Source organism: Saccoglossus kowalevskii, chromosome 20 (assembly GCF_978046115.1).
Source record: "Saccoglossus kowalevskii chromosome 20, keSacKowa6.1, whole genome shotgun sequence".
NCBI classification, from domain to species: Eukaryota; Metazoa; Hemichordata; class Enteropneusta; family Harrimaniidae; genus Saccoglossus; species Saccoglossus kowalevskii.
Window position 1 is genome coordinate 31878954 of NC_140660.1, and position 144179 is coordinate 32023132.

Sequence of the window (144179 nt, forward strand, 5' to 3'; positions counted from 1 at the left end):
CACACCGTAGAGTTGAATGACAGTCACCCCCTGACTCAACCGTGAACATAACAACGAAAGTTACCTTTCAAAATACTCGTTGTTTATTTTTAATTAAATCAGTGACTTTAAATGTTATTTCCGCCATTCTCTGTATAGAGCTGCCGCGACTGTGAGTGCCTGGTTACCAAGCAGCGATGGTAACCCTAATTTGCATAATAATGGCGAATATAAATCACGTGACTGGCAATACCTAATTAACCAGACGTCGTATACGGACCATTTACTAACTGTGTCTGTCTTCTAAACTGACGAAAAGACAAGAAACAGCGATGTTTACCCAGATTTAGTGAGTGTATGTGGCATCCTGGTCTAGTATACAACAAAGGCAACAAGTGTGTCGGGAATTAAGGTGAGAATACAGATAATCGGATGTGGGTCTGATCGGCTGCTTGCCACTAGCAAAATGGCTATTTACCGTTGAGTGGGGCTCTCTAGTCGCCGCTGGTAAATTGGTTTTTAATCGTTTGTACATGTGAGATTACATTATTAATAACATGGCTGTGCGGCTAGCATTTTGACGCTATTTTTAGATTTGTGTTGGTGTTGAAATGTTTGTGTCGAGTTCGATTTGTTTGATGTATGTTGATCACACACCGCCGTGTTGAACACAGTTGGTAACATTACCTGCCATTCTCACCGATAACACACCAAGGTACATTGACCATGAAAGACGTTCACTCCATTCGCGCATATCAGGTTGTTAATGACAATCACGATAGGTTTTTCGTTTCCACTCTTCTGTGTTTATATCGTGTACTGAACACGATACATATTGTGTATTAGTGACAGAAAGTACGTCTTAGTTGTCAGCCGTTGACTTGTGTACTTAGGTGTTATTAAAACTACTTGCAACCTTCTTCATAGGATAAGGAACGCCATATAGTTAGACAACATGGCTGTAATATTCGAAGTTATTTGTTTTATTAGAAGTACGTCTTAGTTTGGAAGTGTACATAAACCGAAAAAATTGCATTTTATAAACTTTAAAATTGCGTTGGTGGAGGGGTGTGTGGCACCAGGTTTACAGTCGGGAAGCAATCTTGAAGGGACAAGTTAAAAATAAGGTAAATATTTTGGCTGGGCACATTACATGTGTAAGAATATAAATTGCTGAATTTAAATATTTTACCTGAAAAATAATCAAAAACAGGTCATTTTAGACTATTCAATAGCAGTAATTAAATGACTACAGTTATAATGCTGTGAACTCTGCTTCTTTATTTCATTGTTTATATTTTTACTGTTGTTTTAGGATATTACTTAGCATATGTATGCCAAAACTGAGCAAATTGTAGTTATGGGTAAAATTTAAGCACATTACCAAGGTTAGGTAGTCAAGTTTTAGCAGTGCTCACTACTAATAATGCAAATATGCTACTGTAAATACATTAATTATTCACTGGGTTTTCATTTCACTGTTTTCACTGATAAGTAAAATCCACTAGATTAAATGTATGTGAACATTTAAAAATAATGATACAACTTTTCCTTCAAAAAATGAAATGTGTTAACATCAAAATAGTGAAATTAATTGTCAGTGAAAATAAATGGTTTTACAGTACTCAGTTCTGGTGGAAGAATTAGTGTTTTTTGGGATATTGAATGATGCAAGGCATTGTGACTGTCATGTCCAAAGTACTTATCCATTGATACATAAATATTATTATTATACACCTGTCACCGTAATGCCATAGATTGCAGCGTGCCGTAATTTTGTGGTATTTTACGGGGTATTTTCATCCTACCATATAAGGGAATGCGTATTCCAAATATGGAACGATTACGCGCATAAGTGCCCTCTAATAATAAAAACAAACATGGCTGCCACCAGGGTTTGACCGGACTCCATACAAAGAAGTTCGCTGATTATGTTCTAAACTTTTTAGATTTCGGCATTCCCATGATGTATCCTTGGTAGGAAAAGATGTATAATAATAAGGTTATTACGAAGATACCTCAAAGTATGTACTCAGACAGTACGCTGTGACATCGAACTCCGCTGCACGTCAGTTGATACTGCCGCTGTACTGTCTTCGTGCATATTTTGAGGTATCTTCGTAATAACCTTATATTATTTTTTATTTTTTTAAGCATAAATTTTTTCTTTAAGTGGAGAAATGCCTTTTAAACTCAGTCTATGGCAACTTTATTTTTGTGTATTTTAAAACAAGGCTCCTCATTAGCTTCTTATTTGCATACAGAAATTTCCTTGTGACGTCAGAAGGGGAACTTGCTGGGCAGCTTGCATTGCCTATATGTGTAAATAAGGCAGTTTTGTGCAGTTTTCTCATCTTTGATTAAATTGCCACTTACATGTATGTACTTGTTAGTTGATGAAGAATGGACCATAATGAACACGTAGTATCAAGTTTGTTCCATGGGGTTGAGTTAGATATGGTGTAGCTGGTCACTGTCACTGTCTCAACGCACGTTTGTACACTGTCGCTGGACACAGGCACTGGACAAAATCAAATTTGACATCTGAATTGTCTTGTTTTAATCTTACGAGGCACGTAACTATACTGTTTTATTTCATCAATCGTAAAAAAACAACATTCAAAATTAAACTAAAAAGGGAACCTATTTTTACATTCTAAACATATAAAAATATAGTGATCATTAAAATAGAGAAATAATTAAAAAAGAGACAAATCACAGTTACTAAATAAATAACATCCGCGTGGAAATAAATTGACATTCAGTTGAAATTGGTGAACGCGTCGAGTCACAACAAGTACGTGAATGACGGCGTTTAATTGGATAATAAAAATAATTGAGAGCGACACACATACACACAAATTCAGAGTGGATTCGAGTTAGTGTGATTGTCCTAATTATGACATCATATTACAAATTTACTTGGTGACAACACATTGACAGCCTAAGCCCGCATTCATATTCCATAAATTATTGCTAACTTTTACATAACACAGACTAAATGGTCTCTATGAAACGATAATCAAGATCGCAAAAAAAGTCAAATCATTTGAAATACGCCCCTCTCTCTTCTGGTCCGGAATCTATTTCTTTCAAAATTGTTTAAGTTGTAGACGTTTCTCTTTAAAATCTGGTTGTCATGGACGAGGACAGTTTTTCGGAAAAAGAATCTGAGGTGAAGTGGACACTACATATGACACTGTAAAAAAAGGTCCACCCCAACCTTTCTCGTTGTTTTCCCGGCTTTCGACCACTGACGTCACACCTTCGGATTGATTAGAAACGTGTGATTACTTAAACTATGACTATACGCATTACTGCAACTGCCAACAACACAACGTTTAACCATCATAAATGTTTGAAACTCTCTCAAAAAAATATAAAATAGACAAAAAAAAGAAACATGGACCAAAAAATGTATATCGTTTAAAAGTATGTTGAATGACGTAGTGTTATAAAAGTACTGCTCAAGGGTATGGCTTCCTCTCATATTTTGGCATTTGATGGCGCACTTTCGACAAGAGTCGGAAATTCAGAAACAGTCGACTATTTCAGGATAGGTGAGCGTGGCTACAGCACAAGAAATATCTTGAATTTGCTTGGATATGAGTAGTCATCTAAAATGGGAAACATGTGAGTAGGCATTGCACAGGCACTTTAATATGGGTCCCATGGGATGTAATGTGTTGAAAATGCATGTAATGTGTGTAACTGTGATCGTCTTTTAACCCTATTTGTTCATAAATTGGATTAAGGGACCATCAAGACTGTCACGGGAGCTCACAAAACATAACTTTTTCACTTTATTCTAGACCTTTTTGAAGTATTGTCCACTTTCAGTGGTGTGTCATGGTTCATTGGTTGCATATTTGACATGTGACATGGCAGCTATTTCTATTAGTGGAGGACGTTATTTCTAGGGTTCAAATGAGTGGTAATTTAATCATCTGATGTTGGATTTATATGTTCTTCTACATGCATCGGAGAAATCAGAAAATTATTATTATTTAAACAAAATACTTGACATTGAATCATTTAACAAGGGAACACAATATAAACTATCGGTAAAAGATGTTTGATCCCAAAGTATGCATGCAAATAGTAGCAGAAGTGTTGGCTGACACATAGTGGAGGTTGTGTTCCATTTGAGTGCTCCCTGAACTAGCCACTTGTTACACGAATCTCAGAGCTGAGCAACAAGCTGAATATTATGATTATGAAAAGCATCTGCAATCTTGGAAATTATTTCATATTTGGAATTCACATTTCATAATATGTTAGGATGCAAAATTACATAATCTGATACAGTGACAGATGTATAATAATTTTATTTAATTTTCATTCCAAGATTTTATTACTGCTAGTGTAGATTACCCATAATGCTGCATTGTTATACTTCTAATCAGTGATAATCAAACCTTTAACAAACCAGGTAAACTTTTATACTTTCTCCAAATTTTAGAAAATTAGGTGATTGCATTTTTAGAGGGAGTAAAATGTAAAATTTGTTTTCGCAATTTGATTCAATGTAGCCAATTTAATTCAATGTAGTCAATTTTATTTTTGTTCAACATTGTTTCAGTTCTCAGATTGATTTTATTTGATATTCTTATCAGCTGTTTTAAGTTTTTATTATGACAAGATTTGTACATATACATCACCCAGTTTTCAGAAGACGAGACCAGTTTTAATCAAACTTGTACGATTTTAGTTGAAATATCAGATAGGAACACAACCTGGGTCTAGTGTAACCTTGTTATAATGGAAACATTTCATGTCTTCCACTCAAACCCAATGTATTCTATAAACTATATGGGAACTATAATGACAATGATTTATTTTATTTATTTATTCATCTAGGAACATGTAAACATTGAGGTTGTCGTGGCACCTTGAAGAGTTCTACTTTTGCTCTGAAACAGGCTGCAGCCATTTTGATATAAAGTTTTGTCAATTTAAAAATGGCTACAATGGCATCATGGGATACCCATAAATACAACATCAATGCATCAGTCTCACAACAGCATGCTGATGCCACAGAAGACCAATATCTTGAACATCGACGACCAAGAAAAATCACATTTTTTCGCAATGGTGACAGATTTTTTCCTGGCAAGAAACTGTATATTACACCTCACCGTTATTTGACATTTAATGACTTGTTGGGTGACCTGACTAAATCGATTTCGTTACCGTATGGAGTACGTCGTATTTACACTGTAGACCATGGTACAGCTATTTATGACATTGATGATTTAGAAGATGGCGGTTCTTACGTCTGTGCCTCATTTGAAAGTTTCAAGAAATTGAGATATGGAAAACTTCAAAGACCAGGTTGGCATCCTAGTTCAAAACGTAAGTAAAAATAAGGGAAAGGAAATCCATGGGGACTCTAAAAAATTACATAAGTAAATAGAGATTAGTATTTAGCCAAGCATTCCTTCAATTTGTGCTTACACTATGTTAAATGTTTTTGGCATAAAACTTGTTTTAAAACAGGAAAAGAAATTAAAATATATACCTTGGCCCTAAAAATTCAATTTTGATGATTTTTACCAGACTTACATTTATGAATTTTTCCAATCTCATAAATAAATTAGTGCCACTTTCATCGTCACAAATTTTAAATAATCACATCTAATTTAAATCATGACATATTTGCTATTGCATTTTCTATTTATAATCACATCTAATGTTCTATTCCCTATTAATTTAGAATGAAAAGAAAAATAGCAAATTTCACTCTGAATTAAACTGTGAATATTCAAATAATTTCACAGAAAAGTATTCCAATTTATTAAGCATTGATTTTTTTTTTCAAATAGTTTTTCATAAGTGTTGTCATGAACAATGCTAGTGGTCGGCAATGTGAAGTTGTACCCTTTATTGGCATACATGTATACCAGGTAGCAATGCATTGTACACCAGAATGTTGTGTTTATTGGCCTTAAGAGGTTGTTTCATGTTGTTATCAAAGTTTACTCAAATTTTGAATCTAACACAAATGATCAATATGTCAGCAAGGTATCAATCTACCTTAGTTGTGTCATCATTGAATTTAACAACATTTTTACAATGAGCAACAAACACAAATGTTCCAAAAATATGAATATTATATTTCAACCATGTCTGTCATGTTGTGTACTGTATGATTTAATTTACAACAACCTGATTGGTCAAGTATGTTAACAGCCAATCAGAATACCTGATTGGTCAAGTATGTTAACAGCCAATCAGAATACCTGATTGGTCAAGTATGTTAGCAGCCAATCAGAATACCTTATTGGTCAAGTATGTTAACAGCCAATCAGAATACCTGATTGGTCAAAAATTTTAAATGCCAATCAGAATACATGTACTTGATTGGTCAAGTATGTTAAGAGCCAATCAGAATACCTGATTGGTTAAGTATATTAAGAGCCAATCAGAATACCTGATTGGTTAAGTATATTAACAGAAAAACAAAATACTGTACTGATGCAATTTTCTGTGAATTCCAGGCTATTGCTTATATCATTTTTGGCTCAACGGACCATAGGTCCACTGAGCTTATGGGATGGGTTTCTGTCCTGTGTCTGTCATCCGTCTGTCTATCTGTCTGTCTGTGCACGACTTCCTCTCAAAAACCACCGAACCATTTGACTCGATTTTTAGTGTGTGGATGCCTTGATGAGTGTATGATGAGTATGATGAGTGATGGTAATTTGTTCATGTGAAGTCGATCTGCCAAAATTATGCAAATTAGCCCCCCAAAACTCTACTGTGGAGGTCTATAGTGAGAGTGCCATCTATAGTATGAATAACTTTGTTTATGAATAAGTCTGTGCGTCCCTGTGTCGGTCAGTCGAATCGTTTCCGTCTGTGTGGTCAGGTCGATTCTCCTGTTAAATCGACTGAGTTCCTTCCAAAGACTGAACTAAAGTGGTTATGGATGTTGTGGAACTCTTAGGACAGACAAAATCGTGTTTGCGTAGAATTTAGTGACTGGCAGAAGTCTTTTCCGAAAGTTGTGGTTGTGTGGATCGACTGCAGAGGTTGCAGTCTGCTGTTGCCATTGTGTTGAATGAAACTGTGGTTGAACCTAGCTGCAGTTCTGTTAGCTCACTTGGTTTCGCTGTCAGTTATTTTGTTCGTCGCGAAACCATGGAGCTACAGTTCCATCCTTTGCGAGTTACCCTATTTTACCGAACTGAAATCATGTTGAGTCGTAACAGCCGTTTTTTTTTCACTATTTTCGACTATAGTTTCTACCTTTCTACTGGCGATGGGTCCCGGAACTATTTCATCAATTATTTTGAGGGCGATGGTCCCAAATTGGTCGATTTAAAGACGAAAACCACGGAAAACTACCATGAAATCCCTGTGTTTGCCGCCATCTTGAAGAAGTTATCGTGACGCCATGAGGCGTCATAGTTTTTCCATTTCTTGTGGTTTTTGTTGTGAAATCGACCAATTTCGGACCATCGTCATCAAGATGAAATAGTTTCACAACCCATCAACAGTAGAAAGGTAGAAACTTAAGTCGAAAATAAAGAAAAAAAAACAGCTGTTAAGACCCGACCTGATTTCAGTTCAGACTATTTTAAAATGGTCATTTTTGGTCAAAAATTCTATTTTCGACTTCTTCTTCAAAACCGGTAGCCTGAATGCTTTGATACTCGGTGTGTATTTTGGCAAATATTTTTGTCATTTTTTGTTTAAAAATTGAATTTCAACTAACCACTATTTCCAATGCTTTGGTGTTAGGCATACATGTGTTTAATATTCCATTGACAACTTTGTGTGGTTGTTTGGCGATATTTCATTTAAAAATACAAATTTAAACGAAAAGTTGTGGCATATACAGCACTAATCTTTTGTACAATAGTCGTTGAGCAACAGGCCATTGGCCTATTTTTTTTACTGTGGAAGTGAATTACCCTTGTTTGAGTGCTATCAATGTTTGTGTTGAAATACTGTAAAACACTTTGAAATGGCTACATGCCAATTTGGCTCAAAGCCAAAATTAACAAAATCTCAATATAACATAAGTGCTGACAAGCTCATTGTGTAAATATACATTTTTTAAAATTAGCTACATTTACATTCTGAATTAGCAAAATTACAGATTAGCAAAATTACAAATTAGCAGAATTAGCTAAAATAACATGCTAGCTAAAAAGACATGTTCTACATTTTGAAAGGGGTGGGTGCTTTGGCCATTGTGGCCCTGAATATAAATATGGTACAAAAATGGGAGGCTTGACAAGATATCATGTCTTGGGTAGAATAACAAGTATATCTACTGTAGTGGACTATCACATGTATGATGCAGTCTGAGTTTAACATAACATTTATACACCTACATGTAGAAGTGTTTTTGAACTTGAGGAGGAGTGAGGACTGGATAGGGGAACTTGAGGAGGAGTGAGGACTGGATAGGGGAACTAGAGGTGAGTGAGGACTGGATAGGGGAACTTGAGGAGGAGTGAGGACTGGATAGGGGAACTTGAGGAGGAGTGAGGACTGGATAGGATAACTTGAGGAGGAGTGAGGACTGGATAGGGGAACTTGAGGAGTGAGGACTGGATAGGGGAACTTGAGGAGTGAGGACTGGATAGGGGAACTAGAGGAGGATTGAGGACTGGATAGGGGAACTTGAGAAGGAGTGAGGACTGGATAGGGGAACTAGAGGAGGAGTGAGGACTGGATAGGGGAACTAGAGGAGGAGTGAGGACTGGATAGATGAACTTGAGGAGGAGTGAGGACTGGACAGGGGAACTTGAGGAGGAGTGAGGACTGGATAGGGGAACTTGAGGAGGAGTGAGGACTGGATAGGGGAACTAGAGGAGGAGTGAGGACTGGATAGGGGAACTTGAGGAGGAGTGAGAACTGGATAGGGGAACTAGAGGAGGAGTGAGGACTGGATAAGAGAACTTGAGGAGGAGTGAGGACTGGATAGGGGAGCTAGAGGAGGAGTGAGGACTAGATAGGGGAACTAGAGGAGGAGTGAGGACTGGATAGGGGAACTTGAGGAGGAGTGAGGACTGGATAGGGGAACTTGAGGAGGAGTGAGGACTGGATAGGGGAACTAGAGGAGGAGTGAGGACTGGATAGGGGAACTTGAGGAGGAGTGAGGACTGGATAGGGGAACTTGGGAATGAGTGAGGACTGGATAGGGGAACTTGAGGAGGAGTGAGGACTGGATAGGGGAACTAGAGGAGGAGTGAGGACTGGATAGGGGAACTAGAGGAGGACTGAGGACTGGATAGGGGAACTTGAGGAGGAGTGAGGACTGGATAGGGGAACTTGAGGAGGAGTGAGGACTGGATAGGGGAACTTGAGGAGGAGTGAGGACTGGATAGGGGAACTAGAGGAGGAGTGAGGACTGGATAGGGGAACTTGAGGAGGAGTAAGGACTGGATATGGGAATTTAACATTTAAAAAAAAAATCCCCACCCATGGGTCATGACAATATAACCTATGTGTGGGGCTTAAATTAACACTGTGGTAGCAATACCTGATGACATTTCATTTGTCCTTTAAACACTGTCTACCCCCTCCTCTGAACAGTATTGTAGCAATACCTGATGACATTTCATTTGCCCCTTAAACACTGTCTACCCCCTCCTCTGAACAGTATCGTAGCAATACCTGATGACATTTCATTTGTCCTTTAAACACTGTCTACCCCCTCCTCTGAACAGTATTGTAGCAATACCTGATGACATTTCATTTGCCGCTTAAACACTGTCTACCCCTCCTCTGAACAGTATTGTAGCAATACCTGATGACATTTCATTTGTCCTTTAAACACTGTCTACCCCCTCCTCTGAACAGTATTGTAGCAATACCTGATGACATTTCATTTGTCCTTTAAACACTGTCTACCCCCTCCTCTGAACAGTATTGTAGCAATACCTGATGACATTTCATTTGCCGCTTAAACACTGTCTACCCCCTCCTCTGAACAGTATTGTAGCAATACCTGATGACATTTCATTTGCCCCTTAAACACTGTCTCCCCCTCCTCTGAACAGTATTGTAGCAATACCTGATGACATTTCATTTGCCGCTTAAACACTGTCTACCCCCTCCTCTGAACAGTATTGTAGCAATACCTGATGACATTTCATTTGCCCCTTAAACACTGTCTCCCCCTCCTCTGAACAGTATTGTAGCAATACCTGATGACATTTCATTTGCCCCTTAAACACTGTCTACCCCTTCCTCTGAACAGTATTGTAGCAATACCTGATGACATTTCATTTGCCCCTTAAACACCGTCTCCCCCTCCTCTGAACAGTATTGTAGCAATACCTGATGACATTTCATTTGCCCCTTAAACACTGTCTACCCCTCCTCTGAACAGTATTGTAGCAATACCTGATGACATTTCATTTGCCCCTTAAACACTGTCTACCCCCTCCTCTGAACAGTATCGTAGCAATACCTGATGACATTTCATTTGCCCCTTAAACACTGTCTACCCCCTCCTCTGAACAGTATTGTAGCAATACCTGATGACATTTCATTTGCCCCTTAAACACTGTCTACCCCCTCCTCTGAACAGTATCGTAGCAATACCTGATGACATTTCATTTGCCCCTTAAACACTGTCTACCCCCTCCTCTGAACAGTATTGTAGCAATACCTGATGACATTTCATTTGCCCCTTAAACACTGTCTCCCCCTCCTCTGAACAGTATTGTGGCGATACCTGATGACATTTCATTTGTCCCTTAAACACTGTCTACCCCCTCCTCTGAACAGTATTGTAGCAATACCTGATGACATTTCATTTGCCCCTTAAACACCGTCTCCCCCTCCTCTGAACAGTATTGTAGCAATACCTGATGACATTTCATTTGCCCCTTAAACACTGTCTACCCCTCCTCTGAACAGTATTGTAGCAATACCTGATGACATTTCATTTGCCCCTTAAACACTGTCTACCCCCTCCTCTGAACAGTATCGTAGCAATACCTGATGACATTTCATTTGCCCCTTAAACACTGTCTACCCCCTCCTCTGAACAGTATTGTAGCAATACCTGATGACATTTCATTTGCCCCTTAAACACTGTCTACCCCCTCCTCTGAACAGTATCGTAGCAATACCTGATGACATTTCATTTGCCCCTTAAACACTGTCTACCCCCTCCTCTGAACAGTATTGTAGCAATACCTGATGACATTTCATTTGCCCCTTAAACACTGTCTCCCCCTCCTCTGAACAGTATTGTGGCGATACCTGATGACATTTCATTTGTCCCTTAAACACTGTTTACCCCCTCCTCTGAACAGTATTGTAGCAATACCTGATGACATTTCATTTGCCCCTTAAACACTGTCTCCCCCTCCTCTGAACAGTATTGTAGCGATACCTGATGACATTTCATTTGTCCCTTAAACACTGTCTACCCCTCCTCTGAACAGTATTGTAGCAATACCTGATGACATTTCATTTGTCCCTTAAACACTGTCTACCCCCTCCTCTGAACAGTATTGTAGCAATACCTGATGACATTTCATTTGCCCCTTAAACACTGTCTACCCCCTCCTCTGAACAGTATCGTAGCAATACCTGATGACATTTCATTTGCCCCTTAAAACACTGTCTACCCCTCCTCTGAACAGTATTGTAGCAATACCTGATGACATTTCATTTGCCCCTTAAACACTGTCCACCCCCTCCTCTGAACAGTATCGTAGCAATACCTGATGACATTTCATTTGCCTCTTAAACACTGTCTACCCCTCCTCTGAACAGTATTGTAGCAATACCTGATGACATTTCATTTGCCCCTTAAACACTGTCTACCCCCTCCTCTGAACAGTATCGTAGCAATACCTGATGACATTTCATTTGCCCCTTAAACACTGTCCAGCCCTCCTCTGAACAGTATCATAGCAATACCTGATGACATTTCATTTGCCCCTTAAACACTGTCTACCCCTCCTCTGAACAGTTTTGTAGCAATACCTGATGACATTTCATTTGTCCCTTAAACACTGTCTACCCCCTCCTCTTATCAGTATTGTAGCAATACCTGATGACATTTCATTTGCCGCTTAAACACTGTCTACCCCCTCCTCTGAACAGTATCGTAGCAATACCTGATGACATTTCATTTGTCCCTTAAACACTGTCTACCCCTCCTCTGAACAGTATTGTAGCAATACCTGATGACATTTCATTTGTCCCTTAAACACTGTCTACCCCCTCCTCTGAACAGTATTGTAGCAATACCTGATGACATTTCATTTGCCGCTTAAACACTGTCTACCCCTCCTCTGAACAGTATTGTAGCAATACCTGATGACATTTCATTTGTCCTTTAAACACTGTCTACCCCCTCCTCTGAACAGTATTGTAGCAATACCTGATGACATTTCATTTGCCCCTTAAACACTGTCTACCCCCTCCTCTGAACAGTATCGTAGCAATACCTGATGACATTTCATTTGTCCTTTAAACACTGTCTACCCCCTCCTCTGAACAGTATTGTAGCAATACCTGATGACATTTCATTTGCCGCTTAAACACTGTCTACCCCTCCTCTGAACAGTATTGTAGCAATACCTGATGACATTTCATTTGTCCTTTAAACACTGTCTACCCCCTCCTCTGAACAGTATTGTAGCAATACCTGATGACATTTCATTTGTCCTTTAAACACTGTCTACCCCCTCCTCTGAACAGTATTGTAGCAATACCTGATGACATTTCATTTGCCGCTTAAACACTGTCTACCCCCTCCTCTGAACAGTATTGTAGCAATACCTGATGACATTTCATTTGCCCCTTAAACACTGTCTCCCCCTCCTCTGAACAGTATTGTAGCAATACCTGATGACATTTCATTTGCCGCTTAAACACTGTCTACCCCCTCCTCTGAACAGTATTGTAGCAATACCTGATGACATTTCATTTGCCCCTTAAACACTGTCTCCCCCTCCTCTGAACAGTATTGTAGCAATACCTGATGACATTTCATTTGCCCCTTAAACACTGTCTACCCCTTCCTCTGAACAGTATTGTAGCAATACCTGATGACATTTCATTTGCCCCTTAAACACCGTCTCCCCCTCCTCTGAACAGTATTGTAGCAATACCTGATGACATTTCATTTGCCCCTTAAACACTGTCTACCCCTCCTCTGAACAGTATTGTAGCAATACCTGATGACATTTCATTTGCCCCTTAAACACTGTCTACCCCCTCCTCTGAACAGTATCGTAGCAATACCTGATGACATTTCATTTGCCCCTTAAACACTGTCTACCCCCTCCTCTGAACAGTATTGTAGCAATACCTGATGACATTTCATTTGCCCCTTAAACACTGTCTACCCCCTCCTCTGAACAGTATCGTAGCAATACCTGATGACATTTCATTTGCCCCTTAAACACTGTCTACCCCCTCCTCTGAACAGTATTGTAGCAATACCTGATGACATTTCATTTGCCCCTTAAACACTGTCTCCCCCTCCTCTGAACAGTATTGTGGCGATACCTGATGACATTTCATTTGTCCCTTAAACACTGTCTACCCCCTCCTCTGAACAGTATTGTAGCAATACCTGATGACATTTCATTTGCCCCTTAAACACCGTCTCCCCCTCCTCTGAACAGTATTGTAGCAATACCTGATGACATTTCATTTGCCCCTTAAACACTGTCTACCCCTCCTCTGAACAGTATTGTAGCAATACCTGATGACATTTCATTTGCCCCTTAAACACTGTCTACCCCCTCCTCTGAACAGTATCGTAGCAATACCTGATGACATTTCATTTGCCCCTTAAACACTGTCTACCCCCTCCTCTGAACAGTATTGTAGCAATACCTGATGACATTTCATTTGCCCCTTAAACACTGTCTACCCCCTCCTCTGAACAGTATCGTAGCAATACCTGATGACATTTCATTTGCCCCTTAAACACTGTCTACCCCCTCCTCTGAACAGTATTGTAGCAATACCTGATGACATTTCATTTGCCCCTTAAACACTGTCTCCCCCTCCTCTGAACAGTATTGTGGCGATACCTGATGACATTTCATTTGTCCCTTAAACACTGTTTACCCCCTCCTCTGAACAGTATTGTAGCAATACCTGATGACATTTCATTTGCCCCTTAAACACTGTCTCCCCCTCCTCTGAACAGTATTGTAGCGATACCTGATGACATTTCATTTGTCCCTTAAACACTGTCTACCCCTCCTCTGAACAGTATTGTAGCAATACCTGATGACATTTCATTTGTCCCTTAAACACTGTCTACCCCCTCCTCTGAACAGTATTGTAGCAATACCTGATGACATTTCATTTGCCCCTTAAACACTGTCTACCCCCTCCTCTGAACAGTATCGTAGCAATACCTGATGACATTTCATTTGCCCCTTAAAACACTGTCTACCCCTCCTCTGAACAGTATTGTAGCAATACCTGATGACATTTCATTTGCCCCTTAAACACTGTCCACCCCCTCCTCTGAACAGTATCGTAGCAATACCTGATGACATTTCATTTGCCTCTTAAACACTGTCTACCCCTCCTCTGAACAGTATTGTAGCAATACCTGATGACATTTCATTTGCCCCTTAAACACTGTCTACCCCCTCCTCTGAACAGTATCGTAGCAATACCTGATGACATTTCATTTGCCCCTTAAACACTGTCCAGCCCTCCTCTGAACAGTATCATAGCAATACCTGATGACATTTCATTTGCCCCTTAAACACTGTCTACCCCTCCTCTGAACAGTTTTGTAGCAATACCTGATGACATTTCATTTGTCCCTTAAACACTGTCTACCCCCTCCTCTTATCAGTATTGTAGCAATACCTGATGACATTTCATTTGCCGCTTAAACACTGTCTACCCCCTCCTCTGAACAGTATCGTAGCAATACCTGATGACATTTCATTTGTCCCTTAAACACTGTCTACCCCTCCTCTGAACAGTATTGTAGCAATACCTGATGACATTTCATTTGTCCCTTAAACACTGTCTACCCCCTCCTCTGAACAGTATTGTAGCAATACCTGATGACATTTCATTTGCCCCTTAAACACTGTCTACCCCCTCCTCTGAACAGTATTGTAGCAATACCTGATGACATTTCATTTGCCCCTTAAACACTGTCTCCCCCTCTTCTGAACAGTATTGTAGCAATACCTGATGACATTTCATTTGCCCCTTAAACACTGTCTACCCCCTCCTCTGAACAGTATTGTAGCAATACCTGATGACATTTCATTTGCCCCTTAAACACAGTCTACCCCTCCACATTGAGGTGCATTAGCTTGATTCCAATACTTACAACACATTTGAATTGTGCAGAGTAATCTTTCAAAATATGTCTCATACAATGTAGTAATAACATAAATACTACAAAGAATAAGCTAAAATTATTGATGACAATGATACTTGCTTTAAAGTATAAGTTTGTTATGAAAAACAAAAGCAGCCGATAGCCAGTTTGAAAATTAAGTTACACTTTATAGATGCATGAGAGCAATAAGATGAAAAAGTTGGGTGTGTGGGTGAAATTAAATTATTTTGAGTTTTGTTTTTCTCTTTGTGAGATCGCTACTGAGACTGAAAATGTATTGTGAATGATACACATATATGGCACTACAAATCAATAATCACCATGGAAACACTACTGACTCAATTGGTATTATGTGTCAACACATTTCTTTTAAGTCAGGGGGTTAATTAGACACAAGTATACATGTACCTGGAGGCCATGTACTTTGTATGCTTCTATAATAACAAAGAAACACAATACATTAGTCCATTGTGTGAAATGTGGTCATTGTTTGTAAGTAAGCACTTTTAGATACTTCACTTCTTGCTAGGCTACTCAAGTTGGTAAAATACATTTCAACTGTGATTATAAAACTCTTTTAACAGTCTTTGTTATTCACATCAAATTTATAAATTATTATTCACATCAAAAAGAAAACATAATGCTTTAAAATATACTAAACAGGTCACCGATATTGTTGTATCAGACTTGTGATTGGTAGACCAGAGTTACAATCCTACCTGGTGGTTGAACACCATAAAGGTTCAACCACTTGCTTGTATCCTGGGTGAGTGTGCCACAAACAGACTCTATAGGAAGTCTATTCCACTGGTGGTTGAACACCATAAAGGTTTAACCACTTGCTTGTATCCTGGGTGAGTGTGCCACAAACAGACTCTATAGGAAGTCTATTCCACTGGTGGTTGAATACCATAAAGGTTTAACCACCTGCTTGTATCCTGGGTGAGTGTGCCACAAACAGACTCTATAGGAAGTCTATTCCACTGGTGGTTGAATACCATAAAGGTTTAACCACTTGCTTGTATCCTGGGTGAGTGTGCCACAAACAGACTCTATAGGAAGTCTATTCCACTGGTGGTTGAATACCATAAAGGTTTAACCACTTGCTTGTATCCTGGGTGAGTGTGCCACAAACAGACTCTATAGGAAGTCTATTCCACTGGTGGTTGAACACCATAAAGGTTTAACCACTTGCTTGTATCCTGGGTGAGTGTGCCACAAACAGACTCTATAGGAAGTCTATTCCACTGGTGGTTGAATACCTTAAAGATTTAACCACTTGCTTGTATCCTGGGTGAGTGTGCCACAAACAGACTCTATAGGAAGTCTATTCCACTGGTGGTTGAATACCATAAAGGTTTAACCACTTGCTTGTATCCTGGGTGAGTGTGCCACAAACAGACTCTATAGGAAGTCTATTCCACTGGTGGTTGAATACCATAAAGGTTTAACCACTTGCTTGTATCCTGGGTGAGTGTGCCACAAACAGACTCTATAGGAAGTCTATTCCACTGGTGGTTGAATACCATAAAGGTTCAACCACTTGCTTGTATCCTGGGTGAGTGTGCCACAAACAGACTCTATAGGAAGTCTATTCCACTGGTGGTTGAATACCATAAAGGTTTAACCACTTGCTTGTATCCTGGGTGAGTGTGCCACAAACAGACTCTATAGGAAGTCTATTCCACTGGTGGTTGAATACCATAAAAGTTTAACCACTTGCTTGTATCCTGGGTGAGTGTGCCACAAACAGACTCTATAGGAAGTCTATTCCACTGGTGGTTGAATACCATAAAGGTTTAACCACTTGCTTGTATCCTGGGTGAGTGTGCCACAAACAGACTCTATAGGAAGTCTATTCCTCTGGTGGTTGAATACCATAAAGGTTCAACCACCTGCTTGTATCCTGGGTGAGTGTGCCACAAACAGACTCTATAGGAAGTCTATTCCACTGGTGGTTGAATACCATAAAGGTTTAACCACCTGCTTGTATCCTGGGTGAGTGTGCCACAAACAGACTCTATAGGAAGTCTATTCCACTGGTGGTTGAACACCATAAAGGTTCAACCACTTGCTTGTATCCTGGGTGAGTGTGCCACAAACAGACTCTATAGGAAGTCTATTCCACTGGTGGTTGAATACCATAAAGGTTTAACCACCTGCTTGTATCCTGGGTGAGTGTGCCACAAACAGACTCTATAGGAAGTCTATTCCACTGGTGGTTGAACACCATAAAGGTTCAACCACTTGCTTGTATCCTGGGTGAGTGTGCCACAAACAGACTCTATAGGAAGTCTATTCCACTGGTGGTTGAATACCATAAAGGTTTAACCACCTGCTTGTATCATGGGTGAGTGTGCCACAAACAGACTCTATAGGAAGTCTATTCCACTGGTGGTTGAATACCATAAAGGTTTAACCACCTGCTTGTATCCTGGGTGAGTGTGCCACAAACAGACTCTATAGGAAGTCTATTCCACTGGTGGTTGAATACCATAAAGGTTTAACCACTTGCTTGTATCCTGGGTGAGTGTGCCACAAACAGACTCTATAGGAAGTCTATTCCACTGGTGGTTGAATACCATAAAGGTTTAACCACTTGCTTGTATCCTGGGTGAGTGTGCCACAAACAGACTCTATAGGAAGTCTATTCCACTGGTGGTTGAATACCTTAAAGATTTAACCACTTGCTTGTATCCTGGGTGAGTGTGCCACAAACAGACTCTATAGGAAGTCTATTCCACTGGTGGTTGAATACCATAAAGGTTTAACCACTTGCTTGTATCCTGGGTGAGTGTGCCACAAACAGACTCTATAGGAAGTCTATTCCACTGGTGGTTGAATACCATAAAGGTTTAACCACTTGCTTGTATCCTGGGTGAGTGTGCCACAAACAGACTCTATAGGAAGTCTATTCCACTGGTGGTTGAATACCATAAAAGTTCAACCACTTGCTTGTATCCTGGGTGAGTGTGCCACAAACAGACTCTATAGGAAGTCTATTCCACTGGTGGTTGAATACCATAAAGGTTTAACCACTTGCTTGTATCCTGGGTGAGTGTGCCACAAACAGACTCTATAGGAAGTCTATTCCACTGGTGGTTGAATACCATAAAAGTTTAACCACTTGCTTGTATCCTGGGTGAGTGTGCCACAAACAGACTCTATAGGAAGTCTATTCCACTGGTGGTTGAATACCATAAAGGTTTAACCACTTGCTTGTATCCTGGGTGAGTGTGCCACAAACAGACTCTATAGGAAGTCTATTCCTCTGGTGGTTGAATACCATAAAGGTTCAACCACCTGCTTGTATCCTGGGTGAGTGTGCCACAAACAGACTCTATAGGAAGTCTATTCCACTGGTGGTTGAATACCATAAAGGTTTAACCACTTGCTTGTATCCTGGGTGAGTGTGCCACAAACAGACTCTATAGGAAGTCTATTCCACTGGTGGTTGAATACCATAAAGGTTTAACCACTTGCTTGTATCCTGGGTGAGTGTGCCACAAACAGACTCTATAGGAAGTCTATTCCACTGGTGGTTGAACACCATAAAGGTTTAACCACCTGCTTGTATCCTGGATGAGTGTGCCACAAACAGACTCTATAGGAAGTCTATTCCACTGGTGGTTGAATACCATAAAGGTTTAACCACTTGCTTGTATCCTGGGTGAGTGTGCCACAAACAGACTCTATAGGAAGTCTATTCCACTGGTGGTTGAATACCATAAAGATTTAACCACTTGCTTGTATCCTGGGTGAGTGTGCCACAAACAGACTCTATAGGAAGTCTATTCCACTGGTGGTTGAATACCATAAAGGTTTAACCACTTGCTTGTATCCTGGGTGAGTGTGCCACAAACAGACTCTATAGGAAGTCTATTCCACTGGTGGTTGAATACCATAAAGGTTTAACCACCTGCTTGTATCCTGGGTGAGTGTGCCACAAACAGACTCTATAGGAAGTCTATTCCACTGGTGGTTGAATACCATAAAGGTTTAACCACTTGCTTGTATCCTGGGTGAGTGTGCCACAAACAGACTCTATAGGAAGTCTATTCCACTGGTGGTTGAATACCATAAAGGTTTAACCACTTGCTTGTATCCTGGGTGAGTGTGCCACAAACAGACTCTATAGGAAGTCTATTCCACTGGTGGTTGAATACCATAAAGGTTTAACCACTTGCTTGTATCCTGGGTGAGTGTGCCACAAACAGACTCTATAGGAAGTCTATTCCACTGGTGGTTGAATACCATAAAGGTTTAACCACTTGCTTGTATCCTGGATGAGTGTGCCACAAACAGACTCTAGAGGAAGTCTATTCCACTGGTGGTTGAACACCATAAAGGTTTAACCACTTGCTTGTATCCTGGGTGAGTGTGCCACAAACAGACTCTATAGGAAGTCTATTCCACTGGTGGTTGAACACCATAAAGATTTAACCACTTGCTTGTATCCTGGGTGAGTGTGCCACAAACAGACTCTATAGGAAGTCTATTCCACTGGTGGTTGAACACCATAAAGGTTTAACCACTTGCTTGTATCCTGGGTGAGTGTGCCACAAACAGACTCTATAGGAAGTCTATTCCTCTGGTGGTTGAATACCATAAAGGTTTAACCACTTGCTTGTATCATGGGTGAGTGTGCCACAAACAGACTCTATAGGAAGTCTATTCCACTGGTGGTTGAACACCATAAAGGTTTAACCACTTGCTTGTATCCTGGGTGAGTGTGCCACAAACAGACTCTATAGGAAGTCTATTCCACTGGTGGTTGAATACCATAAAGGTTTAACCACTTGCTTGTATCCTGGGTGAGTGTGCCACAAACAGACTCTATAGGAAGTCTATTCCACTGGTGGTTGAATACCATAAAGGTTTAACCACTTGCTTGTATCCTGGGTGAGTGTACCACAAACAGACTCTATAGGAAGTCTATTCCACTGGTGGTTGAATACCATAAAGGTTTAACCACCTGCTTGTATCCTGGGTGAGTGTGCCACAAACAGACTCTATAGGAAGTCTATTCCACTGGTGGTTGAATACCATAAAGGTTTAACCACTTGCTTGTATCCTGGGTGAGTGTGCCACAAACAGACTCTATAGGAAGTCTATTCCACTGGTGGTTGAATACCATAAAGGTTTAACCACCTGCTTGTATCCTGGATGAGTGTGCCACAAACAGACTCTATAGGAAGTCTATTCCACTGGTGGTTGAATACCATAAAGGTTTAACCACCTGCTTGTATCCTGGATGAGTGTGCCACAAACAGACTCTATAGGAAGTCTATTCCACTGGTGGTTGAATACCATAAAGGTTTAACCACTTGCTTGTATCCTGGATGAGTGTGCCACAAACAGACTCTATAGGAAGTCTATTCCACTGGTGGTTGAATACCATAAAGGTTTAACCACTTGCTTGTATCCTGGGTGAGTGTGCCACAAACAGACTCTATAGGAAGTCTATTCCACTGGTGGTTGAATACCATAAAGGTTTAACCACTTGCTTGTATCCTGGGTGAGTGTGCCACAAACAGACTCTATAGGAAGTCTATTCCACTGGTGGTTGAATACCATAAAGGTTTAACCACTTGCTTGTATCCTGGATGAGTGTGCCACAAACAGACTCTATAGGAAGTCTATTCCACTGGTGGTTGAATACCATAAAGGTTTAACCACTTGCTTGTATCCTGGGTGAGTGTGCCACAAACAGACTCTATAGGAAGTCTATTCCACTGGTGGTTGAATACCATAAAGGTTTAACCACTTGCTTGTATCCTGGGTGAGTGTGCCACAAACAGACTCTATAGGAAGTCTATTCCACTGGTGGTTGAATACCATAAAGGTTTAACCACTTGCTTGTATCCTGGGTGAGTGTGCCACAAACAGACTCTATAGGAAGTCTATTCCACTGGTGGTTGAATACCATAAAGGTTTAACCACTTGCTTGTATCCTGGGTGAGTGTGCCACAAACAGACTCTATAGGAAGTCTATTCCACTGGTGGTTGAATACCATAAAGGTTTAACCACCTGCTTGTATCCTGGGTGAGTGTGCCACAAACAGACTCTATAGGAAGTCTATTCCACTGGTGGTTGAATACCATAAAGGTTTAACCACTTGCTTGTATCCTGGGTGAGTGTGCCACAAACAGACTCTATAGGAAGTCTATTCCACTGGTGGTTGAATACCATAAAGGTTTAACCACTTGCTTGTATCCTGGGTGAGTGTGCCACAAACAGACTCTATAGGAAGTCTATTCCACTGGTGGTTGAATACCATAAAGGTTTAACCACTTGCTTGTATCCTGGGTGAGTGTGCCACAAACAGACTCTATAGGAAGTCTATTCCACTGGTGGTTGAATACCATAAAGGTTTAACCACTTGCTTGTATCCTGGGTGAGTGTACCACAAACAGACTCTATAGGAAGTCTATTCCACTGGTGGTTGAATACCATAAAGGTTTAACCACTTGCTTGTATCCTGGGTGAGTGTACCACAAACAGACTCTATAGGAAGTCTATTCCACTGGTGGTTGAATACCATAAAGGTTTAACCACTTGCTTGTATCCTGGATGAGTGTGCCACAAACAGACTCTATAGGAAGTCTATTCCACTGGTGGTTGAATACCATAAAGGTTCAACCACTTGCTTGTATCCTGGGTGAGTGTGCCACAAACAGACTCTATAGGAAGTCTATTCCACTGGTGGTTGAACACCATAAAGGTTCAACCACTTGCTTGTATCCTGGGTGAGTGTGCCACAAACAGACTCTATAGGAAGTCTATTCCACTGGTGGTTGAATACCATAAAGGTTTAACCACTTGCTTGTATCCTGGGTGAGTGTGCCACAAACAGACTCTATAGGAAGTCTATTCCACTGGTGGTTGAACACCATAAAGGTTCAACCACTTGCTTGTATCCTGGGTGAGTGTGCCACAAACAGACTCTATAGGAAGTCTATTCCACTGGTGGTTGAATACCATAAAGGTTTAACCACTTGCTTGTATCCTGGGTGAGTGTGCCACAAACAGACTCTATAGGAAGTCTATTCCACTGGTGGTTGAATACCATAAATGTTTAACCACTTGCTTGTATCATGGGTGAGTGTGCCACAAACAGACTCTATAGGAAGTCTATTCCACTGGTGGTTGAATACCATAAAGATTTAACCACCTGCTTGTATCCTGGGTGAGTGTGCCACAAACAGACTCTATAGGAAGTCTATTCCACTGGTGGTTGAATACCATAAAGGTTTAACCACTTGCTTGTATCCTGGGTGAGTGTGCCACAAACAGACTCTATAGGAAGTCTATTCCATTGGTGGTTGAATACCATAAAGGTTTAACCACTTGCTTGTATCCTGGGTGAGTGTGCCACAAACAGACTCTATAGGAAGTCTATTCCACTGGTGGTTGAATACCATAAAGGTTCAACCACCTGCTTGTATCCTGGGTGAGTGTGCCACAAACAGACTCTATAGGAAGTCTATTCCACTGGTGGTTGAATACCATAAAGGTTTAACCACTTGCTTGTATCCTGGGTGAGTGTGCCACAAACAGACTCTATTGGGATACTGTTTGTTGTTCTCTATTATTTCAAAAATATCGATTTTAAAAGGATCAAAAAATGCAATTTTTCCTTTAACATTGTGCTCCAGGGAATTGTTGCAAAAACAATAATTAGTCCCGTTCAAGGGAAGTCTGAAAACGGGGACTTATAATTCGTTCTCCGTCTGTGCGTCCGTGCATCCGTGTGTCTGTGCGTCCGTGCGATTGTCGAGAGTCATATCTCAGAATCCCTTGGACCGATTTTGTTTATTCTTTGCATGTGCCTAGTACTTTATGTGAGACATATGCACATGTAGTGGTTTAGCGATTCGATTCAAAATGGCTGCCATCTTGTTTTTTGGAAATGTTGTATTTTGGACATGCTTTGTCAGTTGTCATTCAAACTTGGTACATAGATTATACATGTTAGGATACATGTTCGGACGATTTATTTCGCAATTGGATCGAAGATGGTCGACTGGTAGGCATTTTGTTTTATGCGGTATCTTGGACGTGCTCTGTCAGTTTTCATTCAAATTTGGCACATACATGTACTTTATACATGTTAGGATGCATGTCCATGACAATTTGTTTCAAAATCTGGTCAAGGATGGCCGATTGACAGCCATCTGACTTTTTGGCCTTACTACTTCCACAATTTATGTACTATTTTTATTCGTATTTGGCACATACATCATACATATCAGTGTGTTTCATAATCACATCAAAGATGGCCGAATAACGACTGTTTTTATTTTTGGCCATATTTCTACTACACGAAACACATGTTTTGATGTAAATAAACAATCTGTTGTATACGCCACTTGGAACTCAAGTTTCAAAGACACGCTCGCGACAACCCCTCTGCTTTAATATGACGAGCTCAAAGAGAACTTTCAAAAATTTAACGAGGACTGTGTCATTTTCAATGACTTGTTTTTTAAAAATATTAGGTCAAATTTCTCAAAATATGTCGCAATAACACACTACAGCTATTTTATAGTGCCATGGAACAATATGATTTTACACATTAAACCAATGAACATTGTCTTGTGATTTATGACCAACTTTATACCGGTAACCAACAATTGATTATGCCAAAGAAAATAAAGTGTTCATGATAACATGCATTTTAAAAGTAGGGTATTCAGAATTTGATTTTTTTTTTCTTCTTCAGAATTTTTTTACTTTGTATTAGCTTGACAAAACTGATGTTTACACCAAAGTTTTCTCCCTTGGGTCTGGCCTAAAGTCTGGAAAATCATATCAGATTCTCAAACATCATTGACATATCATGTGACAATTTATGTTTAGCCGCAATAAGGAGACAATGAATTTTAGGTAGTGTTGGATTATCATGCTAATTTGTGACAATTTATGTTTAGCCGCAATGGGAAGACAATGAATTTTAGGTAGGGTAGGATTATCATGCTAATTTGTGACAATTTATGTTTAGCCGCAATGGGGAGACAATGAATTTTAGGTAGAGTAGGATTATCATGCTAATTTGTGACAATTTATGTTTAGCCGCAATGGGGAGACAATGAATTTTAGGTAGAGTAGGATTATCATGCTAATTTGTGACAATTTATGTTTAGCCGCAATGGGAAGACAATGAATTTTAGGTAGAGTAGGATTATCATGCTAATTTGTGACAATTTATGTTTAGCCGCAATGGGAAGACAATGAATTTTAGGTAGGGTAGGATTATCATGCTAATTTGTGACAATTTATGTTTAGCCGCAATGGGGAGACAATGAATTTTAGGTAGAGTAGGATTATCATGCTAATTTGTGACAATTTATGTTTAGCCGCAATGGGGAGACAATGAATTTTAGGTAGAGTAGGATTATCATGCTAATTTGTGACAATTTATGTTTAGCCGCAATGGGAAGACAATGAATTTTAGGTAGAGTAGGATTATCATGCTAATTTGTGACAATTTATGTTTAGCCGCAATGGGAAGACAATGAATTTTAGGTAGAGTAGGATTATCATGCTAATTTGTGACAATTTATGTTTAGCCGCAATGGGGAGACAATGAATTTTAGGTAGGGTAGGATTATCATGCTAATTTGTGACAATTTATGTTTAGCCGCAATGGGAAGACAATGAATTTTAGGTAGAGTAGGATTATCATGCTAATTTGTGACAATTTATGTTTAGCCGCAATGGGAAGACAATGAATTTTAGGTAGGGTAGGATTATCATGCTAATTGTTTTATTTAGCCTTATATTCTAACATTTGTCTAGAATCAATTATAATTAAAATTTTGTTGTGAATAGCTGTTATGAATGGTTGTTGGTAATGGGTATTGTTGTCTGACCTCTAGGGATGACTCTCTTCTATTATATTTACTCTAAAACTAAGATTTATTATCTACCTTCTATATTTTACCATTGCCTTCAAATACAGTAGTTTTTGTTAGTGGATCTTGTTTAGTGATTGTATTACTCACAGTGTTGTACTTTTTATCCAAAACTTTCCTTTCAGTTGGCCACATAAATCACAGTTTTGAATATTACAAGACACACACCCCATATAAATCACAGTTTTGAATATTACAAGACACACACCCCATATAAATCACAGTTTTGAATATTACAAGACACACACCCCATATAAATCACAGTTTTGAATATTACAAGACACACACCCCATATAAATCACAGTTTTGAATATTACAAGACACACACCCCATATAAATCACAGTTTTGAATATTACAAGACACACACCCCATATAAATCACAGTTTTGAATATTACAAGACACACACCCCATATAAATCACAATTTTGAATATTACAAGACACACACCCCATATAAATCACAGTTTTGAATATTACAAGACACACACCCCACATAAATCACAGTTTTGAATATTACAAGACACACACCCCACATAAATCACAGTTTTGAATATTACAAGACACACACCCCATATAAATCACAGTTTTGAATATTACAAGACACACACCCCATATAAATCACAGTTTTGAATATTACAAGACACACACCCCATATAAATCACAGTTTTGAATATTACAAGACACACACCCCATATAAATCACAGTTTTGAATATTACAAGACACACACCCCATATAAATCACAGTTTTGAATATTACAAGGCACACACCCCATATAAATCACAGTTTTGAATATTACAAGACACACGCCCCATATAAATCACAGTTTTGAATATTACAAGACACACACCCCATATAAATCAGTTTTGAATATTACAAGACACACACCCCATATAAATTACAGTTTTGAATATTACAAGACACACACCCCATATAAATCACAGTTTTGAATATTACAAGACACACACCCCATATAAATCACAGTTTTGAATATTACAAGACACACACCCCATATAAATCACAGTTTTGAATATTACAAGACACACACCCCATATAAATCACAGTTTTGAATATTACAAGACACACACCCCATATAAATCACAGTTTTGAATATTACAAGACACACACCCCATATAGATCACAGTTTTGAATATTACAAGACATACACCCCATATAAATCAGTTTTGAATATTACAAGACACACACCCCATATAAATCAGTTTTGAATATTACAAGACACACACCCCATATAAATCACAGTTTTGAATATTACAAGACACACACCCCATATAAATCACAGTTTTGAATATTACAAGACACACACCCCATATAAATCACAGTTTTGAATATTACAAGACACACACCCCATATAAATCACAATTTTGAATATTACAAGACACACACCCCATATAAATCACAGTTTTGAATATTACAAGACACACACCCCACATAAATCACAGTTTTGAATATTACAAGACACACACCCCACATAAATCACAGTTTTGAATATTACAAGACACACACCCCATATAAATCACAGTTTTGAATATTACAAGACACACACCCCATATAAATCACAGTTTTGAATATTACAAGACACACACCCCATATAAATCACAGTTTTGAATATTACAAGACACACACCCCATATAAATCACAGTTTTGAATATTACAAGACACACACCCCATATAAATCACAGTTTTGAATATTACAAGGCACACACCCCATATAAATCACAGTTTTGAATATTACAAGACACACGCCCCATATAAATCACAGTTTTGAATATTACAAGACACACACCCCATATAAATCAGTTTTGAATATTACAAGACACACACCCCATATAAATTACAGTTTTGAATATTACAAGACACACACCCCATATAAATCACAGTTTTGAATATTACAAGACACACACCCCATATAAATCACAGTTTTGAATATTACAAGACACACACCCCATATAAATCACAGTTTTGAATATTACAAGACACACACCCCATATAAATCACAGTTTTGAATATTACAAGACACACACCCCATATAAATCACAGTTTTGAATATTACAAGACACACACCCCATATAAATCACAGTTTTGAATATTACAAGGCACACACCCCATATAAATCAGTTTTGAATATTACAAGACACACACCCCATATAGATCACAGTTTTGAATATTACAAGACACACACCCCATATAAATCACAGTTTTGAATATTACAAGACACACACCCCATATAAATCACAGTTTTGAATATTACAAGGCACACACCCCATATAAATCAGTTTTGAATATTACAAGACACACACCCCATATAGATCACAGTTTTGAATATTACAAGACACACACCCCATATAAATCACAGTTTTGAATATTACAAGACACACACCCCATATAAATCACAGTTTTGAATATTACAAGACACACACCCCATATAGATCACAGTTTTGAATATTACAAGACACACACCCCATATAAATCAGTTTTGAATATTACAAGACACACACCCCATATAGATCACAGTTTTGAATATTACAAGACACACACCCCATATAGATCACAGTTTTGAATATTACAAGACACACACCCCATATAGATCACAGTTTTGAATATTACAAGACACACACCCCATATAAATCACAGTTTTGAATATTACAAGACACACACCCCATATAAATCACAGTTTTGAATATTACAAGACACACACCCCATATAGATCACAGTTTTGAATATTACAAGACACACACCCCATATAAATCAGTTTTGAATATTACAAGACACACACCCCATATAAATCAGTTTTGAATATTACAAGACACACACCCCATATAAATCACAGTTTTGAATATTACAAGACACACACCCCATATAAATCACAGTTTTGAATATTACAAGACACACACCCCATATAAATCACAGTTTTGAATATTACAAGACACACACCCCATATAAATCACAGTTTTGAATATTACAAGACACACACCCCATATAAATCACAGTTTTGAATATTACAAGACACACACCCCATATAAATCACAGTTTTGAATATTACAAGACACACACCCCATATAAATCACAGTTTTGAATATTACAAGACACACACCCCATATAAATCACAGTTTTGAATATTACAAGACACACACCCCATATAAATCACAGTTTTGAATATTACAAGGCACACACCCCATATAAATCACAGTTTTGAATATTACAAGACACACGCCCCATATAAATCACAGTTTTGAATATTACAAGACACACACCCCATATAAATCAGTTTTGAATATTACAAGACACACACCCCATATAAATTACAGTTTTGAATATTACAAGACACACACCCCATATAAATCACAGTTTTGAATATTACAAGACACACACCCCATATAAATCACAGTTTTGAATATTACAAGACACACACCCCATATAAATCACAGTTTTGAATATTACAAGACACACACCCCATATAAATCACAGTTTTGAATATTACAAAACACATACACCCCATATAAATCACAGTTTTGAATATTACAAGACACACACCCCATATAGATCACAGTTTTGAATATTACAAGACATACACCCCATATAAATCAGTTTTGAATATTACAAGACACACACCCCATATAAATCAGTTTTGAATATTACAAGACACACACCCCATATAAATCACAGTTTTGAATATTACAAGACACACACCCCATATAAATCACAGTTTTGAATATTACAAGACACACACCCCATATAAATCACAATTTTGAATATTACAAGACACACACCCCATATAAATCACAGTTTTGAATATTACAAGACACACACCCCACATAAATCACAGTTTTGAATATTACAAGACACACACCCCACATAAATCACAGTTTTGAATATTACAAGACACACACCCCATATAAATCACAGTTTTGAATATTACAAGACACACACCCCATATAAATCACAGTTTTGAATATTACAAGACACACACCCCATATAAATCACAGTTTTGAATATTACAAGACACACACCCCATATAAATCACAGTTTTGAATATTACAAGACACACACCCCATATAAATCACAGTTTTGAATATTACAAGGCACACACCCCATATAAATCACAGTTTTGAATATTACAAGACACACGCCCCATATAAATCACAGTTTTGAATATTACAAGGCACACACCCCATATAAATCACAGTTTTGAATATTACAAGACACACGCCCCATATAAATTACAGTTTTGAATATTACAAGACACACACCCCATATAAATCACAGTTTTGAATATTACAAGACACACACCCCATATAAATCACAGTTTTGAATATTACAAGACACACACCCCATATAAATCACAGTTTTGAATATTACAAGACACACACCCCATATAAATCACAGTTTTGAATATTACAAGACACACACCCCATATAAATCACAGTTTTGAATATTACAAGACACACACCCCATATAAATCACAGTTTTGAATATTACAAGGCACACACCCCATATAAATCAGTTTTGAATATTACAAGACACACACCCCATATAGATCACAGTTTTGAATATTACAAGACACACACCCCATATAAATCACAGTTTTGAATATTACAAGACACACACCCCATATAAATCACAGTTTTGAATATTACAAGGCACACACCCCATATAAATCAGTTTTGAATATTACAAGACACACACCCCATATAGATCACAGTTTTGAATATTACAAGACACACACCCCATATAAATCACAGTTTTGAATATTACAAGACACACACCCCATATAAATCACAGTTTTGAATATTACAAGACACACACCCCATATAGATCACAGTTTTGAATATTACAAGACACACACCCCATATAAATCAGTTTTGAATATTACAAGACACACACCCCATATAGATCACAGTTTTGAATATTACAAGACACACACCCCATATAGATCACAGTTTTGAATATTACAAGACACACACCCCATATAGATCACAGTTTTGAATATTACAAGACACACACCCCATATAAATCACAGTTTTGAATATTACAAGACACACACCCCATATAAATCACAGTTTTGAATATTACAAGACACACACCCCATATAGATCACAGTTTTGAATATTACAAGACACACACCCCATATAAATCAGTTTTGAATATTACAAGACACACACCCCATATAAATCAGTTTTGAATATTACAAGACACACACCCCATATAAATCACAGTTTTGAATATTACAAGACACACACCCCATATAAATCACAGTTTTGAATATTACAAGACACACACCCCATATAAATCACAGTTTTGAATATTACAAGACACACACCCCATATAAATCACAGTTTTGAATATTACAAGACACACACCCCATATAAATCACAGTTTTGAATATTACAAGACACACACCCCATATAAATCACAGTTTTGAATATTACAAGACACACACCCCATATAAATCACAGTTTTGAATATTACAAGGCACACACCCCATATAAATCAGTTTTGAATATTACAAGACACACACCCCATATAGATCACAGTTTTGAATATTACAAGACACACACCCCATATAAATCACAGTTTTGAATATTACAAGACACACACCCCATATAAATCACAGTTTTGAATATTACAAGGCACACACCCCATATAAATCAGTTTTGAATATTACAAGACACACACCCCATATAGATCACAGTTTTGAATATTACAAGACACACACCCCATATAAATCACAGTTTTGAATATTACAAGACACACACCCCATATAAATCACAGTTTTGAATATTACAAGACACACACCCCATATAGATCACAGTTTTGAATATTACAAGACACACACCCCATATAAATCACAGTTTTGAATATTACAAGACACACACCCCATATAAATCACAGTTTTGAATATTACAAGGCACACACCCCATATAAATCAGTTTTGAATATTACAAGACACACACCCCATATAGATCACAGTTTTGAATATTACAAGACACACACCCCATATAAATCACAGTTTTGAATATTACAAGACACACACCCCATATAAATCACAGTTTTGAATATTACAAGACACACACCCCATATAGATCACAGTTTTGAATATTACAAGACACACACCCCATATAAATCAGTTTTGAATATTACAAGACACACACCCCATATAGATCACAGTTTTGAATATTACAAGACACACACCCCATATAGATCACAGTTTTGAATATTACAAGACACACACCCCATATAAATCACAGTTTTGAATATTACAAGACACACACCCCATATAAATCACAGTTTTGAATATTACAAGACACACACCCCATATAGATCACAGTTTTGAATATTACAAGACACACACCCCATATAAATCAGTTTTGAATATTACAAGACACACACCCCATATAGATCACAGTTTTGAATATTACAAGACACACACCCCATATAGATCACAGTTTTGAATATTACAAGACACACACCCCATATAGATCACAGTTTTGAATATTACAAGACACACACCCCATATAGATCACAGTTTTGAATATTACAAGACACACACCCCATATAAATCACAGTTTTGAATATTACAAGGCACACACCCCATATAAACTCATTACTATAAAAACAATCAATAAAATACATGTATTAGTAGAATTCATGAAAAATAAGAAAAGCAGATCCAATTTTTTTTTATTTCAAATAAAACTGGTGACCACATGACCTACTTCATGCAAAGGCTGTCATATTGACATTGTAGTCATTTCCTCTTATCTGGTTTAGAATGTGCTAATAACAATTAAACCATGATATTTTTATAAATATTATCTTCTCAATTTATGGATATTTTTTAGACACTCCATTTGAAAGAATAATGTAAATATTATTTTATCTTTTGTAAATGCAGTATTAGTTTATTTTTTTGTAAAAATAAAACATAATCAGGTTTCTTGAGAACTTAGGTGAACTATCCACAAATATAAAAATAACAAAACCAGACATTTGATTGAATGATACAAGTTTGTCAAATACATTTACAAAAAAAAAAATAATCCTACACCTTCTTGACCTATCAAATCAAAGGTTAAAGGTCAAATACCGTTGCCAGGGCATCCTTTGAGTTTGCTGTTATAGCATACATTAATTCTAAAAAACACAACTCAGTGAACCATCATAATTTGAAATAAGTACATTCTAACTTGTGACTCTTTCATTTGCATATTTGTTATTCAAAGATTTAGAATCTTGGCAGTCTCCTTGACAACCATTTTCACCATATGCAGCCTAACCATATAGTGATGAAACTTGCCAGATGGAAACTGAAAAAATTATTCAACCTTTATGTAGTCCTACATGACAGGGTTTGAAATTGGTCATTGTTTGGTTGTCCCGGACAACCTTTTCCCCCCATGGGACAAGCAAATTTTCAAACTAATTACCCATTTATTTATATGCAATGTTGTCCAGTGCAGTATTGCTGAACAAATTTTCAGTTTTAAATATTCCTACTTATGCCCAGATACATGTTGGTAGACCAGTAATTTTTTGTTTAGATTAAAATTCAATAAAAATTGTTAGACAACTACATTCAGACATGGACAACCAGTTTTTCATAGTTGTTCCACTGCTCAACCAAGTATATGGCCCCTGTATGTGTGCATACACAATTCTTATTGTTTCAGATCAAAAGAGTAAACATGTATATTTTGGTCTATTTGGCCAGCAAGTCCTCACCATAAATATGATTGGTTGCCGCATACATGTATATAGAGGATTCTCAATATGTACACAGTGCTATGTTTATGTAAACAATTGTAAACATGACACTCATATCTGCAAAAAAAAAATATGAAACACAGCTTTAACTACAAAAAAAATCAAAAAATCTTTACCTACCTACTTTTATCTTGAAAAGCATTTTACAACATTTTTTTATTTGATCTTACCAACAATTAACACTAAATTTATTGCCACACAGAAGAATTTGCAGAATTTGAGAGAAATCATTATTTTTATGGTTTTAGGAACACATTGGAAACATTTTATAACTTTGGAAGTAAATCTATCAACAGATTTTTACACATTTATAAGTGTTCTATGAAAACATTACGAAAATTAGTTCTGTGTGTTGCCAAGATGAATCTGGGATTGGAAAAGTTGGAAACTGATAATTATGTATATAGTGAGATCTTTTAATATTTTCCCATTCTGAACAGTTATATAACAACAAGAATTCACCTAGCTATCAAATAAACCATATTTTTAGTATCTATGAAGAAGGCTGGATATCAAGGATATTCAATGTATTGTACTGTATCACATGATGCAAGTAAGCATGTGGACCTTAGTAACTTTTTAAACTTTCCAATTTTGTGGTAAACCAGAGTGAGTAAATTTAGATCACCTTTGCTTTCTTAGAGACCATACATTGTACATGTACATGTATATGTTAATAGACACAAAGCATTGTATCGCCAATAAATGGCAATGTATATTATTCAAGTTGAGGTAACTGTGTTGGTAGACTACCTATTGTATTTAATGTGAGTTACATGTATGTGTTAATTAGTTTGATTTACTGCAGACAACCCTCTTGGCTACATGACTAATTCTTTACAATGTTAGGGTGTGTTATGAAGGCGAGAAAACAGAGCAAAGTTTCAATATTATGAGGTATGTACATATCAACTCGATAACAAGTTTTCTCAGACCAACTTAATTAATTTTGTTGCTGTGTAACATAGCTCTTTTAAAGTTGTATAGCACAATCTTACATTCATAAATTCTGCCAATTTGGTTGGATATCAGTATTCGTATTGGCCTCCTTTAGTATTTCATGTCATTGAGAGTAGCAGGCAGTTTTGTGGGAGAACTGATGTATTTATCTCAATACATGTGTGTATTTAAGTTGTGTGCTGTTTTTAAATTGACCCAGAGCACATACAGCAGATGATATTATGATGAAGAATTTTCAATCCAAATTAATATGGACTAAATTAACAAAAGCGATCACATGGCAGTGTTTTTTAATTTATACACACCCATACTTTGTAAACACTAGTATCACATTATTATTATTACAGTGAGCATGTCCTGAGGTTACACATTCAACAATGTTCAGAACAAATCTGTGATATTCAGTTCGTGTGGACTGTGTAAAAATATACATTGTGGCCGGCTTTGTCATCTGCTTTTGTTCCAACCATCCTCTTTCAATACTGACATTAAGTATATAACTAGAACTTCAGACTGCCTGTTGAACAATACCCTTGGCGAATATACCAGAAACTTAATAAGGGGAGACCAAATCCACTATCCTTTGGGTGATGAGTGTGCTACAAATTCAGTGGGGGAAACCAAAACTACTGTCCCAGTCGGTGAATGTGTCACAAATTCAGTGGGGGAGCCAAAGCTACCAGCCCCTGGGTGAGTGAGCCACAAATTCAATGGAGAAAGCCAAAGCCACTGTACCCAGGGGGAATTTGTCACTGATTCAAAAGGGAACCTAAAGCCACTGTACCCAGGGGCCCGTCTGCGTGAGTGACTATTTTACTAAAAACTTGCTTATACATGTAGCAGTCAACCACAACTTAACTCATTTAACTCAAGTTACACCTTGATCATACTGTGGACTCCTAATGTATTCTTGCAGAATTTTAAATGTAGTTTTTCATATTCCAAATTGTCATTTGTGATTGATTTGAGTGTCCCTTTGTGTTAGAAATTGTTGATGGTATAGGCACCCCATATTTCACTCCCGTATATACAAACTGGTTTTACCATGCTGTCAATGTCAAATAAATAACATAGTGTGTTAATTTGGGTATTGGCATAAATATTGAATTGTTGTCTAATTGAAAAGTAGTTTTTTTGTGCTTTCAGAGTCAATGATTTAATGCAGGTTTTGAAGTTACTATTTGAGTTAAAATTGATTCCTAAATATGGTAATTGATTGTCAATCTGTATCTTTTTATTATCAATATAGAAACTCTCTGAATTATCAATTTTTTTGTTCATAATCAGAATTTTTTATTTCTTTACACGCACATTTAATTTCCAGCTTTTACAATAGTTTTGTTATTTAAAAAGGGAGTTTTGTAGTCCAAATTTAGTCTTTGATAGAATGACTACATGTGTATATCATCAGCATACATAAGGCATGGAATTGGTTCCTTACCCAAAATTGGGCAATCAGCTGTATCAGCTGTTTTTATTTACATTTTTGTTTATTTAAAGCTTATTTGGGTTTTACTTGTTACTATTATTTTTTTTTTGCAATCCAGTTATGACATTAAAAAAAAACTTGATAACAGCAAGTTAAACCCCAAACAATAATCATAATAAGCAAAACAAACCATTAAAAAAATGAATTTTTAAATCAAATTGTTAGACTCACATTGCTTGCTGGCTTTGGTGTTTTCCATTCGCTACATTGTATCTATTGAGGCTTCAGCAGGAGATTTTTTAACCTTTTCACCACAAAACTTTCTCGGTTTTTGCTCCAAAAATGTAGTTATTTTTGTTCCAATCTTCTGAAGGAAAGTGCAGACTATAAACAGGACTATTTTGTGAATTTGGAACTGATGGTGACAATTCTAATAAAAGTATCATTTGATGTTCACTGAATCATTAAATTATAAATAACTTAAGGGGTAAAAATTCAATGACAAACGAATCTATCTTAATTGTGCCAATAGGAGTCGAACTATTAAAAAAATACAACTTAAAAACAGTTTTTCTACTCACGTTTTAATTCTTTGTTTGACAATATTTTCAATCAATTGTTTGTTTGTTTATTATTTATTTTAGACCATTGAGCTATTATATCATATTCTTTCGGTAACACAAACTAATGTATTGACAGTTTATCTAATTATTGTCATGGAAACTAGGATTATATTGTGTTTGGTTAATTGCTCAGACATAATACAAAATAGACCTTTTGTTGATAACCTCACAGGTCGTTATCATTCTCTGCGTTTTATAAATGGTCAACAATGAAAATATCTGTGAGGGTCGTTATCATTCTCTCCGTTTTATAAACGGTCAACAATGAAAATATCTGTGAGGGTCGTTATCATTCTCTGCGTCATATCTGTGATGGATTTTGGAGATTTATTTATTGTGTACATGCATGCCATCACTGTGTATAGTAAAGTCCAAGCTGGCTATAGGATGGTTTTTGCCTTTTCATAAAAACTTAAATATTTAAAGTGAGTGTCAATGTCCTCAATAATTTCAACATATTCTTTGTAGTATTTATCAATGTTACTGATATGAGACATATTACTCTGTACAATTCAGATATTGAAACAGTTTTTAAAGGCAAGCTGAACTGAGCTTTAAGCCAGCTAGCTAAAGGTTAAGTTAAGCTTGTATCGTATTGTATTTAATGTGTTCACTGGACAAACATCTAAACTGGTTTTACTTGCCTCACATCTGAACTGTTTCCCTGGCCTCACATCTAATCTGGTTCCCTGATCTGACATCTTATCTGGTTCCCTGATCTCACATCTAATCTGGTTCCCTGATCTGTCATCTATTCTGTTTCCCTGTTCTCACATCTAATCTGGTTCCCTGATCTGACATCTTATCTGGTTCCCTGATATCACATCTAAATTGATCCCCTGACTTCACATTGAATCTGGTTCCCTGATCTGACATCTAATCTGGTTCCCTGATCTGACATCTAATGTGGTTCCCTGATATCACATCTAAATTGATCCCCTGACTTCACATCGAATCTGGTTCCCTGATCTGACATCTAATGTGGTTCCCTGATATCACATCTAAATTGATCCCCTGACCTCACATCTAATCTGGTTCTCTGATCTGACATCTAATGTGGTTCCCTGATATCACATCTAAATTGATCCCCTGACCTCACCTCTAATCTGGTTTCCTGATCTGACATCTAATCTGGTTCCCTGATCTGACATCTAATCTGGTTCCCTGATCTGACATCTAATCTGGTTCCCTGATCTGACATCTAATATGGTTCCCTGATCTCACATCCAATGTGGTTCCCTGATCTCACATCTAAACTGGTTCCCTGATCTCACATCTAATCTGGTTCCCTGATCTCACATCTAAAGTGGTTCCATGGTATCACATCTAATCTGGTTCCCTGATTTGACATCTAATATGGTTCTCTGATCTCACATCTAAACTGGTTCGCTGATCTGACATCTAATCTGGTTCCCTGATCTCACATCTAAACTGGTTCCCTGATCTGACATCTATTATGGTTTCCTGATCTGACACCTAATCTGGTTCCCTGATCTGACATCTAAAGTGGTTCCCTGGTATCACATCTAATCTGGTTCTTTGATCTAACATCTAATATGGTTCCCTGATCTCACATCTAAACTGGTTCGCTGATCTGACATCTAATATGGTTCTCTGATCTCACATCTAAACTGGTTCCCTGATCTCACATCTAATCTGGTTCCCTGATCTCACATCTAAATTGATCCCCTGTTCTCACATCTAATCTGGTTCCCTGATCTGACATCTAATCTGGTTCCCTGATCTCACATCTAAATTGATCCCCTGACCTCACCTCTAATCTGGTTCCCTGATCTGACATCTAATGTGGTTCCCTGATCTCACATCTAATCTGGTTTCCTGATCTGACATCTGTGGTTCCCTGATTTCACATCTAATCTGGTTTTCTGATCTGACATCTAATCTGGTTCCCTGATCTCACATCTAATCTGGTTCCCTGATATCATATCTAATATGGTTCCCTGATCTCACATCTAATCTGGTTCTTAGGTCTAAACTAGTTCCATGGGTTTTACCATTGCCTTAGCAACACTGAATAGATTCACAAACAGTCAAGCCCAATTAAACAATTCATAGTACAATAATATTTGTAATCTACAATGTGAATTTAAATGCAAAATTAAATAAATCTGAAATTTATTGTAAGCCTTTAGAGGTGGACTTGAATGGTACTTGTACTTATCAGTCTAATGACGTCTTATTTTCTCAGTAATAGTGGTCTTGTCTAAAGTCAAATTTGTTGATTCTAAAATTAGTATTTCATACAAGTGAAAGGAAAAGACATTGAGATCATCAACACATAGTGTTTGAATAGTCCTCTCAAACACTATTGTTATTTTGGAATGGAATTCATATAACAATAGATGAGGTCATCAGGTGATCTCTATTGTTATTGGTTGCTTGAGTGACAACCCTAATTTGCATTTAACAGTCTATTGTTAGTGCTATAGAGATAATAACAGCATGCAAGACAGTTAAACTTCATGGATTCGTAATGGTGATAAGTTTTGGACGATGTCTGCTTCTAAGACAACACGACGGCAGGGTGTATACCTTCCAAAAAGGCGTAGACCATTTGTGAATTTTCGAATACCTGAGGACGATGACTTTGCAGAAGGAGGTGGTGGCCGAGAAAGTTCTTATGGTCGAGGAGGTCCTGATGGCTGTGGCAGTCCATATGAACCTGTCTTATTTCTGCCCCCACTACATAATTGGCGATACAATCCAACACAGCGTAGGTACATCTGGGGAAGAAAAAGTAAGTTAAACTTTTTTCAAACCCAAAACCTGTGTACAGCATTTATAAACCATAAACATGCTGTAGTCTCTTCCTCAAAATAGTCTCTAGACATTGTACTTTTGGTGTGTGTCTAAAATGTCAATGGAAACACAATAAACTTACTAAAAACTGTTCACTGTAAGTTGTTGTGCCTCTCCATACATTAACCCTATACAACATACTTTTTGGTGTGTGTCTGCATTTTGAAATATACCGGTACTTTTGAAATGCATTGAACAATCCATGATCTTTAAAAAGAATAGATAGATATTGTTTACCCTTTCTGAAATGTCTTTAAAGTCAATCCCTGTAAACCACACACCTTATGAAGGTATCCATAGAGTTGTGTTAAATACTGTTAATTACACACTAACTAAATTAAAATAAACAATGTCACTTGTTGTTTCACTAAAAAATATTAGTCACTATGAATGTTTTCACAGTGATGGCCTAATGTAATAGTACATTCCATTCTTGGCTGAAACCGTGAAAAGGTCACAGCATTTGTTGAAATTGCTTTATTTTCGTAAATCATTTAAATCACTAAATGTTTTAAAAGTGAAAATTTTCTGAAAGATGTATCACAAATGCCATTATATCAAATTAAATCAAAACAAATGTCCAAATGTCACTGAGTGAGGTTTGTTGTGTAACCAAGCCATACCATTCACCTAAAGATGTTTACTACAAACAAATCAAATGTTAAGATCTGTACAAATCAGCATGTGTTTGAGATCCCTCTTTATCAACCACCTGACACCTGATAATTACCGGTCATAAACATAGCATACTTAATGTGTATAATTATTTTACCATTCCAGTTAAAATCATGTTCACAAATAGCCACACAATGCAATCAAAATTGACACCCATTTTGATACATTTGTATTTGAGATAAATATGCAACTTAGTCAGAAAGCATTTTATTAGCTTTGCTGTTGACTTTGTCGAGCAGAGCTTATCATATGAGTGATTGTTCATCGTCGTTCGTGTCAATGTTTTACTATTTCGACTTCTTCTGAATGCTTTGATACTTGGCGTATATGTACCTTGGGTAGACCTCACTTAGATTTGTTCATTTCATGATGATACCTTCGATTCTCTAATTTTGGTGAATATTTTTTAAATTTTTGTTAAAAAGTGATATTTTTGACTTCTTGTTAAAAACTGCAAGTCCGATTTCTTTGATATAACATATATAGGTACTACATGTGGACTTTCCTAAGATTTGTTCATTTCATGATGATATCTTTAATTCTCTAATTTTAATGAATATTTATGCTATTTTTGGTAAAAAGTGATATTTTCAACTTCTTGTTGAAAACCAAAAGTCCAATTGCTTTGTATAACATATATAGGTACTACATGTGGACCTCTCTCAGATTTGTTCATTTGGTAATGATATCTTTAATTCTCTAATTTTGGTGAATATTTTTGTAATTATTGTTAAAAAGTGATATTTTTGACTTCTTGTTAAAAACTGCAAGTCCGATTTCTTTGATATAACATATATAGGTACTACATGTGGACTTTCCTAAGATTTGTTCATTTCATGATGATATCTTTAATTCTCTAATTTTAATGAATATTTATGCTATTTTTGGTAAAAAGTGATATTTTCAACTTCTTGTTAAAAACCGCAAGTCCAATTGCTTTGTTATTACATATATAGGTACTACATGTGTACCTCTCTCAAATTTGTTCATTTCATGATGATATCTTCAATTCTTTAATTTTGGTGAAAATTTTTGTCATTTTTGGTAGAAAGTGATATTTTCGACTTCTTGTTAAAAACCGCAAATCCGGTTGCTTTGATATAACATATATAGGTACTACATGTGGACTTTCCTAAGATTTGTTCATTTCATGATGATATCTTTAATTCTTTAATTTTAATGATTATTTTTGTAATTTTTGGTAAAAAGTGACATTTTCAAATTCTTGTTGAAAACAGTTTGTTCGATTGTTTTGATAATATACATATTGTTCATTTTCTGATGATATCTTCAGTTCTTTAATTGAAATGTGTATTGCTATCAGTGGAATTATCTCATCCGACAGGCTGCTTGTTATGAAAGGGGCATCCCTTATTGCACGAAATTAGCTCAAATTACGTACGTACACGTTTTTTATCCACTAGGATAGCACATCAAGAAAAAAAGAGAATAATTATATGTTAAAAAATGTTCGCACGGTTTCTGAGTTTGGAAACTGACATTTGGTTTTAACAACAACAGTTTTGTCCTCCATGTTTTTCTAATGACTTGGGACAATGGAGTAGTGATAACAGAAGGCAGGTTTTACACTGTGGTTTTACATGGAGGCATGACATAGCCTTGCAAGTCAAAATCAGTGCTGACATGAAATACAAAAATATATGAAATAAAATATACACTGCAGTAATGTGTCACTTAGTATTCTGAACTATTTGGGGGGAAAAGACAAACAGCGTTAAAAAACGGTAATCTTTTAATGTTTATTAATTCTTTTTCAATTTACTTATTATTTGAATCATACTTTATTACCAATAAACAAGTTTTGAAAAAGTTTTGACAAATCCGGTTTATTTCTCAAAGTATACATATCAGAAACTTGACAAATCCGGTTTATTTCTCAAAGTATACATATCAGAAACTTGACAAATCCGGTTTATTTCTCAAAGTATACATATCAGAAACTTGACAAATCCGGTTTATTTCTCAAAGTATACATATCAGAAACTTGACAAATCCGGTTTATTTCTCAAAGTATACACATCAGAAACTTGACAAATCCGGTTTATTTCTCAAAGTATACATATCAGAAACTTGACAAATCCGGTTTATTTCTCAAAGTATACATATCAGAAACTTGACAAATCCGGTTTATTTCTCAAAGTATACATATCAGAAACTTGACTGGTACTAAGTGTGTCTCATATGGTTAATAACAGAGGTCTTGAAAATTTGAAATATGGTGTGGCAGATATGGTTCTTTCTATCAAAACTAAACCTGTTATATAATATAACATTTCTTAACATTGTTAAACATAACATGTCATCATTGTATGATATACTTTACTTCCCTGGTCATCGGTCCCTTGGAAAAGATGAATTTATTGTTTGTTTAACATTGTAACCATGTTACCACCCTCAATTAAAATACTATCCAAATTACATCTTTTTTCACCATGCTGGGCGAAGGGGAAATATTATTATGTCTTATGGGAAAAATTAAATTGCGAAATGAGTAATAATTGATCTCCACAACACTTGTCTGATGAAGAAACAAACATGTCCATACACACATTTTATTAGAACATGATTTACATCTGAATTTTAATTTATGGTGTTAAAAATGATTGGCGTCTGTGGGAAAACATTTGAACGCAAGATCTTTAAGCAGTTCAATGCACAGTTTTTCTTGGTTATTTTACATTCCAGTCGAGAGGTAAAAGTTAACTTCATAAAACTTTCAACTTATTCTTTCTAGTATTTACCCATGTAACTAATAGTTAGCTAAATGTTATTTCCAGACAATACTGTAACTTTACTGGTTCCCTGACTTTACATAAATGTTATTTCCAGACAATACTGTAACTTTACTGGTTCCCTGACTTCACATAAATGTTATTTCCAGACAATACTGTAACTTTACTGGTTCCCCTGACTTCACATAAATGTTATTTCCAGACAATACTGTAACTTCACTGGTTCCCTGACTTTACATAAATGTTATTTCCAGACAATACTGTAACTTTACTGGTTCCCTGACTTCACATAAATGTTATTTCCAGACAATACTGTAACTTTACTGGTTCCCCTGACTTCACATAAATGTTATTTCCAGACAATACTGTAACTTCACTGGTTCCCTGACTTCACATAAATGTTATTTCCAGACAATACTGTAACTTTACTGGTTCCCTGACTTCACATAAATGTTATTTCCAGACAATACTGTAACTTTACTGGTTCCCTGACTTCACATAAATGTTATTTCCAGACAATACTGTAACTTCACTGGTTCCCTGACTTCACATAAATGTTATTTCCAGACAATACTGTAACTTTACTGGTTCCCTGACTTCACATAAATGTTATTTCCAGACAATACTGTAACTTTACTGGTTCCCTGACTTCACATAAATGTTATTTCCAGACAATACTGTAACTTTACTGGTTCCCTGACTTCACATAAATGTTATTTCCAGACAATACTGTAACTTTACTGGTTCCCTGACTTCACATAAATGTTATTTCCAGATAATACTGTAACTTTACTGGTTCCCTGACTTCACATAAATGTTATTTCCAGACAATACTGTAACTTTACTGGTTCCCCTGACTTCACATAAATGTTATTTCCAGACAATACTGTAACTTCACTGGTTCCCTGACTTCACATAAATGTTATTTCCAGACAATACTGTAACTTTACTGGTTCCCTGACTTCACATAAATGTTATTTCCAGACAATACTGTAACTTTACTGGTTCCCTGACTTCACATAAATGTTATTTCCAGACAATACTGTAACTTCACTGGTTCCCTGACTTCACATAAATGTTATTTCCAGACAATACTGTAACTTTACTGGTTCCCTGACTTCACATAAATGTTATTTCCAGACAATACTGTAACTTTACTGGTTCCCTGACTTCACATAAATGTTATTTCCAGACAATACTGTAACTTTACTGGTTTCCTGACTTTACATAAATGTTATTTCCAGACAATACTGTAACTTCACTGGTTCCCTGACTTCACATAAATGTTATTTCCAGACAATACTGTAACTTTACTGGTTCCCTGACTTCACATAAATGTTATTTCCAGACAATACTGTAACTTTACTGGTTCCCTGACTTCACATAAATGTTATTTCCAGATAATACTGTAACTTTACTGGTTCCCTGACTTCACATAAATGTTATTTCCAGACAATACTGTAACTTTACTGGTTCCCTGACTTCACATAAATGTTATTTCCAGACAATACTGTAACTTTACTGGTTCCCTGACTTCACATAAATGTTATTTCCAGACAATACTGTAACTTTACTGGTTCCCTGACTTCACATAAATGTTATTTCCAGACAATACTGTAACTTTACTGGTTCCCTGACTTCACATAAATGTTATTTCCAGACAATACTGTAACTTTACTGGTTCCCTGACTTCACATAAATGTTATTTCCAGACAATACTGTAACTTTACTGTTTCCCCTGACTTCACATAAATGTTATTTCCAGACAATACTGTAACTTCACTGGTTCCCCTGACTTCACATAAATGTTATTTCCAGACAATACTGTAACTTCACTGGTTCCCCTGACTTCACATAAATGTTATTTCCAGACAATACTGTAACTTTACTGGTTCCCCTGACTTCACATAAATGTTATTTCCAGACAATACTGTAACTTCACTGGTTCCCCTGACTTCACATAAATGTTATTTCCAGACAATACTGTAACTTCACTGGTTCCCCTGACTTCACATAAATGTTATTTCCAGACAATACTGTAACTTTACTGGTTCCCTGACTTTACATAAATGTTATTTCCAGACAATACTGTAACTTTACTGGTTCCCTGACTTCACATAAATGTTATTTCCAGACAATACTGTAACTTTACTGGTTCCCTGACTTTACATAAATGTTATTTCCAGACAATACTGTAACTTCACTGGTTCCCCTGACTTCACATAAATGTTATTTCCAGACAATACTGTAACTTTACTGGTTCCCTGACTTCACATAAATGTTATTTCCAGACAATACTGTAACTTTACTGGTTCCCTGACTTCACATAAATGTTATTTCCAGACAATACTGTAACTTCACTGGTTCCCCTGACTTCACATAAATGTTATTTCCAGACAATACTGTAACTTCACTGGTTCCCCTGACTTCACATAAATGTTATTTCCAGACAATACTGTAACTTTACTGGTTCCCCTGACTTCACATAAATGTTATTTCCAGACAATACTGTAACTTTACTGGTTCCCCTGACTTCACATAAATGTTATTTCCAGACAATACTGTAACTTTACTGGTTCCCTGACTTCACATAAATGTTATTTCCAGACAATACTGTAACTTCACTGGTTCCCCTGACTTCACATAAATGTTATTTGCAGACAATTCTGTAACTTTACTGGTTCCCTGACTTCACATAAATGTTATTTCCAGACAATACTGTAACTTTACTGGTTCCCTGACTTCACATAAATGTTATTTCCAGACAATACTGTAACTTTACTGGTTCCCTGACTTTACATAAATGTTATTTCCAGACAATACTGTAACTTTACTGGTTCCCTGACTTCACATAAATGTTATTTCCAGACAATACTGTAACTTCACTGGTTCTCTGACTTCACATAAATGTTATTTCCAGACAATACTGTAACTTTACTGGTTCCCTGACTTCACATAAATGTTATTTCCAGACAATACTGTAACTTCACTGGTTCCCTGACTTCACATAAATGTTATTTCCAGACAATACTGTAACTTTACTGGTTCCCTGACTTTACATAAATGTTATTTCCAGACAATACTGTAACTTTACTGGTTCCCTGACTTCACATAAATGTTATTTCCAGACAATACTGTAACTTTACTGGTTCCCTGACTTTACATAAATGTTATTTCCAGACAATACTGTAACTTTACTGGTTCCCTGACTTCACATAAATGTTATTTCCAGACAATACTGTAACTTCACTGGTTCTCTGACTTCACATAAATGTTATTTGCAGACAATACTGTAACTTCACTGGTTCCCTGACTTTACATAAATGTTATTTCCAGACAATACTGTAACTTTACTGGTTCCCTGACTTCACATAAATGTTATTTCCAGACAATACTGTAACTTTACTGGTTCCCTGACTTCACATAAATGTTATTTGCAGACAATACTGTAACTTTACTGGTTCCCTGACTTCACATAAATGTTATTTCCAGACAATACTGTAACTTTACTGGTTCCCTGACTTCACATAAATGTTATTTCCAGACAATACTGTAACTTCACTGGTTCCCTGACTTCACATAAATGTTATTTCCAGACAATACTGTAACTTTACTGGTTCCCTGACTTCACATAAATGTTATTTCCAGACAATACTGTAACTTTACTGGTTCCCTGACTTCACATAAATGTTATTTCCAGACAATACTGTAACTTCACTGGTTCCCCTGACTTCACATAAATGTTATTTCCAGACAATACTGTAACTTTACTGGTTCTCTGACTTCACATAAATGTTATTTCCAGACAATACTGTAACTTCACTGGTTCCCTGACTTCACATAAATGTTATTTCCAGACAATACTGTAACTTCACTGGTTCCCTGACTTCACATAAATGTTATTTCCAGACAATACTGTAACTTTACTGGTTCCCTGACTTTACATAAATGTTATTTCCAGACAATACTGTAACTTTACTGGTTCCCTGACTTCACATAAATGTTATTTCCAGACAATACTGTAACTTTACTGGTTCCCTGACTTTACATAAATGTTATTTCCAGACAATACTGTAACTTTACTGGTTCCCTGACTTCACATAAATGTTATTTCCAGACAATACTGTAACTTTACTGGTTCCCTGACTTCACATAAATGTTATTTCCAGACAATACTGTAACTTTACTGGTTCCCTGACTTCACAAAAATGTTATTTCCAGACAATACTGTAACTTTACTGGTTCCCTGACTTCACATAAATGTTATTTCCAGACAATACTGTAACTTTACTGGTTCCCTGACTTTACATAAATGTTATTTCCAGACAATACTGTAACTTTACTGGTTCCCCTGACTTTACATAAATGTTATTTCCAGACAATACTGTAACTTTACTGGTTCCCTGACTTCACATAAATGTTATTTCCAGACAATACTGTAACTTTACTGGTTCCCTGACTTCACAAAAATGTTATTTCCAGACAATACTGTAACTTTACTGGTTCCCTGACTTCACATAAATGTTATTTCCAGACAATACTGTAACTTTACTGGTTCCCTGACTTCACATAAATGTTATTTCCAGACAATACTGTAACTTCACTGGTTCCCCTGACTTCACATAAATGTTATTTCCAGACAATACTGTAACTTTACTGGTTCTCTGACTTCACATAAATGTTATTTCCAGACAATACTGTAACTTTACTGGTTCCCTGACTTCACAAAAATGTTATTTCCAGACAATACTGTAACTTTACTGGTTCCCTGACTTCACATAAATGTTATTTCCAGACAATACTGTAACTTTACTGGTTCCCTGACTTCACATAAATGTTATTTCCAGACAATACTGTAACTTCACTGGTTCCCCTGACTTCACATAAATGTTATTTCCAGACAATACTGTAACTTTACTGGTTCTCTGACTTCACATAAATGTTATTTCCAGACAATACTGTAACTTCACTGGTTCCCTGACTTCACATAAATGTTATTTCCAGACAATACTGTAACTTCACTGGTTCCCTGACTTCACATAAATGTTATTTCCAGACAATACTGTAACTTTACTGGTTCCCTGACTTTACATAAATGTTATTTCCAGACAATACTGTAACTTTACTGGTTCCCTGACTTCACATAAATGTTATTTCCAGACAATACTGTAACTTTACTGGTTCCCTGACTTTACATAAATGTTATTTCCAGACAATACTGTAACTTTACTGGTTCCCTGACTTCACATAAATGTTATTTCCAGACAATACTGTAACTTTACTGGTTCCCTGACTTCACATAAATGTTATTTCCAGACAATACTGTAACTTTACTGGTTCCCTGACTTCACAAAAATGTTATTTCCAGACAATACTGTAACTTTACTGGTTCCCTGACTTCACATAAATGTTATTTCCAGACAATACTGTAACTTTACTGGTTCCCTGACTTTACATAAATGTTATTTCCAGACAATACTGTAACTTTACTGGTTCCCCTGACTTTACATAAATGTTATTTCCAGACAATACTGTAACTTTACTGGTTCCCTGACTTCACATAAATGTTATTTCCAGACAATACTGTAACTTTACTGGTTCCCTGACTTCACAAAAATGTTATTTCCAGACAATACTGTAACTTTACTGGTTCCCTGACTTCACATAAATGTTATTTCCAGACAATACTGTAACTTTACTGGTTCCCTGACTTCACATAAATGTTATTTCCAGACAATACTGTAACTTCACTGGTTCCCCTGACTTCACATAAATGTTATTTCCAGACAATACTGTAACTTTACTGGTTCTCTGACTTCACATAAATGTTATTTCCAGACAATACTGTAACTTTACTGGTTCCCTGACTTCACAAAAATGTTATTTCCAGACAATACTGTAACTTTACTGGTTCCCTGACTTCACATAAATGTTATTTCCAGACAATACTGTAACTTTACTGGTTCCCTGACTTCACATAAATGTTATTTCCAGACAATACTGTAACTTCACTGGTTCCCCTGACTTCACATAAATGTTATTTCCAGACAATACTGTAACTTTACTGGTTCTCTGACTTCACATAAATGTTATTTCCAGACAATACTGTAACTTCACTGGTTCCCTGACTTCACATAAATGTTATTTCCAGACAATACTGTAACTTCACTGGTTCCCTGACTTCACATAAATGTTATTTCCAGACAATACTGTAACTTTACTGGTTCCCTGACTTTACATAAATGTTATTTCCAGACAATACTGTAACTTTACTGGTTCCCTGACTTCACATAAATGTTATTTCCAGACAATACTGTAACTTTACTGGTTCCCTGACTTCACATAAATGTTATTTCCAGACAATACTGTAACTTTACTGGTTCCCTGACTTCACAAAAATGTTATTTCCAGACAATACTGTAACTTTACTGGTTCCCTGACTTCACATAAATGTTATTTCCAGACAATACTGTAACTTTACTGGTTCCCTGACTTTACATAAATGTTATTTCCAGACAATACTGTAACTTTACTGGTTCCCCTGACTTTACATAAATGTTATTTCCAGACAATACTGTAACTTTACTGGTTCCCTGACTTCACATAAATGTTATTTCCAGACAATACTGTAACTTTACTGGTTCCCTGACTTCACAAAAATGTTATTTCCAGACAATACTGTAACTTTACTGGTTCCCTGACTTCACATAAATGTTATTTCCAGACAATACTGTAACTTCACTGGTTCCCTGACTTCACATAAATGTTATTTCCAGACAATACTGTAACTTTACTGGTTCCCCTGACTTCACATACATTGTAAATGTTATTTCCAGACAATACTGTAACTTCACTGGTTCCGCTGACTTCACATAAATGTTATTTGCAGACAATACTGTAACTTTACTGGTTCCCTGACTTCACATAAATGTTATTTCCAGACAATACTGTAACTTTACTGGTTCCCTGACTTTACATAAATGTTATTTCCAGACAATACTGTAACTTTACTGGTTCCCTGACTTTACATAAATGTTATTTCCAGACAATACTGTAACTTTACTGGTTCCCTGACTTCACATAAATGTTATTTCCAGACAATACTGTAACTTCACTGGTTCCCTGACTTTACATAAATGTTATTTCCAGACAATACTGTAACTTTACTGGTTCCCTAACTTTACATAAATGTTATTTCCAGACAATACTGTAACTTTACTGGTTCCCTGACTTCACATAAATGTTATTTCCAGACAATACTGTAACTTTACTGGTTCCCTGACTTCACATAAATGTTATTTCCAGACAATACTGTAACTTCACTGGTTCCCTGACTTTACATAAATGTTATTTCCAGACAATACTGTAACTTCACTGGTTCCCTGACTTTACATAAATGTTATTTCCAGACAATACTGTAACTTTACTGGTTCCCTGACTTTACATAAATGTTATTTCCAGACAATACTGTAACTTTACTGGTTCCCTGACTTTACATAAATGTTATTTCCAGACAATACTGTAACTTTACTGGTTCCCTGACTTCACATAAATGTTATTTCCAGACAATACTGTAACTTTACTGGTTCCCTGACTTCACATAAATGTTATTTCCAGACAATACTGTAACTTCACTGGTTCCCTGACTTCACATAAATGTTATTTCCAGACAATACTGTAACTTTACTGGTTCCCTGACTTTACATAAATGTTATTTCCAGACAATACTGTAACTTTACTGGTTCCCTGACTTCACATAAATGTTATTTCCAGACAATACTGTAACTTTACTGGTTCCCTGACTTTACATAAATGTTATTTCCAGACAATACTGTAACTTTACTGGTTCCCTGACTTTACATAAATGTTATTTCCAGACAATACTGTAACTTTACTGGTTCCCTGACTTCACATAAATGTTATTTCCAGACAATACTGTAACTTCACTGGTTCTCTGACTTTACATAAATGTTATTTCCAGACAATACTGTAACTTTACTGGTTCCCTGACTTTACATAAATGTTATTTCCAGACAATACTGTAACTTTACTGGTTCCCTGACTTCACATAAATGTTATTTCCAGACAATACTGTAACTTTACTGGTTCCCTGACTTCACATAAATGTTATTTCCAGACAATACTGTAACTTCACTGGTTCCCTGACTTTACATAAATGTTATTTCCAGACAATACTGTAACTTTACTGGTTCCCTGACTTCACATAAATGTTATTTCCAGACAATACTGTAACTTTACTGGTTCCCTGACTTCACAAAAATGTTATTTCCAGACAATACTGTAACTTTACTGGTTCCCTGACTTCACATAAATGTTATTTCCAGACAATACTGTAACTTCACTGGTTCCCTGACTTCACATAAATGTTATTTCCAGACAATACTGTAACTTTACTGGTTCCCCTGACTTCACATAAATGTTATTTCCAGACAATACTGTAACTTCACTGGTTCCGCTGACTTCACATAAATGTTATTTGCAGACAATACTGTAACTTTACTGGTTCCCTGACTTCACATAAATGTTATTTCCAGACAATACTGTAACTTTACTGGTTCCCTGACTTTACATAAATGTTATTTCCAGACAATACTGTAACTTTACTGGTTCCCTGACTTTACATAAATGTTATTTGCAGACAATACTGTAACTTTACTGGTTCCCCTGACTTTACATAAATGTTATTTCCAGACAATACTGTAACTTTACTGGTTCCCTGACTTCACATAAATGTTATTTCCAGACAATACTGTAACTTTACTGGTTCCCTGACTTCACATAAATGTTATTTCCAGACAATACTGTAACTTTACTGGTTCCCTGACTTTACATAAATGTTATTTCCAGACAATACTGTAACTTCACTGGTTCCCTGACTACACATCCAAACTGGTCCTAGATATGTAGCAATTTTAATAGAAAGCTAAGCCGGCTTAATATAATACTCAGACCACACTGTATTTATTTATTCATATGAGTTAAGAAAGTTTGATTTCAATAACTCTTGCTCTGCGTTCACTAGATGGTTATATCATGCTGTTCACAATGACATGCATTCTCAGTCCAAGTGAACAATTCACAATGACATGCATTCCCAGTCCAAGTGAACAATTCACAAAGATATGCATTCCCAGTCCAAGTGAACTATTCACAATGACATACATGAAGTCAGATGTCATTTGTATTTTAACACCATGTCTTGGTATGAATCAGTGAGGCATACAATGTACCTAGTCAGAAAACTATCAATATGGAAATTAACTCACATTGTAACCTTTGAACCCAATATGTCTTCAGGTCACATGACTGAGGCATATTGACTCAGTACTTAATGAGATACACATGACTCAAATATCACTAATATAATTGATTAATTAGAATAAGATTTCATTTGGAATGAAAACTCAAATCCTAGGCTTCATAATCATCAAATACATTCAGATGTGTCTAAAAACCAATGTCAATCATTGTTCTATTCTTGTTCTAACTCACTTCAGATCACCACCTTCCCCATACTTGTACATTTGTATGTCAGTAAAAAACGTATGCATCACAGCTTTCTATTTTGGTTTTGTTAGAATTCAAGAAAAATAAATAAACTTCAAATTTACCGACATCTTGTGTGCTTGATGTGTAGTAACAGTAAACACAAGATTCACTCTCGATATTCTGAAACAAATATAGAATTTACATGAAAACAAAGGCTAAATGATTTAATTTCAAAATAACTGTCAGCTGTGTAAACCATACCAAAATCTGTGTTGCTAGCAGATTTGTGTTGGTCAAGCGTTGTTATGCAGTAACCAGTGTGTAAAAGGCACTGTACATATCCAAGCATAAAGTATGTCTCAATGTTTGTGTTCCCATGACGACTTTCAGTCTTGTTATGGCAATCAAAAGGCCATCATCTCATTTTCAAGGCAGCCATAGTTCCATTGTTGTCAGCAGTATACACATAGTAGTGTCATGGTCTTTGGTGTTGTTGAGTCTCTCTGCTGTGAAACTTTCACTAATAACCTCCAATTATTGGGTTGAAATATGTATTTGTAACTACTCCTCCTCCAACTTTTCAATTGCACTTATATTGCTTTGATGTTGTAGAAATACAAGTCAAACTCACATCAAAGCCTGGAATTTATATTCACAATGACACAAAGGTGTGGAGTGTTGTCTGTTCATAAGCTGAAATCTCTCCATACTTTAATTGCAGTTAATTTCCACATCATGAAAGCGTATTGGTGTTGATTATTCTATGTCATCTATATGCAAAACAGACAACTCTGAACATGAACGATGTGTTTCTGGGTTTTCACCAATACCAATAGTGTAAACTAAGAGTATTTTATTTTTCAGGGGCTCACAACACAAGTGTCAGTGACTTCCTGAAATCTCAAAGAAATCTAGCAATGAATATTGAATGGTTTACAATAGATTCAAATATCAATAACAATAAACACAATAAAAGTAATTTGCATATTTTATTATTATGCAATTCTCATTACTCTGAGCATTTTTTCCTGGGAGCAGTCAGCAGTCTTTGTGTCTGACTACTGCATTACTGTAACCCCCACTATCCATATTGTAGTGTCCTAGCACTACCTATCCCACTCCCCCCAAGTTAATACAGCAGTCTTTGTGTCTGACTACTGCATTACTGTAACCCCCACTATCCATATTGTAATGTCCTAGCACTACCTATCCCACTCCCCCCAAGTTAATACAGCAGTCTTTGTGTCTGACTACTGCATTACTGTAACCCCCACTATCCATATTGTAGTGTCTTAGCACTACCTATCCCACTACCCCCAAGTTAATACAGCAGTCTTTGTGTCTGACTACTGCATTACTGTAACCCCCACTATCCATATTGTAGTGTCCTAGCACTACCTATCCCACTCCCCCCAAGTTAATACAGCAGTCTTTGTGTCTGACTACTGCATTACTGTAACCCCCACTATCCATATTGTAATGTCCTAGCACTACCTATCCCACTCCCCCCAAGTTAATACAGCAGTCTTTGTGTCTGACTACTGCATTACTGTAACCCCCACTATCCATATTGTAATGTCCTAGCACTACCTATCCCACTCCCCCCAAGTTAATACAGCAGTCTTTGTGTCTGACTACTGCATTACTGTAACCCCCACTATCCATATTGTAATGTCCTAGCACTACCTATCCCACTCCCCCCAAGTTAATACAGCAGTCTTTGTGTCTGACTACTGCATTACTGTAACCCCCACTATCCATATTGTAGTGTCCTAGCACTACCTATCCCACTACCCCCAAGTTAATACAGCAGTCTTTGTGTCTGACTACTGCATTACTGTAACCCCCACTATCCATATTGTAATGTCCTAGCACTACCTATCCCACTCCCCCCAAGTTAATACAGCAGTCTTTGTGTCTGACTACTGCATTACTGTAACCCCCACTATCCATATTGTAATGTCCTAGCACTACCTATCCCACTCCCCCCAAGTTAATACAGCAGTCTTTGTGTCTGACTACTGCATTACTGTAACCCCCACTATCCATATTGTAATGTCCTAGCACTACCTATCCCACTCCCCCCAAGTTAATACAGCAGTCTTTGTGTCTGACTACTGCATTACTGTAACCCCCACTATCCATATTGTAGTGTCCTAGCACTACCTATCCCACTACCCCCAAGTTAATACAGCAGTCTTTGTGTCTGACTACTGCATTACTGTAACCCCCACTATCCATATTGTAGTGTCCTAGCACTACCTATCCCACTCCCCCCAAGTTAATACAGCAGTCTTTGTGTCTGACTACTGCATTACTGTAACCCCCACTATCCATATTGTAATGTCCTAGCACTACCTATCCCACTCCCCCCAAGTTAATACAGCAGTCTTTGTGTCTGACTACTGCATTACTGTAACCCCCACTATCCATATTGTAATGTCCTAGCACTACCTATCCCACTCCCCCCAAGTTAATACAGCAGTCTTTGTGTCTGACTACTGCATTACTGTAACCCCCACTATCCATATTGTAATGTCCTAGCACTACCTATCCCACTCCCCCCAAGTTAATACAGCAGTCTTTGTGTCTGACTACTGCATTACTGTAACCCCCACTATCCATATTGTAGTGTCCTAGCACTACCTATCCCACTCCCCCCAAGTTAATACAGCAGTCTTTGTGTCTGACTACTGCATTACTGTAACCCCCACTATCCATATTGTAATGTCCTAGCACTACCTATCCCACTCCCCCCAAGTTAATACAGCAGTCTTTGTGTCTGACTACTGCATTACTGTAACTCCCACTATCCATATTGTAATGTCCTAGCACTACCTATCCCACTCCCCCCAAGTTAATACGAGCTACGTTCACACAACAGCATTTTATCGGAGTCCTACGGCTCAGGCCAGCAAAAATGGCCGTGTATACGCGTTCGACTCGAGCCAAGTTCAGCTCCAATAAACCCTTGGGGTTGAATTCTGATAGGTTTGAGCCCTGACATGGCCCTGACCATTCTTCAAGTAACCTCTCATTTCAATTATGGCGAAGACAACATATTTCATAATTTCACGCAATTTCCGGCTTGACAAAGAGGTACTCATCCTAATATATATTTAGCTGAGTAAAAAATTACTGCGATAGATTGATAGCTCAACTGGAAATAGAAAAAATAGCATACGAAATTATGGCGTATGAAATTATGCGACAAAAACTTGAAAGATCGACTGAACGGAAACTTTTTAAGACACTAAAGATAAAAATCGTAGAAGCGATCACGGTATGGTGACGTGTTCCTAGTAGGTTTAGATTTTTCCCGAGTCCCTCTATGATAGTTAGAGAGGAGAGAGGCACTGTGATTCCTCCTAGTAGTTTGGATATCACTACAGTTGAATAATTACAAAATGGTAAATTAGCATGACAATAACTTAAGCGAATAATAGGCTGTAACACATTTTAGCTGCTGTGTTTCCTGTTTATTCGAGCATGGATTCAAAATACTCGTACCTCCATGCTCGTACCTAAATCTTAACACCAGTGTATTGTCTTTTCTACCTCCATGCGCAGACTCGCGACTGTTTCTTTTTTTTTTCATATCTCAACAGCATCGTGCCATGTAAAAAAATAACACAAGCACGACACCAAAATCGTTTTTTCAGTCAAATTTTGTTCATACTAATTATTTTAGGGCACTGTTCCATTCGGCTCTGATCGAACTGAAACAAACTCTGGCAGATGAACGCATTGGAGATATTCTCCTAATAATCCATGGGAGGACCAGTAGTTCGACACTGATTGAATTGAAACAAACTCTGGCAGATGAACCCATTGGAGATACTCTCCTAATAATCCATGGGAGGACCAGTAGTTCGGCTCCGATAGAATGCAGCTGTGTGAATATAGCAATAGTGAATTACTTGCAATTCAAGGACAATACAAATGCACAGTGCCTGTGATTACCCACAATGCTATTGGGATGTAATAACATACACATATAAGCCATCTGTGCATATGATTCATTCATTCTGGAGGAGACATATATATTTTTTTCTAAATGTGTTTCTGTTCTTCTTTTCTTCAGATTGCTTATTAGTTTGATATTTTTTCTAGAGTAGTAGAAATTTTTGAAATTCAAATTTAGTTTATACATTGTAGCCATACTATATAATTCTTAGTTACCTGATAACTAAGGATACATGTATATACCGGACACATTAGCTTGCAGGCGATGAGGGCAGTCTTGAGACATCATATTGGTGACTGCCAGGTGATGAGGGCAGTCTTGAGACACCATATTGGTGACTGCCAGGTGATGAGGGCAGTCTTGAGACACCATGTTGGTGATTGCCAGGTGATGAGGGCAGTCTTGAGACACCATGTTGGTGATTGCCAGGTGATGAGGGCAGTCTTGAGACACCATGTTGGTGATTGCCAGGTGATGAGGGCAGTCTTGAGACACCATGTTGGTGATTGCCAGGTGATGAGGGCAGTCTTGAGACACCATGTTGGTGATTGCCAGGTGATGAGGTCAGTCTTGAGACACCATGTTGGTGATTGCCAGGTGATGATGGCAGTCTTGAGACACCATGTTGGTGACTGCCAGGTGATGAGGGCAGTCTTGAGACACCATGTTGGTGATTGCCAGGTGATGAGGGCAGTCTTGAGACACCATGTTGGTGATTGCCAGGTAATGAGGGCAGTCTTGAGACACCATGTTGGTGATTGCCAGGTGATGAGGGCAGTCTTGAGACACCATGTTGGTGATTGCCAGGTGATGAGGGCAGTCTTGAGACACCATGTTGGTGATTGCCAGGTGATGAGGGCAGTCTTGAGACACCATGTTGGTGATTGCCAGGTAATGAAGGCAGTCTTGAGACACCATGTTGGTGATTGCCAGGTGATGAGGGCAGTCTTGAGACACCATGTTGGTGATTGCCAGGTAATGAGGGCAGTCTTAAGACACCATGTTTGTGATTGCCAGGTGATGAAGGCAGTCTTGAGACACCATGTTGGTGATTGCCAGGTGATGAGGGCAGTCTTGAGACACCATATTGGTGATTGCCAGGTGATGAGGGCAGTCTTGAGACACCATGTTGGTGATTGCCAGGTGATGAAGGCAGTCTTGAGACACCATGTTGGTGATTGCCAGGTAATGAGGGCAGTCTTGAGACACCATGTTGGTGATTGCCAGGTGATGAGGGCAGTCTTGAGACACCATGTTGGTGATTGCCAGGTGATGAGGGCAGTCTTGAGACACCATGTTGGTGATTGCCAGGTGATGAGGGCAGTCTTGAGACACCATGTTGGTGATTGCCAGGTGATGAGGGCAGTCTTGAGACACCATGTTGGTGATTGCCAGGTGATGAGGGCAGTCTTGAGACACCATGTTGGTGACTGCCAGGTGATGAGGGCAGTCTTGAGACACCATATTGGTGATTGCCAGGTGATGAGGGCAGTCTTGAGACACCATGTTGGTGATTGCCAGGTGATGAGGGCAGTCTTGAGACACCATGTTGGTGATTGCCAGGTGATGAGGGCAGTCTTGAGACACCATGTTGGTGACTGCCAGGTGATGAGGGCAGTCTTGAGACACCATATTGGTGATTGCCAGGTGATGAGGGCAGTCTTGAGACACCATGTTGGTGATTGCCAGGTGATGAGGGCAGTCTTGAGACACCATGTTGGTGACTGCCAGGTGATGAGGGCAGTCTTGAGACACCATGTTGGTGATTGCCAGGTGATGAGGGCAGTCTTGAGACACCATGTTGGTGATTGCCAGGTGATGAGGGCAGTCTTGAGACACCATGTTGGTGATTGCCAGGTGATGAGGGCAGTCTTGAGACACCATGTTGGCGATTGCCAGGCGATGAGGGCAGTCTTGAGACACCATGTTGGTGATTGCCAGGCGATGAGGGCAGTCTTGAGACACCATGTTGGTGACTGCCAGGTGATGAGGGCAGTCTTGAGACACCATGTTGGCGATTGCCAGGTAATGAGGGCAGTCTTGAGACACCATGTTGGTGACTGCCAGGTGATGAGGGCAGTCTTGAGACACCATGTTGGTGATTGCCAGGTGATGAGGTCAGTCTTGAGACACCATGTTGGTGATTGCCAGGTGATGAGGGCAGTCTTGAGACACCATGTTGGTGATTGCCAGGTGATGAGGGCAGTCTTGAGACACCATGTTGGTGATTGCCAGGTGATGAGGGCAGTCTTGAGACACCATGTTGGTGATTGCCAGGTGATGAGGGCAGTCTTGAGACACCATGTTGATGATTGCCAGGTGATGAGGGCAGTCTTGAGACACCATGTTGGTGATTGCCAGGTGATGAGGGCAGTCTTGAGACACCATATTGGTGACTGCCAGGTGATGAGGTCAGTCTTGAGACACCATGTTGGTGATTGCCAGGTGATGAGGGCAGTCTTGAGACACCATGTTGGTGATTGCCAGGTGATGAAGGCAGTCTTGAGACACCATGTTGGTGATTGCCAGGTGATGAGGGCAGTCTTGAGACACCATGTTGGCGATTGCCAGGTGATGAGGGCAGTCTTGAGACACCATGTTGGCGATTGCCAGGTGATGAGGGCAGTCTTGAGACACCATGTTGGTGATTGCCAGGTGATGAGGGCAGTCTTGAGACACCATGTTGGTGATTGCCAGGTGATGAGGGCAGTCTTGAGACACCATGTTGGTGATTGCCAGGTGATGAGGGCAGTCTTGAGACACCATGTTGGTGATTGCCAGGTGATGAGGGCAGTCTTGAGACACCATGTTGGTGATTGCCAGGTGATGAGGGCAGTCTTGAGACACCATGTTGGTGATTGCCAGGTGATGAGGGCAGTCTTGAGACACCATGTTGGTGATTGCCAGGTGATGAGGGCAGTCTTGAGACACCATGTTGGTGATTGCCAGGTGATGAGGGCAGTCTTGAGACACCATGTTGGTGATTGCCAGGTGATGAGGGCAGTCTTGAGACACCATGTTGGTGATTGCCAGGTGATGAGGGCAGTCTTGAGACACCATGTTGGTGATTGCCAGGTGATGAGGGCAGTCTTGAGACACCATATTGGCGATTGCCAGGTGATGAGGGCAGTCTTGAGACACCATATTGGTGATTGCCAGGTGATGAGGGCAGTCTTGAGACACCATGTTGGTGATTGCCAGGTGATGAGGGCAGTCTTGAGACACCATGTTGGTGATTGCCAGGTGATGAGGGCAGTCTTGAGACACCATGTTGGCGATTGCCAGGTGATGAGGGCAGTCTTGAGACACCATGTTGGTGATTGCCAGGTGATGAGGGCAGTCTTGAGACACCATGTTGGCGATTGCCAGGTGATGAGGGCAGTCTTGAGACACCATGTTGGTGATTGCCAGGTGATGAGGGCAGTCTTGAGACACCATGTTGGCGATTGCCAGGTGATGAGGGCAGTCTTGAGACACCATGTTGGTGATTGCCAGGTGATGAGGGCAGTCTTGAGACACCATGTTGGTGATTGCCAGGTGATGAGGGCAGTCTTGTGACACCATGTTGGTGATTGCCAGGTGATGATGGCAGTCTTGAGACACCATGTTGGTGACTGCCAGGCGATGAGGGCAGTCTTGAGACACCATGTTGGTGATTGCCAGGTGATGAGGGCAGTCTTGAGACGCCATGTTGGTGACTGCCAGGTGATGAGGGCAGTCTTGAGACACCATGTTGGTGACTGCCAGGTGGTGAGGGCAGTCTTGAGACACCATGTTGGTGATTGCCAGGTGATGAGGGCAGTCTTGAGACACCATGTTGGTGATTGCCAGGTGATGAGGGCAGTCTTGAGACACCATGTTTGTGATTGCCAGGTGATGAGGGCAGTCTTGAGACACCATATTGGTGATTGCCAGGTGATGAGGGCAGTCTTGAGACACCATGTTGGTGACTGCCAGGTGATGAGGGCAGTCTTGAGACACCATGTTGGTGTCTGCCAGGTGATGAGGGCAGTCTTGAGACACCATGTTGGTGATTGCCAGGTGATGAGAGCAGTCTTGAGACACCATGTTGGCGATTGCCAGGTGATGAGGGCAGTCTTGAGACACCATGTTGGCGATTGCCAGGTGATGAGGGCAGTCTTGAGACACCATGTTGGTGATTGCCAGGTGATGAGGGCAGTCTTGAGACACCATGTTGGTGATTGCCATGTGATGAGGGCAGTCTTGAGACACCATGTTGTGAGACACCATGTTGGTGATTGCCAGGTGATGAGGGCAGTCTTGAGACACCATGTTGGTGATTGCCAGGTGATGAGGGCAGTCTTGAAACACCATGTTGGCGATTGCCAGGTGATGAGGGCAGTCTTGAGACACCATGTTGGTGATTGCCAGGTGATGAGGGCAGTCTTGAAACACCATGTTGGCGATTGCCAGGTGATGAGGGCAGTCTTGAGACACCATGTTGGTGATTGCCAGGTGATGAGGGCAGTCTTGAAACACCATGTTGGTGATTGCCAGGTGATGAGGGCAGTCTTGAGACACCATGTTGGTGATTGCCAGGTGATGAGGGCAGTCTTGAAACACCATGTTGGCGATTGCCAGGTGATGAGGGCAGTCTTGAGACACCATGTTGGTGATTGCCAGGTGATGAAGGCAGTCTTGAGACACCATGTTGGTGATTGCCAGGTGATGAGGGCAGTCTTGAAACACCATGTTGGCGATTGCCAGGTGATGAAGGCAGTCTTGAGACACCATGTTGGTGATTGCCAGGTGATGAGGGCAGTCTTGAGACACCATGTTGGTGATTGCCAGGTGATGAGGGCAGTTTTGAGACACCATGTTGGTGACTGCCAGGTGATGAGGGCAGTCTTGAGACACCATATTGGTGACTGCCAGGTGATGAGGGTAGTCTTGAGACACCATGTTGGTGATTGCCAGGTGATGAGGGCAGTCTTGAAACACCATGTTGGTGATTGCCAGGTGATGAGGGCAGTCTTGAAACACCATGTTGGTGATTGCCAGGTGATGAAGGAAGTCTTGAGACACCATGTTGGTGATTGCCAGGTGATGAGGGCAGTCTTGAGACACCATGTTGGTGATTGCCAGGTGATGAGGGCAGTCTTGAGACACCATGTTGGTGACTGCCAGGTGATGAGGGCAGTCTTGAGACACCATATTGGTGACTGCCAGGTGATGAGGGTAGTCTTGAGACACCATGTTGGTGATTGCCAGGTGATGAGGGCAGTCTTGAAACACCATGTTGGTGATTGCCAGGTGATGAGGGCAGTCTTGAGACACCATGTTGGTGATTGCCAGGTGATGAGGGCAGTCTTGAGACACCATGTTGGTGATTGCCAGGTGATGAGGGCAGTCTTGAGACACCATGTTGGTGATTGCCAGGTGATGAGGGCAGTCTTGAAACACCATGTTGGTGATTGCCAGGTGATGAGGGCAGTCTTGAGACACCATGTTGGTGATTGCCAGGTTATGAGGGCAGTCTTGAGACACCATGTTGGCGATTGCCAGGTGATGAGGGCAGTATTGAGACACCATGTTGGTGATTGCCAGGTGATGAGGGCAGTCTTGAGACACCATGTTGGCGATTGCCAGGTGATGAGGGCAGTCTTGAGACACCATGTTGGTGATTGCCAGGTGATGAGGGCAGTCTTGAGACACCATGTTGGTGATTGCCAGGTGATGAAGGCAGTCTTGAGACACCATGTTGGCGATTGCCAGGTGATGAGGGCAGTCTTGAAACACCATGTTGGTGATTGCCAGGTGATGAGGGCAGTCTTGAGACACCATGTTGGTGATTGCCAGGTGATGAGGGCAGTCTTGAAACACCATGTTGGCGATTGCCAGGTGATGAGGGCAGTCTTGAGACACCATGTTGGCGATTGCCAGGTGATGAGGGCAGTCTTGAGACACCATGTTGGTGATTGCCAGGTGATGAGGGCAGTCTTGAGACACCATGTTGGTGATTGCCAGGTGATGAGGGCAGTCTTGAGACACCATGTTGGTGATTGCCAGGTGATGAGGGCAGTCTTGAGACACCATGTTGGCAATTGCCAGGTGATGAGGGCAGTCTTGAGACACCATGTTGGCGATTGCCAGGTGATGAGGGCAGTCTTGAAACACCATGTTGGCGATTGCCAGGTGATGAGGGCAGTCTTGAGACACCATGTTGGTGATTGCCAGGTGATGAGGGCAGTCTTGAAACACCATGTTGGTGATTGCCAGGTGATGAGGGCAGTCTTGAGACACCATGTTGGTGATTGCCAGGTGATGAAGGCAGTCTTGAGACACCATGTTGGCGATTGCCAGGTGATGAGGGCAGTCTTGAAACACCATGTTGGCGATTGCCAGGTGATGAGGGCAGTCTTGAGACACCATGTTGGTGATTGCCAGGTGATGAGGGCAGTCTTGAAACACCATGTTGGTGATTGCCAGGTGATGAGGGCAGTCTTGAGACACCATGTTGGTGACTGCCAGGTGATGAGGGCAGTCTTGAGACACCATGTTGGTGATTGCCAGGTGATGAAGGCAGTCTTGAGACACCATGTTTGTGATTGCTGGATGATGAAGGCAGGCTTGAGACACCATGTTGGTGATTGCCAGGTGATGAAGGCAGTCTTGAGACATCGTGTTGGTGATTGCCAGGTGATGAGGTCAGTTTTGAGACACCATGTTGGTGATTGCCAGGTGATGAGGGCAGTCTTGAGACACCATATTGGTGACTGCCAGGTGATGAGGGCAGTCTTGAGACACCATATTGGTGACTGCCAGGTGATGAGGGCAGTCTTGAGACACCATGTTGGTGACTGCCAGGTGATGAGGGCAGTCTTGAGACACCATGTTGGTGATTGCCAGGTGATGAAGGCAGTCTTGAGACACCATGTTTGTGATTGCTGGATGATGAAGGCAGGCTTGAGACACCATGTTGGTGATTGCCAGGTGATGAAGGCAGTCTTGAGACATCGTGTTGGTGATTGCCAGGTGATGAGGTCAGTTTTGAGACACCATGTTGGTGATTGCCAGGTGATGAGGGCAGTCTTGAGACACCATGTTGGTTGCTGCCAGGTGATGAGGGCAGTCTTGAGACACCATATTGGTGACTGCCAGGTGATGAGGGCAGTCTTGAGACACCATATTGGTGACTGCCAGGTGATGAGGGTAGTCTTGAGACACCATGTTGGTGATTGCCAGGTGATGAGGGCAGTCTTGAGACACCATATTGGTGACTGCCAGGTGATGAGGGCAGTCTTGAGACACCATATTGGTGATTGCCAGGTGATGAGGGTAGTCTTGAGACACCATGTTGGTGATTGCCAGGTGATGAGGGCAGTCTTGAGACACCATGTTGGTGATTGCCAGGTGATGATGGCAGTCTTGAGACACCATGTTGGTCATCTTACTTTTCAAAAATAAATACAGCAACTCATTAGGCATTCAATAAGCCAGTAAACAGTTTTGAAAAATCCAATGTTGAATGGTTTAAAATCATAGAGAATTCTGGGTAATTGATACATGTAGTGCTGTATAATGTCACGTGTATTATATATATTATTACAGGTCATCGTCCTGGCAATGACAATTACTTGTATGGGGGTGGATACACTGTATTTGGACCAAAATATCGAGCACCTGTTAGTTATTCTTATCCAGTACATGGCAAGTTTGCAGCAGCATACGGATACAGACCAGGACAAAGTACATTTGGTATTGGACATTCTGGACCTGGATCATTTTCTTACACTGGAGGTAGGCAAGGAATTGGACCAATTGAACCAAGGGTGACTGCTCACACTTACTCTGATACCAGTCCTCTGAAACCAAGAATAATCAGGGTTGTCAAGGGCAATGATGAAAGACCACGTAAAGTTGTGTCTTTGTTAATGAACAAACGGAGTATTCAGAGTTTTGAACAACTTGTAGCTGATGTTTCTGAGGCTCTTGGTGTTCCTAAATATAAAAATCAACGCATTCGCAAATTGTATACACTAAGAGGTAAAGAACTGAAAGGTGTTGCTGACTTCTTTCGTGAGGATGATGTGTTCGTTGCTTTGCCAGCAAGAGAGGAGATCACTGATGAGGGTTTACAAGATATAATCGAGGAATTATATCCTGAAAATCCATATGCAAAGAAACTACGTCGTAAAAAGAAAGAAAAAGAGAAAAATGACAGTGGTTTTGGTGAGGAGGAAGAAAAACCAAGAAAGAAAAAAACAGATGATGAGGAAAAGAAGAAGCGGGAAGAAGAAGAAAGAAAACGAAGAGAGGCAGAATTAGCGGCAAAAGAAGAAGAGTTGAGAAGAAAAGAAGCCGAGTTGAAAAGAAGAGAAGAAGAAGATAAAAAGAGACGAGAAAAAGCAAAACAAGACGAGATGGCCAGACGTGAAGCGGAATTACGAAGACGAGAAGCTGAGCTGTTGAAACAAGAAGAAGAAGAAAGAAAGAGACGAGAAAAGAAACCTTTGCCACCACCTCCTTCCATTAAAAAGTATAAACCTGACCCAAGAACTGAAACAACCATTGGAAAAATTTTAATTCGTTATGAAATCGGTAAAACAATCGGTGATGGCAACTTTGCAGAAGTGAAAGAAGCCAAACTGGTGAATTCAGACGAGGAGTACGCCATGAAAATAATTGATAAATCCAAACTGAAAGGCAAGGAGCATATGCTAGAGAATGAAGTTGGAATAATGAAAGCTGTGAATCATCCAAATATTGTGCGATTATATGAAGAGTATGAGACACAGGACCATATCTATTTATTGATGGAGTATGTGAAAGGAGGTGATCTATTCGATGCCATTACAGAAAGTGTTAAGTTTACTGAGCATGATGCCTCTATGATGGTCAAAGATCTGGCAACAGCTTTAGGATATCTACATAGTCTGAATATTGTACACAGAGATATTAAACCTGAAAACTTACTTGTAAGTATAGTATGATAATTAAATAATAATATGCGGTTATTCACAAAATAACAGAATGCATCATCCAAGATGTGAAGCATTGAAGGAAATACTTTGCCATATGATGCATTAGGACATAAATTACGGTATTTTGTATTATCATATGAAGAATAAAAAACAAAAAAAGTAGTGTTTGTACAGTGTTGTGTCTGACATATCATCAAATGTCACTCCAATGTACATTGACATGATGGTAGAGTTACTGTAAGCTTAAAATGTTATCGTGCTAATGTAAACTACTTAAGGTAGCTAAATTTTAAGTTGTGCATGTACTGTAAGATCTCAGAAGAGAAATCATGAAATTTTGTAGCAGTGAACATTTCAGTGGGGTTCTATGACACAAAGTCACAGCGACTTTTACAAATATTTGTCTTCATGAATAATCAAATCACTATTATAATTTTAAGCAGCAAAAAATAAGCAGTTTACAGTGTTCAATTTGTGATTAAGTCTAGCACCCCTGGTGTTTGTATTAAGCAGTTTACAGTGTTCAATTTGTGATTAAGTCTAGCACTTCCAGTGTTTGTATTGAGCAGTTTACAGTGTTCAATTTGTGATTAAGTCTAGCACCCCTAGTGTTTGTATTAAGCAGTTTACAGTGTTCAATTTGTGATTAAGTCTAGCACCCCTAGTGTTTGTATTAAGCAGTTTACAGTGTTCAATCTGTGATTAAGTCTAGCACCCCTAGTGTTTGTATTAAGCAGTTTACAGTGTTCAATTTGTGATTAAGTTTAGCACCCCTAGTGTTTGTATTAAGCAGTTTACAGTGTTCAATTTGTGATTAAGTCTAGCACCCCTGGTGTTTGTATTAAGCAGTTTACAGTGTTCAATTTGTGATTAAGTCTAGCACCCCTAGTGTTTGTATTAAGCAGTTTACAGTGTTCAATTTGTGATTAAGTTTAGCACCCCTAGTGTTTGTATTAAGCAGTTTACAGTGTTCAATTTGTGATTAAGTTTAGCACCCCTAGTGTTTGTATTAAGCAGTTTACAGTGTTCAATTTGTGATTAAGTCTAGCACCCCTAGTGTTTGTATTGAGCAGTTTACAGTGTTCAATTTGTGATTAAGTCTAGCACCCCTAGTGTTTGTATTAAGCAGTTTACAGTGTTCAATTTGTGATTAAGTCTAGCACCCCTAGTGTTTGTATTAAGCAGTTTACAGTGTTCAATTTGTGATTAAGTCTAGCACCCCTAGTGTTTGTATTAAGCAGTTTACAGTGTTCAATTTGTGATTAAGTTTAGCACCCCTAGTGTTTGTATTAAGCAGTTTACAGTGTTCAATTTGTGATTAAGTCTAGCACCCCTAGTGTTTGTATTAAGCAGTTTACAGTGTTCAATTTGTGATTAAGTCTAGCACTTCCAGTGTTTGTATTAAGCAGTTTACAGTGTTCAATTTGTGATTAAGTCTAGCACCCCTAGTGTTTGTATTGAGCAGTTTACAGTGTTCAATTTGTGATTAAGTCTAGCACCCCTGGTGTTTGTATTAAGTAGTTCACAGTGTTCAATTTGTGATTAAGTTTAGCACCCCTAGTGTTTGTATTAAGCAGTTTACAGTGTTCAATTTGTGATTAAGTTTAGCACCCCTAGTGTTTGTATTAAGCAGTTTACAGTGTTCAATTTGTGATTAAGTTTAGCACCCCTAGTGTTTGTATTGAGCAGTTTACAGTGTTCAATCTGTGATTAAGTCTAGCACTTCCAGTGGTTGTATTGAGCAGTTTACAGTGTTCAATCTGTGATTAAGTCTAGCACTTCCAGTGTTTGTATTAAGCAGTTTACAGTGTTCAATTTGTGATTAAGTTTAGCACCCCTAGTGTTTGTATTAAGCAGTTTACAGTGTTCAATCTGTGATTAAGTCTAGCACTTCCAGTGGTTGTATTGAGCAGTTTACAGTGTTCAATCTGTGATTAAGTCTAGCACTTCCAGTGTTTGTATTAAGCAGTTTACAGTGTTCAATCTGTGATTAAGTTTAGCACCCCTAGTGTTTGTATTAAGCAGTTTACAGTGTTCAATTTGTGATTAAGTCTAGCACCCCTAGTGTTTGTATTGAGCAGTTTACAGTGTTCAATCTGTGATTAAGTCTAGCACTTCCAGTGGTTGTATTGAGCAGTTTACAGTGTTCAATCTGTGATTAAGTCTAGCACTTCCAGTGTTTGTATTAAGCAGTTTACAGTGTTCAATTTGTGATTAAGTCTAGCACCCCTGGTGTTTGTATTAAGCAGTTTACAGTGTTCAATTTGTGATTAAGTCTAGCACCCCTAGTGTTTGTATTGAGTAGTTTACAGTGTTCAATCTGTGATTAAGTCTAGCACTTCCAGTGGTTGTATTGAGCAGTTTACAGTGTTCAATCTGTGATTAAGTCTAGCACTTCCAGTGTTTGTATTAAGCAGTTTACAGTGTTCAATTTGTGATTAAGTCTAGCACCCCTGGTGTTTGTATTAAGCAGTTTACAGTGTTCAATTTGTGATTAAGTCTAGCACCCCTAGTGTTTGTATTAAGCAGTTTACAGTGTTCAATTTGTGATTAAGTCTAGCACTTCCAGTGGTTGTATTGAGCAGTTTACAGTGTTCAATCTGTGATTAAGTCTAGCACTTCCAGTGTTTGTATTAAGCAGTTTACAGTGTTCAATCTGTGATTAAGTTTAGCACCCCTAGTGTTTGTATTAAGCAGTTTACAGTGTTCAATCTGTGATTAAGTCTAGCACCCCTAGTGTTTGTATTGAGCAGTTTACAGTGTTCAATCTGTGATTAAGTCTAGCACTTCCAGTGGTTGTATTGAGCAGTTTACAGTGTTCAATCTGTGATTAAGTCTAGCACTTCCAGTGTTTGTATTAAGCAGTTTACAGTGTTCAATTTGTGATTAAGTCTAGCACCCCTGGTGTTTGTATTAAGCAGTTTACAGTGTTCAATTTGTGATTAAGACTAGCACCCCTAGTGTTTGTATTGAGTAGTTTACAGTGTTCAATCTGTGATTAAGTCTAGCACTTCCAGTGGTTGTATTGAGCAGTTTACAGTGTTCAATCTGTGATTAAGTCTAGCACTTCCAGTGTTTGTATTAAGCAGTTTACAGTGTTCAATTTGTGATTAAGTCTAGCACCCCTGGTGTTTGTATTAAGCAGTTTACAGTGTTCAATTTGTGATTAAGTCTAGCACCCCTAGTGTTTGTATTAAGTAGTTTACAGTGTTCAATTTGTGATTAAGTCTAGCACCCCTAGTGTTTGTATTGAGCAGTTTACAGTGTTCAATTTGTGATTAAGTCTAGCACCCCTAGTGTTTGTATTAAGCAGTTTACAGTGTTCAATCTGTGATTAAGTCTAGCACTTCCAGTGGTTGTATTGAGCAGTTTACAGTGTTCAATTTGTGATTAAGTCTAGCACCCCTAGTGTTTGTATTAAGCAGTTTACAGTGTTCAATTTGTGATTAAGTCTAGCACCCCTGGTGTTTGTATTAAGCAGTTTACAGTGTTCAATTTGTGATTAAGTCTAGCACCCCTAGTGTTTGTATTAAGCAGTTTACAGTGTTCAATCTGTGATTAAGTCTAGCACTTCCAGTGGTTGTATTGAGCAGTTTACAGTGTTCAATTTGTGATTAAGTCTAGCACCCCTGGTGTTTGTATTAAGCAGTTTACAGTGTTCAATCTGTGATTAAGTCTAGCACCCCTAGTGTTTGTATTAAGCAGTTTACAGTGTTCAATTTGTGATTAAGTCTAGCACCCCTAGTGTTTGTATTAAGCAGTTTACAGTGTTCAATTTGTGATTAAGTCTAGCACTTCCAGTGGTTGTATTGAGCAGTTTACAGTGTTCAATTTGTGATTAAGTCTAGCACCCCTGGTGTTTGTATTGAGCAGTTTACAGTGTTCAATTTGTGATTAAGTCTAGCACCCCTGGTGTTTGTATTAAGCAGTTTACAGTGTTCAATTTGTGATTAAGTCTAGCACCCCTGGTGTTTGTATTAAGCAGTTTACAGTGTTCAATTTGTGATTAAGTCTAGCACCCCTGGTGTTTGTATTAAGCAGTTTACAGTGTTCAATCTGTGATTAAGTCTAGCACTTCCAGTGGTTGTATTGAGCAGTTTACAGTGTTCAATCTGTGATTAAGTCTAGCACTTCCAGTGTTTGTATTAAGCAGTTTACAGTGTTCAATTTGTGATTAAGTTTAGCACCCCTAGTGTTTGTATTAAGCAGTTTACAGTGTTCAATCTGTGATTAAGTCTAGCACTTCCAGTGGTTGTATTGAGCAGTTTACAGTGTTCAATCTGTGATTAAGTCTAGCACTTCCAGTGTTTGTATTAAGCAGTTTACAGTGTTCAATCTGTGATTAAGTTTAGCACCCCTAGTGTTTGTATTAAGCAGTTTACAGTGTTCAATTTGTGATTAAGTCTAGCACCCCTAGTGTTTGTATTGAGCAGTTTACAGTGTTCAATCTGTGATTAAGTCTAGCACTTCCAGTGGTTGTATTGAGCAGTTTACAGTGTTCAATCTGTGATTAAGTCTAGCACTTCCAGTGTTTGTATTAAGCAGTTTACAGTGTTCAATTTGTGATTAAGTCTAGCACCCCTGGTGTTTGTATTAAGCAGTTTACAGTGTTCAATTTGTGATTAAGTCTAGCACCCCTAGTGTTTGTATTGAGTAGTTTACAGTGTTCAATCTGTGATTAAGTCTAGCACTTCCAGTGGTTGTATTGAGCAGTTTACAGTGTTCAATCTGTGATTAAGTCTAGCACTTCCAGTGTTTGTATTAAGCAGTTTACAGTGTTCAATTTGTGATTAAGTCTAGCACCCCTGGTGTTTGTATTAAGCAGTTTACAGTGTTCAATTTGTGATTAAGTCTAGCACCCCTAGTGTTTGTATTAAGCAGTTTACAGTGTTCAATTTGTGATTAAGTCTAGCACTTCCAGTGGTTGTATTGAGCAGTTTACAGTGTTCAATCTGTGATTAAGTCTAGCACTTCCAGTGTTTGTATTAAGCAGTTTACAGTGTTCAATCTGTGATTAAGTTTAGCACCCCTAGTGTTTGTATTAAGCAGTTTACAGTGTTCAATCTGTGATTAAGTCTAGCACCCCTAGTGTTTGTATTGAGCAGTTTACAGTGTTCAATCTGTGATTAAGTCTAGCACTTCCAGTGGTTGTATTGAGCAGTTTACAGTGTTCAATCTGTGATTAAGTCTAGCACTTCCAGTGTTTGTATTAAGCAGTTTACAGTGTTCAATTTGTGATTAAGTCTAGCACCCCTGGTGTTTGTATTAAGCAGTTTACAGTGTTCAATTTGTGATTAAGACTAGCACCCCTAGTGTTTGTATTGAGTAGTTTACAGTGTTCAATCTGTGATTAAGTCTAGCACTTCCAGTGGTTGTATTGAGCAGTTTACAGTGTTCAATCTGTGATTAAGTCTAGCACTTCCAGTGTTTGTATTAAGCAGTTTACAGTGTTCAATTTGTGATTAAGTCTAGCACCCCTGGTGTTTGTATTAAGCAGTTTACAGTGTTCAATTTGTGATTAAGTCTAGCACCCCTAGTGTTTGTATTAAGTAGTTTACAGTGTTCAATTTGTGATTAAGTCTAGCACCCCTAGTGTTTGTATTGAGCAGTTTACAGTGTTCAATTTGTGATTAAGTCTAGCACCCCTAGTGTTTGTATTAAGCAGTTTACAGTGTTCAATCTGTGATTAAGTCTAGCACCCCTAGTGTTTGTATTAAGCAGTTTACAGTGTTCAATTTGTGATTAAGTCTAGCACCCCTGGTGTTTGTATTAAGCAGTTTACAGTGTTCAATTTGTGATTAAGTCTAGCACCCCTAGTGTTTGTATTAAGCAGTTTACAGTGTTCAATCTGTGATTAAGTCTAGCACTTCCAGTGGTTGTATTGAGCAGTTTACAGTGTTCAATTTGTGATTAAGTCTAGCACCCCTGGTGTTTGTATTAAGCAGTTTACAGTGTTCAATCTGTGATTAAGTCTAGCACCCCTAGTGTTTGTATTAAGCAGTTTACAGTGTTCAATTTGTGATTAAGTCTAGCACCCCTAGTGTTTGTATTAAGCAGTTTACAGTGTTCAATTTGTGATTAAGTCTAGCACTTCCAGTGGTTGTATTGAGCAGTTTACAGTGTTCAATTTGTGATTAAGTCTAGCACCCCTGGTGTTTGTATTGAGCAGTTTACAGTGTTCAATTTGTGATTAAGTCTAGCACCCCTGGTGTTTGTATTAAGCAGTTTACAGTGTTCAATTTGTGATTAAGTCTAGCACCCCTAGTGTTTGTATTAAGCAGTTTACAGTGTTCAATCTGTGATTAAGTCTAGCACTTCCAGTGGTTGTATTGAGCAGTTTACAGTGTTCAATTTGTGATTAAGTCTAGCACCCCTGGTGTTTGTATTAAGCAGTTTACAGTGTTCAATCTGTGATTAAGTCTAGCACCCCTAGTGTTTGTATTAAGCAGTTTACAGTGTTCAATTTGTGATTAAGTCTAGCACCCCTAGTGTTTGTATTAAGCAGTTTACAGTGTTCAATTTGTGATTAAGTCTAGCACTTCCAGTGGTTGTATTGAGCAGTTTACAGTGTTCAATTTGTGATTAAGTCTAGCACCCCTGGTGTTTGTATTGAGCAGTTTACAGTGTTCAATTTGTGATTAAGTCTAGCACCCCTGGTGTTTGTATTAAGCAGTTTACAGTGTTCAATTTGTGATTAAGTCTAGCACCCCTGGTGTTTGTATTAAGCAGTTTACAGTGTTCAATTTGTGATTAAGTCTAGCACCCCTGGTGTTTGTATTAAGCAGTTTACAGTGTTCAATCTGTGATTAAGTCTAGCACTTCCAGTGGTTGTATTGAGCAGTTTACAGTGTTCAATCTGTGATTAAGTCTAGCACTTCCAGTGTTTGTATTAAGCAGTTTACAGTGTTCAATTTGTGATTAAGTTTAGCACCCCTAGTGTTTGTATTAAGCAGTTTACAGTGTTCAATCTGTGATTAAGTCTAGCACTTCCAGTGGTTGTATTGAGCAGTTTACAGTGTTCAATCTGTGATTAAGTCTAGCACTTCCAGTGTTTGTATTAAGCAGTTTACAGTGTTCAATCTGTGATTAAGTTTAGCACCCCTAGTGTTTGTATTAAGCAGTTTACAGTGTTCAATTTGTGATTAAGTCTAGCACCCCTAGTGTTTGTATTGAGCAGTTTACAGTGTTCAATCTGTGATTAAGTCTAGCACTTCCAGTGGTTGTATTGAGCAGTTTACAGTGTTCAATCTGTGATTAAGTCTAGCACTTCCAGTGTTTGTATTAAGCAGTTTACAGTGTTCAATTTGTGATTAAGTCTAGCACCCCTGGTGTTTGTATTAAGCAGTTTACAGTGTTCAATTTGTGATTAAGTCTAGCACCCCTAGTGTTTGTATTGAGTAGTTTACAGTGTTCAATCTGTGATTAAGTCTAGCACTTCCAGTGGTTGTATTGAGCAGTTTACAGTGTTCAATCTGTGATTAAGTCTAGCACTTCCAGTGTTTGTATTAAGCAGTTTACAGTGTTCAATTTGTGATTAAGTCTAGCACCCCTGGTGTTTGTATTAAGCAGTTTACAGTGTTCAATTTGTGATTAAGTCTAGCACCCCTAGTGTTTGTATTAAGCAGTTTACAGTGTTCAATTTGTGATTAAGTCTAGCACTTCCAGTGGTTGTATTGAGCAGTTTACAGTGTTCAATCTGTGATTAAGTCTAGCACTTCCAGTGTTTGTATTAAGCAGTTTACAGTGTTCAATCTGTGATTAAGTTTAGCACCCCTAGTGTTTGTATTAAGCAGTTTACAGTGTTCAATCTGTGATTAAGTCTAGCACCCCTAGTGTTTGTATTGAGCAGTTTACAGTGTTCAATCTGTGATTAAGTCTAGCACTTCCAGTGGTTGTATTGAGCAGTTTACAGTGTTCAATCTGTGATTAAGTCTAGCACTTCCAGTGTTTGTATTAAGCAGTTTACAGTGTTCAATTTGTGATTAAGTCTAGCACCCCTGGTGTTTGTATTAAGCAGTTTACAGTGTTCAATTTGTGATTAAGACTAGCACCCCTAGTGTTTGTATTGAGTAGTTTACAGTGTTCAATCTGTGATTAAGTCTAGCACTTCCAGTGGTTGTATTGAGCAGTTTACAGTGTTCAATCTGTGATTAAGTCTAGCACTTCCAGTGTTTGTATTAAGCAGTTTACAGTGTTCAATTTGTGATTAAGTCTAGCACCCCTGGTGTTTGTATTAAGCAGTTTACAGTGTTCAATTTGTGATTAAGTCTAGCACCCCTAGTGTTTGTATTAAGTAGTTTACAGTGTTCAATTTGTGATTAAGTCTAGCACCCCTAGTGTTTGTATTGAGCAGTTTACAGTGTTCAATTTGTGATTAAGTCTAGCACCCCTAGTGTTTGTATTAAGCAGTTTACAGTGTTCAATCTGTGATTAAGTCTAGCACTTCCAGTGGTTGTATTGAGCAGTTTACAGTGTTCAATTTGTGATTAAGTCTAGCACCCCTAGTGTTTGTATTAAGCAGTTTACAGTGTTCAATTTGTGATTAAGTCTAGCACCCCTGGTGTTTGTATTAAGCAGTTTACAGTGTTCAATTTGTGATTAAGTCTAGCACCCCTAGTGTTTGTATTAAGCAGTTTACAGTGTTCAATCTGTGATTAAGTCTAGCACTTCCAGTGGTTGTATTGAGCAGTTTACAGTGTTCAATTTGTGATTAAGTCTAGCACCCCTGGTGTTTGTATTAAGCAGTTTACAGTGTTCAATCTGTGATTAAGTCTAGCACCCCTAGTGTTTGTATTAAGCAGTTTACAGTGTTCAATTTGTGATTAAGTCTAGCACCCCTAGTGTTTGTATTAAGCAGTTTACAGTGTTCAATTTGTGATTAAGTCTAGCACTTCCAGTGGTTGTATTGAGCAGTTTACAGTGTTCAATTTGTGATTAAGTCTAGCACCCCTGGTGTTTGTATTGAGCAGTTTACAGTGTTCAATTTGTGATTAAGTCTAGCACCCCTGGTGTTTGTATTAAGCAGTTTACAGTGTTCAATTTGTGATTAAGTCTAGCACCCCTGGTGTTTGTATTAAGCAGTTTACAGTGTTCAATTTGTGATTAAGTCTAGCACCCCTGGTGTTTGTATTAAGCAGTTTACAGTGTTCAATTTGTGATTAAGTCTAGCACCCCTGGTGTTTGTATTAAGTAGTTCACAGTGTTCAATCTGTGATTAAGTCTAGCACCCCTAGTGTTTGTATTAAGCAGTTTACAGTGTTCAATCTGTGATTAAGTCTAGCACCCCTAGTGTTTGTATTAAGCAGTTTACAGTGTTCAATTTGTGATTAAGTCTAGCACCCCTGGTGTTTGTATTAAGCAGTTTACAGTGTTCAATTTGTGATTAAGTCTAGCACCCCTAGTGTATTAATTACTAATTGAGGTGTTTCCATACAGGTACACAGAAATGCATATGGTGGCATCACAATAAAATTGGCTGATTTTGGTTTGGCATTGGAAGTTACCCAACCCATATATACAGTATGTGGAACACCAACATATGTAGCTCCAGAAATTCTGGCAGAAACAGGTAAAGTAATATTATGTACTATGGTTGGGTGTGTTGTGGTGTAGTGGGGTGGGTGGGTGTGTTGGTGTGTGTGTGGTGTGGTGTGGTGTGGTGTGGTGGGGGTGTTTTTTGTTGTGGGGTGGGTGATTGGTGTGGTAGGGTGGGTGATTGCTGTGGTTAGGTGGGTGTTGTTTGGTGTTGGATGGGTGTTGTTTGGTATGGTAGTTTGTGTGTTGTTTGATGTGGTAGTTCGGTTGTTTTTTGGTGTGGTGTAGTGTGAGTGTTGTTTGGTGTAGTAGGGTGGTTTAGTGTGGTTGAGTGGGTGTTGTTGGGGTTCCCTTCTAAATTGTACTAATTTGGTACCTTTGCATCCTCTGAGGAATCACTTCTATTACCTGAATGTCTGAGACTTAGGTCATTTGTATCAGTACCTATCCATCAAGTTTTTGAGAGGTTAAACTATAATAACCAAATACAGGCGTTATTACATACATATTACATTGTATTTTTTAGGCTATGGTTTGGAGGTCGATATGTGGGCGTGTGGTGTCATTACATATATATTACTGTGTGGATTCCCACCATTCAGAAGTTTAGATCGTGATCAAGAAGAATTATTTGAAATGATTCAGGCAGGGGAATTTGAATATTTATCACCATATTGGGACAATATTTCAGATAGTAAGTAACCTATTGCCATATTTGGACAATATTTCAGATAGTAAGTAACATATTGCCACAGTGGGACAATATTTCAGATAGTAAGTAACATATTGCCACAGTGGGACAATATTTCAGATAGTAAGTAACATATTGCCTCAGTGGGACAATATTTCAGATAGTAAGTAACATATTGCCACAGTGGGACAATATTTCAGATAGTAAGTAACATATTGCCACAGTGGGACAATATTTCAGATAGTAAGTAACATATTGCCACAGTGGGACAATATTTCAGATAGTAAGTAACATATTGCCACAGTGAGACAATATTTCAGATAGTAAGTAACATATTGCCACAGTGGGACAATATTTCAGATAGTAAGTAACATATTGCCTCAGTGGGACAATATTTCAGATAGTAAGTAACATATTGCCTCAGTGGGACAATATTTCAGATAGTGAGTAACATATTGCCACAGTGGGACAATATTTCGGATAGTAAGTAACATATTGCCACAGTGGGACGATATTTCAGATAGTAAGTAACATATTGCCTCAGTGGGACAATATGTCAGATAGTAAGTAACATATTGCCTCAGTGGGACAATATGTCAGATAGTAAGTAACATATTGCCTCAGTGGGGCAATATTTCAGATAGTAAGTAACATATTGCCTCAGTGGGACAATATGTCAGATAGTAAGTAACATATTGCCTCAGTGGGGCAATATTTCAGATAGTAAGTAACATATTGCCTCAGTGGGACAATATGTCAGATAGTAAGTAACATATTGCCACAGTGGGACAATATTTCAGATAGTAAGTAACATATTGCCACAGTGGGACAATATTTCAGATAGTAAGTAACATATTGCCTCAGTGGGACAATATTTCAGATAGTAAGTAACATATTGCCTCAGTGGGACAATATTTCAGATAGTAAGTAACATATTGCCACAGTGAGACAATATTTCAGATAGTAAGTAACATATTGCCACAGTGGGACAATATTTCAGATAGTAAGTAACATATTGCCTCAGTGGGACGATATTTCAGATAGTAAGTAACATATTGCCACAGTGGGACAATATTTCAGATAGTAAGTAACATATTGCCACAGTGAGACAATATTTCAGATAGTAAGTAACATATTGCCACAGTGAGACAATATTTCAGATAGTAAGTAACATATTGCCACAGTGGGACAATATTTCAGATAGTAAGTAACATATTGCCACAGTGGGACAATATTTCAGATAGTAAGTAACATATTGCCACAGTGAGACAATATTTCGGATAGTAAATAACATATTGCCACAGTGGGACAATATTTCAGATAGTAAGTAACATATTGCCACAGTGGGACAATATTTCAGATAGTAAGTAACATATTGCCACATTGGTAACCATGTAAGTTAAGGAGTCACCATGTTAGTAATCAGTGAAATTACTCTATTTCAGCGGCAAGGAATTTGATTGACCATTTATTGGTCGTTGATCGTAACCAGCGATGGAAAGCCACTCAAGTCTTGAACCATGATTGGATCATTAAAGGTGGTCGTGGTGGTAATGCTCCGAATTTACAACGAGAAATTACTCAAAACCTGGAGAAGAATTTTGCAAATCGTAAAAGTGGTCGTCGACGACAAGCATTAGATAATAAAGGGTAACTTCAGTTTCTATGCACAGTGTCAGACCAATATTGTCAGACTATTATAAGAGTCTTGTCTCTAGAATGACATGTCCAGTATAAGGAGATTTTACCAGACTTTGATTAGATTTTGTTGTTGATGTCCTTGTATTGCAGAGTTGCTACAGGTATATTAAAATAACTTTATGTTTTGATTAATTTGGTGATTTACAGTCAAAGTTCAAGCTGTATAAATCCTTGAATGATTCAAATGCTGTGAAGTAAATAAAAATCTTATCTTAGGAATCATGTGCAAACAAACTTAAAAATATGTTTTCTAATTCGGTATCCGACATCTCATTTTTTATCCAAAATGGCCACCATTTTTATCCAAGATGGCCATTAGATTGTTTTTATGATAATTGTACCTTTATATAATGTATATTTCTTTACAATTATAAATCTGTGCATAATGATTGTTAGATATGGTCACATGCAATCATAATATCATGCAGCATGTCACATTGTGGTCATTTGCAGACTGACAATCAATAGAAATACAATTTTATTAAAATACATGTAGTTGTTTAAAATGAATCCAACATAAGATGGGACTTTCTAGTTAGATGATAAAATACTAATTCATTGTATACCAAACTGGGAATATATACACTAACAAGAATACACAAGTCTTCCTTTCTTTCAGTCCTCAGGGAGAAGGTCATTTTTTTTCTTTTTGTAATATTTGTACTATCTGCTAATACAGCCCCTCCCCAAAACAAAGGATGGGGGGAGGGGGGGGGGTGTAGGCTGCTAACAGAAACAATCAATATAGCTTTTTATTTTTAATTAAATTTAGTATATATAGATTATACCTTTTTAAAATTGTAATATAGCATAACTGAAAATATACAGTTCATTTTTTTTGTAAATATGTCTAAAATGTAAATATAGGAAGTGAATTGTAATGGAACAACAATCACAAGATTTCATATATTTACAAGAAATATTTTACTTTTTATTCATATTATTATTACATTATATTTTATGGGAGGTAAAGTTAGTTGTTCCTTAAATAGAGGGGTTACTGGATGGTTGGCTCAGATTTATACTGACTACTACACATTTTAATAGTGGGTGATAAAATACAGTTTACATTAGAATTTAAAGATGCTTATGAAAACCAATTTTGTTTATTCATACATAATTGAAGTATTCTACAATGTGCAGTAAATTTAAATCAATGATCAATTTATTTCAATAAAACTTTATTTCTGATCAATTATTGTAAACTTTTAACATCATTTATTTTTGAACAATCAGTGTAAACTTAATATTACCATTTTTTATTTTCAACCAATCACTGTGAACATTTAATATTATTTTTTATCTTTGATTAATCAATGTAATTTTTTTAAAATCATTTAGTTTTGACCAATCAGTATAAAGTAATAATACCATTTTTTATTTTCAACCAATCACTGTAAACCTTCCACATTATTTTTTATCTTTGACCAATCACTGTAAACCTTCCACATTATTTTTTATCTTTGACCAATCACTGTAAACCTTTGGAGCCAGCTTGAGCCAGTGAAAATGGACATGTATACGTGTTGGGCTCAATAAACCCACCAATAGGGTTGAGCCCTAACATGGCTCGAACCATGTATCCCATAAGGGCCCAACTATCGGAGCCAAAATCACGCTCTCAATCGAAGACAACATCGTTTGTAATTTCACATAATTTTTGGCTTGACTAAGAGTTACACACCCTAATATCTATTTGGCAGATTAAATGCTGTGATAGATTGATAGCTCAAATAAAAACAGAAAAATGGCTTACGAAATTATGCGTCAAAAACTTGAAAGGAAGACTGAACAGATTCCATGGAAATTGAAGAAACTTTTTAAAGACACCGAAGATAAAAATCATGATACGGTGAGATGTTTCTACTGCTTTCAGGTTGACAGTTGAACATTTTGCATGACAATAACTTAAGCAAATAGACTGTAACACATTTAGCATATTTATTTGATTTTTGTGTACCATGTTTATTCGTGATACCGAACACCAGTACATTGTTTCAGAATCATATCCGGTTTTTTTCTCCCAGCTCAACAGCAATGTGCCATGTAAAGAAACAACACAAGCCTGACACCAACATTGTATTCAGTCATGTTGTTTTCATACTAAGCATTTGAAGGCACTGTAGCACATGTAAACTTTTAACAATTTAATTTAACTGTGACAATTCAGTGTAAACCTTTAACATTAGTTTTTATCGTTGACCAATCAGTGTAATCTATTATCCATTATGTACTTTAATTAGTAACACATACACTTATTTAAATAACAGGTGTTCCCATGGTTACATATGGATTTCTGACCAATCAATTTAGACTGAATTTTGTATCTAATATGACTTGTATCAGCAATTCATTACCAAGAGTTGCAATGGTTACATATACTATTCCGGTGGTTTTAGATGAATCACTTTGTAAACCATAAAATGAATAATTTTGTTTTTTGTGCAATTTTATAAATCAGTATGCAATTCAGATTATGTTGATATGTGCATCAGCTGTCTATTATTCAATCAAGGAAGAATCTTGCTTACACTTTTGAGTAGTTTTCAAACAGACATGGATTTATGGATTAAAAAAACGTTTCCTTATGTTTCAAATGACTGGGCCACAGAAATTCATACCAAGACATTCATACCTAATGAAACTTTATGAATGTTCTGAGTAAAATTTGAATAAAGTGTTATAAATATATGAATGTGAAGAATAAGATTACCATATTTGCTCTATTAGTAATTTATGTGTAAATTTCAGATGTTTCTATGGTTACAAGTTGTATATTTAATCATTCAGTATTCAGCAAATATGGTATTACAATTTAAATGGTTATTACCAGTAATTACATGTACAATATATCATATTTTTGTAGCTCTATCTTCCAAATAAAATTAGATTACAAATTCAAATGCTTCTAGAAAATATTAGTACAGCAGAAATGCAATTATCCTAACTTCTAGTTATGAATTATGAATGTGACGATAAAATGTAGTTTGGCTGTGCAGTGTCAGATGAAAATATGATGTGTGTTTTACCTTTCATATAAGTTGCTAGTAGTGATGAAGTGCTTCTACAACGTTATTGAATTATTGCAATTCAAATTGTCGATAATCTTTTTGATCTGTACATTGTTTTTGATCATATACATCTTCTTGAGGACACAGAAGCATTCCACCACTAGAGGGTGCTATTCATAGGAATGGTTAGGATTTCCAACACCAGTTACATCTTTTCATAACAAATTCACCAAAGAGTCTGAAATTTCCTTCGGAAAAAAATAAACACGTTTTTGAAGTAAAAACTGAAAACTTGAATTTCCAAAAATAATGAGGATTATATGAAGAAAGTGCAGAAAAATTTGAACAAGAAATTCTGTCAATGAAAAGGTTAATAGTACATGGTTTGACCACTATATTGAATTTTCTTCAAAAATTGCAAATTTGTTGGCCTTTTTTTTCTCATGAGTGCATTTACCAATCAAGTTGATATTTGGCATGTAGTATGTTTGGACGAAGCTTTTTAAGAAGAAATCTTGGATTTATAACAATAATTTACTTCAACAGATCAAGTAAACATTTTGTATTTAAGATGTAGGGCCAACATTTCTTAAAAGAAAATTTAAATAAATTTAATCAGTCTTGTGCTTTAGCCGCCATCTTTATATTTGGGCAATTGCTTGTTATGAATACTTCAACCAATCAACTTGATATTTCACATGTAGAATGTACAAGTTTCTTAAAATAATGTGGATCAGTCATGTCATTTGGTCAATATATTTGATTTCCAGTAAAAATAACCAACATTTTATTTCTCAGAAGTGCTTTAACTGATCAACATTTTACATTGTAGTAAACCTGGGCATCATTTTATGAGAAAATTTTATCATTCCTGTGTTTTCTTTTCATTTTGTATTTTTGATAAATACAGTATGACCAAATTATATAGAGTTTACCTAAATGTAATACAGCAATGGCTTTTGTACAACAGATAACATGTTCTACACTAACTCGCTTTATCTTGAAACCCCACTATTGTCACATTAATTCTGTTTACCTTGCTATTAAGTTTGTACTATCTGCCTAATATATTGCTTTTTTAGTTCCTGTTTAGACACAAATTTGGACTTGTAAATTTCTCTGTGCTGGGAAGCATCCATACTGACAATGCTCAAACTCCACACGTACATTTGTGTATGCATTCATTTTGTGATCAGATTAAAATGGCCGACTAGCTGTCATTTTAGAGGTAAAATTATTCCTGAATTGGAATTGGCCGTGTGATGTAGTTCAAATGTGGTACATTAAATATTATGGAACCTTGATGCATTTTGCTTTGTTTGGGTCAAATTAAAATGCATTTCAAATTATATCTAAAACATAATATGTGAGGGCATACTTTCAATTTTATGATTTAAGATAACCAAATGGCACCATTTTTAATATTTTAATTCTGAATCAAATTGTAGTTGTATATTGATGAATTCCTTGGGACCAGTGAACTTATACAAAATGTAGATTGACATTTGTGTACGTGTGTTTCTCTCCGTTCATGCATCCCAATCTCAGACATGCCTGGGATTAGTGAACTTATGGATTGACATTTGTGTACGTGTGTTTCTATCCGTTAATGCATCCCCAATCTCAGACATGCCAGGGATTAGTGAATTTATGGATTCATATTTGTGTACGTGTGTTTCTATCCGTTCATGCATCCCCAATCTCAGACATGCCTGGGAACAGTGAACTTATGGATTGACATTTGTGTACGTCTGTTTCTATCCATTTATGCATCCCCAATCTCAGACATGCCTAGGAACAGTGAACTTATGGATTGACATTTGCGTACGTGTGTTTCTATCCGTTAATGCATTCCCAATCTCAGACATGCCTGGGAACAGAGAACTTATGGATTGACATTTGCGTACGTGTGTTTCTATCCGTTCATGCATCCCCGATCTCAGACATGCCTGGGATTAGTGAATTTATGGATTGTGTCACAGGGTGCTAGTTGGGTTGAGCTAAGGTTTCAAATTGTCCCAAACAAATGACACCCATAACACCCCTGTGAACTGGGTCCTTTAATAATTCGAAACTTAGGACAGTTATATAATTTATATGCGACATAAACAACAAGTACACGCTACACGAGTAAGGTTTAAACAACGTACTTTATTCCACACACCTAAAAGATGGGCAGGAAATGCCTGACCCGTTACAAGGGGTAGTGGGGTACACGTTGTTTTGTTACACAAAAAATATAACACTAGAAATATAATTCAGTAATAATATTGTAATATTTCCACACGGGAAAAGGGTAGTGGATTACGTTATACTATTACGAGGAAATGCCTAAATCGATAATGTAAATAATTGTCTAACATAGAATCTTGCATGCATGCATAAAACTAAGAGACAAACATACATAACAAACAACGGACGCAAATAATATACTGGCGATCGGACACAGCCCTACCTACATACAGTTTCTTCAAACTAGATGAAAACGGGTCTTTGCGTGATAACGGTGTATTTTCCAGCGAGTCTCTGCTAACGGTGGCGACGACGGTAATTACAAAACGCAGTCAGAAGCACTGTAGTCGTAGAATACACGCTGCACACTCAGTCGAGCACGATACCAATCAATTACAGAGTTTATCTGTCCAATATTCGTAACTTGTAGAAGGAGAGTGGTCCGGGTGGATTCCCTTGCACCGCAGTACACCTCCGTAGCCAGTAACATAAATTAGAAGGCACATCCAGTTCAGAACCAAAATCGGGAATGTCATTCACTGGCGAGTTTCCCCACTCGTTAACTGCAGTAGGCCGGAATTGGCCAATAGAATTATCTTTATGATGCACATTCCGTAGATCACAATACATTAATTTGTATGACAATACACAGTGTATTGTTCTAACGTTACTTGCAAACGCGTGATTAGTAGACACGTAAAAAATGGTATACTGCCAACAACGGCGAACCGACGTCCTCCAGAATAGATCACAAACTCCCATGATGCAATATTATTCAATGGCTTACTGTGGTACCTACAAGATCGGACATCCACATTTGATCACATGAACGTTCAGATCGGGTTCTATCAAAGTCCGCTTCCCTAGTGCTGACCAAAAGAAACATCTTGCCACTCTATACCCAACAATTATCCATCGCCCAAAACAACACTGCCTATCTACCGCCGTAAGACAAACACAAAACGCCACCATCACGACATACAACACAAACATGATTCAATGTTTGACATTCGTGACACAACTCCCCCTTTAAGATGAAACTTAGTCTTCATCTAAGAAGTCAGGATTGTCAATCATTATATCATTCGTTATCGGTCTCTGCACCAGTGCTGCGACTTAAATAATCAGCACCAATATTATGAGACCCTTTTATAGCTACTATTCTATAATTATAAGGTTGTAGGGAAGGAGCCCAGCGCATTAATCTGCCATTCAAAACTTTGGCACGGTTCAAATATATTAACGGTTGGTGATCTGTTTCAATCACAAATTCCCGTCCATGCAAGTATCTCTGAAATTTATGTATTCCCCACACAAGTGCAAGGCATTCCTTTTCAATGACTGAATAAGAGGTTTCCCTATCCAATAATTTTCTACTTGCATAGGCAATAGGAAATGCATGGTCACCTTTATTTTGCAATAAAACTGCTCCTAGTCCGCAGTTAGACGCGTCTGTGCGTATTATGAATGGTTCCGCAAAATTTGGTAAACTCAGCACAGGTTGTCTACTCAACATTTCCTTCAAATCATCAAAAGATTTTTGCTGTGGCTCACCCCAATTCACCTTTTTAGGCTGTCCCTTTCTTGTTAGATCACTCAGGGGGGCTGCTATAGTGGAAAAATTAGGTACGAATTTTTGGTAATACCCAGCCATACCCAGAAATGATCGGACTTGTTTTATTGTACATGGGCGTTTTGCCTGCAAGAGTGCTTCAACCTTTTCAGGTATCATTCGTAACAGCCCATGACCCACCTGATGACCTACAAACTCTAAGCTATTATATCCTATGAAACATTTACTTGGCTTTGCCGTCAACCCTGCGTTTTTTAAACGAGTTAGAACCTCTGCAAAAATAGTCATGTGCTCTACCCAAGTTTCTGTATAAATCAAGATATCATCAACCATGTTCACCACCTTTCCATCTAAGCCCTTGAGAACCACACGCATAATGCGACTAAACGAGGACGGACTATTTACAAGTCCAAAGGGCATGTAAATAAATTGGAAAAGGCCCAAAGGAGTCTGGAATGCGGTCTTTTCCTTGGCCTTTGGTGCCAGTGGTATTTGCCAGAACCCCTTTGCTAAGTCTAATTTGGTAAAATACTTGCCTTTAGCCAATTGGGCAAACATTTCCTCGGGATTTGGCATTGGTTCTGCATCGAAAATGGTAATCTTGTTCAACTTCCGAAAATCGATACAGAACCTAATTGCGTCATCCTTTTTCTTAATGAGTACGATTGGGGAGCAATATGGGGAGTTTGATTGTTCAATGACCCCCATTTTCAACATAGTTTGGATTTCATCCCTTACTGTCTTCTCCAAGGCATATGGCAGGGGATATGGACGTGATCTGGTTGGCACATCGGAGGTCAAATGAATATTATGTTGCCCTACTCTACATTTACCAGGAATATCCGACAAAGTGTCAGCAAATTTCACAAGTAGCATGCTAACTACCTTCGCTTGTTCGTCGTCTAACCCTTCCCAGATGTGCACATCTTTAATGCTTTCCTTACCTGCAATAGTGATGGTTTCTACTAAGTCGGCAGTCTCTCGACTTGGATCGTCTGCCCACGAATCGTCCAACTCGTGACCATCGATTAATCCAACACCAACACACTCCAATACGCCCATATGTTTATTCACAGGCTCTTCCGATCTCAACTCGTATTTTTTTAACAGGTTAGCATGATAAAGCTTAATCTTACCTTTCCTTTCAATCCGATAGTCCATCTGACCCACTCTCTCCTTCACAATGTAAGGCCCTTGCCACTGCATTCTTAACTTGTCGTGTGCTGTAGGGAGCAGTAGTAGAACATGATCACCTACCTCAAATTGACGCTGTTTGGCCTTTTTGTCATAATGAAATTTGTATCGTGACTGGGCTTTAGATAACTCCATTCTAGCGAGTTTACACGTTTCTTCTAATCTGTCACGCAGATCCAACACATACTGGTAGGTTGACTTCACCTCTCCAGAAGTAGACTCACCTGTCCACAATTCTCTCAGAATTGACATGGGACCTCTGACCGTTCTTCCATACAAGAGTTCGAATGGTGAAAAGCCAAGGCTCTCATTTCGTGCTTCCCTATAGGCAAATAATAATGGATCTACATACCGATCCCAGTCCTTTGGTCTTTCATCACACATTTTACGGAGCATTGTTTTCAAAGTTCCATTGAACCTTTCCACAAGTCCATTGCACGCTGGATGGTAAGGAGTGGTAGTAATCCGCCTAATTGACAAAAGACGACTTACCTCCTTCATCAGGTCACCCACAAATTGGGTTCCAAGATCAGTCAATATCTGTTCAGGTACACCCAACCGACTGTAAATTCCAACTAAAGCTTCAGAGACAACCTCTGTTGTGATTCGTTTCAAAGGCATCGCCTCGGGATATCTTGTGGCGTAATCCATAAACGTCAAAATATATCTATTACCCTTATCTGTTACGGGATCAATAGGCCCGACCAAATCAATCGCAACCCGTTTGAAAGGTACGTCTATAAGAGGCGTTATCCCCAAGGGTACTTTACCAACCTTCCCTTTAGGAAACGTACGCTGACATACATCACAAGACTGACAATATCTTTGGATGTCGCCATGCATTGCAGGCCAATAGAATTGTGTTAAGATCTTGTCAACTGTTTTCTGGGTCCCAAGATGACCAGATAATAAACAATCATGCCCCAATCTCATTACTTCGTTGCGAAATTTTGTAGGCACTACAAGTTGTTTAACACGACTTCCCTGACCTAACTTAGGTGATTGATACAACCTGTAGATGAGACCTTTGCTCACCACAAATTTGGACTTGTTGCCTCTCCCTGAAATTTTCTCTTCGCCCGACTCCACCCACTTACGAACTTGAACTAAACTTGAATCTGTTCGCTGCGCTTCCCTGAGCACCTCAACAGTAACAGGGTGTGACTCAACCCCATCAGTTTCCTTAAACTCTTTTACTATAAGAGGACGGACAGGCTTACTCTGAGCCTTTATCTGTGCTCTAGTTTGTACAGCTTGGACCATTTCATGATCTCTTGTATCATTACTCTCTCGGTCAACTTTCAGACCTATTTCTACATGTGGCCAATCATGATCTGGGTCACCCGGCTCTCTTGCGCCTTCTATATTTCCAATAACCAAATCATAGATTGGCTGCTTCATGCACAGAGCTTCAACCCATCCTTTAAAATAAGGCGTGTTGACATACAACTTTGCCACAGGAGCACTGCGATACGAACCGTCCATTAACAAACAGGTTCGAACCTCTCCTGTAAACTGATTAGATTCTACTAAGCTGGTTCTAACGACCACACCACTACACCCAGAATCTCTTAACACCTTAATTTTATACTTACCAATGGTACCCTCTACCACAGGCATTTTCGAACTTGTAGTTTGTGACTTGGCATTAACACTAGACAAACTAAACAATGGTAAATCATGGCCACATTTCAGAGTTAACTTACCTGCTTTGGGCCTACAACACTTATTACCATCTGCATGAGTGACCACGCAGGTTGCTGAGATCTGCTTGCTCTCACCTTCAACCTCAACAGCTGCTGACTTCATTGCACGACTACGACAATCTGGTGCAATATGACCTACCTTATGGCATTTAAAACATGTCCGGGTCTCTTTTCGCCGTGAACCATTTTTACTATGATTCTGCTTACCTTTACCAGTTTGTTTCTGGCCAGGATCAAAAGAAGCATCAGTGTTGACATTAACGTTACGAGGGGTTCTGTGGTTTCTAAACAGACGAGCTTCCCTATAACGATCGGCTAATTCAGCCATTTCATGACAATTCTTTGGCTTCCGCTCATGAAGGAATAAAGCCAAATCGGGACTACATGTGTTTATGAACTGTTCTCTTGTCACCAAATCCAAAATGTTTTCATACGTTTTGTCAAGGCCCGATAATTCCACCCATCTTGCCAAATAATTTCCTAACCTTACCATAAACTGAGCCGCCGTTTCCATGTTCCCAGGTGTTGCTTGCCTAAATTTGTATCTAAATCCCTCCTCATTCAAATCGTATAGTTTTAACAAGGCATCCTTGACTGCTTTATAGTCTGCTAAATCTTCTACAGGAAGACTAACATACACTGCAAGCGCTTTACCAGTCAAAAGTGCACCTAAACCTACGCCCCATACATCTTCTGACCAGTGTTGACTTTTAGCAAATACCTCGAATCGAACCAAAAACGCATCCATATCCTCGCCCTCCTTAAATTCTGACAGTTTAGGAAGTTTAGCACCCATCATATATGAATCCTGGGATTGGCCACCAGTTCCCTCTGCTCTCACGGTTATTTCTGTTTTTATTCTTTCTAATTCAAATTGCCTTTCCCTCTCTTTTTCTTCAAACTTTCTTTTTTCAGACCGTTCCTCTGCCTCTCTTTGTGCCTTTGCCTCCTCTCTTTGTGCCTTTGCCTCCTCTCTTTGTGCCTTTGCCTCTTCCCTCTCTGCCTTTCTTGCCTCCCTAGCATGTTGTTGATTCTCTTTAAATTCAATGATTAATCTACTTCTCTCTTCCTGAATAAATTTTGTTAGGGCAGGCCCCTCATAACCCAATTCTTCCCCAGTTTGCTTTAACTTTCCCACATCAATATCCATGTTATAAATTTAATCTAGTCGATTAATTGTAGCAAGGAATTGTTGATATGTCGCACTCAATCCAACAACAACTGATAGATTTGTTTCGATATAATTAATGGCTTTATAAATGTACTCAATGAATTCATAAATTTAACCAATTGATTTATAAACTTATGAATCCCACCGCTGCCACCAAATGTCACAGGGTGCTAGTTGGGTTGAGCTAAGGTTTCAAATTGTCCCAAACAAATGACACCCATAACACCCCTGTGAACTGGGTCCTTTAATAATTCGAAACTTAGGACAGTTATATAATTTATATGCGACATAAACAACAAGTACACGCTACACGAGTAAGGTTTAAACAACGTACTTTATTCCACACACCTAAAAGATGGGCAGGAAATGCCTGACCCGTTACAAGGGGTAGTGGGGTACACGTTGTTTTGTTACACAAAAAATATAACACTAGAAATATAATTCAGTAATAATATTGTAATATTTCCACACGGGAAAAGGGTAGTGGATTACGTTATACTATTACGAGGAAATGCCTAAATCGATAATGTAAATAATTGTCTAACATAGAATCTTGCATGCATGCATAAAACTAAGAGACAAACATACATAACAAACAACGGACGCAAATAATATACTGGCGATCGGACACAGCCCTACCTACATACAGTTTCTTCAAACTAGATGAAAACGGGTCTTTGCGTGATAACGGTGTATTTTCCAGCGAGTCTCTGCTAACGGTGGCGACGACGGTAATTACAAAACGCAGTCAGAAGCACTGTAGTCGTAGAATACACGCTGCACACTCAGTCGAGCACGATACCAATCAATTACAGAGTTTATCTGTCCAATATTCGTAACTTGTAGAAGGAGAGTGGTCCGGGTGGATTCCCTTGCACCGCAGTACACCTCCGTAGCCAGTAACATAAATTAGAAGGCACATCCAGTTCAGAACCAAAATCGGGAATGTCATTCACTGGCGAGTTTCCCCACTCGTTAACTGCAGTAGGCCGGAATTGGCCAATAGAATTATCTTTATGATGCACATTCCGTAGATCACAATACATTAATTTGTATGACAATACACAGTGTATTGTTCTAACGTTACTTGCAAACGCGTGATTAGTAGACACGTAAAAAATGGTATACTGCCAACAACGGCGAACCGACGTCCTCCAGAATAGATCACAAACTCCCATGATGCAATATTATTCAATGGCTTACTGTGGTACCTACAAGATCGGACATCCACATTTGATCACATGAACGTTCAGATCGGGTTCTATCAAAGTCCGCTTCCCTAGTGCTGACCAAAAGAAACATCTTGCCACTCTATACCCAACAATTATCCATCGCCCAAAACAACACTGCCTATCTACCGCCGTAAGACAAACACAAAACGCCACCATCACGACATACAACACAAACATGATTCAATGTTTGACATTCGTGACAGATTGACATTTGTGTACGTGTGTTTCTATCCGTTCATGCATCCCCAATCTCAGACATGCCAGGGAACAGTGAACTTATGGATTGACATTTGTGTACATGTGTTTCTATCCGTTCATGCATCCCCAATCTCAGACATGCCTGGGAACAGTGAACTTATTGATTTACATTTGTGTACGTGTGTTTCTATCCGTTCATGCATCCCCAATCTCAGACATGCCTGGCAACAGTGAACTTATGGATTGACATTTATGTACGTGTGTTTCTATCCGTTAATGCATCCCCAATCTCAGCAATGCATGGAAACAGTGAACTTATGGATTGACATTTGTGTACGTGTGTTTCTATATGTTCATGCATTTCCAATCTCAGACATGCCTGGGAACAGTGAACTTATGGATTGACATTTGTGTACGTGTGTTTCTATCCGTTCATGCATCCCCAATCTCAGACATGCCTGGGAACAGTGAACTTATAGATTGACATTTGTGTACGTGTGTTTCTATCCGTTCATGCATCCCCAATCTCAGACATGCCTGGGAACAGTGAACTTATGGATTGACATTTGTGTACGTGTGTTTCTATCCGTTAATGCATCCCCAATCTCAGACATGCCTGGGAACAGTGAACTTATGGATTGACATTTGTGTATGTGTGTTTCTATCCGTTCATGCATCCCCAATCTCAGACATGCCTGGGAACAGAGAACTTATGGATTGACATTTGTGTACATGTGTTTCTATCCGTTCATGCATCCCCAATCTCAGACATGCTTGGGAACAGTGAACTTATGGATTGACATTTGTGTACGTGTGTTTCTATCCATTTATGCATCCCCAATCTCATACATGCTTGGGAACAGTGAACGTATGGATTGACATTTGTGTACGTGTGTTTCTATCCATTTATGCATCCCCAATCTCAGACATGCCTGGGAACAGTGAATTTATGGATTGACATTTGTGTACATGTGTTTCTATTCGTTCATGCATCCCCAATCTCAGACATGCCTGGGAACAGTGAACTTATGGATTGACATTTGTGTACGTCTGTTTCTATCCATTTATGCATCCCCAATCTCAGACATGCCTGGGAACAGTGAACTTATGGATTGACATTTGTGTACGTGTGTTTCTATCTCTTCATTCATCCCCAATCTCAGACATGCCTGAGAACAGTGAACTTATAGATTGACATTTGTGTACGTGTGTTTCTATCCGTTCATGCATTCCCAATCTCAGACATGCCTGGGAACAGTGAACTTATGGATTGACATTTGTGTACGTGTGTTTCTATCCGTTCATGCATCCCCAATCTCAGACATGCCTGGAAACAGTGAACATATGGATTGACATTTGTGTTCGTGTGTTTCTATCTCTTCATTCATCCCCAATCTCAGACATGCCTGGGAACAGTGAACTTATAGATTGACATTTGTGTACGTGTGTTTCTATCCGTTCATGAATCCCCAATCTCAGACATGCCTGGGAACAGTGAACTTATGGATTGACATTTGTGTACGTGTGTTTCTATCTCTTCATTCATCCCCAATCTCAGACATGCCTGGGAACAGTGAACTTATAGATTGACATTTGTGTACGTGTGTTTCTATCCGTTCATGCATCCCCAATCTCAGACATGCCTGGCAACAGTGAACTTATAGATTGACATTTGTGTACGTGTGTTTCTAACCATTCATGCATCCCCAATCTCAGACATGCCTGGGAACAGTGAACTTATGGATTGACATTTGTGTACGTGTGTTTCTATCTCTTCATTCATCCCCAATCTCAGACATGCCTGGGAACAGTGAACTTATAGATTGACATTTGTGTACGTGTGTTTCTATCCGTTCATGCATCCCCAATCTCAGACATGCCTGGGAACAGTGAACTTATGGATTGACATTTGTGTACGTGTGTTTCTATCCGTTCATGCATCCCCAATCTCAGACATGCCTGGGAACAGTGAACTTATGGATTGACATTTGTGTACGTGTGTTTCTATCCGTTCATGCATTCCCAATCTCAGACATGCCTGGGAACAGTGAACTTACGGATTGACATTTGTGTACGTGTGTTTCTATCTGTTCATGCATCCCCAATCTCAGACATGCCTGGGAACAGTGAACTTATGGATTGACATTTGTGTACGTGTGTTTCTATATGTTCATGCAACCCCAATCTCAGACATGCCTGGGAACAGTGAACTTATGGATTGACATTTGTGTACGTGTGTTTCTATCCGTTCATGCATTCCCAATCTCAGACATGCCTGGGAACAGAGAACTTATGGATTGACATTTGTGTACGTGTGTTTCTATCCGTTCAAGCATCCCCAATCTCAGACATGCCTGGGAACAGTGAACTTATAGTTTGACATTTGTGTACGTGTGTTTCTATCCGTTCATGCATCCCCAATCTCAGACATGCCTGGGAACAGTGAACTTATGGATTGACATTTGTGTACGTGTGTTTCTATCCGTTCATGCATCCCCAATCTCAGACATGCCTGGGAACAGTGAACTTATGGATTGACATTTGTGTACGTGTGTTTCTATCCGTTCATGTATTCCCAATCTCAGACATGCCTGGGAACAGTGAACTTACGGATTGACATTTGTGTACGTGTGTTTCTATCTGTTCATGCATCCCCAATCTCAGACATGCCTGGGAACAGTGAACTTATGGATTGACATTTGTGTACGTGTGTTTCTATATGTTCATGCAACCCCAATCTCAGACATGCCTGGGAACAGTGAACTTATGGATTGACATTTGTGTACGTGTGTTTCTATCCGTTCATGCATTCCCAATCTCAGACATGCCTGGGAACAGAGAACTTATGGATTGACATTTGTGTACGTGTGTTTCTATCCGTTCAAGCATCCCCAATCTCAGACATGCCTGGGAACAGTGAACTTATAGTTTGACATTTGTGTACGTGTGTTTCTATCCGTTCATGCATCCCCAATCTCAGACATGCCTGGGAACAGTGAACTTATGGATTGACATTTGTGTACGTGTGTTTCTATCCGTTCATGCATCCCCAATCTCAGACATGCCTGGGAACAGTGAACTTATGGATTGACATTTGTGTACGTGTGTTTCTATCCGTTCATGTATTCCCAATCTCAGACATGCCTGGGAACAGTGAACTTACGGATTGACATTTGTGTACGTGTGTTTCTATCTGTTCATGCATCCCCAATCTCAGACATGCCTGGGAACAGTGAACTTATGGATTGACATTTGTGTATGTGTGTTTCTATCTGTTCATGCATTCCCAATCTCAGACATGCCTGGGAACAGTGAACTTATGGATTGACATTTGTGTACGTGTGTTTCTATATGTTCATGCAACCCCAATCTCAGACATGCCTGGGAACAGTGAACTTATGGATTGACATTTGTGTACGTGCGTTTCTATCTGTTCATGCATCCCCATCTCAGACATGCCTGGGAAAAGTGAACTTATGGATTGACATTTGTGTACGTGTGTTACTATCTGTTCATGCATTCCCAATCTCAGACATGCCTTGGAACAGTGAACTTATGGATTGACATTTGTGTACGTGTGTTTCTATCTGTTCATGCATCCCCATCTCAGACATGCCTGGGAACAGTGAACTTATGGATTGACATTTGTGTACGTGTGTTTCTATCCGTTCATGCATTCCCAATCTCAGACATGCCTGGGAACAGTGAACTTATGGATTGACATTTGTGTACGTGTGTTTCTATATGTTCATGCAACCCCAATCTCAGACATGGCTGGGAACAGTGAACTTATGGATTGACATTTGTGTACGTGTGTTTCTATCCGTTCATGCATTCCCAATCTCAGACATGCCTGGGAACAAAGAACTTATGGATTGACATTTGTGTACGTGTGTTTCTATCCGTTCAAGCATCCCCAATCTCAGACATGCCTGGGAACAGTGAACTTATAGTTTGACATTTGTGTACGTGTGTTTCTATCCGTTCATGCATCCCCAATCTCAGACATGCCTGGGAACAGTGAACTTATAGTTTGACATTTGTGTACGTGTGTTTCTATCCGTTCATGCATCCCCAATCTCAGACATGCCTGGGAACAGTGAACTTATGGATTGACATTTGTGTACGTGTGTTTCTATCCGTTCATGCATTCCCAATCTCAGACATGCCTGGGAACAGTGAACTTACGGATTGACATTTGTGTACGTGTGTTTCTATATGTTCATGCATTTCCAATCTCAGACATGCCTGGGAACAGTGAACTTATGGATTGACATTTGTGTACGTGTGTTTCTATCCGTTCATGCATCCCCAATCTCAGACATGCCTGGGAACAGTGAACTTATAGATTGACATTTGTGTACGTGTGTTTCTATCCGTTCATGCATTCCCAATCTCAGACATGCCTGGGAACAGAGAACTTATGGATTGACATTTGTGTACGTGTGTTTCTATCCGTTCATGCATCCCCAATCTCAGACATGCCTGGGAACAGTGAACTTATGGATTGACATTTGTGTACGTGTGTTTCTATCCGTTCATGCATCCCCAAACTCAGACATGCCTGGAAACAGTGAACATACGGATTGACATTTGTGTTCGTGTGTTTCTATCTCTTCATTCATCCCCAATCTCAGACATGCCTGGGAACAGTGAACTTATAGATTGACATTTGTGTACGTGTGTTTCTATCCGTTCATGAATCCCCAATCTCAGACATGCCTGGGAACAGTGAACTTATGGATTGACATTTGTGTACGTGTGTTTCTATCTCTTCATTCATCCCCAATCTCAGACATGCCTGGGAACAGTGAACTTATAGATTGACATTTGTGTACGTGTGTTTCTATCCGTTCATGAATCCCCAATCTCAGACATGCCTGGGAACAGTGAACTTATGGATTGACATTTGTGTACGTGTGTTTCTATCTGTTCATGCATCCCCAATCTAAGACATGCCTGGGAACAGTGAACTTGTAGATTGACATTTGTGTACGTGTGTTTCTATCCGTTCATGCATTCCCAATCTCAGACATGCCTGGGAACAGAGAACTTATGTCTTGACATTTGTGTACGTGTGTTTCTATCCGTTCATACATCCCCAATCTCAGACATGCCTGGCAACAGTGAACTTATAGATTGACATTTGTGTACGTGTGTTTCTATCCGTTCATGCATCCCCAATCTCAGACATGCCTGGGAACAGTGAACTTATGGATTGACATTTGTGTACGTGTGTTTCTATCCGTTCATGCATCCCCAATCTCAGACATGCCTGGGAACAGTGAACTTATGGATTGACATTTGTGTACGTGTGTTTCTATATGTTCATGCAACCCCAATCTCAGACATGCCTGGGAACAGAGAACTTATGGATTGACATTTGTGTACGTGTGTTTCTGTCCGTTCATGCATTCCCAATCTCAGACATGCCTGGGAACAGTGAACTTACGGATTGACATTTGTGTACGTGTGTTTCTATCCGTTCATGCATTCCCAATCTCAGACATGCCTGGGAACAGTGAACTCACGGATTGACATTTGTGTACGTGTGTTTCTATATGTTCATGCAACCCCAATCTCAGACATGCCTGGGAACAGTGAACTTATGGATTGACATTTGTGTACGTGTGTTTCTATCTGTTCATGCATCCCCAATCTCAGACATGCCTGGGAACAGTGAACTTATGGATTGACATTTGTGTACGTGTGTTTCTATCTGTTCATACATCCCCAATCTCAGACATGCCTGTGAAAAGTGAACTTATGGATTGACATTTGTGTACGTGTGTTTCTATCTGTTCATGCATTCCCAATCTCAGACATGCCTGGGAACAGTGAACTTATGGATTGACATTTGTGTACGTGTGTTTCTATCCGTTCATGCATTCCCAATCTCAGACATGCCTGGGAACAGTGAACTTACGGATTGACATTTGTGTACGTGTGTTTCTATCCGTTCATGCATTCCCAATCTCAGACATGCCTGGGAACAGTGAACTTATGGATTGACATTTGTGTACGTGTGTTTCTATATGTTCATGCAACCCCTATCTCAGACATGCCTGGGAACAGTGAACTTATGGATTGACATTTGTGTACGTGTGTTTCTATCCGTTTATGCATTCCCAATCTCAGACATGCCTGGGAACAGAGAACTTATGGATTGACATTTGTGTACGTGTGTTTCTGTCCGTTCATGCATTCCCAATCTCAGACATGCCTGGGAACAGTGAACTTACGGATTGACATTTGTGTACGTGTGTTTCTATATGTTCATGCATTTCCAATCTCAGACATGCCTGGGAACAGTGAACTTATGGATTGACATTTGTGTACGTGTGTTTCTATCCGTTCATGCATCCCCAATCTCAGACATGCCTGGGAACAGTGAACTTATAGATTGACATTTGTGTACGTGTGTTTCTATCCGTTCATGCATTCCCAATCTCAGACATGCCTGGGAACAGAGAACTTATGGATTGACATTTGTGTACGTGTGTTTCTATCCGTTCATGCATCCCCAATCTCAGACATGCCTGGGAACAGTGAACTTATAGATTGACATTTGTGTACGTGTGTTTCTATCCGTTCATGCATCCCCAATCTCAGACATGCCTGGGAACAGTGAACTTATGGATTGACATTTGTGTACGTGTGTTTCTATCCGTTCATGCATCCCCAATCTCAGGCATGCCTGGGATCAGTGAACTTATGGATTGACATTTGTGTACGTGTGTTTCTATCCGTTCATGCATTCCCAATCTCAGACATGCCTGGGAACAGAGAACTTATGGATTGACATTTGTGTACGTGTGCTTCTATCCGTTCATGCATCCCCAATCTCAGACATGCCTGGGAACAGTGAACTTATAGATTGACATTTGTGTACGTGTGTTTCTATCCGTTCTTGCATCCCCAATCTCAACCATGCCTGGGAACAGTGAACTTATGGATTGACATTTGTGTACGTGTGTTTCTATCCGTTCATGCATTCCCAATCTCAGACATGCCTGGGAACAGAGAACTTATGGATTGACATTTGTGTACTTGTGTTTCTATCCGTTCAAGCATCCCCAATCTCAGACATGCCTGGGAACAGTGAACTTATAGTTTGACATTTGTGTACGTGTGTTTCTATCCGTTCATGCATCCCCAATCTCAGACATGCCTGGGAACAGTGAACTTATGGATTGACATTTGTGTACGTGTGTTTCTATCCGTTCATGCATTCCCAATCTCAGACATGCCTGGGAACAGTGAACTTACGGATTGACATTTGTGTACGTGTGTTTCTATATGTTCATGCATTTCCAATCTCAGACATGCCTGGGAACAGTGAACTTATGGATTGACATTTGTGTACGTGTGTTTCTATCCGTTCATGCATCCCCAATCTCAGACATGCCTGGGAACAGTGAACTTATAGATTGACATTTGTGTACGTGTGTTTCTATCCGTTCATGCATTCCCAATCTCAGACATGCCTGGGAACAGAGAACTTATGGATTGACATTTGTGTACGTGTGTTTCTATCCGTTCATGCATCCCCAATCTCAGACATGCCTGGAAACAGTGAACATATGGATTGACATTTGTGTTCGTGTGTTTCTATCTCTTCATTCATCCCCAATCTCAGACATGCCTGGGAACAGTGAACTTATAGATTGACATTTGTGTACGTGTGTTTCTATCCGTTCATGAATCCCCAATCTCAGACATGCCTGGGAACAGTGAACTTATGGATTGACATTTGTGTACGTGTGTTTCTATCTCTTCATTCATCCCCAATCTCAGACATGCCTGGGAACAGTGAACTTATAGATTGACATTTGTGTACGTGTGTTTCTATCCGTTCATGAATCCCCAATCTCAGACATGCCTGGGAACAGTGAACTTATGGATTGACATTTGTGTACGTGTGTTTCTATCTGTTCATGCATCCCCAATCTCAGACATGCCTGGGAACAGTGTACTTATAGATTGACATTTGTGTACGTGTGTTTCTATCCGTTCATGCATTCCCAATCTCAGACATGCCTGGGAACAGAGAACTTATGGATTGACATTTGTGTACGTGTGTTTCTATCCGTTCATGCATCCCCAATCTCAGACATGCCTGGCAACAGTGAACTTATAGATTGACATTTGTGTACGTGTTTTTCTATCCGTTCATGCATCCCCAATCTCAGACATGCCTGGGAACAGTGAACTTATGGATTGACATTTGTGTACGTGTGTTTCTATCCGTTCATGCATCCCCAATCTCAGACATGCCTGGGAACAGTGAACTTACGGATTGACATTTGTGTACGTGTGTTTCTATATGTTCATGCAACCCCAATCTCAGATATGCCTGGGAACAGAGAACTTATGGATTGACATTTGTGTACGTGTGTTTCTGTCCGTTCATGCATTCCCAATCTCAGACATGCCTGGGAACAGTGAACTTATGGATTGACATTTGTGTACGTGTGTTTCTATCTGTTCTTGCATCCCCAATCTCAGACATGCCTGGGAACAGTGAACATATGGATTGACATTTGTGTACGTGTGTTTCTATCTGTTCATGCATCCCCAAACTCAGACATGCCTGGGAACAGTGAACTTATGGATTGACATTTGTGTACGTGTGTTTCTATATGTTCATGCAACCCCAATCTCAGACATGCCTGGGAACAGTGAACTTATGGATTGACATTTGTGTACGTGCGTTTCTATCTGTTCATGCATCCCCATCTCAGACATGCCTGGGAAAAGTGAACTTATGGATTGACATTTGTGTACGTGTGTTACTATCTGTTCATGCATTCCCAATCTCAGACATGTCTGGGAACAGTGAACTTATGGATTGACATTTGTGTACGTGTGTTTCTATCTGTTCATGCATCCCCATCTCAGACATGCCTGAGAACAGTGAACTTATGGATTGACATTTGTGTACGTGTGTTTCTATCCGTTCATGCATTCCCAATCTCAGACATGCCTGGGAACAGTGAACTTATGGATTGACATTTGTGTACGTGTGTTTCTATATGTTCATGCAACCCCAATCTCAGACATGCCTGGGAACAGTGAACTTATGGATTGACATTTGTGTACGTGTGTTTCTATCCGTTCATGCATTCCCAATCTCAGACATGCCTGGGAACAGAGAACTTATGGATTGACATTTGTGTACGTGTGTTTCTATCCGTTCAAGCATCCCCAATCTCAGACATGCCTGGGAACAGTGAACTTATAGTTTGACATTTGTGTACGTGTGTTTCTATCCGTTCATGCATCCCCAATCTCAGACATGCCTGGGAACAGTGAACTTATGGATTGACATTTGTGTACGTGTGTTTCTATCCGTTCATGCATCCCCAATCTCAGACATGCCTGGGAACAGTGAACTTATGGATTGACATTTGTGTACGTGTGTTTCTATCCGTCCATGCATTCCCAATCTCAGACATGCCTGGGAACAGTGAACTTATGGATTGACATTTGTGTACGTGTGTTTCTATCTGTTCATGCATCCCCAATCTCAGACATGCCTGGGAACAGTGAACTTATGGATTGACATTTGTGTACGTGTGTTTCTATCTGTTCATGCATTCCCAATCTCAGACATGCCTGGGAACAGTGAACTTATGGATTGACATTTGTGTACGTGTGTTTCTATATGTTCATGCAACCCCAATCTCAGACATGCCTGGGAACAGTGAACTTATGGATTGACATTTGTGTACGTGCGTTTCTATCTGTTCATGCATCCCCATCTCAGACATGCCTGGGAAAAGTGAACTTATGGATTGACATTTGTGTACGTGTGTTACTATCTGTTCATGCATTCCCAATCTCAGACATGCCTGGGAACAGTGAACTTATGGATTGACATTTGTGTACGTGTGTTTCTATCTGTTCATGCATCCCCATCTCAGACATGCCTGGGAACAGTGAACTTATGGATTGACATTTGTGTACGTGTGTTTCTATCCGTTCATGCATTCCCAATCTCAGACATGCCTGGGAACAGTGAACTTATGGATTGACATTTGTGTACGTGTGTTTCTATATGTTCATGCAACCCCAATCTCAGACATGCCTGGGAACAGTGAACTTATGGATTGACATTTGTGTACGTGTGTTTCTATCCGTTCATGCATTCCCAATCTCAGACATGCCTGGGAACAGAGAACTTATGGATTGACATTTGTGTACGTGTGTTTCTATCCGTTCAAGCATCCCCAATCTCAGACATGCCTGGGAACAGTGAACTTATAGTTTGACATTTGTGTACGTGTGTTTCTATCCGTTCATGCATCCCCAATCTCAGACATGCCTGGGAACAGTGAACTTATGGATTGACATTTGTGTACGTGTGTTTCTATCCGTTCATGCATCCCCAATCTCAGACATGCCTGGGAACAGTGAACTTATGGATTGACATTTGTGTACGTGTGTTTCTATCCGTTCATGCATCCCCAATCTCAGACATGCCTGGGAACAGTGAACTTATGGATTGACATTTGTGTACGTGTGTTTCTATCCGTTCATGCATTCCCAATCTCAGACATACCTGGGAACAGTGAACTTACGGATTGACATTTGTGTACGTGTGTTTCTATATGTTCATGCATTTCCAATCTCAGACATGCCTGGGAACAGTGAACTTATGGATTGACATTTGTGTACGTGTGTTTCTATCCGTTCATGCATCCCCAATCTCAGACATGCCTGGGAACAGTGAACTTATAGATTGACATTTGTGTACGTGTGTTTCTATCCGTTCATGCATTCCCAATCTCAGACATGCCTGGGAACAGAGAACTTATGGATTGACATTTGTGTACGTGTGTTTCTATCCGTTCATGCATCCCCAATCTCAGACATGCCTGGGAACAGTGAACTTATGGATTGACATTTGTGTACGTGTGTTTCTATCCGTTCATGCATCCCCAAACTCAGACATGCCTGGAAACAGTGAACATACGGATTGACATTTGTGTTCGTGTGTTTCTATCTCTTCATTCATCCCCAATCTCAGACATGCCTGGGAACAGTGAACTTATAGATTGACATTTGTGTACGTGTGTTTCTATCCGTTCATGAATCCCCAATCTCAGACATGCCTGGGAACAGTGAACTTATGGATTGACATTTGTGTACGTGTGTTTCTATCTCTTCATTCATCCCCAATCTCAGACATGCATGGGAACAGTGAACTTATAGATTGACATTTGTGTACGTGTGTTTCTATCCGTTCATGAATCCCCAATCTCAGACATGCCTGGGAACAGTGAACTTATGGATTGACATTTGTGTACGTGTGTTTCTATCTGTTCATGCATCCCCAATCTCAGACATGCCTGGGAACAGTGAACTTGTAGATTGACATTTGTGTACGTGTGTTTCTATCCGTTCATGCATTCCCAATCTCAGACATGCCTGGGAACAGAGAACTTATGGATTGACATTTGTGTACGTGTGTTTCTATCCGTTCATGCATCCCCAATCTCAGACATGCCTGGCAACAGTGAACTTATAGATTGACATTTGTGTACGTGTGTTTCTATCCGTTCATGCATCTCCAATCTCAGACATGCCTGGGAACAGTGAACTTATGGATTGACATTTGTGTACGTGTGTTTCTATCCGTTCATGCATCCCCAATCTCAGACATGCCTGGGAACAGTGAACTTATGGATTGACATTTGTGTACGTGTGTTTCTATATGTTCATGCAACCCCAATCTCAGACATGCCTGGGAACAGAGAACTTATGGATTGACATTTGTGTACGTGTGTTTCTGTCCGTTCATGCATTCCCAATCTCAGACATGCCTGGGAACAGTGAACTTACGGATTGACAATTGTGTACGTGTGTTTCTATCCGTTCATGCATTCCCAATCTCAGACATGCCTGGGAACAGTGAACTCACGGATTGACATTTGTGTACGTGTGTTTCTATATGTTCATGCAACCCCAATCTCAGAAATGCCTGGGAACAGTGAACTTATGGATTGACATTTGTGTACGTGTGTTTCTATCTGTTCATGCATCCCCAATCTCAGACATGCCTGGGAACAGTGAACTTATGGATTGACATTTGTGTACGTGTGTTTCTATCTGTTCATACATCCCCAATCTCAGACATGCCTGTGAAAAGTGAACTTATGGATTGACATTTGTGTACGTGTGTTTCTATCTGTTCATGCATTCCCAATCTCAGACATGCCTGGGAACAGTGAACTTATGGATTGGCATTTGTGTACGTGTGTTTCTATCCGTTCATGCATTCCCAATCTCAGACATGCCTGGGAACAGTGAACTTATGGATTGACATTTGTGTACGTGTGTTTCTATATGTTCATGCAACCCCTATCTCAGACATGCCTGGGAACAGTGAACTTATGGATTGACATTTGTGTACGTGTGTTTCTATCCGTTCATGCATTCCCAATCTCAGACATGCCTGGGAACAGAGAACTTATGGATTGACATTTGTGTACGTGTGTTTCTGTCCGTTCATGCATTCCCAATCTCAGACATGCCTGGGAACAGTGAACTTACGGATTGACATTTGTGTACGTGTGTTTCTATATGTTCATGCATTTCCAATCTCAGACATGCCTGGGAACAGTGAACTTATGGATTGACATTTGTGTACGTGTGTTTCTATCCGTTCATGCATCCCCAATCTCAGACATGCCTGGGAACAGTGAACTTATAGATTGACATTTGTGTACGTGTGTTTCTATCCGTTCATGCATCCCCAATCTCAGACATGCCTGGGAACAGTGAACTTATGGATTGACATTTGTGTACGTGTGTTTCTATCCGTTCATGCATTCCCAATCTCAGACATGCCTGGGAACAGAGAACTTATGGATTGACATTTGTGTACGTGTGTTTCTATCCGTTCAAGCATCCCCAATCTCAGACATGCCTGGGAACAGTGAACTTATAGTTTGACATTTGTGTACGTGTGTTTCTATCCGTTCATGCATCCCCAATCTCAGACATGCCTGGGAACAGTGAACTTATGGATTGACATTTGTGTACGAGTGTTTCTATCCGTTCATGCATTCCCAATCTCAGACATGCCTGGGAACAGTGAACTTACGGATTGACATTTGTGTACGTGTGTTTCTATATGTTCATGCATTTCCAATCTCAGACATGCCTGGGAACAGTGAACTTATGGATTGACATTTGTGTACGTGTGTTTCTATCCGTTCATGCATCCCCAATCTCAGACATGCCTGGGAACAGTGAACTTATAGATTGACATTTGTGTACGTGTGTTTCTATCCGTTCATGCATTCCCAATCTCAGACATGCCTGGGAACAGAGAACTTATGGATTGACATTTGTGTACGTGTGTTTCTATCCGTTCATGCATCCCCAATCTCACCCATGCCTGGAAACAGTGAACATATGGATTGACATTTGTGTTCGTGTGTTTCTATCTCTTCATTCATCCCCAATCTCAGACATGCCTGGGAACAGTGAACTTATAGATTGACATTTGTGTACGTGTGTTTCTATCCGTTCATGAATCCCCAATCTCAGACATGCCTGGGAACAGTGAACTTATGGATTGACATTTGTGTACGTGTGTTTCTATCTCTTCATTCATCCCAAATCTCAGACATGCCTGGGAACAGTGAACTTATAGATTGACATTTGTGTACGTGTGTTTCTATCCGTTCATGAATCCCCAATCTCAGACATGCCTGGGAACAGTGAACTTATGGATTGACATTTGTGTACGTGTGTTTCTATCTGTTCATGCATCCCCAATCTCAGACATGCCTGGGAACAGTGTACTTATAGATTGACATTTGTGTACGTGTGTTTCTATCCGTTCATGCATTCCCAATCTCAGACATGCCTGGGAACAGAGAACTTATGGATTGACATTTGTGTACGTGTGTTTCTATCCGTTCATGCATCCCCAATCTCAGACATGCCTGGCAACAGTGAACTTATAGATTGACATTTGTGTACGTGTTTTTCTATCCGTTCATGCATCCCCAATCTCAGACATGCCTGGGAACAGTGAACTTATGGATTGACATTTGTGTACGTGTGTTTCTATCCGTTCATGCATCCCCAATCTCAGACATGCCTGGGAACAGTGAACTTATGGATTGACATTTGTGTACGTGTGTTTCTATCCGTTCATGCATTCCCAATCTCAGACATGCCTGGGAACAGTGAACTTACGGATTGACATTTGTGTACGTGTGTTTCTATATGTTCATGCAACCCCAATCTCAGATATGCCTGGGAACAGAGAACTTATGGATTGACATTTGTGTACGTGTGTTTCTGTCCGTTCATGCATTCCCAATCTCAGACATGCCTGGGAACAGTGAACTTACGGATTGACATTTGTGTACGTGTGTTTCTATCCGTTCATGCATTCCCAATCTCAGACATGCCTGGGAACAGTGAACTTACGGATTGAAATTTGTGTACGTGTGTTTCTATATGTTCATGCAACCCCAATCTCAGACATGCCTGGGAACAGTGAACTTATGGATTGACATTTGTGTACGTGTGTTTCTATCCGTTCATGCATTCCCAATCTCAGACATGCCTGGGAACAGTGAACTTACGGATTGACATTTGTGTACGTGTGTTTCTATCCGTTCATGCATTCCCAATCTCAGACATGCCTGGGAACAGTGAACTTACGGATTGACATTTGTGTACGTGTGTTTCTATATGTTCATGCAACCCCAATCTCAGACATGCCTGGGAACAGTGAACTTATGGATTGACATTTGTGTACGTGTGTTTCTATCCGTTCATGCATCCCCAATCTCAGACATGCCTGGCAAAAGTGAACTTATGGATTGACATCTGTGTACGTGTGTTTCTATCTGTTCATGCATTCCCAATCTTAGACATGCCTGGGAACAGTGAACTTATGGATTGACATTTGTGTACGTGTGTTTCTATCCGTTCATGCATTCCCAATCTCAGACATGCCTGGGAACAGTGAACTTACGGATTGACATTTGTGTACGTGTGTTTCTATCCGTTCATGCATTCCCAATTTCAGACATGCCTGGGAACAGAGAACTTATGGATTTACATTTGTGTACGTGTGTTTCTATCCGTTCATGCATCCCCAATCTCAGACATGCCTGGCAACAGTGAACTTATAGATTGACATTTGTGTACGTGTTTTTCTATCCGTTCATGCATTCCCAATCTCAGACATGCCTGGGAACAGTGAACTTACGGATTGACATTTGTGTACGTGTGTTTCTATATGTTCATGCAACCCCAATCTCAGATATGCCTGGGAACAGAGAACTTATGGATTGACATTTGTGTACGTGTGTTTCTGTCTGTTCATGCATTCCCAATCTCAGACATGCCTGGGAACAGTGAACTTACGGATTGACATTTGTGTACGTGTGTTTCTATCCGCTCATGCATTCCCAATCTCAGACATGCCTGGGAACAGTGAACTTACGGATTGACATTTGTGTACGTGTGTTTCTATATGTTCATGCAACCCCAATCTCAGACATGCCTGGGAACAGTGAACTTACGGATTGACATTTGTGTACGTGTGTTTCTATATGTTCATGCAACCCCAATCTCAGACATGCCTGGGAACAGTGAACTTATGGATTGACATTTGTGTACGTGTGTTTCTATCTGTTCATGCATACCCAATCTCAGACATGCCTGGGAACAGTGAACTTATGGATTGACATTTGTGTACGTGTGTTTCTATCCGTTCATGCATTCCCAATCTCAGACATGCCTGGGAACAGTGAACTTGTGGATTGACATTTGTGTACGTGTGTTTCTATCTGTTCATGCATTCCCAATCTCAGACATGCCTGGGAACAGTGAACTTATGGATTGACATTTGTGTACGTGTGTTTCTATCCGTTCATGCATTCCCAATCTCAGACATGCCTGGGAACAGTGAACTTACGGATTGTCATTTGTGTACGTGTGTTTCTATCCGTTCATGCATTCCCAATCTCAGACATGCCTGGGAACAGAGAACTTATGGATTGACATTTGTGTACGTGTGTTTCTATCTGTTCATGCATCCCCAATCTCAGACATGCCTGGGAACAGTGAACTTATGGATTGACATTTGTGTACGTGTGTTTCTATCCGTTCATGCATTCCCAATCTCAGACATGCCTGGGAACAGTGAACTTGTGGATTGACATTTGTGTACGTGTGTTTCTATCTGTTCATGCATTCCCAATCTCAGACATGCCTGGGAACAGTGAACTTATGGATTGACATTTGTGTACGTGTGTTTCTATCCGTTCATGCATCCCCAATCTCAGACATGCCTGGGAACAGTGAACTTACGGATTGACATTTGTGTACGTGTGTTTCTATATGTTCATGCAACCCCAATCTCAGATATGCCTGGGAACAGAGAACTTATGGATTGACATTTGTGTACGTGTGTTTCTGTCTGTTCATGCATTCCCAATCTCAGACATGCCTGGGAACAGTGAACTTACGGATTGACATTTGTGTACGTGTGTTTCTATCCGCTCATGCATTCCCAATCTCAGACATGCCTGGGAACAGTGAACTTACGGATTGACATTTGTGTACGTGTGTTTCTATATGTTCATGCAACCCCAATCTCAGACATGCCTGGGAACAGTGAACTTACGGATTGACATTTGTGTACGTGTGTTTCTATATGTTCATGCAACCCCAATCTCAGACATGCCTGGGAACAGTGAACTTATGGATTGACATTTGTGTACGTGTGTTTCTATCTGTTCATGCATCCCCAATCTCAGACATGCCTGGGAACAGTGAACTTATAGATTGACATTTGTGTACGTGTGTTTCTATCCGTTCATGCATTCCCAATCTCAGACATGCCTGGGAACAGAGAACTTATGGATTGACATTTGTGTACGTGTGTTTCTATCCGTTCATGCATCCCCAATCTCAGACATGCCTGGCAACAGTGAACTTATAGATTGACATTTGTGTACGTGTGTTTCTATCCGTTCATGCATCCCCAATCTCAGACATGCCTGGGAACAGTGAACTTATGGATTGACATTTGTGTACGTGTGTTTCTATCCGTTCATGCATCCCCAATCTCAGACATGCCTGGGAACAGTGAACTTATGGATTGACATTTGTGTACGTGTGTTTCTATCCGTTCATGCATTCCCAATCTCAGACATGCCTGGGAACAGTGAACTTACGGATTGACATTTGTGTACGTGTGTTTCTATATGTTCATGCAACCCCAATCTCAGACATGCCTGGGAACAGAGAACTTATGGATTGACATTTGTGTACGTGTGTTTCTATCCGTTCATGCATTCCCAATCTCAGACATGCCTGGGAACAGAGAACTTATGGATTGACATTTGTGTACGTGTGTTTCTATCTGTTCATGCATCCCCAATCTCAGACATGCCTGGGAACAGTGAACTTATGGATTGACATTTGTGTACGTGTGTTTCTATCCGTTCATGCATTCCCAATCTCAGACATGCCTGGGAACAGTGAACTTGTGGATTGACATTTGTGTACGTGTGTTTCTATCTGTTCATGCATTCCCAATCTCAGACATGCCTGGGAACAGTGAACTTATGGATTGACATTTGTGTACGTGTGTTTCTATCCGTTCATGCATCCCCAATCTCAGACAAGCCTGGGAACAGTGAACTTACGGATTGACATTTGTGTACGTGTGTTTCTATATGTTCATGCAACCCCAATCTCAGATATGCCTGGGAACAGAGAACTTATGGATTGACATTTGTGTACGTGTGTTTCTGTCTGTTCATGCATTCCCAATCTCAGACATGCCTGGGAACAGTGAACTTACGGATTGACATTTGTGTACGTGTGTTTCTATCCGCTCATGCATTCCCAATCTCAGACATGCCTGGGAACAGTGAACTTACGGATTGACATTTGTGTACGTGTGTTTCTATATGTTCATGCAACCCCAATCTCAGACATGCCTGGGAACAGTGAACTTACGGATTGACATTTGTGTACGTGTGTTTCTATATGTTCATGCAACCCCAATCTCAGACATGCCTGGGAACAGTGAACTTATGGATTGACATTTGTGTACGTGTGTTTCTATCTGTTCATGCATCTCCAATCTCAGACATGCCTGGGAACAGTGAACTTATAGATTGACATTTGTGTACGTGTGTTTCTATCCGTTCATGCATTCCCAATCTCAGACATGCCTGGGAACAGAGAACTTATGGATTGACATTTGTGTACGTGTGTTTCTATCCGTTCATGCATCCCCAATCTCAGACATGCCTGGCAACAGTGAACTTATAGATTGACATTTGTGTACGTGTGTTTCTATCCGTTCATGCATCCCCAATCTCAGACATGCCTGGGAACAGTGAACTTATGGATTGACATTTGTGTACGTGTGTTTCTATCCGTTCATGCATCCCCAATCTCAGACATGCCTGGGAACAGTGAACTTATGGATTGACATTTGTGTACGTGTGTTTCTATCCGTTCATGCATTCCCAATCTCAGACATGCCTGGGAACAGTGAACTTACGGATTGACATTTGTGTACGTGTGTTTCTATATGTTCATGCAACCCCAATCTCAGACATGCCTGGGAACAGAGAACTTATGGATTGACATTTGTGTACGTGTGCTTCTGTCCGTTCATGCATTCCCAATCTCAGACATGCCTGGGAACAGTGAACTTACGAATTGACATTTGTGTACGTGTGTTTCTATCCGTACATGCATTCCCAATCTCAGACATGCCTGGGAACAGTGAACTAACGAATTGACATTTGTGTACGTGTGTTTCTATATGTTCATGCAACCCCAATCTCAGACATGCCTGGGAACAGTGAACTTATGGATTGACATTTGTGTGCGTGTGTTTCTATCTGTTCATGCATCCCCAATCTCAGACATGCCTGGGAACAGTGAACTTATGGATTGACATTTGTGTACGTGTGTTTCTATCTGTTCATACATCCCCAATCTCAGACATGCCTGGGAAAAGTGAACTTATGGATTGACATTTGTGTACGTGTGTTTCTATCTGTTCATGCATTCCCAATCTCAGACATGCCTGGGAACAGTGAACTTATGGATTGACATTTGTGTACGTGTGTTTCTATCTCTTCATTCATCCCCAATCTCAGACATGCCTGGGAACAGTGAACTTATAGATTGACATTTGTGTACGTGTGTTTCTATCCGTTAATGCATTCCCAATCTCAGACATGCCTGGGAACAGTGAACTTATGGATTGACATTTGTGTACGTGTGTTTCTATATGTTCATGCAACCCCAATCTCAGACATGCCTGGGAACAGTGAACTTATGGATTGACATTTGTGTACGTGTGTTTCTATCCGTTCATGCATTCCCAATCTCAGACATGCCTGGGAACAGAGAACTTATGGATTGACATTTGTGTACGTGTGTTTCTATCCGTTCAAGCATCCCCAATCTCAGACATGCCTGGGAACAGTGAGCTTATAGTTTGACATTTGTGTACGTGTTTTTCTATCCGTTCATGCATTCCCAATCTCAGACATGCCTGGGAACAGTGAACTTATGGATTGACATTTGTGTACGTGTGTTTCTATATGTTCATGCAACCCCAATCTCAGACATGCCTGGGAACAGTGAACTTATGGATTCACATTTGTGTACGTGTGTTTCTATCCGTTCATGCATCCCCAATCTCAGACATGCCTGGGAACAGTGAACTTATGGATTGACATTTGTGTACGTGTGTTTCTATCCGTTCATGCATTCCCAATCTCAGACATGCCTGGGAACAGTGAACTTACGGATTGACATTTGTGTACGTGTGTTTCTATATGTTCATGCAACCCCAATCACAGACATGACTGGGAACAGAGAACTTATGGATTGACATTTGTGTACGCGTGTTTCTGTCCGTTCATGCATTCCCAATCTCAGACATGCCTGGGAACAGTGAACTTACGGATTGACATTTGTGTACGTGTGCTTCTATCCGTTCATGCATTCCCAATCTCAGACATGCCTGGGAACAGTGAACTTACGGATTGACATTTGTGTACGTGTGTTTCTATATGTTCATGCAACCCCAATCTCAGACATGCCTGGGAACAGTGAACTTATGGATTGACATTTGTGTACGTGTGTTTCTATCTGTACATACATCCCCAATCTCAGACATGCCTGGGAAAAGTGAACTTATGGATTGACATTTGTGTACGTGTGTTTCTATCTGTTCATGCATTCCCAATCTCAGACATGCCTGGGAACAGTGAACTTATGGATTGACATTTGTGTACGTGTGTTTCTATCTCTTCATTCATCCCCAATCTCAGACATGCCTGGGAACAGTGAACTTATAGATTGACATTTGTGTACGTGTGTTTCTATCCGTTAATGCATTCCCAATCTCAGACATGCCTGGGAACAGTGAACTTATGGATTGACATTTGTGTACGTGTGTTTCTATATGTTCATGCAACCCCAATCTCAGACATGCCTGGGAACAGTGAACTTATGGATTGACATTTGTGTACGTGTGTTTCTATCCGTTCATGCATTCCCAATCTCAGACATGCCTGGGAACAGAGAACTTATGGATTGACATTTGTGTACGTGTGTTTCTATCCGTTCAAGCATCCCCAATCTCAGACATGCCTGGGAACAGTGAGCTTATAGTTTGACATTTGTGTACGTGTGTTTCTATCCGTTCATGCATCCCCAATCTCAGACATGCCTGGGAACAGTGAACTTATGGATTCACATTTGTGTACGTGTGTTTCTATCCGTTCATGCATCCCCAATCTCAGACATGCCAGGGAACAGTGAACTTATGGATTGACATTTGTGTACGTGTGTTTCTATCCGTTCATGCATTCCCAATCTCAGATATGCCTGGGAACAGTGAACTTACGGATTGACATTTGTGTACGTGTGTTTCTATATGTTCATGCATTTCCAATCTCAGACATGCCTGGGAACAGTGAACTTATGGATTGACATTTGTGTACGTGTGTTTCCATCCGTTCATGCATCCCCAATCTCAGACATGCCTGGGAACAGTGAACTTATAGATTGACATTTGTGTACGTGTGTTTCTATCCGTTCATGCATTCCCAATCTCAGACATGCCTGGGAACAGAGAACTTATGGATTGACATTTGTGTACGTGTGTTTCTATCCGTTCATGCATCCCTAATCTCAGACATGCCTGGGAACAGTGAACTTATGGATTCACATTTGTGTACGTGTGTTTCTATCCGTTCATGCATCCCCAATCTCAGACATGCCAGGGAACAGTGAACTTATGGATTGACATTTGTGTACGTGTGTTTCTATCCGTTCATGCATTCCCAATCTCAGATATGCCTGGGAACAGTGAACTTACGGATTGACATTTGTGTACGTGTGTTTCTATATGTTCATGCATTTCCAATCTCAGACATGCCTGGGAACAGTGAACTTATGGATTGACATTTGTGTACGTGTGTTTCTATCCGTTCATGCATCCCCAATCTCAGACATGCCTGGGAACAGTGAACTTATAGATTGACATTTGTGTACGTGTGTTTCTATCCGTTCATGCATTCCCAATCTCAGACATGCCTGGGAACAGAGAACTTATGGATTGACATTTGTGTACGTGTGTTTCTATCCGTTCATGCATCCCCAATCTCAGACATGCCTGGGAACAGTGAACTTATGGATTGACATTTGTGTACGTGTGTTTCTATCCGTTCATGCATCCCCAATCTCAGACATGCCTGGAAACAGTGAACATATGGATTGACATTTGTGTTCGTGTGTTTCTATCTCTTCATTCATCCCCAATCTCAGACATGCCTGGGAACAGTGAACTTATAGATTGACATTTGTGTACGTGTGTTTCTATCCGTTCATGCATTCCCAATCTCAGACATGCCTGGGAACAGAGAACTTATGGATTGACATTTGTGTACGTGTGTTTCTATCCGTTCATGCATCCCCAATCTCAGACATGCCTGGCAACAGTGAACTTATAGATTGACATTTATGTACGTGTGTTTCTGTCCGTTCATGCATCCCCAATCTCAGACATGCCTGGGAACAGTGAACTTATGGATTGACATTTGTGTACGTGTGTTTCTATCCGTTCATGCATCCCCAATCTCAGACATGCCTGGGAACAGTGAACTTATGGATTGACATTTGTGTACGTGTGTTTCTATCCGTTCATGCATTCCCAATCTCAGACATGCCTGGGAACAGTGAACTTACAGATTGACATTTGTGTACGTGTGTTTCTATATGTTCATGCAACCCCAATCTCAGACATGCCTGGGAACAGAGAACTTATGGATTGACATTTGTGTACGTGTGTTTCTGTCCGTTCATGCATTCCCAATTTCAGACATGCCTGGGAACAGTGAACTTACGGATTGACATTTGTGTACGTGTTTCTATCCGTTCATGCATTCCCAATCTCAGACATGCCTGGGAACAGTGAACTTATGGATTGACATTTGTGTACGTGTGTTTCTATCCGTTCATGCATTCCCAATCTCAGACATGCCTGGGAACAGTGAACTTATGGATTGACATTTGTGTACGTGTGTTTCTATATGTTCATGCAACCCCTATCTCAGACATGCCTGGGAACAGTGAACTTATGGATTGACATTTGTGTACGTGTGTTTCTATCCGTTCATGCATTCCCAATCTCAGACATGCCTGGGAACAGAGAACTTATGGATTGACATTTGTGTACGTGTGTTTCTATCCGTTCATGCATTCCCAATCTCAGACATGCCTGGGAACAGTGAACTTACGGATTGACATTTGTGTACGTGTGTTTCTATATGTTCATGCATTTCCAATCTCAGACATGCCTGGGAACAGTGAACTTATGGATTGACATTTGTGTACGTGTGTTTCTATCCGTTCATGCATCCCCAATCTCAGACATGCCTGGGAACAGTGAACTTATAGATTGACATTTGTGTACGTGTGTTTCTATCCGTTCATGCATTCCCAATCTCAGATATGCCTGGGAACAGAGAACTTATGGATTGACATTTGTGTACGTGTGTTTCTATCCGTTCATGCATTCCCAATCTCAGACATGCCTGGGAACAGTGAACTCACGGATTGACATTTGTGTACGTGTGTTTCTATATGTTCATGCATCCCCAATCTCAGACATGCCTGGGAACAGTGAACTTATGGATTGACATTTGTGTACGTGTGTTTCTATCCGTTCATGCATTCCCAATCTCAGACATGCCTGGGAACAGTGAACTTACGGATTGACATTTGTGTACGTGTGTTTCTATATGTTCATGCAACCCCAATCTCAGACATGCCTGGGAACAGAGAACTTATGGATTGACATTTGTGTACGTGTGTTTCTATCCGTTCATGCATTCCCAATCTCAGACATGCCTGGGAACAGAGAACTTATGGATTGACATTTGTGTACGTGTGTTTCTATCTGTTCATGCATCCCCAATCTCAGACATGCCTGGGAACAGTGAACTTATGGATTGACATTTGTGTACGTGTGTTTCTATCCGTTCATGCATTCCCAATCTCAGACATGCCTGGGAACAGTGAACTTGTGGATTGACATTTGTGTACGTGTGTTTCTATCTGTTCATGCATTCCCAATCTCAGACATGCCTGGGAACAGTGAACTTATGGATTGACATTTGTGTACGTGTGTTTCTATCCGTTCATGCATCCCCAATCTCAGACATGCCTGGGAACAGTGAACTTACGGATTGACATTTGTGTACGTGTGTTTCTATATGTTCATGCAACCCCAATCTCAGATATGCCTGGGAACAGAGAACTTATGGATTGACATTTGTGTACGTGTGTTTCTGTCTGTTCATGCATTCCCAATCTCAGACATGCCTGGGAACAGTGAACTTACGGATTGACATTTGTGTACGTGTGTTTCTATCCGCTCATGCATTCCCAATCTCAGACATGCCTGGGAACAGTGAACTTACGGATTGACATTTGTGTACGTGTGTTTCTATATGTTCATGCAACCCCAATCTCAGACATGCCTGGGAACAGTGAACTTACGGATTGACATTTGTGTACGTGTGTTTCTATATGTTCATGCAACCCCAATCTCAGACATGCCTGGGAACAGTGAACTTATGGATTGACATTTGTGTACGTGTGTTTCTATCTGTTCATGCATCCCCAATGTCAGACATGCCTGGGAACAGTGAACTTATAGATTGACATTTGTGTACGTGTGTTTCTATCCGTTCATGCATTCCCAATCTCAGACATGCCTGGGAACAGAGAACTTATGGATTGACATTTGTGTACGTGTGTTTCTATCCGTTCATGCATCCCCAATCTCAGACATGCCTGGCAACAGTGAACTTATAGATTGACATTTGTGTACGTGTGTTTCTATCCGTTCATGCATCCCCAATCTCAGACATGCCTGGGAACAGTGAACTTATGGATTGACATTTGTGTACGTGTGTTTCTATCCGTTCATGCATCCCCAATCTCAGACATGCCTGGGAACAGTGAACTTATGGATTGACATTTGTGTACGTGTGTTTCTATCCGTTCATGCATTCCCAATCTCAGACATGCCTGGGAACAGTGAACTTACGTATTGACATTTGTGTACGTGTGTTTCTATATGTTCATGCAACCCCAATCTCAGACATGCCTGGGAACAGAGAACTTATGGATTGACATTTGTGTACGTGTGTTTCTGTCCGTTCATGCATTCCCAATCTCAGACATGCCTGGGAACAGTGAACTTACGAATTGACATTTGTGTACGTGTGTTTCTATCCGTACATGCATTCCCAATCTCAGACATGCCTGGGAACAGTGAACTAACGAATTGACATTTGTGTACGTGTGTTTCTATATGTTCATGCAACCCCAATCTCAGACATGCCTGGGAACAGTGAACTTATGGATTGACATTTGTGTGCGTGTGTTTCTATCTGTTCATGCATCCCCAATCTCAGACATGCCTGGGAACAGTGAACTTATGGATTGACATTTGTGTACGTGTGTTTCTATCTGTTCATACATCCCCAATCTCAGACATGCCTGGGAAAAGTGAACTTATGGATTGACATTTGTGTACGTGTGTTTCTATCTGTTCATGCATTCCCAATCTCAGACATGCCTGGGAACAGTGAACTTATGGATTGACATTTGTGTACGTGTGTTTCTATCTCTTCATTCATCCCCAATCTCAGACATGCCTGGGAACAGTGAACTTATAGATTGACATTTGTGTACGTGTGTTTCTATCCGTTAATGCATTCCCAATCTCAGACATGCCTGGGAACAGTGAACTTATGGATTGACATTTGTGTACGTGTGTTTCTATATGTTCATGCAACCCCAATCTCAGACATGCCTGGGAACAGTGAACTTATGGATTGACATTTGTGTACGTGTGTTTCTATCCGTTCATGCATTCCCAATCTCAGACATGCCTGGGAACAGAGAACTTATGGATTGACATTTGTGTACGTGTGTTTCTATCCGTTCAAGCATCCCCAATCTCAGACATGCCTGGGAACAGTGAGCTTATAGTTTGACATTTGTGTACGTGTTTTTCTATCCGTTCATGCATCCCCAATCTCAGACATGCCTGGGAACAGTGAACTTATGGATTCACATTTGTGTACGTGTGTTTCTATCCGTTCATGCATCCCCAATCTCAGACATGCCTGGGAACAGTGAACTTATGGATTGACATTTGTGTACGTGTGTTTCTATCCGTTCATGCATTCCCAATCTCAGACATGCCTGGGAACAGTGAACTTACGGATTGACATTTGTGTACGTGTGTTTCTATATGTTCATGCAACCCCAATCACAGACATGACTGGGAACAGAGAACTTATGGATTGACATTTGTGTACGCGTGTTTCTGTCCGTTCATGCATTCCCAATCTCAGACATGCCTGGGAACAGTGAACTTACGGATTGACATTTGTGTACGTGTGCTTCTATCCGTTCATGCATTCCCAATCTCAGACATGCCTGGGAACAGTGAACTTACGGATTGACATTTGTGTACGTGTGTTTCTATATGTTCATGCAACCCCAATCTCAGACATGCCTGGGAACAGTGAACTTATGGATTGACATTTGTGTACGTGTGTTTCTATCTGTTCATACATCCCCAATCTCAGACATGCCTGGGAAAAGTGAACTTATGGATTGACATTTGTGTACGTGTGTTTCTATCTGTTCATGCATTCCCAATCTCAGACATGCCTGGGAACAGTGAACTTATGGATTGACATTTGTGTACGTGTGTTTCTATCTCTTCATTCATCCCCAATCTCAGACATGCCTGGGAACAGTGAACTTATAGATTGACATTTGTGTACGTGTGTTTCTATCCGTTAATGCATTCCCAATCTCAGACATGCCTGGGAACAGTGAACTTATGGATTGACATTTGTGTACGTGTGTTTCTATATGTTCATGCAACCCCAATCTCAGACATGCCTGGGAACAGTGAACTTATGGATTGACATTTGTGTACGTGTGTTTCTATCCGTTCATGCATTCCCAATCTCAGACATGCCTGGGAACAGAGAACTTATGGATTGACATTTGTGTACGTGTGTTTCTATCCGTTCAAGCATCCCCAATCTCAGACATGCCTGGGAACAGTGAGCTTATAGTTTGACATTTGTGTACGTGTGTTTCTATCCGTTCATGCATCCCCAATCTCAGACATGCCTGGGAACAGTGAACTTATGGATTCACATTTGTGTACGTGTGTTTCTATCCGTTCATGCATCCCCAATCTCAGACATGCCAGGGAACAGTGAACTTATGGATTGACATTTGTGTACGTGTGTTTCTATCCGTTCATGCATTCCCAATCTCAGATATGCCTGGGAACAGTGAACTTACGGATTGACATTTGTGTACGTGTGTTTCTATATGTTCATGCATTTCCAATCTCAGACATGCCTGGGAACAGTGAACTTATGGATTGACATTTGTGTACGTGTGTTTCTGTCCGTTCATGCATTCCCAATCTCAGACATGCCTGGGAACAGTGAACTTATGGTTTGACATTTGTGTACGTGTGTTTCTATCCGTTCATGCATTCCCAATCTCAGACATGCCTGGCAACAGTGAACTTATAGATTGACATTTGTGTACGTGTGTTTCTATCCGTTCATGCATCCCCAATCTCAGACATGCCTGGGAACAGTGAACTTATGGATTGACATTTGTGTACGTGTGTTTCTATCCGTTCATGCATCCCCAATCTCAGACATGCCTGGGAACAGTGAACTTATGGATTGACATTTGTGTACGTGTGTTTCTATCCGTTCATGCATTCCCAATCTCAGACATGCCTGGGAACAGTGAAATTACGGATTGACATTTGTGTACGTGGGTTTCTATATGTTCATGCAACCCCAATCTCAGACATGCCTGGGAACAGAGAACTTATGGATTGACATTTGTGTACGTGTGTTTCTGTCCGTTCATGCATTCCCAATCTCAGACATGCCTGGGAACAGTGAACTTATGGATTGACATTTGTGTACGTGTGTTTCTATCCGTTCATGCATTCCCAATCTCAGACATGCCTGGGAACAGTGAACTTACGGATTGACATTTGTGTACGTGTGTTTCTATATGTTCATGTAACCCCAATCTCAGACATGCCTGGGAACAGTGAACTTATGGATTGACATTTGTGTACGTGTGTTTCTATCTGTTCTTGCATCCCCAATCTCAGACATGCCTGGGAACAGTGAACATATGGATTGACATTTGTGTACGTGTGTTTCTATCTGTTCATACATCCCCAATCTCAGACATGCCTGGGAAAAGTGAACTTATGGATTTACATTTGTGTACGTGTGTTTCTATCTGTTCATGCATTCCCAATCTCAGACATGCCTGGGAACAGTGAACTTATGGATTGACATTTGTGTACGTGTGTTTCTATCCATTCATGCATTCCCAATCTCAGACATGCCTGGGAACAGTGAACTTACGGATTGACATTTGTGTACGTGTGTTTCTATCCGTTCATGCATTCCCAATCTCAGACATGCCTGGGAACAGTGAACTTATGGATTGACATTTGTTTACCTGTGTTTCTATATGTTCATGCAACCCCAATCTCAGACATGCCTGGGAACAGTGAACTTATGGATTGACATTTGTGTACGTGTGTTTCTATCCGTTCATGCATTCCCAATCTCAGACATGCCTGGGAACAGAGAACTTATGGATTGACATTTGTGTACGTGTGTTTCTATCCGTTCAAGCATCGCCAATCTCAGACATGCCTGGGAACAGTGAACTTATTGTTTGACATTTGTGTACGTGTGTTTCTATCCGTTCATGCATCCCCAATCTCAGACATGCCTGGGAACAGTGAACTTATGGATTCACATTTGTGTACGTGTGTTTCTATCCGTTCATGCATCCCCAGTCTCAGACATGCCTGGGAACAGTGAACTTATGGATTGACATTTGTGTACGTGTGTTTCTATCCGTTCATGCATTCCCAATCTCAGACATGCCTGGGAAAAGTGAACTTATGGATTTACATTTGTGTACGTGTGTTTCTATCTGTTCATGCATTCCCAATCTCAGACATGCCTGGGAACAGTGAACTTATGGATTGACATTTGTGTACGTGTGTTTCTATCCGTTCATGCATTCCCAATCTCAGACATGCCTGGGAACAGTGAACTTACGGATTGACATTTGTGTACGTGTGTTTCTATCCGTTCATGCATTCCCAATCTCAGACATGCCTGGGAACAGTGAACTTATGGATTGACATTTGTGTACGTGTGTTTCTATATGTTCATGCAACCCCAATCTCAGACATGCCTGGGAACAGTGAACTTATGGATTGACATTTGTGTACGTGTGTTTCTATCCGTTCATGCATTCCCAATCTCAGACATGCCTGGGAACAGAGAACTTATGGATTGACATTTGTGTACGTGTGTTTCTATCCGTTCAAGCATCCCCAATCTCAGACATGCCTGGGAACAGTGAACTTATAGTTTGACATTTGTGTACGTGTGTTTCTATCCGTTCATGCATCCCCAATCTCAGACATGCCTGGGAACAGTGAGCTTATGGATTCACATTTGTGTACGTGTGTTTCTATCCGTTCATGCATCCCCAATCTCAGACATGCCTGGGAACAGTGAACTTATGGATTGACATTTGTGTACGTGTGTTTCTATCCGTTCATGCATTCCCAATCTCAGACATGCCTGGGAACAGTGAACTTACGGATTGACATTTGTGTACGTGTGTTTCTATATGTTCATGCATTTCCAATCTCAGACATGCCTGGGAACAGTGAACTTATGGATTGACATTTGTGTACGTGTGTTTCTATCCGTTCATGCATCCCCAATCTCAGACATGCCTGGGAACAGTGAACTTATAGATTGACATTTGTGTACGTGTGTTTCTATCCGTTCATGCATTCCCAATCTCAGACATGCCTGGGAACAGAGAAGTTATGGATTGACATTTGTGTACGTGTGTTTCTATCCGTTCATGCATCCCCAATCTCAGACATGCCTGGGAACAGTGAACTTATGGATTGACATTTGTGTACGTGTGTTTCTATCCGTTCATGCATCCCCAATCTCAGACATGCCTGGAAACAGTGAACATATGGATTGACATTTGTGTTCGTGTGTTTCTATCTCTTCATTCATCCCCAATCTCAGACATGCCTGGGAACAGTGAACTTATAGATTGACATTTGTGTACGTGTGTTTCTATCTGTTCATACATCCCCAATCTCAGACATGCCTGGGAAAAGTGAACTTATGGATTTACATTTGTGTACGTGTGTTTCTATCTGTTCATGCATTCCCAATCTCAGACATGCCTGGGAACAGTGAACTTATAGATTGACATTTGTGTACGTGTGTTTCTATCCGTTCATGCATTCCCAATCTCAGACATGCCTGGGAACAGTGAACTTACGGATTGACATTTGTGTACGTGTGTTTCTATCCGTTCAAGCATCGCCAATCTCAGACATGCCTGGGAACAGTGAACTTATAGTTTGACATTTGTGTACGTGTGTTTCTATCCGTTCATGCATCCCCAATCTCAGACATGCCTGGGAACAGTGAACTTATGGATTGACATTTGTGTACGTGTGTTTCTATCCGTTCATGAATCCCCAATCTCACACATGCCTGGCAACAGTGAACTTACGGATTGACATTTGTGTACGTGTGTTTCTATATGTTCATGCAACCCCAATCTCAGACATGCCTGGGAACAGTGAACTTATGGATTGACATTTGTGTACGTGTGTTTCTATCTGTTCTTGCATCCCCAATCTCAGACATGCCAGGGAACAGTGAACTTATGGATTGACATTTGTGTACGTGTGTTTCTATCTGTTCATACATCCCCAATCTCAGACATGCCTGGGAAAAGTGAACTTATGGATTTACATTTGTGTACGTGTGTTTCTATCTGTTCATGCATTCCCAATCTCAGACATGCCTGGGAACAGTGAACTTATGGATTGACATTTGTGTACGTGTGTTTCTATCCGTTCATGCATTCCCAATCTCAGACATGCCTGGGAACAGTGAACTTACGGATTGACATTTGTGTACGTGTGTTTCTATCCGTTCAAGCATCGCCAATCTCAGACATGCCTGGGAACAGTGAACTTATAGTTTGACATTTGTGTACGTGTGTTTCTATCCGTTCATGCATCCCCAATCTCAGACATGCCTGGGAACAGTGAACTTATGGATTGACATTTGTGTACGTGTGTTTCTATCCGTTCATGCATTCCCAATCTCAGACATGCCTGGGAACAGTGAACTTATGGATTGACATTTGTGTACGTGTGTTTCTATCCGTTCATGCATCCCCAATCTCAGACATGCCTGGCAACAGTGAACTTATAGATTGACATTTGTGTACGTGTGTTTCTATCCGTTCATGCATTCCCAATCTCAGACATGCCTGGGAACAGTGAACTTATGGATTGACATTTATGTACGTGTGTTTCTATCCGTTCATGCATCCCCAATCTCAGACATGCCTGGGAAAAGTGAACTTATGGATTTACATTTGTGTACGTGTGTTTCTATCTGTTCATGCATTCCCAATCTCAGACATGCCTGGGAACAGTGAACTTATGGATTGACATTTGTGTACGTGTGTTTCTATCCGTTCATGCATTCCCAATCTCAGACATGCCTGGGAACAGTGAACTTACGGATTGACATTTGTGTACGTGTGTTTCTGTCCGTTCATGCATTCCCAATCTCAGACATGCCTGGGAACAGTGAACTTACGGATTGACATTTGTGTACGTGTGTTTCTATATGTTCATGCAACCCCAATCTCAGACATGCCTGGGAACAGTGAACTTATGGATTGACATTTGTGTACGTGTGTTTCTATCTGTTCTTGCATCCCCAATCTCAGACATGCCTGGGAACAGTGAACTTATGGATTGACATTTGTGTACGTGTGTTTCTATCTGTTCTTGCATCCCCAATCTCAGACATGCCTGGGAACAGTGAACTTATGGATTGACATTTGTGTACGTGTGTTTCTATCTGTTCATGCAACCCCAATCTCAGACATGCCTGGGAACAGAGAACTTATGGATTGACATTTGTGTACGTGTGTTTCTGTCCGTTCATGCATTCCCAATCTCAGACATGCCTGGGAACAGTGAACTTATGGATTGACATTTGTGTACGTGGGTTTCTATATGTTCATGCAACCCCAATCTCAGACATGCCTGGGAACAGAGAACTTATGGATTGACATTTGTGTACGTGTGTTTCTGTCCGTTCATGCATTCCCAATCTCAGACATGCCTGGGAACAGTGAAATTACGGATTGACATTTGTGTACGTGGGTTTCTATATGTTCATGCAACCCCAATCTCAGACATGCCTGGGAACAGAGAACTTATGGATTGACATTTGTGTACGTGTGTTTCTGTCCGTTCATGCATTCCCAATCTCAGACATGCCTGGGAACAGTGAACTTACGGATTGACATTTGTGTACGTGTGTTTCTATATGTTCATGCAACCCCAATCTCAGACATGCCTGGGAACAGTGAACTTATGGATTGACATTTGTGTACGTGTGTTTCTATCTGTTCTTGCATCCCCAATCTCAGACATGCCTGGGAACAGTGAACTTATGGATTGACATTTGTGTACGTGTGTTTCTATCTGTTCATACATCCCCAATCTCAGACATGCCTGGGAAAAGTGAACTTATGGATTTACATTTGTGTACGTGTGTTTCTATCTGTTCATGCATTCCCAATCTCAGACATGCCTGGGAACAGTGAACTTATGGATTGACATTTGTGTACGTGTGTTTCTATCCGTTCATGCATTCCCAATCTCAGACATGCCTGGGAACAGTGAACTTACGGATTGACATTTGTGTACGTGTGTTTCTATCCGTTCATGCATTCCCAATCTCAGACATGCCTGGGAACAGTGAACTTATGGATTGACATTTGTTTACCTGTGTTTCTATATGTTCATGCAACCCCAATCTCAGACATGCCTGGGAACAGTGAACTTATGGATTGACATTTGTGTACGTGTGTTTCTATCCGTTCATGCATTCCCAATCTCAGACATGCCTGGGAACAGAGAACTTATGGATTGACATTTGTGTACGTGTGTTTCTATCCGTTCAAGCATCGCCAATCTCAGACATGCCTGGGAACAGTGAACTTATAGTTTGACATTTGTGTACGTGTGTTTCTATCCGTTCATGCATCCCCAATCTCAGACATGCCTGGGAACAGTGAACTTATGGATTCACATTTGTGTACGTGTGTTTCTATCCGTTCATGCATCCCCAATCTCAGACATGCCTGGGAACAGTGAACTTATGGATTGACATTTGTGTACGTGTGTTTCTATCCGTTCATGCATTCCCAATCTCAGACATGCCTGGGAAAAGTGAACTTATGGATTTACATTTGTGTACGTGTGTTTCTATCTGTTCATGCATTCCCAATCTCAGACATGCCTGGGAACAGTGAACTTATGGATTGACATTTGTGTACGTGTGTTTCTATCCGTTCATGCATTCCCAATCTCAGACATGCCTGGGAACAGTGAACTTACGGATTGACATTTGTGTACGTGTGTTTCTATCCGTTCATGCATTCCCAATCTCAGACATGCCTGGGAACAGTGAACTTATGGATTGACATTTGTGTACGTGTGTTTCTATATGTTCATGCAACCCCAATCTCAGACATGCCTGGGAACAGTGAACTTATGGATTGACATTTGTGTACGTGTGTTTCTATCCGTTCATGCATTCCCAATCTCAGACATGCCTGGGAACAGAGAACTTATGGATTGACCTTTGTGTACGTGTGTTTCTATCCGTTCAAGCATCCCCAATCTCAGACATGCCTGGGAACAGTGAACTTATAGTTTGACATTTGTGTACGTGTGTTTCTATCCGTTCATGCATCCCCAATCTCAGACATGCCTGGGAACAGTGAGCTTATGGATTCACATTTGTGTACGTGTGTTTCTATCCGTTCATGCATCCCCAATCTCAGACATGCCTGGGAACAGTGAACTTATGGATTGACATTTGTGTACGTGTGTTTCTATCCGTTCATGCATTCCCAATCTCAGACATGCCTGGGAACAGTGAACTTACGGATTGACATTTGTGTACGTGTGTTTCTATATGTTCATGCATTTCCAATCTCAGACATGCCTGGGAACAGTGAACTTATGGATTGACATTTGTGTACGTGTGTTTCTATCCGTTCATGCATCCCCAATCTCAGACATGCCTGGGAACAGTGAACTTATAGATTGACATTTGTGTACGTGTGTTTCTATCCGTTCATGCATTCCCAATCTCAGACATGCCTGGAAACAGAGAAGTTATGGATTGACATTTGTGTACGTGTGTTTCTATCCGTTCATGCATCCCCAATCTCAGACATGCCTGGGAACAGTGAACTTATGGATTGACATTTGTGTACGTGTGTTTCTATCCGTTCATGCATCCCTAATCTCAGACATGCCTGGAAACAGTGAACATATGGATTGACATTTGTGTTCGTGTGTTTCTATCTCTTCATTCATCCCCAATCTCAGACATGCCTGGGAACAGTGAACTTATGGATTGACATTTGTGTACGTGTGTTTCTATCCGTTCATGCATTCCCAATCTCAGACATGCCTGGGAACAGAGAACTTATGGATTGACATTTGTGTACGTGTGTTTCTATCCGTTCAAGCATCGCCAATCTCAGACATGCCTGGGAACAGTGAACTTATAGTTTGACATTTGTATATGTGTGTTTCTATCCGTTCATGCATCCCCAATCTCAGACATGCCTGGGAACAGTGAACTTATGGATTCACATTTGTGTACGTGTGTTTCTATCCGTTCATGCATCCCCAATCTCAGACATGCCTGGGAACAGTGAACTTATGGATTGACATTTGTGTACGTGTGTTTCTATCCGTTCATGCATTCCCAATCTCAGACATGCCTGGGAAAAGTGAACTTATGGATTTACATTTGTGTACGTGTGTTTCTATCTGTTCATGCATTCCCAATCTCAGACATGCCTGGGAACAGTGAACTTATGGATTGACATTTGTGTACGTGTGTTTCTATCCGTTCATGCATTCCCAATCTCAGACATGCCTGGGAACAGTGAACTTACGGATTGACATTTGTGTACGTGTGTTTCTATCCGTTCATGCATTCCCAATCTCAGACATGCCTGGGAACAGTGAACTTATGGATTGACATTTGTGTACGTGTGTTTCTATATGTTCATGCAACCCCAATCTCAGACATGCCTGGGAACAGTGAACTTATGGATTGACATTTGTGTACGTGTGTTTCTATCCGTTCATGCATTCCCAATCTCAGACATGCCTGGGAACAGATAACTTATGTATTGACATTTGTGTACGTGTGTTTCTATCCGTTCAAGCATCCCCAATCTCAGACATGCCTGGGAACAGTGAACTTATAGTTTGACATTTGTGTACGTGTGTTTCTATCCGTTCATGCATCCCCAATCTCAGACATGCCTGGGAACAGTGAGCTTATGGATTCACATTTGTGTACGTGTGTTTCTATCCGTTCATGCATCCCCAATCTCAGACATGCCTGGGAACAGTGAACTTATGGATTGACATTTGTGTACGTGTGTTTCTATCCGTTCATGCATTCCCAATCTCAGACATGCCTGGGAACAGTGAACTTACGGATTGACATTTGTGTACGTGTGTTTCTATATGTTCATGCATTTCCAATCTCAGACATGCCTGGGAACAGTGAACTTATGGATTGACATTTGTGTACGTGTGTTTCTATCCGTTCATGCATCCCCAATCTCAGACATGCCTGGGAACAGTGAACTTATAGATTGACATTTGTGTACGTGTGTTTCTATCCGTTCATGCATTCCCAATCTCAGACATGCCTGGGAACAGAGAAGTTATGGATTGACATTTGTGTACGTGTGTTTCTATCCGTTCATGCATCCCCAATCTCAGACATGCCTGGGAACAGTGAACTTATGGATTGACATTTGTGTACGTGTGTTTCTATCCGTTCATGCATCCCCAATCTCAGACATGCCTGGAAACAGTGAACATATGGATTGACATTTGTGTTCGTGTGTTTCTATCTCTTCATTCATCCCCAATCTCAGACATGCCTGGGAACAGTGAACTTATAGATTGACATTTGTGTACGTGTGTTTCTATCTGTTCATACATCCCCAATCTCAGACATGCCTGGGAAAAGTGAACTTATGGATTTACATTTGTGTACGTGTGTTTCTATATGTTCATGCAACCCCAATCTCAGACATGCCTGGGAACAGTGAACTTATAGTTTGACATTTGTGTACGTGTGTTTCTATCCGTTCATGCATCCCCAATCTCAGACATGCCTGGGAACAGTGAACTTATGGATTGACATTTGTGTACGTGTGTTTCTATCCGTTCATGCATTCCCAATCTCAGACATGCCTGGGAACAGTGAACTTATGGATTGACATTTGTGTACGTGTGTTTCTATCCGTTCATGCATCCCCAATCTCAGACATGCCTGGCAACAGTGAACTTATAGATTGACATTTGTGTACGTGTGTTTCTATCCGTTCATGCATCCCCAATCTCAGACATGCCTGGGAACAGTGAACTTATGGATTGACATTTGTGTACGTGTGTTTCTATCCGTTCATGCATCCCCAATCTCAGACATGCCTGGGAACAGTGAACTTATGGATTGACATTTGTGTACGTGTGTTTCTATCCGTTCATGCATTCCCAATCTCAGACATGCCTGGGAACAGTGAAATTACGGATTGACATTTGTGTACGTGGGTTTCTATATGTTCATGCAACCCCAATCTCAGACATGCCTGGGAACAGAGAACTTATGGATTGACATTTCTGTACGTGTGTTTCTGTCCGTTCATGCATTCCCAATCTCAGACATGCCTGGGACAGTGAACTTATGGATTGACTTTTGTGTACGTGTGTTTCTATCCGTTCATGCATTCCCAATCTCAGACATGCCTGGGAACAGTGAACTTACGGATTGACATTTGTGTACGTGTGTTTCTATATGTTCATGCAACCCCAATCTCAGACATGCCTGGGACAGTGAACTTATGGATTGACATTTGTGTACGTGTGTTTCTATCCGTTCATGCATTCCCAATCTCAGACATGCCTGGGAACAGTGAACTTACGGATTGACATTGTGTACGTGTGTTTCTATCCGTTCATGCATTCCCAATCTCAGACATGCCTGGGAAGAGTGAACTTACGGATTGACATTTGTGTACGTGTGTTTCTATCCGTTCATGCATTCCCAATCTCAGACATGCCTGGGAACAGTGAACTTATGGATTGACATTTGTTTACCTGTGTTTCTATATGTTCATGCAACCCCAATCTCAGACATGCCTGGGAACAGTGAACTTATGGATTGTTTCTATCCGTTCATGCATCCCCAATCTCAGACATGCCTGGGAACAGTGAACTTATGGATTGACATTTGTGTACGTGTGTTTCTATCCGTTCATGCATTCCCAATCTCAGACATGCCTGGGAAAAGTGAACTTATGGATTTACATTTGCATTCCCAATCTCAGACATGCCTGGGAACAGTGAACTTACGGATTGACATTTGTGTACGTGTGTTTCTATCCGTTCATGCATTCCCAATCTCAGACATGCCTGGGAACAGTGAACTTATGGATTGACATTTGTGTACGTGTGTTTCTATATGTTCATGCAACCCCAATCTCAGACATGCCGGGAACAGTGAACTTATGGATTGACATTTGTGTACGTGTGTTTCTATCCGTTCATGCGTTCCCAATCTCAGACATGCCTGGGAACAGAGAACTTATGGATTGACATTTGTGTACGTGTGTTTCTATCCGTTCAAGCATCCCCAATCTCAGACATGCCTGGGAACAGTGAACTTATAGTTTGACATTTGTGTACGTGTGTTTCTATCCGTTCATGCATCCCCAATCTCAGACATGCCTGGGAACAGTGAGCTTATGGATTCACATTTGTGTACGTGTGTTTCTATCCGTTCATGCATCCCCAATCTCAGACATGCCTGGGAACAGTGAACTTATTATGGATTGACATTTGTGTACGTGTGTTTCTATCCGTTCATGCATTCCCAATCTCAGACATGCCTGGGAACAGTGAACTTATGGATTGACATTTGTGTACGTGTGTTTCTATATGTTCATGCAACCCCAATCTCAGACATGCCGGGAACAGTGAACTTATGGATTGACATTTGTGTACGTGTGTTTCTATCCGTTCATGCGTTCCCAATCTCAGACATGCCTGGGAACAGAGAACTTATGGATTGACATTTGTGTACGTGTGTTTCTATCCGTTCAAGCATCCCCAATCTCAGACATGCCTGGGAACAGTGAACTTATAGTTTGACATTTGTGTACGTGTGTTTCTATCCGTTCATGCATCCCCAATCTCAGACATGCCTGGGAACAGTGAGCTTATGGATTCACATTTGTGTACGTGTGTTTCTATCCGTTCATGCATCCCCAATCTCAGACATGCCTGGGAACAGTGAACTTACGGATTGACATTTGTGTACGTGTGTTTCTATCCGTTCATGCATCCCCAATCTCAGACATGCCTGGGAACAGTGAACTTACGGATTGACATTTGTGTACGTGTGTTTCTATCCGTTCATGCATCCCCAATCTCAGACATGCCTGGGAACAGTGAACTTATTATGGATTGACATTTGTGTACGTGTGTTTCTATCTGTTCATGCATTCCCAATCTCAGTCATGCCTGGGAACAGTGAACTTATAGATTGACATTTGTGTACGTGTGTTTCTGTCTGTTCATGCATCCCCAATCTCAGACATGCCTGGGAACAGTGAACTTACGGATTGACATTTGTGTACGTGTGTTTCTATCTGTTCATGCATCCCCAATCTCAGACATGCCTGGGAACAGTGAACTTATAGATTGACATTTGTGTACGTGTGTTTCTATCCATTCATGCATCCCCAATCTCAGACATGCCTGGGAACAGTGAACTTACGGATTGACATTTGTGTACGTGTGTTTCTATCTGTTCATGCATCCCCAATCTCAGACATGCCTGGGAACAGTGAACTTATAGATTGACATTTGTGTACGTGTGTTTCTATCCATTCATGCATCCCCAATCTCAGACATGCCTGGGAACAGTGAACTTACGGATTGACATTTGTGTACGTGTGTTTCTATCCGTTTATGCATCCCCAATCTCAGTCATGCCTGGGAACAGTGAACTTATTATGGATTGACATTTGTGTACGTGTGTTTCTATCTGTTCATGCATCCCCAATCTCAGACATGCCTGGGAACAGTGAACTTATAGATTGACATTTGTGTACGTGTGTTTCTATCCATTCATGCATCCCCAATCTCAGACATGCCTGGGAACAGTGAACTTACGGATTGACATTTGTGTACGTGTGTTTCTATCCGTTCATGCATCCCCAATCTCAGACATGCCTGGGAACAGTGAACTTATTATGGATTGACATTTGTGTACGTGTGTTTCTATCTGTTCATGCATCCCCAATCTCAGACATGCCTGGGAACAGTGAACTTATAGATTGACATTTGTGTACGTGTGTTTCTATCCATTCATGCATCCCCAATCTCAGACATGCCTGGGAACAGTGAACTTACGGATTGACATTTGTGTACGTGTGTTTCTATCCGTTCATGCATCCCCAATCTCAGACATGCCTGGGAACTGTGAACTTATAGATTGACATTTGTGTACGTGTGTTTCTATCTGTTCATGCATCCCCAATCTCAGTCATGCCTGGGAACAGTGAACTTACGGATTGACATTTGTGTACGTGTGTTTCTATCTGTTCATGCATCCCCAATCTCAGACATGCCTGGGAACAGTGAACTTATAGATTGACATTTGTGTACGTGTGTTTCTATCTGTTCATGCATCCCCAATCTCAGACATGCCTGGGAACAGTGAACTTATAGATTGACATTTGTGTACGTGTGTTTCTATCTGTTCATGCATCCCCAATCTCAGACATGCCTGGGAACAGTGAACTTATAGATTGACATTTGTGTACGTGTGTTTCTATCTGTTCATGCATCCCCAATCTCAGACATGCCTGGGAACAGTGAACTTATAGATTGACATTTGTGTACGTGTGTTTCTATCCGTTCATGCATCCCCAATCTCAGACATGCCTGGGAACAGTGAACTTATTATGGATTGACATTTGTGTACGTGTGTTTCTATCTGTTCATGCATCCCCAATCTCAGTCATGCCTGGGAACAGTGAACTTACGGATTGACATTTGTGTACGTGTGTTTCTATCCGTTCATGCATCCCCAATCTCAGACATGCCTGGGAACAGTGAACTTATTATGGATTGACATTTGTGTACGTGTGTTTCTATCTGTTCATGCATCCCCAATCTCAGACATGCCTGGGAACAGTGAACTTATAGATTGACATTTGTGTACGTGTGTTTCTATCTGTTCATGCATCCCCAATCTCAGACATGCCTGGGAACAGTGAACTTATAGATTGACATTTGTGTACGTGTGTTTCTATCCGTTCATGCATCCCCAATCTCAGACATGCCTGGGAACAGTGAACTTATTATGGATTGACATTTGTGTACGTGTGTTTCTATCTGTTCATGCATCCCCAATCTCAGTCATGCCTGGGAACAGTGAACTTACGGATTGACATTTGTGTACGTGTGTTTCTATCCGTTCATGCATCCCCAATCTCAGACATGCCTGGGAACAGAGAACTTATGGATTGACATTTGTGTACGTGTGTTTCTATCTGTTCATGCATCCCCAATCTCAGTCATGCCTGGGAACAGTGAACTTATGGATTGACATTTGTGTACGTGTGTTTCTATCTGTTCATGCATCCCCAATCTCAGTCATGCCTGGGAACAGTGAACTTACGGATTGACATTTGTGTACGTGTGTTTCTATCTGTTCATGCATCCCCAATCTCAGACATGCCTGGGAACAGAGAACTTATGGATTGACATTTGTGTACGTGTGTTTCTATCTGTTCATGCATCCCCAATCTCAGACATGCCTGGGAACAGAGAACTTATGGATTGACATTTGTGTACGTGTGTTTCTATCTGTTCATGCATCCCCAATCTCAGACATGCCTGGGAACAGAGAACTTACGGATTGACATTTGTGTACGTGTGTTTCTATCTGTTCATGCATCCCCAATCTCAGTCATGCCTGGGAACAGTGAACTTATGGATTGACATTTGTGTACGTGTGTTTCTATCTGTTCATGCATCCCCAATCTCAGTCATGCCTGGGAACAGTGAACTTACGGATTGACATTTGTGTACGTGTGTTTCTATCTGTTCATGCATCCCCAATCTCAGTCATGCCTGGGAACAGTGAACTTATGGATTGACATTTGTGTACGTGTGTTTCTATCTGTTCATGCATCCCCAATCTCAGTCATGCCTGGGAACAGTGAACTTACGGATTGACATTTGTGTACGTGTGTTTCTATCTGTTCATGCATCCCCAATCTCAGTCATGCCTGGGAACAGTGAACTTACGGATTGACATTTGTGTACGTGTGTTTCTATCTGTTCATGCATCCCCAATCTCAGTCATGCCTGGGAACAGTGAACTTACGGATTGACATTTGTGTACGTGTGTTTCTATCCGTTCATGCATCCCCAATCTCAGACATGCCTGGGAACAGTGAACTTATGGATTGACATTTGTGTACGTGTGTTTCTATCTGTTCATGCATCCCCAATCTCAGTCATGCCTGGGAACAGTGAACTTACGGATTGACATTTGTGTACGTGTGTTTCTATCTGTTCATGCATCCCCAATCTCAGTCATGCCTGGGAACAGTGAACTTACGGATTGACATTTGTGTACGTGTGTTTCTATCTGTTCATGCATCCCCAATCTCAGTCATGCCTGGGAACAGTGAACTTACGGATTGACATTTGTGTACGTGTGTTTCTATCCGTTCATGCATTCCCAATCTCAGACATGCCTGGGAACAGTGAACTTACGGATTGACATTTGTGTACGTGTGTTTCTATCCGTTCATGCATCCCCAATCTCAGACATGCCTGGGAACAGTGAACTTATGGATTGACATTTGTGTACGTGTGTTTCTATCCGTTCATGCATCCCCAATCTCAGTCATGCCTGGGAACAGTGAACTTATGGATTGACATTTGTGTACGTGTGTTTCTATATGTTCATGCATCCCCAATCTCAGACATGCCTGGGAACAGTGAACTTATTATGGATTGACATTTGTGTACGTGTGTTTCTATCTGTTCATGCATCCCCAATCTCATACATGCCTGGGAACAGTGAACTTATGGATTGACATTTGTGTACGTGTGTTTCTATCTGTTCATGCATCCCCAATCTCATACATGCCTGGGAACAGTGAACTTATGGATTGACATTTGTGTACGTGTGTTTCTATCCGTTCATGCATTCCCAATCTCAGTCATGCCTGGGAACAGTGAACTTATTATGGATTGACATTTGTGTACGTGTGTTTCTATCCGTTCATGCATCCCCAATCTCAGACACGCCTGGGAACAGTGAACTTATGGATTGACATTTGTGTACGTGTGTTTCTATCTGTTCATGCATCCCCAATCTCATACATGCCTGGGAACAGTGAACTTATGGATTGACATTTGTGTACGTGTGTTTCTATCCGTTCATGCATTCCCAATCTCAGTCATGCCTGGGAACAGTGAACTTATAGATTGACATTTGTGTACGTGTGTTTCTATCCGTTCATGCATCCCCAATCTCAGACATGCCTGGGAACAGTGAACTTATTATGGATTGACATTTGTGTACGTGTGTTTCTATCTGTTCATGCATCCCCAATCTCAGTCATGCCTGGGAACAGTGAACTTATTATGGATTGACATTTGTGTACGTGTGTTTCTATCTGTTCATGCATCCCCAATCTCAGACATGCCTGGGAACAGTGAACTTATAGATTGACATTTGTGTACGTGTGTTTCTATCTGTTCATGCATTCCCAATCTCAGTCATGCCTGGGAACAGTGAACTTATTATGGATTGACATTTGTGTACGTGTGTTTCTATCTGTTCATGCATCCCCAATCTCAGACATGCCTGGGAACAGTGAACTTATAGATTGACATTTGTGTACGTGTGTTTCTATCCGTTCATGCATCCCCAATCTCAGTCATGCCTGGGAACAGTGAACTTATGGATTGACATTTGTGTACGTGTGTTTCTATCCGTTCATGTATCCCCAATCTCAGACATGCCTGGGAACAGTGAACTTATGGATTGACATTTGTGTACGTGTGTTTCTATATGTTCATGCATTTCCAATCTCAGACATGCCTGGGAACAGTGAACTTATAGATTGACATTTGTGTACGTGTGTTTCTATCCGTTCATGCATTCCCAATCTCAGACATGCCTGGGAACAGTGAACTTACGGATTGACATTTGTGTACGTGTGTTTCTATCTGTTCATGCATCCCCAATCTCAGTCATGCCTGGGAACAGTGAACTTATAGATTGACATTTGTGTACGTGTGTTTCTATCCGTTCATGCATTCCCAATCTCAGACATGCCTGGGAACAGTGAACTTACGGATTGACATTTGTGTACGTGTGTTTCTATCCGTTCATGCATCCCCAATCTCAGACATGCCTGGGAACAGTGAACTTATAGATTGACATTTGTGTACGTGTGTTTCTATCCGTTCATGCATTCCCAATCTCAGACATGCCTGGGAACAGTGAACTTATGGATTGACATTTATGTACGTGTGTTTCTATCCGTTCATGCATCCCCAATCTCAGACATGCCTGGGAACAGTGAACTTATGGATTGACATTTGTGTACGTGTGTTTCTATCCGTTCATGCATCCCCAATCTCAGTCATGCCTGGGAACAGTGAACTTATGGATTGACATTTATGTACGTGTGTTTCTATCCGTTCATGCATTCCCAATCTCAGACATGCCTGGGAACAGTGAACTTATGGATTGACATTTATGTACGTGTGTTTCTATCCGTTCATGCATCCCCAATCTCAGACATGCCTGGGAACAGTGAACTTATGGATTGACATTTATGTACGTGTGTTTCTATCCGTTCATGCATCCCCAATCTCAGACATGCCTGGGAACAGTGAACTTATAGATTGACATTTGTGTACGTGTGTTTCTATCCGTTCATGCATTCCCAATCTCAGACATGCCTGGGAACAGTGAACTTATGGATTGACATTTATGTACGTGTGTTTCTATCCGTTCATGCATCCCCAATCTCAGACATGCCTGGGAACAGTGAACTTATGGATTGACATTTATGTACGTGTGTTTCTATCCGTTCATGCATTCCCAATCTCAGACATGCCTGGGAACAGTGAACTTACGGATTGACATTTGTGTACGTGTGTTTCTATCCGTTCATGCATTCCCAATCTCAGACATGCCTGGGAACAGTGAACTTATGGATTGACATTTATGTACGTGTGTTTCTATCCGTTCATGCATCCCCAATCTCAGACATGCCTGGGAACAGTGAACTTATGGATTGACATTTATGTACGTGTGTTTCTATCCGTTCATGCATCCCCAATCTCAGTCATGCCTGGGAACAGTGAACTTACGGATTGACATTTGTGTACGTGTGTTTCTATATGTTCATGCATCCCCAATCTCAGACATGCCTGGGAACAGTGAACTTATGGATTGACATTTGTGTACGTGTGTTTCTATCCGTTCATGTATCCCCAATCTCAGACATGCCTGGGAACAGTGAACTTATGGATTGACATTTGTGTACGTGTGTTTCTATATGTTCATGCATTTCCAATCTCAGACATGCCTGGGAACAGTGAACTTATGGATTGACATTTGTGTACGTGTGTTTCTATCCGTTCATGCATCCCCAATCTCAGACATGCCTGGGAACAGTGAACTTATAGATTGACATTTGTGTACGTGTGTTTCTATCCGTTCATGCATCCCCAATCTCAGACATGCCTGGGAACAGTGAACTTATGGATTGACATTTGTGTACGTGTGTTTCTATCCGTTCATGCATTCCCAATCTCAGACATGCCTGGGAAAAGTGAACTTATGGATTTACATTTGCATTCCCAATCTCAGACATGCCTGGGAACAGTGAACTTACGGATTGACATTTGTGTACGTGTGTTTCTATCCGTTCATGCATTCCCAATCTCAGACATGCCTGGGAACAGTGAACTTACGGATTGACATTTGTGTACGTGTGTTTCTATCCGTTCATGCATTCCCAATCTCAGTCATGCCTGGGAACAGTGAACTTATGGATTGACATTTGTGTACGTGTGTTTCTATCCGTTCATGCATTCCCAATCTCAGACATGCCTGGGAAAAGTGAACTTATGGATTTACATTTGCATTCCCAATCTCAGTCATGCCTGGGAACAGTGAACTTATGGATTGACATTTGTGTACGTGTGTTTCTATCTGTTCATGCATCCCCAATCTCAGACATGCCTGGGAACAGTGAACTTACGGATTGACATTTGTGTACGTGTGTTTCTATCCGTTCATGCATTCCCAATCTCAGTCATGCCTGGGAACAGTGAACTTATGGATTGACATTTGTGTACGTGTGTTTCTATCCGTTCATGTATCCCCAATCTCAGACATGCCTGGGAACAGTGAACTTATGGATTGACATTTGTGTACGTGTGTTTCTATATGTTCATGCATTTCCAATCTCAGACATGCCTGGGAACAGTGAACTTATGGATTGACATTTGTGTACGTGTGTTTCTATCCGTTCATGCATCCCCAATCTCAGACATGCCTGGGAACAGTGAACTTATGGATTGACATTTGTGTACGTGTGTTTCTATCCGTTCATGCATTCCCAATCTCAGACATGCCTGGGAAAAGTGAACTTATGGATTTACATTTGCATTCCCAATCTCAGACATGCCTGGGAACAGTGAACTTACGGATTGACATTTGTGTACGTGTGTTTCTATCCGTTCATGCATTCCCAATCTCAGACATGCCTGGGAACAGTGAACTTATGGATTGACATTTGTGTACGTGTGTTTCTATATGTTCATGCAACCCCAATCTCAGACATGCCGGGAACAGTGAACTTATGGATTGACATTTGTGTACGTGTGTTTCTATCCGTTCATGCGTTCCCAATCTCAGACATGCCTGGGAACAGAGAACTTATGGATTGACATTTGTGTACGTGTGTTTCTATCCGTTCAAGCATCCCCAATCTCAGACATGCCTGGGAACAGTGAACTTATAGTTTGACATTTGTGTACGTGTGTTTCTATCCGTTCATGCATCCCCAATCTCAGACATGCCTGGGAACAGTGAGCTTATGGATTCACATTTGTGTACGTGTGTTTCTATCCGTTCATGCATCCCCAATCTCAGACATGCCTGGGAACAGTGAACTTATTATGGATTGACATTTGTGTACGTGTGTTTCTATATGTTCATGCATTTCCAATCTCAGACATGCCTGGGAACAGTGAACTTATGGATTGACATTTGTGTACGTGTGTTTCTATCCGTTCATGCATCCCCAATCTCAGACATGCCTGGGAACAGTGAACTTATAGATTGACATTTGTGTACGTGTGTTTCTATCCGTTCATGCATTCCCAATCTCAGACATGCCTGGGAACAGAGAAGTTATGGATTGACATTTGTGTACGTGTGTTTCTATCCGTTCATGCATCCCCAATCTCAGACATGCCTGGGAACAGTGAACTTATAGATTGACATTTGTGTACGTGTGTTTCTATCCGTTCATGCATTCCCAATCTCAGACATGCCTGGGAACAGAGAAGTTATGGATTGACATTTGTGTACGTGTGTTTCTATCCGTTCATGCATCCCCAATCTCAGACATGCCTGGGAACAGTGAACTTATGGATTGACATTTGTGTACGTGTGTTTCTATCCGTTCATGCATCCCCAATCTCAGACATGCCTGGAAACAGTGAACATATGGATTGACATTTGTGTTCGTGTGTTTCTATCTCTTCATTCATCCCCAATCTCAGACATGCCTGGGAACAGTGAACTTATAGATTGACATTTGTGTACGTGTGTTTCTATCTGTTCATGCATCCCCAATCTCAGACATGCCTGGGAACAGTGAACTTATGGATTGACATTTGTGTACGTGTGTTTCTATCCGTTCATGCATTCCCAATCTCAGACATGCCTGGGAACAGTGAACTTATGGATTGACATTTGTGTACGTGTGTTTCTATCCGTTCATGCATCCCCAATCTCAGACATGCCTGGGAACAGTGAACTTATGGATTGACATTTGTGTACGTGTGTTTCTATCCGTTCATGCATCCCCAATCTCAGACATGCCTGGGAACAGTGAGCTTATGGATTCACATTTGTGTACGTGTGTTTCTGTCCGTTCATGCATCCCCAATCTCAGACATGCCTGGGAACAGTGAACTTATGGATTGACATTTGTGTACGTGTGTTTCTATCCGTTCATGCATTCCCAATATCAGACATGCCTGGGAACAGTGAACTTACGGATTGACATTTGTGTACGTGTGTTTCTATATGTTCATGCATTTCCAATCTCAGACATGCCTGGGAACAGTGAACTTATGGATTGACATTTGTGTACGTGTGTTTCTATCCGTTCATGCATCCCCAATCTCAGACATGCCTGGGAACAGTGAACTTATAGATTGACATTTGTGTACGTGTGTTTCTATCCGTTCATGCATTCCCAATCTCAGACATGCCTGGGAACTGAGAAGTTATGGATTGACATTTGTGTACGTGTGTTTCTATCATTTCATGCATCCCCAATCTCAGACATGCCTGGGAACAGTGAACTTATGGATTGACATTTGTGTACGTGTGTTTCTATCCGTTCATGCATTCCCAATCTCAGACATGCCTGGGAACAGCGAACTTATGGATTGACATTTGTATACGTGTGTTTCTATCCGTTCATGCATCCCCAATCTCAGACATGCCTGGCAACAGTGAACTTATAGATTGACATTTGTGTACGTGTGTTTCTATCCGTTCATGCATCCCCAATCTCAGACATGCCTGGGAACAGTGAACTTATGGATTGACATTTGTGTACGTGTGTTTCTATCCGTTCATGCATCCCCAATCTCAGACATGCCTGGGAACAGTGAACTTATGGATTGACATTTGTGTACGTGTGTTTCTATCCGTTCATGCATTCCCAATCTCAGACATGCCTGGGAACAGTGAAATTACGGATTGACATTTGTGTACGTGGGTTTCTATATGTTCATGCAACCCCAATCTCAGACATGCCTGGGAACAGAGAACTTATGGATTGACATTTGTGTACGTGTGTTTCTGTCCGTTCATGCATTCCCAATCTCAGACATGCCTGGGACAGTGAACTTATGGATTGACATTTGTGTACGTGTGTTTCTATCCGTTCATGCATTCCCAATCTCAGACATGCCTGGGAACAGTGAACTTACGGATTGACATTTGTGTACGTGTGTTTCTATATGTTCATGCAACCCCAATCTCAGACATGCCTGGGAACAGTGAACTTATGGATTGACATTTGTGTACTTGTGTTTCTATCCGTTCATGCATCCCCAATCTCAGACATGCCTGGGAACAGTGAACTTATAGATTGACATTTGTGTACGTGTGTTTCTATCCGTTCATGCATTCCCAATCTCAGACATGCCTGGGAACAGTGAAGTTATGGATTGACATTTGTGTACGTGTGTTTCTATCATTTCATGCATCCCCAATCTCAGACATGCCTGGGAACAGTGAACTTACGGATTGACATTTGTGTACGTGTGTTTCTATCCGTTCATGCATTCCCAATCTCAGACATGCCTGGGAACAGCGAACTTATGGATTGACATTTGTATACGTGTGTTTCTATCCGTTCATGCATCCCCAATCTCAGACATGCCTGGCAACAGTGAACTTATAGATTGACATTTGTGTACGTGTGTTTCTATCCGTTCATGCATCCCCAATCTCAGACATGCCTGGGAACAGTGAACTTATGGATTGACATTTGTGTACGTGTGTTTCTATCCGTTCATGCATCCCCAATCTCAGACATGCCTGGGAACAGTGAACTTATGGATTGACATTTGTGTACGTGTGTTTCTATCCGTTCATGCATTCCCAATCTCAGACATGCCTGGGAACAGTGAAATTACGGATTGACATTTGTGTACGTGGGTTTCTATATGTTCATGCAACCCCAATCTCAGACATGCCTGGGAACAGAGAACTTATGGATTGACATTTGTGTACGTGTGTTTCTGTCCGTTCATGCATTCCCAATCTCAGACATGCCTGGGACAGTGAACTTATGGATTGACATTTGTGTACGTGTGTTTCTATCCGTTCATGCATTCCCAATCTCAGACATGCCTGGGAACAGTGAACTTACGGATTGACATTTGTGTACGTGTGTTTCTATATGTTCATGCAACCCCAATCTCAGACATGCCTGGGACAGTGAACTTATGGATTGACATTTGTGTACGTGTGTTTCTATCCGTTCATGCATTCCCAATCTCAGACATGCCTGGGAACAGTGAACTTACGGATTGACATTGTGTACGTGTGTTTCTATCCGTTCATGCATTCCCAATCTCAGACATGCCTGGGAAGATTGAACTTACGGATTGACATTTGTGTACGTGTGTTTCTATCCGTTCATGCATTCCCAATCTCAGACATGCCTGGGAACAGTGAACTTATGGATTGACATTTGTTTACCTGTGTTTCTATATGTTCATGCAACCCCAATCTCAGACATGCCTGGGAACAGTGAACTTATGGATTGTTTCTATCCGTTCATGCATCCCCAATCTCAGACATGCCTGGGAACAGTGAACTTATGGATTGACATTTGTGTACGTGTGTTTCTATCCGTTCATGCATTCCCAATCTCAGACATGCCTGGGAAAAGTGAACTTATGGATTTACATTTGCATTCCCAATCTCAGACATGCCTGGGAACAGTGAACTTACGGATTGACATTTGTGTACGTGTGTTTCTATCCGTTCATGCATTCCCAATCTCAGACATGCCTGGGAACAGTGAACTTATGGATTGACATTTGTGTACGTGTGTTTCTATATGTTCATGCAACCCCAATCTCAGACATGCCTGGGAACAGTGAACTTATGGATTGACATTTGTGTACGTGTGTTTCTATCCGTTCATGCATTCCCAATCTCAGACATGCCTGGGAACAGAGAACTTATGGATTGACATTTGTGTACGTGTGTTTCTATCCGTTCAAGCATCCCCAATCTCAGACATGCCTGGGAACAGTGAACTTATAGTTTGACATTTGTGTACGTGTGTTTCTATCCGTTCATGCATCCCCAATCTCAGACATGCCTGGGAACAGTGAGCTTATGGATTCACATTTGTGTACGTGTGTTTCTATCCGTTCATGCATCCCCAATCTCAGACATGCTGGGAACAGTGAACTTATGGATTGACATTTGTGTACGTGTGTTTCTATCCGTTCATGCATTCCCAATCTCAGACATGCCTGGGAACAGTGAACTTACGGATTGACATTTGTGTACGTGTGTTTCTATATGTTCATGCATTTCCAATCTCAGACATGCCTGGGAACAGTGAACTTATGGATTGACGTTTGTGTACGTGTGTTTCTATCCGTTCATGCATCCCCAATCTCAGACATGCCTGGGAACAGTGAACTTATAGATTGACATTTGTGTAAAATGTGTTTCTATCCGTTCATGCATTCCCAATCTCAGACATGCCTGGGAACAGAGAAGTTATGGATTGACATTTATGTACGTGTGTTTCTATCCGTTCATGCATCCCCAATCTCAGACATGCCTGGGAACAGTGAACTTATGGATTGACATTTGTGTACGTGTGTTTCTATCCGTTCATGCATCCCCAATCTCAGACATGCCTGGAAACAGTGAACATATGGATTGACATTTGTGTTCGTGTGTTTCTATCTCTTCATTCATCCCCAATCTCAGACATGCCTGGGAACAGTGAACTTATAGATTGACATTTGTGAACGTGTGCTTCTATCCGTTCATGAATCCCCAATCTCAGACATGCCTGGGAACAGTGAACTTATGGATTGACATTTGTGTACGTGTGTTTCTATCTCTTCATTCATCCCCAATCTCAGACATGCCTGGGAACAGTGAACTTATAGATTGACATTTGTGTACGTGTGTTTCTATCCGTTCATGAATCCCCAATCTCAGACATGCCTGGGAACAGTGAACTTATGGATTGACATTTGTGTACGTGTGTTTCTATCTGTTCATGCATCCCCAATCTCAGACATGCCTGGGAACAGTGAACTTATGGATTGACATTTGTGTACGTGTGTTTCTATCCGTTCATGCATTCCCAATCTCAGACATGCCTGGGAACAGAGAACTTATGGATTGACATTTGTGTACGTGTGTTTCTATCCGTTCATGCATCCCCAATCTCAGACATGCCTGGCAACAGTGAACTTATAGATTGACATTTGTGTACGTGTGTTTCTATCCGTTCATGCATCCCCAATCTCAGACATGCCTGGGAACAGAGAACTGATGGATTGACATTTGTGTACGTGTGTTTCTCTCCGTTCATGCATTCCCAATCTCAGACATGCCTGGGAACAGTGAACTTACGGATTGACATTTGTGTACGTGTGTTTCTATCCGTTCATGCATTCCCAATCTCAGACATGCCTGGGAACAGTGAACTCACGGATTGACATTTGTGTACGTGTGTTTCTATATGTTCATGCAACCCCAATCTCAGACATGCCTGGGAACAGTGAACTTATGGATTGACATTTGTGTACGTGTGTTTCTATCTGTTCATGCATCCCCAATCTCAGACATGCCTGGGAACAGTGAACTTATAGATTGACATTTGTGTACGTGTGTTTCTATCTGTTCATGCATTCCCAATCTCAGACATGCCTGGGAACAGTGAACTTATGGATTGACATTTGTGTACGTGTGTTTCTATCCGTTCATGCATTCCCAATCTCAGACATGCCTGGGAACAGTGAACTTATAGATTGACATTTGTGTACGTGTGTTTATATCTGTTCATGCATTCCCAATCTCAGACATGCCTGGGAACAGTGAACTTATGGATTGACATTTGTGTACGTGTGTTTCTATCCGTTCATGCATTCCCAATCTCAGACATGCCTGGGAACAGTGAACTTATGGATTGACATTTGTGTACGTGTGTTTCTATATGTTCATGCAACCCCTATCTCAGACATGCCTGGGAACAGTGAACTTATGGATTGACATTTGTGTACGTGTGTTTCTATCCGTTCATGCATTCCCAATCTCAGACATGCCTGGGAACAGAGAACTTATGGATTGACATTTGTGTACGCGTGTTTCTATCCGTTCATGCATTCCCAATCTCAGACATGCCTGGGAACAGTGAACTTACGGATTGACATTTGTGTACGTGTGTTTCTATATGTTCATGCATTTCCAATCTCAGACATGCCTGGGAACAGTGAACTTATGGATTGACATTTGTGTACGTGTGTATCTATCCGTTCATGCATCCCCAATCTCAGACATGCCTGGGAACAGTGAACTTATAGATTGACATTTGTGTACGTGTGTTTCTATCCGTTCATGCATTCCCAATCTCAGACATGCCTGGGAACAGAGAACTTATGGATTGACATTTGTGTACGTGTGTTTCTATCCGTTCATGCATCCCCAATCTCAGACATGCCTGGGAACAGTGAACTTATAGATTGACATTTGTGTACGTGTGTTTCTATCCGTTCATGCATCCCCAATCTCAGACATGCCTGGGAACAGTGAACTTATGGATTGACATTTGCGTACGTGTGTTTCCATCCGTTCATGCATCCCCAATCTCAGGCATGCCTGGGAACAGTGAACTTATGGATTGACATTTGTGTACGTGTGTTTCTATCCGTTCATGCATTCCCAAGCTCAGACATGCCTGGGAACAGAGAACTTATGGATTGACATTTGTGTACGTGTGCTTCTATCTGTTCATGCATCCCCAATCTCAGACATGCCTGGGAACAGTGAACTTATAGTTTGACATTTGTGTACGTGTGTTTCTATCCGTTCATGCATCCCCAATCTCAGACATGCCTGGGAACAGTGAACTTATGGATTCACATTTGTGTACGTGTGTTTCTATCCGTTCATGCATCCCCAATCTCAGACATGCCTGGGAACAGTGAACTTATGGATTGACATTTGTGTACGTGTGTTTCTATCCGTTCATGCATTCCCAATCTCAGACATGCCTGGGAACAGTGAACTTACGGATTGACATTTGTGTTCGTGTGTTTCTATATGTTCATGCATTTCCAATCTCAGACATGCCTGGGAACAGTGAACTTATGGATTGACATTTGTGTACGTGTGCTTCTATCCGTTCATGCATCCCAATCTCAGACATGCCTGGGAACAGTGAACTTATAGATTGACATTTGTGTACGTGTGTTTCTATCCGTTCATGCATTCCCAATCTCAGACATGCCTGGGAACAGAGAACTTATGGATTGACATTTGTGTACGTGTGTTTCTATCCGTTCATGCATCCCCAATCTCAGACATGCCTGGGAACAGAGAACTTATGGATTGACATTTGTGTACGTGTGTTTCTATCCGTTCATGCATCCCCAATCTCAGACATGCCTGGAAACAGTAAACATATGGATTGACATTTGTGTTCGTGTGTTTCTATCTCTTCATTCATCCCCAATCTCAGACATGCCTGGGAACAGTGAACTTATAGATTGACATTTGTGTACGTGTGTTTCTATCCGTTCATGAATCCCTAATCTCAGACATGCCTGGGAACAGTGAACTTATGGATTGACATTTGTGTACGTGTGTTTCTATCTCTTCATTCATCCCCAATCTCAGACATGCCTGGGAACAGTGAACTTATAGATTGACATTTGTGTACGTGTGTTTCTATCCGTTCATGAATCCCCAATCTCAGACATGCCTGGGAACAGTGAACTTATGGATTGACATTTGTGTACGTGTGTTTCTATCTGTTCATGCATCCCCAATCTCAGACATGCCTGGGAACAGTGTACTTATAGATTGACATTTGTGTACGTGTTTTTCTATCCGTTCATGCATCCCCAATCTCAGACATGCCTGGGAACAGTGAACTTATGGATTGACATTTGTGTACGTGTGTTTCTATCCGTTCATGCATCCCCAATCTCAGACATGCCTGGGAACAGTGAACTTATAGATTGACATTTGTGTACGTGTGTTTCTATCCGTTCATGCATCCCCAATCTCAGACATGCCTGGGAACAGTGAACTTATGGATTGACATTTGCGTACGTGTGTTTCCATCCGTTCATGCATCCCCAATCTCAGGCATGCCTGGGAACAGTGAACTTATGGATTGACATTTGTGTATGTGTGTTTCTATCCGTTCATGCATTCCCAATCTCAGACATGCCTGGGAACAGAGAACTTATGGATTGACATTTGTGTACGTGTGCTTCTATCCGTTCATGCATCCCCAATCTCAGACATGCCTGGGAACAGTGAACTTATAGATTGACATTTGTGTACGTGTGTTTCTATCCGTTCATGCATCCCCAATCTCAGACATGCCTGGGAACAGTGAACTTATGGATTGACATTTGTGTACGTGTGTTTCTATCCGTTCATGCATTCCCAATCTCAGACATGCCTGGGAACAGAGAACTTATGGATTGACATTTGTGTACGTGTGTTTCTATCAGTTCAAGCATCCCCAATCTCAGAGATGCCTGGGAACAGTGAACTTATAGTTTGACATTTGTGTACGTGTGTTTCTATCCGTTCATGCATCCCCAATCTCAGACATGCCTGGGAACAGTGAACTTATGGATTCACATTTGTGTACGTGTGTTTCTATCCGTTCATGCATCCCCAATCTCAGACATGCCTGGGAACAGTGAACTTATGGATTGACATTTGTGTACGTGTGTTTCTATATGTTCATGCATTTCCAATCTCAGACATGCCTGGGAACAGTGAACTTACGGATTGACATTTGTGTACGTGTGTTTCTATATGTTCATGCATTTCCAATCTCAGACATGCCTGGGAACAGTGAACTTATGGATTGACATTTGTGTACGTGTGTTTCTATCCGTTCATGCATCCCCAATCTCAGACATGCCTGGGAACAGTGAACTTATAGATTGACATTTGTGTACGTGTGTTTCTATCCGTTCATGCATTCCCAATCTCAGACATGCCTGGGAACAGAGAACTTATGGATTGACATTTGTGTACGTGTGTTTCTATCCGTTCATGCATCCCCAATCTCAGACATGCCTGGGAACAGTGAACTTATGGATTGACATATGTGTACGTGTGTTTCTATCCGTTCATGCATCCCCAATCTCAGACATGCCTGGAAACAGTGAACATATGGATTGACATTTGTGTTCGTGTGTTTCTATCTCTTCATTCATCCCCAATCTCAGACATGCCGGGGAACAGTGAACTTATAGATTGACATTTGTGTACGT

General features: G+C 40.0%; 2 protein-coding genes across 3 annotated transcripts; one reads left to right on the forward strand and one right to left on the reverse strand.

The window, feature by feature from the left end:
- The first annotated feature begins 231 nt into the window (after positions 1-231).
- LOC144357902 (serine/threonine-protein kinase DCLK1-like) lies at positions 232-79507 on the forward strand. 2 transcript variants are annotated; one of them, XM_085494532.1, is made up of 6 exons: positions 232-391; positions 4840-5334; positions 63306-64672; positions 74114-74246; positions 74739-74906; positions 76349-79507. In XM_085494532.1, the coding sequence occupies exons 2-6, from the start codon at positions 4941-4943 to the stop codon at positions 76555-76557; spliced, it is 2271 nt and encodes a 756-aa protein (XP_085350658.1). In that variant the 5' UTR covers positions 232-391; positions 4840-4940; the 3' UTR covers positions 76558-79507. The 2 variants fall into 2 exon arrangements, with proteins under 2 accessions (XP_085350658.1, XP_085350659.1); XM_085494533.1 differs by lacking the exons at positions 232-391; positions 4840-5334 and adding an exon at positions 38462-38766.
- A 3421-nt stretch (positions 79508-82928) lies between these two features.
- LOC146730218 (uncharacterized) lies at positions 82929-87470 on the reverse strand. Its single transcript, XM_085494490.1, has one exon. It carries the CDS (start codon positions 87468-87470, stop codon positions 82929-82931), a length of 4542 nt encoding a protein of 1513 aa, XP_085350616.1.
- Between the last annotated feature and the right edge of the window lie 56709 nt (positions 87471-144179).

What these genes read in the sequence shown, in the direction of transcription:
- LOC144357902 (XM_085494532.1), top strand. Translation starts at nt 4,941, where the DNA reads ATGGCTACAATGGCATCATGGGATACCCATAAATACAACATCAATGCA. An exon ending in TTGGCATCCTAGTTCAAAAC is followed by an intron (nt 5,335 to 63,305) that starts GTAAGTAAAAAT and finishes ATATTATTACAG; the next exon opens with GTCATCGTCCTGGCAATGAC. An exon ending in TTAAACCTGAAAACTTACTT is followed by an intron (nt 64,673 to 74,113) that starts GTAAGTATAGTA and finishes GTTTCCATACAG; the next exon opens with GTACACAGAAATGCATATGG.
- LOC146730218 (XM_085494490.1), bottom strand. Translation starts at nt 87,470, where the DNA reads ATGGATATTGATGTGGGAAAGTTAAAGCAAACTGGGGAAGAATTGGGT.